At 29.0% G+C, this 144,179-nt stretch overlaps 1 protein-coding gene and 1 long non-coding RNA gene across 2 annotated transcripts in view; both read left to right on the top strand.

The window, feature by feature from the left end:
• Nucleotides 1-4,942, top strand: part of LOC122269186 (uncharacterized) — a 6,533-nt gene extending 1,591 nt beyond the window's left edge. The window contains exons 2-3 of the long non-coding RNA XR_015434781.1: nucleotides 2,407-2,516; nucleotides 4,815-4,942. This is a non-coding gene — a long non-coding RNA (uncharacterized LOC122269186). The remainder of the gene's footprint in view (nucleotides 1-2,406; nucleotides 2,517-4,814) is intronic.
• Nucleotides 4,943-68,407: 63,465 nt separating this feature from the next.
• Nucleotides 68,408-142,047, top strand: LOC107437506 (uncharacterized). Its single transcript, XM_016049530.5, has 3 exons — nucleotides 68,408-68,717; nucleotides 114,103-115,680; nucleotides 138,822-142,047. The coding sequence occupies exons 2-3, from the start codon at nucleotides 115,110-115,112 to the stop codon at nucleotides 140,279-140,281; spliced, it is 2,031 nt and encodes a 676-aa protein (XP_015905016.2). The 5' UTR covers nucleotides 68,408-68,717; nucleotides 114,103-115,109; the 3' UTR covers nucleotides 140,282-142,047.
• The last annotated feature ends 2,132 nt before the right edge of the window (nucleotides 142,048-144,179 follow it).

Genomic DNA, 144,179 nt, shown 5'->3' with positions numbered 1-144,179 from the left:
TTTGACACAAAGATCTTGAACTTTTTATATTTAATCATTTTTTGAGTCGTTGCAGGCTGATATAATCAAATCCAAGTGCCCATCGCATTAAATTTATTTTATTTTAACATGCTAATTTTATATAATGTAATACTAGTAGAGTATTTTTTAATTTTTGTTTATTTATGAAGGAAACTGGCCCAATTAAAATAGTGTATTTATGAAGAAAATAGAAGCAAACAATGTATGGAACATAAATTGAAAAGAAAGAAAGGATAAAGAAAAGAAATTGTTATTTTTTTACTCCCTCCCTCCAAAATATTCTAAGTCTTTATTTACTTTGTTTTCCAAAAATATACATTGAGGGTAGTGATAGCAGATTATCAAAGCTTTTAAAGTGGTTCGGAAAAGCTTCTAGGAAAATAAAATTTCGGTGATCAATTTTTATTTTGCTTAAATTTTAAATTTAGAACACTTTTCGTGTTCAATATGTAAAAATGCGCGAAAATGTAATTTTACTAAAACATTCCTCACCCAAGAGATAGCTTCTTTCATTCAGAAAATTTAATTTATAGATAATCCTTCGGCTTAACCCATTTTAACCAATATTTTTCTGTATTTTAAGTAATAATCATTATCTAATAACGATTATCGTTTAAAGTTGTTCCTTGGTGTATTACTAATTACTTAATGTATATTATTAATAACGATTAAAAACCATCTTTGATGACCCGCTTGGTAACCTTTCAAAATTATCTTGTACTACATATAAACGTTAATGGTGATCAAGATGAATGCTAGGCGCAACTGTATTTGAATATTCGAATTCTTCAACCCCTCCTTCGATTCTCTCACAACTTCCTTTCACACCTTAATTTTAAACAATATATTAACCAAATTTTTTTATTTTATAGTAGAGCTGTTGCTTTGTACTGGTCGAAGTACTTTGATTTCAATTTTAACTATTTTCAAAAAATGTCCGCTATACTGTCAAAGCTCTTTATGCATTGAATTTTAGCACTAATTTAAATAAATTTATATTCGAATACAAACCATTTTTTGTATGAAAATAATTTCCATCTCTTTCGTAAGATAAGATAGAAAGCTCATCCTAATGCTCCACAAGAAAGTGCTATACTACTACTTCCTCACGCACCGCTTGAGCCATAACTTGGGTATTGTATAATGCATGCAGTCAAACTCGGTCATAACGAGGGCGAAGAGACTTGCCCATCGTTTGAATTTGTTTGAAAAATTTAAAATTAGCCCCGCCGAGCAGCGATGGCTCAGAGGATAGAGCGTTCGCCTTCCAAAGAGGAGAACCGGGTTCGAATCCCAGTCGATACGAATTCCGCATCCGGCTTGCACCGACCACAGTGCTGACGTGAAACATCCTCAGTGGTAGACGGATCATGGGTTAGAGCCTCCTTGCCGTCAGGCTAACCGTGGGAGGTACTCGTGGTCTTCCTCTCCATGTAACACAAATGCGGGTTTACCCATAACCTTAAAAAAAAGTCCTCCCCCAAGGCAAATTTCTCCCAATACTCGATCCAGAAGTTTCCTTGTCTTCTGGATTGGGTTCAAAATGACAAAGCTACGGAGTTGAACATTAGTAGTCCTAAACCCATAAAATTGGGTCGGCTGTTCAACGACGGTTATAAAATATAAAATTAGCCCAGCAGTTTTTATTTAATAAATAACCCATCTGCTGATGGGCCATTCTAAATTTTATATAATAATGGTTATTTAATAAATAATTCCCGGAATGCATCCCGGAACGCCAAAGCTGAATTGGCTATTGATTTTGGATCGCTGCCGAAAAAAAGTTAAGCAATCCCAGTTTTTATGTTTATGCTGCGTGCTATTTACTCATATTTTTTTCCCTTCTTTCTGTATTTGACAAATGAAATGAATTAATTCTTTCCACTCCAACGACAGAGACATTGAAAAAAAAAATTGCCATTAATTGTCGTTCAAAAAAAAAATCACCGGAAATGCCAGGGAAGTCAAATAACGGTTTCATTAATATTCTGTGTCAATGTAACTTTCACATTTATGTATCCGTAAATTCAAACAAAAGAGACACGCATTGCTCAGTATCCTGTTTATTATTCACGGCCAGTTATTGTCCTTGTTTACATCAATACAAACGATTAGATTATATTTTATCCAGATTCATTTGTCTCTCTCTTTCTATTGATACTTGACACAATATTGTTATTTCCTTGCTTTGAGAATTTTGGGGATGAAATATTAAGTGAAAGTGATTTTTTTTTTAAGATGTGGGGTGCATTTTGATTTTATTTTAATAATTCGGTAAAAATAATTTTTTATCTTATTTAAATGTCAAAGAGTATATTTCATTTTATTTTATATTATTTTACTTATTTATTTTATTTATTTTTTTGAATTGATTTTTTTCCGTAGAATTACGGCAATAAGGCCTGTAAACTCAAGACCGGAATCAAGATAAATCAAAATCCGAATTTCATCGAAAATGGACAGAATAAGGATTTTACTTCAAGAAATCGACTTAGGTGAAGTATAAAAAAACTTATGAGATTTGCAGAGCCGGAATTTACACATACTTTTTCTAAGAGAGCCATCGAAAAGACAGGACGTAATATACTCTGTGAAATACGAAGTAAAACAGAAAAATATTGATTAAAACAATGATGAAAGTTTGAATTAATTATAATGTAAAACATCTTTTCAATGTCTTTTATCACAAACATACTTAAAAAGATAAAATAATTTTTGTATGCAAAATTGAGTTAAGATTGGTATATAAAAGTTATGTATTCATTTTGTTATAATACGTTTTTCATCTTAAGTTTACCGACTAAACAAAAAAATTTTTTTTAAATCTTTTTCAATTTTTCAAATAGGGTATTTTAAAAAGTTTTTTGTTTTGTCTTAACTTTTTAACATTACATATTGTATCAAGATTGAGTTAAGTATACAGATATATATAAAATTGGTACTAGGGTTGAAGTATATGTTTCATCATTTAAACACCTCAAATTTATGAAAGTCCATACTAAATAATTTTGTTCATATTAAAACATTTTTAAAATCTGTAAACAGTCTTCTGCTATGGTTTTTCCCCCCGTTAATTGTACTTTAAGAAATTCTTGTAGCTCTCTGCTGACATTAGTGGGCAACAACTATTTTAGTAAGCATAATCTTCAAAAGAGTTGATAGAAAAAAAACCTTTTTTTAAACCTTTGAAGCCATTACAGAAAATATAGTTAGAATCATTTAAAAAAATTTTAAGCATTACTCACAAAATTAAAAACCTAATAAAATATAGTTACAAAAAAATATTTCTTTTCAAAATTGAAACTATTGCAACAAGCAAATTTAAGACCATCAAAAAAAATTAAGCATCACTCAAAATAAATAGGCATTTAAAAATCAAATTAGAGGTAATAAATTAAATGAATCACTGCTGCAATACTTAAATGTTCATGAAATAATCCACCATTTTAAGCGATTTCGCGTTAAGTTCGAGCGTCATAAATCACATGCCAATCCTTTAAAAATAAATTTTATGACGAAACACTTACATTCTGAAAAAATATTCGAACATTCCACAGGAAGAAAAAAAAAATTCTGTTAGGCCTCAACGGCAACAATCGGATTCAATTATCTAATTTAGCAGACGATTCGACCGATCCAATCCATCCAAAAGGATTCCAAACTCACGTAATTTGAAGATGAGTCATTTAAAGGTGAATGTTCCAAGCGAGGATGAAAAAAAAGGGAAAGTGAACAAATTCAACACACCCTCTCACTGATTACGCATCTTGGAACTTAAGGGATGGCTCATTATTTACAGGGTGCCAAGGTCTTGGCGTTCTCTCGATGTCGTCTTAAGCCTACTCAAGGTAAAAGAACAAAAGAATCAACAAAGCAGTCCACGGTCAAGGCGTTGTTTCCTGAATCGTAGACAATGCCGGAATTAGAAAATTCTTCAAAAATCGACCTCCGCTCTATAATATTCTTTAAAAGGATTAGTAGGAGGACAGTATACGCAGTTATGCAACGGTGCCTCTTTAAGGTAAAAGATTATTTAGTCTTTAAGAATAACTTTACTGGTGGGCTAGCTGTAAATTGAGATAATTACATTCATAAAGAAACACCCGGTGTTATTTTGCACAATCTGTCAAAAGAGGTGTTCGTTCGAGCTCTCTTGTATGAGTAATGAGTTATGAGTAATGGTGATAAAGCAATAATTTGCTTTAATTCGAAAATTTTTCATCTTGATAAAAATAATTTCTGTTCACAAAAATAATTTTTTTTTTAGTATTCTTAAACGAAATTGTATCAATTTTATTTATACATTGTTGAAAGCTTGGCGAACACGTATTCTTTGGCCAAGGTTGAAAGTATATGTTTTATAGCAGACGATAGTGAATTGCAGACAATGCTGGAATTAGAAGATTCTTTAAAAATCGATCTACACCCTATAATATTCATTAAAAAGGTTAGTAGGATGGCGGTTTAAGCAGTAATGCAACGGTGCCTATTTAAGGTAAATTATTATTTAGTCTATAAGAATAACTTTTCTGGTGAGCTAGATGTAAATTGAGGTAATTACATTCATAAAGAAACACCAATCTGTCAAAGAGGTGTTCGTTCGAGCACTTTTGTATGAGTTATGAGCAATGATGATAAAGCAATAATTTATTTTAATTTGAAACTTTTTCATTTTGATGAACATAATTTTTACTCGCAAAAAGCATACTTTTTTTAGAATTCTTAAAAGGAATTGTATCAATTTTATTAGGAATTGTTATGTAAATTTTAAAGGAATTGTATATGTCTTACAGAAAACGATCCTGAATTGTAGACAATGCTGGAATTAGAAGATTCTTCAAAAATCGATCTACTTTCCATATTCGTTAAAAAGATTAGTAGGAGGATTGTATACGCAGTTATGCAATGGTGCATTTTTAAGGTAAATTATAATTTAGTCTTTAAGAATAACTTTTCTGGTGGGCTAGTTGTAAATTGAGGTAATTACAGTCATAAAGAAACACTTAGTGTTATTTTGCACAGATTTGTCTAAGAGCTGTTCGTTTTAATACTGACATAGGAGTGAGTAATGTAGATGATTTGTATTCTTTGAGTTGCAATTTATTTTTATTTGAACCTTATGCATTTTGATGCAAATTATTTTTACTGATAATAAACATACAAGTAATTTGTCTTCTCAAACTGAATTCTGTGAACTTCATTGAGGAAGTGTGAAAATGCCGGAATTTGATTTAGAAAATCGATTTTCGCTCCTTAATAGTCTCTAAAAATAAGATTAACAGGAGGACGGTAAACGCAAATAACGATGCGTTTTTAAGGAAAAACATTATTTAATCCGTAAGAATAACTTTATATTGTTTGACTAGTTGCAAATCGTGGTAATTACATTCACAAAGATATACCCGGATTTATTTTTCACAACCTGTCAAAGAGATATTTGTTTTAACGCTCACATATGAGTAATGTTAATGATTACTGTTCTTTGAGCAGTAGTTTACTTTAATATGAAAGTATGCGCTTTGATTAAAAAGATTTTTTTTCTTTAGAAAACATGATATTAATTTTAGTATTCTCAAAGTGAAATGTATTAACTTAATAGTGATATTGCAGAAATTAACGGTTTTATAGTGGGAATAAGTCATGGTAAATCTCTATAAACCGTAACGAAAGTAATATTTATGTAGATAATGCCGGAATTCGAAGATTATTAAAAAATCGACTACTACTCTACAATATTCTTTCAAAGGATTGATAGGAAAGCAGTATGCTCAGTCATTCAATGGTGCCCCTTTAAAGTAAAATATTATTTATAAGTTTTTACGAGAAATTGTACTGGTGAGCTAGCTGTAAATTACGATAATTACATTCACAAAGAAACACTTGGTGTTATTTTTCCTAATATGTCAAATAGTCTCTTTCTATAACAGTACTCCTCAATGATAAGCCATAAGTAAACTATTGTTCATTTATAAGTTTAAGTAATATAATACTCTTTTTCTTTTTTATAACTACATGATAAGCCTAAATTTCGATGCCCTGCCTCAATACCGATAAAAAGCTCCTAATACTCCACCTCATATAATGTTACACTATTGCACCTTCAAAGCCATCTGGGAATGGGTTTATCCTCTGCCTCACTTTCTACACAGCCATCATGGTCCCTTTTAATGTGGCCCTTTAAAACAAAACCTCTGAGGACTATTTTTAGCATTGAAGTATATAAGCATATTTTTCTTCTTCTTTTTTGTAAATGAATTTTAAGTACAACAACTCCATGACACAACCCCACACCTATGTTCGGGCATCTATCGGTTTAAGATGATTATGGCAACAACAAAAAAAGCGTTTCCGGCAAAGGTATACAATTGCCCTTCCAACATTTTAAGGGCAAAGCACTCAAATTATGGAGTAGATACAGAACATGAGTGCTGAGGTGATTTTTCCGCAATAATTTTAATGTACAAATTGTGACAATTAAAGTTTGCATTGCACCATGTGTAAAGCCTGAAGTTTATAAGCTTATATACATTTTTAAATTAATTTTAAGTGCAGCAGCTTGAGCACACAACCCAGCACGCCTAGCTCCTTAAGGGACATCTACCGGTTTAAAATAGTTGTAGCAAAAAAAATAATAAATAAATAAATAAATAAATAAAAGTTTTTGGAAAAGTGTTCTTCCACCCTTCAAATAGTTTAAGTGCAAAACATTCAACTTGTAGTTCAAATGTTGTACCATAATGTATATAAATTGCATGAAGTGTATAAAAAACAAAGGGTATTATTGCGCGTGAAATATATGAAATCAAATGTTACACAGGATGTATATAAAGCATATTTTACGAGGTTTATTTTTTTTAAGTACCACTATTTGTACGAGTCTAGACTCATACTAATAGTGGGGTATGCATCCAATGTGTATATCCGATTAGTATCCAATGAGCATATTGGATTATGAAGCTATCAAAAAGAAACTTAAAAATAATTCACCGACTGGCGAGGGCAGAGTAGAAACCTCCTTTATAGCAATTCAAAACGATATAGCCGGTAACAAAAGGTATTATTTCGCTGGAAATAAATGAAATTAAATGTTACACAGGATGTATAGAAAGCATATTTTAAAAGGTTTATTTTTTTAAGTACCACTATTCGTACGAATCTAGACATAGACTCATACTAATAGCAGTGAAGTATCCAAGATATATCCAATATATAGTATCCATATTGGATTATAAAGCTATCAAAAAGAAACTTAAAAACAATTCACCGACTGGCGAGGGCAGAGCAGAAACCTCCTTTATAGCAATTTAAAACGATATAACCGGTAACAAAAGGTATTATTTCGCATAAAATATATGAAATTAAATGTTACACAGGATGTATTTAAAGCATATTTTAATAGGTTTATTTTTTTAAGTACCACTATTCGTACGAGTCTAGACTCGTACTAATAGTGGTGTATGCATCCAATGTGTATATCGGATAAGTATCCAATGAGCATATTGGATTATGAAGCGAACAAAAGGTTTAAAAATAGTTCACCAACTGGCGAGGGCAGGGTAGGCAATTTAAAACGATATAGGCGGCAACACAACAATATACTAAATATATATTTATCTATTTTGCCTTTTTTCACCATTCGAAAAATCGGTTAATGTCTTATAGATTTTCTTACGACCCTGTTGTTGAAAAATTAAATTAAGCATAGACCACACATGTTGTTTATCCAGACGTAAAAACAGATTTAAATAAAATTTATCACTGGCATTTTTGGATTGTAAGCAGTAAATGGCAATAAATAATTTTTTCAACTTTATTTCCCATGAGAGCAATCTTCGGTAAGGAATAAACATAACAGCAGGCGTTCTAGAGGTCAAATTTTTCTTGAAGTCGTTAAATTCCAAGATTTTTGCTGGATATGAGAGTCGTCCTACTGAACTCAATCATCGCTTCATGGCAATATTCAGGATTATTTATTTATTTATTTTTTCCAACTAAAACTAAAGCAAAAAATTGTTGGAGATATTTTACTGAGATGAAATGTACAGAGTGCTCCAACAAGAATGGAAAATTCAAACTTCGTATAATGAGTAAATAAATGCGTAAAAGTAATATATATATTTTCTTTAAATTTAGCATCGAATAGCATAGAGAAACAAAAAGTATAGAAAGAGGGCAATTATGCATGGTAATCGAAAAGCTGTTAGCACTGAATACGGATTGAATACAGAATTAGAATCTTCAGTCCTCTTTTCTTAAAATCTCCCATTTGGATAACGTATGGGTGACATACTGAATTAGCCCTCTAAATCGCTATCTTATCTTATATTAACTTTTATTTTCTTGAAACTTTTAACCAAAGCAGTTCTTTAAAAATGAGCTCCAGAGCAATTTGAAAATGAGGTTAGTCATTGCACTAAGCTCTTTAATTTAAGCATTAAGGAAAATATTTAATCCTTTGGGGAGAATGTTAGACAATGTATCACACTGATATAGCCACATTTATGCTATATACTAATTATCCCATTAAAAGAATGCAAATGTGCCAGAAGAGCCGTAGAATGTGTTTATCAAATGGTGTAATGCTTTGTCTACTGTATGATTACATAAAAGTTTTATTGCTGTTGAAACTTGATTTTTCTCCCCTTTTTAAAATATTCTGTGGCAAATTTTTTTTACAGAATTTATTGGAATTTATAAAGTATATAATTTATAAATTCTTTGTTTTTTGTTGGAATTTATAAAGTGTACAATTAAATAAACAAATAAATAAGGAATATTCCCATCTTTTTGAGATATTCTTTAAATTGTTTTTCGATTAAAAACGAAAGGAAATTTAGAAAACAATATGTACAGTAAACAAAACAAAAAATTGAAGAAAAAAAATAAGTAAAAAAGAAAATAAAAATAAAAATTTTCCCTTTTGTGAACTGGAATTAGAGAGGCAATAGTTTAAATAATAAAGAAATGAAGCAGGGATTTATTCTCTTGCTCGAATATTCTGCTTGCTGGTTTTCAATAATACACAAAATGAAAATTAGAAGACAATGAATTAAATAAACAAATAAATTAGGGATTTCCGACCAGGATTTCTCCTTAATTTGGGTCAGTTTCTATATTGCTTTTTAAAAATAATCGAACTAAAGTTCTGAAGCAATTAGATATTTCTCCTCTAATTAGGGTTTTCTGTATGTTGTTTCAATTAAAACACGAATTAAAATTTGAAAGGCGATGTATTAAATAAACAAATAAATTTATGATTTTAAATCAGGATTTCTCCTCTTTTTGCTACAGTTTCCATATTGTTTTTACAATAAATGAACTGAAATTCTGAAGCACTTTTGGAAACAGTTAAAGATTTCTTCTCAAGTTAGAACATTCTAACGCTGATTTAATTAAAACACGAATAATTTTGGAAGGCAATGAATTAAATAAACGAATAAATCATATATTTCTCCTCTTGTTAGAACACTCTGTATACTGTTTTAATTAAAACACGAATTAAAATTTGAAAAGCAACGAATAAAATAAACAAAACAATTCGGGACGTAAGATTTCTCCTCTTTTTGGGGCATTTTTTATATTGTTTTTTACATTAAACGAGCTTAAATTTGGAAGGTAAGCCATGAATTAAATAAGCAAACAAATGAGGGATTTTTGTCTAATTAAGGCACTGTGCATGCTACTTTAAAAAAAAAACCCAATTAAAACTCGAAAGGTAATGATTAAATAAATAAATAAATCAGAGATTTGCGTTCTGGTTAGGAAATTTTTCATGCAGTTTTTAAGTATTAAACGAATTGAAATTCGGATGACAATTATTTTAAATAAATAAGTCACAGATTTTCTTTTCTTTTTAGGACATTCTGAGCACTTTTCTTTTTAAATAAAAATGAATTAAAATTTAGAAGGTAATGAATCAGAGTAACTAAAAAAATTAATTAGGCATTTCAAAGTAGCGATTTTTCCTGTTTTTACTGATATTCTGTAAACTGTTTTTCTATTAAAAACGAATTGAAATTTTAAAGACGCATTAACAAAGACACTAGGAATTTCTCTTCTAAACGGATTATTCCATAAAAAAGTTTTTTAATAAAAATAAATTCAAATTTTAAATGCAATTAATTAAAAATAAGGAATTAGGGATTTACAACTGGAAATTTCCCTTTTTATTCCAATGTGAGTCCAATTTTTTAAAAACGATTTGATTGATTATTTTAATAGAATTAAAATGAAAAATTTTATGCTGAACTCTTTAAAAACCTAATAAATCAAACAAAGGGGTTTGTTAGATAAAAGAAGAAAAGTAAGAGATAAAAAAAATTCTGCAATAGACTTTTTCAATAGACAAAATTTACCAATAGAATTTTTACAAATAAAAAATTATGTTGTGAAGAAGGATATTTAAAACCATGTAGAAAGGTTGAGAATTAAGGATTAATTTAGGTAAGAGAAATGAATAAAAACAAATACGATTAAAGACATTACGTAATATAAATCCACAAGTAGGCCTAACGATTGAAAAAGAAAAGGAAAATCAGGCAAGTATATCATTTTGAAAACTTCCTATTTAAAAAAATACATTTTAACTTGAAGTTTACCTTTGCCTTTATTTTACAAATTAATTTAAAAACTATGTCATTTCCGCATGTTTCCCGTATCTTCGCGATTAAAAAACAATAGTTCTTAATTAGCATTCTTTAATTAAGGGTATTAGAGAATGAAATTAAGAGTTATTTGCAGCTACATGACCCAATCACTTTTAATAAATGATAAACAGTACAAGTTTTGAACCAATTTGGAGGAAAGCGAGTGCGTTATTTTGTGTATTTTATTGAACATTCTCGTTTAATGAGTTTCTTTAACGAATGTCATGTAATTAGTGTTTTTTTAAAGACTTCAAATAAATGAAGCAAGTTACAATATTTATGAACCTGCTAATTAAAAGAACGAGTGAAAGTTTTCAATTGTATCATTTCTTAAAAAACATTTCTTAATGAAGAAATAATTCGCTGTGTCAGTAAACAGATGGTATTTTTTAAAGTCCGTGTTGTAACAAAGGGCTTGTGTATATTTTTAAATAACGTTATGTAGTATATAAAAAATAAAACAATTAGGTTTTCTATTAAAAATAATTTGTTGCAAAATGATGTGAAATCGTGATGTTTCATCATCACCAATGAATGGACTCAGCGAATACGAGGCAACATTTTTTTTTTAATTTGAGCTGTTGAGAGGCAAAATATTTTGAATTTGAGCGGGTGAGAGGCAACATATTTTGAGTTTGGGCTGATGAGATTCAACATATTTTGAGTTTAAGCGGGTGAGAGGCAACATATTTTGAGTTTGGGCTGATGAGATTCAACATATTTTGAGTTTAAGCAGGTGAGAGGCAACATATTTTGAGTTTGTGCGGATGAGAGACAAAATTTTTTGTGTTTGAGTGGATGAGAGGACCCATTTTTTGAGTTTAAGCTGGTGAAAAGCAACATATTTTTATTTTTTAGTCACATCCAAGACCAAGGCCTATTAGTCCTAGGTCATAATCAGGTCCTTTTGGTTTTGTGACAGTAAGTAATTGATACAATGGTAATAGGTATTCAAACCTAATATATGTTCTGCAATCGCGGTGGTTCAGGGGATAGAGTATTCGCCTCTCAATGTGGCAACCCAGGTTCGAATCCCATCGGTGGTATGTTGATACGAATTCTGCTAGCGGCTCGCAACGAGCACATTGCTGGTGTAAAATATTCTCAGTGGTATCCGGATCATGGGTTAGTATTCCTTTGCCATCGGGATAACCATGCGAGGTTATCGAGGTTTTCCTCTCCATGTAACGTAACTGCTTGTTAGTTTCATCAAAAAGTTTTCCACGAAGGCTAGTTTGTCCCAATAGTTGAGTTCCCTTGTGTTCTGAATTGGGTTCAAAATTACAAGGCTACAGAGTTGAACATTGGTAGTCTTACACTCAAAACTGATTCGGCTGTTCAACGACGGTAATAATATAAAATAAAATATATGCACTGTGGTAATTCGACTTTCTTACGGCCCATCGAAACGTATAAGTACCAACCATCTTTTCTTAGTAAAACGACCACATTTTTCTTATCTTTCTCAATGCCTTCTCACGACACAGAAAATGCAGGAAATGTTAACTAAAGCTATATTCGTTTCTATTTTTAAAATTTATATTCCCTTGAAGTATCTGAAGGAATTATTTCCGCTAAGTGACACATCTGCATCGGGGTTTGAAACTAAAAAATAAGTAAGGCAAAAATCAGCAAGGTTGCTGGATGTCAAGGTCAGCAAGCATCCCTACATGTGACGTGACTTTGAGTTGGAATATAATTATTCCATCCAATGCACCACTGACGGACGCGGAACTCGAACAGTGACACACGACAGAAGGTCACAAATCTCGTTTTCCTTATTGAGGGAAAAATTATCGCTAAAGTATGCGATTAGAGCGATAACATAATTTTTAAGCTTTTTTTTATTTCAAGGTATGCCGGAAGTATGCTTCCTGATTTAACAAAGAGGTATTATATCACAAGTCTAATATTAGGGCTAATTGGCATATTTTTTTTAAATTTGGTTTTACTAGGGGTCTCTGCCATCTGCTCGCCAACTCTCACAATTACTACGCAATGCTATTTGTTTCTAGGTGATAAATATATTGTTCATCATCATTTTTCTGGTGCTGCAGCCCTTGTAGAACTATAGCCTCCTTTATAATTGTCCACTATTCTTTTTTGTCAATCGCGTTGGTAACTTTGGGTAATTCCAGGTCCTCTTCAAAATGTTCTTTCCATTTAGTCCTAGATCTTCCTCTAGAGCAGAGTTTCTTCAACTGTAGGTCGAGAGCAGCGATGGCTCAGGGGATAGAGCGTTCGCTTTCCAATGAGGCGAATCGGGTTCGAATCCCAGTCGATACGAATTCCGCATCCGACTTGCACCGACCACAGTTCTGATGTGAAATATCTTCAGTGGTAGACGGATCATGTGTTAAAGTCCACTTGCCGTCAGGCTAACCGTGGGAGATTCTCGTGGTCTTCTTCTCCATGTAACGCAAATGCGGGTTAACTCCATCAAAAAGCCCTCCACGAAGGCAAATTTCACCCAATACTCGATCCAGAAGTTTCCCTGCTTTCTGGATTGGGTTTAAAATTACAAGGCTACCGAGTTGAACATTAGTAGTCGCAAACCCATAAAATTGGGTCGGCTGTTCAACGACGTTTATAATATGAAATTGAAAAACTGTAGCTCACGATCCCAATTGGGGTCGCGTGACTAGCAAGGGTCGCCAAACATTTTATCAATTTTTATATGTCTTAAGCTTATTATAATAATTTTACAATTATCAAAAATTTTTTGACTAGGAATTTCGATTTCTAAGACTGTCATAAAATGTTTTACCTTTTTTTACGAAATACTTGGGTAAGACGACATTTTGGTGTTAAACCACTATAAAAGTATCGATTGTACATTAAGAATATTGAATAAGTGTTTCGTCCTGCGGTGTCGACTATTTTCCCAAGATTTTTTAATAAAAGAAATGAAAAAAAAAACACTTTTTCTATTGATACTTATTCCTTACATATGTGCTGTTAGAAGTTCTCAGTAAGGACCTTCGAAGTGGCTACAGTTATTCTTACAAAATTTATTCTTACGTAAATTTTATTATTACAAAATTTATTCTTACGCTTTCGTCAGATTTGCGCAGTCTTTATAGGGAATTACAAAAGTTTCGTAAATATCATGGGATCTCCACACCAAAAAGCTCAATGCTCCAGATTTTGATTCTTTTGATGATCCGTCAAGTAATTTTTTGGCATCATAGTCCAATCTCAGAATGTGTCCAAGCCATTGGTTTCTTCTTATATTTTATTTCATTTCTGTGCTTGAGTCCCGCAGTGGACTGATCGTTAAGACACGGTTACCAGCAGATCATCGAAGTCAAGCATCACTGGCTACGGTCAGTGTACGGGTGGGTGACCACTTGGATTAGTCTGAGTAAGGACCGAAGGTGTGCGGTATTGATACTTGTTAAATTGTTCTACCGAAAATTGCTCGACTTCGCCTGCAGGTCGTCGGGCTAACGAAGCAGGGATGACATCCCTTCTGCAGAGGTTCAAAATTGTGATGGCATGTCTTCATATCATCCTCAGGGACATTTCCCTAACCGTCGCCAATAGCCCATTATGCAGCTGTAGTGCGACGTAAATGAACTACAACAACAACTGCTGTCCTAGAACAGCAAAACAAATTTTGAGTTTAATACAACTAATGTTCACCCTCGTGTCCTTGTAATTTTAATCCCAACCTAGAAAACAATCCTGGATCAAGCATTGGGGCAAACAAGCCATCGTGGACCAATATCTTCGTTATATGAAGAGGAAATATACGCACGGTTAGCCTGATGGGAATTTTAACCCGTTTATCACTGAGGATATTTTACGTCAGTACCGTGTCTATGCGAGCCGAGTGCAAAATTCGTAAATTGCGTCGAAAATCTTCCTCAAAGTTTATTTTAACCCATAATATTATAAGATCGGAATCGCTTTTATAACAGACTGTTACATCATGAATGGAAAGATCCCAAAATGTTTGTTTTATAGAAATAACAGATTTAAATACACAAGTGGGCGACCTTTGTTCTAAAATACAAAACTAAGGCAAACAACGTTAAAGAGCACAAAAATATAGATAAAATACAGACAGCTGTTTCGGATGCTCAAAGGGCAACCTTCATCAGTGCAACAGAAAGGATCGGAATCGCTTTTATAACAGACTTTTATAAATATTTCTGTTGCAATGATGAAGGTTGCCCTTTGAGCATCCGAAACAATTGTCTGTATTTTATATATAAATTTTTGTGCTCTTTAACGTTGTTTGCCTCAGTTTTGTAACAGAGACTTAGTTTCACAGATTTAGTTGTAGTCGTAGTTGTACTTTATAAATTGAAGTTATTTAAGCTGTCATTTTCTAAATATTTAAATAAAGGCATTGAGTTATACTCAATTTGTTTATATTCCACAGATATGTTCAAGTTTGTAACTTCTAACTATGGTATGGTATCCAAGGAGGAATCAAAAAGAAGAATTTGCATTCCTCATCCCTTAAAATTTAATAAATTAAAACTGCTGTTACTGACTATTTTACTGGGATGAAATTGAAACCTAATGATTTCGGCTTGGTTATTATTTTAACTTTATCAAACATTTATTGTTTTTGAATTCCTATTTAATTTTTGGTTATTAAAATATCGCATTAAATGTTTTTCAACATAGAGATTATTTGTTAATATCAAAAATCTAGAATTACTAGATTTTTTTTAAAGAAAAGTAAAAAAAATAATTAGTTTATAATAAGCAAAACTTTATATAAGTAATTATAATTGAAATATTAATAAAAATAAATCTAATAAGACATTTCAAGCAAGATTACTGCATTAAAAATTGTTTTATGACACCTAAAACAATTTTAATGCAGTAATACGTAAATACATTATTCAATTCTTACGTAAATACATTATTCAATTTAATTAAAAATGAAATAAAAAATAACCTAAAATTATTGCAGAAAAGCTTGCTAACAGCAAAATCAAAAAAATTAATTTCGTATTCATTTAATTATTAATATTTAGAAATGGCAAAATAAATAGAGATGCCTTATACTTTATAAACCGTTTCTTTATGGAAAGCTGACAAATATTTCGATATGGAATAAATTAACTAGCACATTTATTAGAAGAAAAAAAATAACACTTTCAGAAAAGCCTAACTTTACGATACAGAAATTATAGTTGATACGAATTGTAGTTCTGAAGAATGTGTTTGTAAACAAGGAATTGCTAGGTATATTAATAATAATATAATGAAATTTAATAATAATATAATGTAATTTATAGACACCGAGTAGCAATGTAATTTCACTAACTGAAACTTATTTACACAGCGATACATTTACTAAATATTTGAAAGCTATGGAAATCTTTAAAAAATTTCAAATATCACATTTAATTATGCTTTGTAAAATTTTAAATCAAAGATTTCTTTTAAAAAAACATTAATTTTTTCAAATTTTTTCTAATGATTGCCAATATTTTTTTTAAAAAAATCAGTTGATTTGAATCATGATTTTAGTTGTAATTGAAATAAACGAAAAGTTAGTTCCTTAAAATGATTTATAATTTTGTACTCATTTTAAATTGCAGGTATATAATAATTTATTCTTTGTGTTAAGGAAGATTGTAAATCTAAATTATTGCAAAAAAAAAAAAAAAAAAAAAAACATTAAAAAAAAATCGAGTTTGCATAATTACTCAAACCTTAGTCTAAATTTGAATAAATGCTCAAAAACAGTCTTTAACTTGTACGAGTGGTTAAAGTTCTTTTTAATTCGCACAATTCGGTCAAAATTTAGTCTCAATTTATATTAGTAAATAAAAGTTAATTCGATTTTTAATAAATGTTCAAATATTAATCCAAATTAACGAAATGACATTAGTGTAGTCAATGATGACGCTTTTATTTCATCAATAAAAATAAATAAATAAAATTGACAGTGTGTAGTTCTAGGTAGATAAAAGATGTAAATTGATTGTAAATAAATTAATACTTACGAATAATTAATATCGAAAAAAATAATTCTGATGAGAATTTATAGAACTGTTGTTAAAATGAACTGTAGACATAAAAAAATCTTATTGAATAAAATGAACGAAATTGTTCGAAAGCGCATACGAGATGATACTTTAAAGAGAAAATTATTTTAAGAAAAAAAATCAGAAACTAAAACTTTACTGCCTTCCAAGAATAAATACTTAGTAAACACATGATTCATGGTAAATCGAACAAATTAAAAGAAAGCTTGGGTCATTGACAATGAAAGCATGAGTTAACAACTAAAAGAAGACCAAAATCGTATTCAGGTACTGTTTTGTTCGCTGACCTGTAACGGTTGAAGGTGGACTTTTATCTTATATTGACAGTTTGAAAATGATTGGTTTTATCAAGTGTTTATTTTACAAACCACGTATAGCTAACCCATTAGTACCCAGAGCCTTTTTTGAAGATTTTTTCCCACATAATTTTGATGTAAATTATCTGTAAGTCTTTTTTTCCCCTATGAACTGTAGCAACAGCAGGACGTATGAAGCTTTATGTATTTTTTTTTTAATTTCAAAATTAAACGTCGGTACTTACAATCAAAATATCTTTCAAATTTGCTATAATCTTAGTGAAGTGCTCAATTGGAGAATCTTCCTGTCCCAGTTGAATCATACTATAGTGCAATCAAGTTTAAGATGGTATAATTTGCGTGACAATATGGTACAACTGGCATTATTTTATGGCATTATTTTTACAATGAATTTTCACAATATTGTGATTCTACTGTGCAGTTTTATGCTGTAAAAAGTATTAATTTTAGTTATTTATTAAATAATTTGTTCGCAGTAAATTTTTAGCTAATATAATTGTTGGTAAACCTTTTTTTATATTCAAGGAAAAAAATAATTCTTAAGCAATTTGAACAAAAATGTACTTTTACAGTATTTAATTCAAAATTTCATACATATTTTTTGGACATTTCAGTATGCCTCAACTCATCTTACCATTTTGTTTAAACTTTTTAAGAGAACGGATTTCTTTTAACTTCAGTTGATCTCACGACGTTTACTATTAATGAGCAAAAATATCATTGAAAAATTGTGAATCGGGGAGATAAAGGGTTGATATTTATAGAAATATTTAATATTTGTATTTAATTAATAATATTTAATTATTTAAAATTATTAAATGTTATAAATTTAATTAAAATTTTTTTATTTGCCTACCAAGATCTTAAAATTCGAACTAAACGTTAATAAAATTCAAAAACAAGAACGTTCATTCATTTTAAATTTAATTTCGATTTATAAACCAAGATTTTAAAAATCGAAATTAATAGCATTAAAATTCTCAAATATTCCAAATTCATCGTCACTTCGATTTATTTATCAAGAATCAAGATTTTAAATTTCGAATTTAAAATTATTTTATTTCGAAATTAAGATTGCGAAGTCAGCATCATTTAATTTTTCATTCATCTACATAGATTTTAACATTCGAATTTTAAGTTACTATTTAAATTTGAAAATAAGATTGATAAGTCATTATCGCTTAAATTTCTTTTTGTTTACCAAGATTTAAAAGTTCGAATTGAAAGCTATTTAAATTCAAAAATAAGATTGCTAATTCATCATCATTTCATTTTTTATTCGTTTATCAAGATTTTGGAGTTTGAATAGCAATTATTTAAAGTCGAAAATGAGATTTCTAAGTCATCCATCCCCACATAGGAGTCGCAGGTGTTTCTTTCTTTTCTTTTCTTTTTTCTTTTTTTGAGGAAGAGAGGAGGAAGCAATTAACAAACATAGTCAAAGTAATTTTCTAAATTTCTCTCATGAACTTTTTTTTTAACTCTGCTAAATATCTGCAAAAATATAAATCTCTTTCCAGTTTTTTTCCTTAATCCTTTGACGCAGATGGGACATCGGTGCCCCTTTTATATATTTTCTCTGACTTTCTAAATACAAGCAAAAATATATTTTGGTATTTTTTAATTATAAAAAACAGTTTAGTAGCTACTAGAGAAATCTTTTAGAATATCGGAATTATATTTGTGCTAAAATATACAATCTAAAAAAAAGTAGGGGAGAGTCGTGTAGCCCCGTCCACTGAAGGAGTATTGCTTATATTTCTGTATAATATTGAGTAATAATCAATATTTTTGCATGTTTCTATTGTTTTACCATCTAATTAAATAATGCAAAAAGAATAGTTTAACTTAAAAGAATGGAAATTCAAAAAAACATGTTTTTCAGCTCTTTTCAAAATGTGTCGGGTAGCCCCGCCCAGTTGCAAAAATTATGTTTTTTGACTGTTTTTTCAGGTCTAAATGAAAGTGACCAATGTATTAACGATAGATAAACCTCATTTATCATTTTTATCACAAAATTATTTTATTTATTACATATTTATATACTTTTAGTGAATTCTATCATTTAATAACAATCATTTAATAACAACAATATTTGTTGTTAAAAATGCATATAACATTCAAATTTGAAGCAATAAAATAATAATCTTTGCAACCGCATATTTATGGACGAAATAAAATTGGGCGGTGATACCCGACATTCATGTCAGCGGGGCTACCCGAAATCCAATTTTTTTGTAAATTTGTAATTACTCGAGCAATTTTTAACATATAAACTTTCTTCTTCATGCATATTAAACTTAAGACTAGTACATACTTTAATGCTGTATGTATAGAAAGAATTATTTTTTTAGTATTAAAATGAAGTATAATCGAAACATTCAACCAATTTTTCTTAATTTCATGACTACTGTACTCAACATATTTTTAAAATTAATTTTTACCATGTTAACAGTTGCATAAATACTTGAAACTTTGAAAATAATTTTTTTTTAATACAACAATTAATGTCCGATGGCCCATTGACTTGAAAAAATATTCTATACATATGAAATTGACTGTGGGCGGGGCTATCCGACTCTCCCCTAATTTGTAAAATGTTTTTTTTATTCATATTCAAAAGTTAATAAACAATTTATTCCAAATTTAAGGAAATTTCATTGATGAATTCTCTTAGATCTAAATAACTGCAAATAAGTGTAATTTGAAAAATTATTGTTTGGAAGATTTTACCTTAAGCGCAGTAAAAGACATTAGTGTTTCATGCTATATTTCATAACCATAAATTATTAAAAAGACAATTAATAAATATAAATATTAAAATAATAATAAACTATTAAAAGGTATTAATTATGGTTATTTCATAACCGAAAATTAATAAATATAATATTTTTCACTTGTTTTGACCTAAATAAATACAAAATAATGAAAAAAGTATGAAAAATATGTTCAATAAAAATTCTGCTTCAAAATTTAATGAATTTAAATCGATAATGATTTATAAAAATTTTCTTCGTTAAATATTGAGGGTGGCATTTATAAAATTATAGTTATTAAGGTGGACATATACCCACTATATATATCGAACGGCGCATATGCGTCACCACTTAAATTCTGTATTGCTCACACCAAGATTACATAACCTTGAAATGAATATTATTAAGTGATCATTACTTAAATTCTGATTCGTTTACCAAGATAAAAAAAAACTCAACTTTGAAATTAGTATTAGTATTTAAATTATAATTTCCTTACCAAGATTCAAAATTCTAAATCATCATCATTTAAGAGTAATTAACCTTTAGATTATGATAATAATACAAGCCTTAATAGACTCTAAGGTCAAATGAATGCTAACAGTCTTCATTTAATTCTGTCTAATTATTCGCAAAAAAAAAGAACTCAGAGCGAATCATTGCCTCTAAAAGTAGAAAGCAATGAATATGAACACCGAAGTTATTAGCAATGGAGTAACCATAAGGAATTAACGAACTCATCCGGAACTAACGAAGTATGCATACAAAACAAAGTCGAAACAGGCGATGGAAAAATCGAGCCAGCTGGTCCTAAACTCATCAAAGTAAACTACAATCAATTGTTTCATTTTGGTTTCAGAGATTAGCGAGTAGTTGTCACACAATGTAATTGCAAAGGACAAAAGGTCAAACAATCTGAATTTGTTGCTGCGACTGAATGATTTGTTGATGATTTTACCAGGTCATTTAAATTCTTAGTTTTTAAAAAGCTCTTTAACATTCGGATGTAACCTCACGTGATATTTTCACCTAGAAATTATATTTTTGGTGCAATTTATTTTCTGTACCAACTGTCACTGAAATAAGAAGAAAAACGATGAATATATTTTCTGTATACTTTGATTAATGTACTAAAATTCAGTGTACATGTTGCTTACTTTTATTTTTTATTTAATGAGTTTTTTTTTTTCAATTTCTTCAGAATATGGCTATATAACAAAGGTTAACCATGTGTTCCAATTTAAGGAATCTGATAGATATGTCTGCCAAAGAAAAAATGAAGAAAAAGAAGTTTAAAAACGGAAACATCACAACAACAATGGAAAAGTTTGGGAAAGGAACATCAAAACAGGTGAGGTTAAAAAAACATCTGGTGAAGAAAGACCAAAACTGAGAATAGAATAAGAAGTTTGCAAAAGTTGCATCAATGCTTAAAAGAAATGAATTAGAAAGTGAAGCGTGAATCTATGGAAAGATAAATTAGGTAGTAAAGGTGTCTGGAACTGGATGCAGATTTTTTGGGCTCCTTGCACAATGTGCTTATCCAAAGTTTAAAAGTTCGAAGACCCAGAGATCACTGGAAACTCATTTATCGAAATATATCACCAGTGGGTAGATCAAACTTGTTGAAATAAGTTTGACTAATCATTAGGATCTTCCCTTGTATTACGCTTTTTCCTAACTCATCATAATGTAAAAATTAAAGTTCAAGGTAATGTTATCTTTCTTGAGGAGTAACCTACCTTGTGTATTACTTGTTAAATCTTTATTTAAGGAGAAGGATGTATATGACTGAACTTGTTGCTGTTTCTTTATTTTAATGATATGCATAATTCCCGGGATATTACAAATCGGTTCATGACGCAACCGTATAATGTATAAATAAATACCTCAGATGTTATAATATCATTGCTAGTGCTCATATTATTGTTTACCACGCCAAGTTGTGGCGTGCTATCTTGTTTACTTTTTAAAGATGTTGTAAGTTCCTAGGGGCTTCTGCACGTATCTGTTTTTGTTCCTTCACAGTCATTTGTAAATAGTGATCTTCATATTTAGTTCAAAATAAATTATTCTTGAAACTGCAAGCAGGTCTCATTATTGCTTCCTCACCCCTGTGCTTAAATAACCCTGCACCAAACCAAGAAAACGTTCCTCAGGACAAGCGAAAGGATAGGGAAAATAAGCGTTTTGAAGATAAAGTGTATTGAAGATTAAGTGAATAAAGGACATTGAAATTAAGAAAAAAGGTCACCATACTTGTATGAAGTAGAAGAAGCTGAGAAGATCTATATAAAAGAAAGCCTCTATCAGTTCTTGAAGTAAATACAATTAAATATCATATCTAGGCCTAAAACCTCTTTCAAAATTAAAAGTAAAAATAATATCAACTTAAAAAGAAAAATTTATATGTCTCATGAAAGGGACTTCTTAACAATATCATTTACTGTTCTTTCTTTAACTAACAAGCTGTAACTTGCAATTTATTTTTTTCACTGGCAAAATACAAGTCGAGATTACATAATTGCTCATTTACATTGGTACGATTTACTATTTAAAAAAAGGGTTAAGAAAGAGCTGAATGTTTTGAAACATTTAAGATAATGAGACTAGTAATTTATTTCACGTTTTACGACTTTCCGTTTTATTCATTCTGGAAGAAATCAGTAACATAAAAGTTTTACTCCAAGCAAAATAATTATATATGTACTAAACAAGTATTAGTGGTTGGCATTTAAGTTTTGATCGCTTTTTGCAAGTAGTATGGTGCGGGTAATTCTCAAACAGCCTTAAATGAATCGTAAAAAAATTTAAAATGATAAAGGGTGTATTATTGTTAAAAGTGAAATTTCTCCAGGGCTGTTGAAACCGGTGGGATCTAGTTCAATTCTATTAGTAATATTTATGTGTCCTAGTTATACTTTCATCCTTTTTCATATTGTCTACTTATAATTGAATGCGTTTTTCTTAACAATTAAAGGGTTCATTTATGTATAAGTCACATTTTATCTCGTTGGATTAACCGTGGATTTTAAGAGAGGACGGAAAGCTAAATTTAGAACAATTCTGAGTTTTTATTTTTGCAACAATGTTTAGGAAATATTGTATAATGAATAGTAATGTAAAATGTATAAATGTATAAAAATTTCACTAAATTTTATGTTCAATCAAATTTACATAGGTGAGAAATTATTTTTTAACATATGGTGATGAATAATTTTTATGTTTAGTTTGTGATTTTTTTAAAAATTATTTCGATAAAAATTCACTGTTGAAAACTAAGTAAGTAACGCACTAATTATTAATTGCAATTCCATAATAGAAAGCCCTTACTTAGTCTGCAACATATAAAAATGTGTTGTATTTTAACTGCAAGCTTTTATTAATTTTATTTCGTATTTATGAAGGTAAAATCGTGCAATCTGAATTTACTCCATGATCCGACTAGCTAGATCACTTAAATCACTACACACAACCGTTTCATGACTGTTCATAGCAGAATTCATTGCCATATTATCAACATAGAAAATTTATCGTCAATTGAAATTTTGACCATATTCAGACAAGATAGAATGCTCACATTTTAACTTTGGTTCTGTGCTGGATGGTGAAATTTAAATTATTTTTTGACTTCGAAAAGCAAAATTTATATCTCTATCAAAATTTATGTCTGTAGTTTATTCCCAAATGGAATTTATCGGAAATCTAAATTTCGTTCCGATAAATGGTACATGCTAAATATATTTCCAATAGAAAGTTTGACCATATTCAGACAAGAAGGAATGCTCAAATTTTAACTGGGTTTCTTTGCAGCATGGCAATTAAAGGTTAAAGTATTTTTTGACTTCTCAGAGCAGAATTTATGCCTCTAGTTTATTCACAAATGGAATTTATCACAGATCGAAATTTCGATTCGTTGAATGGTGCTAACTAAATTTGCTTACAATAAAAATTTTGAACATATTTAGACAAGATAAAATGCTCACATTTTAACAGGCCCTCTGTGTTGGATGACAAAATTCAAATCATTTTCTGACTACCAAAGGCAAAATTTATGTGGCCAGTTTATTTCCAATTGGGTTTCATCACGAACCAAAATTTTTATTTGATAAAATGGTGCTAGCTAAATTTATTTCAAATTGAAATTTCGACCACTTTCAGAAAGGGGGCATAAAGGAAGAAAACAAAATTATGAATAATATACAATAAATAAATACAAAAAGGACAAAAATAAAACGCAGGGCATATTTCTTATGTAATAAACTTCTATTACCAGCGAAAATTCTCCTTACATCTTTGTCGGATGTCATACGGTTTACGCTTACATTATCTGTCTGACCAAAGTAGAATTATTCTCCTCACTTGCAGACATCTTGAAACACTCAGTGTTTTAAACTTTTGGTTTTATTTCATTACTTGCTTTTTTCAGTTAAGAATTAATTCTGCAGTGAAAAGTCACGTTAATTTTAGTAACATATATTTGCCGTCACACTTTTATGACTTTAATTTCCTTTTTTTCCGAGGTAAAAAAATTTAAATCCTTTCGTTGACTCCTAATTCTTGTTTAGTATCCGGATTTTAAGTTTCTTGCTTGTTGCCATATGATTTCTTTGAATTCTCAATAGAGATGTCTAAGCTGACGTCACTGCAAATACTTGTCCTCTGGAAATCCATCCATGATCAATCAATCAGTTACAGATGCAACCAATAGGAATAAGAATAGTCCAATAGGAATAGTGCAAACGGAGATTGAGTGAATGATAGTGGAACACTGATCGGCAACTAGTTCAGCCTCTGGCTTGGACATCTCTATAAATATCTTTAATTGCCTTTTTGCAAGCCTCCTCGAATGATCCATCAAAATAATTTGTATTTTAATCGTTTGATATTTTATGTAGAATCACGTTATTGACAAACAAACTGTTTTATATTAAAAATGGTAACACTGTGAAGAATTCTTTTTTTAATATTATTCTGAAATAATATTTTTTTTTCTTATTTTTCCCTTTATATAAAGCATATACTATTTAAGGGTGTTCTTAAAAGTTTTTTCTCCTAGGAAAATAAAATAGCTACAGTTTAAGTAACTTACAATTAAAGTTTATACTTTATTATCTGTTACTTGAATTAAAAAAAAAGGGGGCACACATTAAATGCCTCTCAGTGATTCTGTCGAAAATATGCACTCGTTGTGTTGCGGTTACTATTTTAGCCTTTTTTATGCGATTAACAAAGTGATACAATAGAGAAAAGGTACCTTATGTACTATAGTTCCCTATCCTATTATGAGATAACTCTATCGATATGTTCAAGCCTGGGCTGAACTATATCAGAGTGGAATAAATCAATCAATTGTCATAATTTTGAGGTTGCGAATGTCAACTAGTTGTTTGCACTATTTCTATTGGACTATTCGTATTCCCATCCCAAAAGAAACGTATTCCTATTGGTTTCAAATATAACTGATTGATTATTGATGGATTTCCAGTGGATTTCCATGAACATTATTGAACACATTTGGGATGCCTTGCAACGTGATGTTCAGAAGATATCCCCAACCCCTCTTACTCCCACTGGTTTATGGACAGCCCTGCAGGATTCATGGTGTTAATTATCTCCAGCACTTCTTCACACATTGATCGAATCCATGCCACGTCGTCTTGCGGCACTTCTTCGTGCTAGCGGACGCCCTACATGATATTAGGCAGGTATACCAGTTTTTTTGGCTCTTCAGTGTAAATTCCTTTCTTTTGCCTTGCACGATCTCTTTTTCTCTTCTTTTTGCCTAGCTACAAATCATCGAATAAGATTAGCCACTTAGTATATAAATTTCTTGGAATTCCCTGGATTTATAAATTTATCAGAACACGCTTTATTCACCAGAACACGTTCAGTTCACCAAGAGAAAGGTTAACGATACACAGTATTTATTTGACTCTTTCTTTTGCCATGCATTTGATCTCTTTTTTTTTCATTGCTACAAATTATCCAATAAAATTAGCCACTCAGTATATAAATTCCTTGAATGCCTTGGAATTCCTTGGACTTATAAATTTATCAATACACGCTTTATTCACCAGAACACGTTCAACTCGCCTAAAGAAAGATAAACTATACACAGTATTTATTTGACTCTTTTTTTTGTTGTCTTGCACTGGATTTTTTGGTTCTTGATCTCCTTTTTTGCCTTGCTACAAATTATTTAATAAAATTGGCAACTTAGTATATAAATTCCGTGGGGACTTAATATTTATAAATTTATCAGAACACACTTTCTTCGCCAGAATACGTTCAATTCACCAAAAGGTTAAGTATACACAGTATTTATTTGTCTCTTTTTTTTTTTTACCTTGCTCTTGATTTTTTTTACACTTGATCTCTTTTTTTGCCTTACTACAAATTGCCTAAAAAAATTGGCAACTTAGCATATAAATTCCTTGGGGAATTGATATTTATAAATTTATCAGAACACGCTTTCTTTACCAGAACCTCATCAAAAATAAGGTTAACTATTCACAGTATTCATTTGGTACCAAAAATGATGCTATTGATCACGATCAAATTTGCACTATAACCACGCCTTTTTCTCGATGTCTTGGCACTTTGGTGTACAACTTTAATCTTAAGAAAAGAGTTTCAAAGCAAACGAGCTTCAAATATCTTTTGTGTTTTCTGAATTTTTTGCATTTTCTGAATCAAAAATTCCATACTTTGAAATAAATTGCAGGATAATTAAATTTCCATTTGCAATTTTTTCACTGGATCCTTTCTTAAAGCTCTTCACTCATTTGATTTACAGAAAGATATCCAAAGAAACAAAGTAAAACGATGATGAACTTTATGTCTAAAAATAATATTTATATCTCATTTTTTTCATCAACTCTCTTTCAATATGTGAAACTCCGTGCTGTTACTTAATTATAGTGAATGCAGAAAGTGTGTCGTTTCTTCGGTTCCAGTTCGAAAAAAAGGCTCTCTGCTTACAAGATGATTGCCTGTATCGAAACCTTTAATTTTCTGGGCAGAGCTGCTGTTGACGCCTGAAGCTGCCCTAAGAAAGAAAAATGCATAGAAGGGTTGCTGACCGAACGATGCACGCTTTTTCTAGCATGTGTATCGAACAAATCAGCTGTAAATAAATAAAAATGGTAAGGAAAACATTCGATAGACTCCAAACGATTCCATCAAGAGACACAGCTTAATCCATCATGCTGGTTTAATTTATGCTAATTTTTATCTCTTGATTTTGTTAAATGACGCTTTTTTAAAAGGCTAGTTTTTTGACCCTTCAACTTTAGTTATTTTATGTCTTGTCCATTTGCGCGAAGCGTTTTATTTTATGATTTCAGAATTATTCATTTGTAGCGCGTTTTTTTTATTCCTTAAATAAGGAACTTATTTTATTCAGAAAAGTAGATTTCCACCTTAGATTTTAGGTTACATTCTCAATTTTTGTTTTCACGGTATTTTTTTTTTTTAAAGAGATCTTTTGAAGACAGAGTAGTATTTGTCCGAAATATAGCTTAGAAATTCAAAAAATTTAAAATTCGAAAAGGTTTTAGAATATTCTACAGAATTTTCACTTTTAAATACATAACTATTAGTAGGGATAATTTAATAGTGCATATTTATGTTGTTTTAGGTTTTCTTAAAGTAACTATTATTATTTAAACAAAGCTATAATTGATTTGGAGAATTTTGAAAATTTTTTCGTAAATTAAGAAAAGCAAAAATATCCATCGGAAATCTGAAAACCAAAAATAATTCAAAATCCTCTTTCAAAAGTATTTAATGCAGCAGAAATTTATTATTATAATTTTGTCAGAAAAATTGATTTCTGACTATTATTAAACTGACTATTATTCTGACTATTATTCTGATTAAAAGCTATATTTTCCCCATTCTTATCAAGTAAAGACACTTTATTGCACAGGCTTTGAAAGATACAACCGAATTGAGTAAATATTTATCATTAATTTATTTCTGAAAACCAAATGAAGATGATTATGTATTGAATATCTCTCACCGACCTGTGGTGGCTCAGGGGATTGAGCGCTCGTCTTCCAATGAGGTGAACCGGGCTAGAATCCCAGCGATTGCTGGTCGATTCGAATTCCGCACCCAGCTCGCACCGACCATAGTGCTGACGTCTCCTTACCGCCAAGCTAACTATGGGAGGTTTTCGGGTTTTACCTCTTTCCATGTAACGCAAATAAGGGTATCAAAAAGTCCTCCATGAAGGTAAACTTCTCCCAATACTTGACCCAGGAGTTCCCTTGTCTTCTGGATTCGGTTCAAAATTACAGGGCTACGGAATTGAACATCGGTAGACGTTAACCCAAGTTGGCTGCTTAACGACGGTTATAAAATTAAATATCCCTCGCCAACTGTTCCACTTTGGCGGTTAAGCTTCGTTGGAAAGAAAGAAGTCTATTAATAATGTTATAAGTGGTGCACAAAAAAAGAAAGAAAAAAAATTGACCATCCTGAATAATCTTAGAGCTGATGATCGAATCTTTCTGTTCTAGGACTCAATCTTAATGGTTCGAAGGGGTGGTGAGGGGGCTTAAAATATTGTGAACACTAATTAATTAGTATATTTCAATGAAATACATTAATTAATTAGTATATTTCAATGAAATACATTAATTAATTAGTATATTTCAATGCACTAATTAGTTAGTGAAGAGAATATTTTATGTTACGAAGTCTGATACAAAAACGTACTTTCACTGAATACACATGTCTTTTTTTCAATGGATTCGAATTTATGAGCCCCGAAATATATGGTTCCCATAGTTCGGTCGGGAGGGCGATCCAAAAGGTAGACCCTTTAATGTTAATTTTACTTTTTGCGTATTTCTCCCACTTTCGAGAACTTTTTATGCTAAATAAAAAAATTAAAAAAAATTGCACGCAAATATAAAACTCGTTTGACTAAAGATAATTCCATAAAAATTTTTTTTTTTATATTTATTATTTTATTTAAAAATAGTGGAAAAAAATTGAATTATAAGGTAGAAAATTTTTTTCATCATTTTAAAGTATCTAATTTAACATGGCAAAATACAAAATTTGGGGGAAATCGGCTCCAGAGAAATTGAATTTGAGAAATGTCGTATATATATATATATATATATATATATGTATATTTTTTTTTGACGCACAGTACAGTGTACAAAATAAGAAGACAGACCACCCTATATAACTTTTGATCTCATGATCGGATTTTTACATTCTAAGACTCAATCTTAAACATACGTTTTGAAAATTCGATTTCTCGGAACCGGTTCAACCGATTTCGCTCAAATTTTGTATTTTGCCATGTAAAAATTGTTTTCAATAAAATGATGTAAAAAATTGAATACTTTTCGATTCAAGCTTTTTTCGACTATTACTTTACAAAATAATAAATATTTACTAAAGTTGTTTTTTGTCTGAAATTACTTTTGAATAAACGAGTTTGATAATTATGAGCAAAATTTATTCAATTCGCTTTAAAAGTTCTCGAGATATGGTGAAATACTCACGAAATAAAAGTAACATTAGGGATTCAAAATTTGTACTGTTCCCCGGGTCAAACTATTGGGACTATATTTCCCAGATTGCTGCTACTTCGATATTTTGTAGAACAAAAACCCGAATCCGTCCTAAAAAAGGTATGTTTATTCAGAGAAAGAACGCTATTGCTTCGAATTTCGTAACTTAAAATATGGTCTGCAATAATTGATTCGCATATTTGAGGTCACCTCCTCGAACCAGTAAGATTGAACGTTAAGATCCGACCATTAGATCAAAAGTTATTCAGGGTCGTCTGTTTTTTATTTTGAGGCACTGTATCACTCCTGCGGGAAGAGGTTGCATTGGTTCCAATGCAATTTTAATCTCAATGTTTTGTCCTAAGTCCCTTGAGAATTTTGTCGCAACATTTACGCTACCCCTGTTATATATAACGTTTTTCAAATTGCACATTTCGACAAAAAATATTCAAAATGTCCTTTTAAAAAAATCTGTAGATTAAGGAGTAAAACTAATTTCAAATTTGAAATTCTTACACACGAATGAAGCAAAATCAAGTATTTGTACAAATGCAATGAAAAATTTATTTCCTAGTGTTATTTATTTATTTTACTACTTATAAGGGAGACTAGGAAAGTGTGACTCGCCAATTTTGAAATAAACTTGTGGGATGTATGCCTTATGAGAAATAATTTTAGGGGGCAACATTCGTTTCTGCCCATAGAAGGCCCTATTAGAGATAAAAAATAATTCAATATATAGAAAAATCGGTGTTTAATTATTTCAATGCAGACTATTAGTTATTGTAATTATCTCATACTCCAATTTGAAAATTGGAAATTATTTATTTATTTATAATATGTTGTTTAGAGTCACTTTCTGTAAATAAATTTATAATTATATAGCAAAAACTGCTAATTTTTTTCATTGAAACTCTGAAGATTGTATATTTATTCATTCCAAGAAAAATTTTGTCTTCAATACACTTATTTTACAAACGAAGATGTACCTCAAAAAATAATTATATAATAACTTCTGTCTCATTATAAGCTAGGGAACAAGACGAATTTTTCAAGTCCTCAGTTTCCAAAATACTGTTTAAAAAGTTACATCTTGTATATATATTAAACATTGATTTCTGGAAAATACACATTTTTTAAGACTTGAATTTTTTCAAAAATGTTTTCTTATATTTCAACTCTCATATAAATGAAATTTATTACTGTTCACTTGTTTTTATATTGGAAAATTTTTTGAAAAAAAAAATTAAGGAAATTTGATGCCAATTTTTTTTTTTAAATTGACCTAACAAGTTTTTCTGAAAAATTTTCGAAATAAATTTCGACAATAAATATGCATTATATAGTACGTGAAAGTACCATAAAATTAATTGGAGTATGAGATAATTACAATAACTAATAATCTGCATTAAAGTAATAAAATACCGATTTTTCTATGTATTGAATTATTCTTTATCTCTCATAAGACCTTCTATGGGCCGAAACGAATGTTGCCCTCTAAAATTATTTCTCATAATGCAAACATCCCACTAGTTTATTTCAAAATTGGCGAGTCACACTTCCCTAGTCTCCCTTGTTAGTTAAAAATTGCGTAACAATTTTGAACTCGTGAAATGATTGCGTTAAATAGTTAATAGTTCCTACCTTTTATCTGAATTGCGTTTCACCTTTTCCATTATAATCGTTAATTTTAAGTTGGAACGCAACAAAATCTTATTATTTTAAATGATAACTAATTTCACACACTGAATATTTCCTAATATCGCGAGCTAATAAAAATGCATTTTCATTATACTGAATTACTTAAACTATTTTAAATAAGAAATAAATTACGAATAATTTAAAATTTCTGTTTTCATTAATTTTCGCTTGCATCAGTGAACTTGCCTCGAATAATAAAGACAGATAGTGCATCGCAAATCAAATTTTATTAAGGAAATAGTTTTATGGCAGGAATAAGATTTATATTACCGGAAGTAAAAGGAGTAATTTTATGTTGTAAATATTATGTTTTACTTAATATAACGATAAGGTCGAACTAGACTTGGGAAATTTTACCTTCATAATTTATTAGGCGAATCTAAAGTTTAAAATTTATGGAAATTATAATGTTCGTAGGGATAATTTCAAGATTTTTTTAATTTCTATCTGCGATGCAATTTAAAATAAATGATTTATTTTAAATTGCATCGCATTTTAGAAGTAAATGTTCAGACTTAAAGTTCTAGCACTATTTGTGTTAAAGTGGGTAAGAAAGCTTCTATTTGATTTATTTTAACATTCATACGAATAGTTTTTTGAGAAAAAAAAAATTTGACTTGAATTTTTTTTTGATGTGACTGTTAATTATTACTATAAAATTAATAGCTCTTGAAAATATTATCTGACCACTACCTGCCCACTAACAATAAATAAGTACATTCGTACAGATGTACTTGGATGCAAAAGTTTTAGAATCAACTTTTAAGTCACTGTCCAGAATGTTCTTCGATTTTGACGCCGAAGATTTTGACGAAGATTTTTTCTAAACGATTTTTAAATTTCTAAACTTTTTTCTTTTAGCAAATTCTTTGCTTTCTGATGCTGTAGAGATGAGTCATTCATCATATTCATCGGACGAATCCCTAGCAAACTTTTTTTTTTATTTCAAAAATGAAAATATTGGTAAAAGAACAAGATTTATGTATATCGAAGTCATTTGGAACATTGAAGGACTTTCAATGTTGTTTCTGAAACTTTTATACAACACAGTAAAGAATTCCAGATCAAATTACCGTAAAATCCACTTTCACCATGAAGTTTCATTATACGAAAATCTGATATACCGTTATTTTTACAGTAGGGGAGAGTGGGGTCAATTGTAACATTTTTTACTTAACCATTTTTAACTAACAAAAAATCCTATATATTATTAGTATTAATTGACAGACGAGTAAAGTAGACTATCCTCTACTAGAAAAAAAAATAAATACCTGATTTTAAATGTTATTATATTAGTTATTAACAATTTTTGACAGTCGTGAACTTGTTACAATTGTCCCCACTTACGGGGTCAATTGTAACAGTTCATAAATTCATCTAAAACATAGTTAATTATACATATTATCATATCTGTGATATATTTTTTTATTGATCAAAATAGTAGTGATATTTTAGGAGTAAAAATAATAATGAGCAGAGACCTAAAGGGTTAAACTTTTAACTTTAAGGGGTTAAAAATTTTAATTTATGCTGTGAAGGGTGACAAATGAAATAATGCACATGCAACATAATATAAATGATATAGGAAACTATTGGTGGTTCTTAAAGAGTTAAGTAATGGTTTGTAAACATAAGATTATTTATTTTCAACTGTTACATTAGTCCCTTTACTTATTGTTACAATTGTCCCCAAGACGCCATTTCAGCTTCATTTGTTAAAAACAATGCTAGTTAATTAGCAAAACTAATCTTTTCTTTTATTGAAATGTTAATTAAGGTGTCCACTTACATATTCGGTTACTAATTTTTATTTGTTTAAACAAAATTACTTTGTTACAATATAATATTCTAATACCAAAAAAAGTTTTTTCGGGGCGTGAAAATATCTTTTGTGATGTAACTCTTTCAAAAGTACATAAAAATGGTTGCCATCAAGGGTGTACATGTAGATTTATTAAATACACCTTGTGCGCCACCTAGGAGCCAAATCTAGAACCCGATACTCGAAATTTTTGCCCTGTTACAATCGTACCCTGTTACAATTGACCCCACTCTCCCCTAATGTTGGCTATAAAATCACTGAATCACTATAATAAAATAAGTATTGCAGTAAAATTTACGTTGTAAATTTTTCCGTTAAAAATGGATTCTAGGGAGGGTGCACTCAGGGTGCCAGTACTTTTTACTGTTATTCAATCCGGAATTGTTTACAATGTAGAGTACAGAAACACTTACGGCATCTGGAAGTTACTTCTAAACTTATTAAATGAATACAATTTTATATATTATTTCCGGGAGTTATGAGATCAATCGGAACTCAATCATTACACCTTGTATTCTATAAATTGTATTCTATAATTTATAAAATTATTCTATAAATAAATTCTATAAATAAATTCTATAAATTTAACATCTGGAGTAGAATTCTGCCGTGCAATTGAACAAAAACAACGTATAAGTGATTCACGATAGATTTCGAGGAAAGAGGCTCGGGAATTATTTTCTTCCTATTGCTAATGCTATGCAGGCCTGAAAGCGAGACGGAAAAGAGAAAATACTGGTAGGAGAACTATTTCAATATTAGATAATATTCGGGAAGAGTTAATCTATTCTCAACAATAAACAATTCACTTTAATTAACTTTTTTTCGGCGTAGAAGCAATTCAATATAAAAATTGTATTCGTTAAAAACAATTGGTAATTAAAGAATTTTATTATTCCTGAAAAGAAATTAAAAAATGAAATTTATTTGTTACCAGTTTTTGCACTTTTCCGTCTTGATATATATGGGCTTTCAGCCCTGATGCTATGAAGGCTAAAATAGAATTTTAAAAAAAGTAATAAAATAATATCAATTTAATTTTTGTTATGCAATAGCATTCATCGCTTATCGTACAACGTTGTCGATTACAGTCAAACCCCGCTATAGTGAACTCCCGGATATAGTGAACGAAATATTCGCTCCCTTGCCTTACTATACACATATAATGTTATTTTTTGTGGATATAGTGAATTAAAAGTAGAGAGGAAATTGGATATGATGAACTTTTTTCTGTATTCGATTGCTCTCCATATTTTGGTAATTTTGAAATTTCTACATAAAATACATATGCGGATTTTATAAACCATCTATTGAATGGAATGTAGCAGTAAGCATTTTTTCTTGTTTACTTCTTCTATCTCAGTTTCCCATTCCTAAATTTTTTGTTCGTAAGACGAAGAATAATAAAAAATCAAAGTTAACACATTTTTTATTACTACACATTGATTTTTAATCATGTTTGTATTTCTTTTTATTGGCCATTTATTTAAATGATGTGTAATAAAAGGGAGAAGTTCGGAAAAATAGTTAAAATTGTTTGTAGTACGGATATAGTAAACCGAAATTTCGGTCCCTTGATGGTTCACTATAGCGGGATTTGACTGCATATGAAAATTTCAATCTTGAATTTTTTGTTGCTTGCGTTGATTTTTCTATTGCACGGCAGATTTATAGAAGTTCGCGTCGGGTTCGCAATAAGAAATTTGTTTAGAGATACACTTTCAAGAAAATTTGCTCGATGTTAACCTTTAATATAGGTATATGTAAACAATAATACTGTCTAAATTTATAGAAATCTTAATAAGGTAATAAATTGAACCATGAATATGCAGAAAATTTAAATGATATTTATTATAATACAATACACACAAAAACTTCTTCGAGTGTAAGTAACTGTCAAAGGATACGAGGGTAATATACGAAGATATGAAAGCGATACAAGTCGCTTAGCATATTTTGACTTAATGCGTAATTTTTTTTTTTTTTTACTTGTTTGAAGCATAAATACTGAAATAAGTAATCAAAGATTCTAAGCTATTAAACTGAACTGAAAGGAATCACCAGAAGAAAGACAAAAAATTGTTACAAATTCCTAATAAATAAATTTGTAAAGAAGAAAAATTATAAAAAAAGATAATAAGGTATCCGGAATGTAATATTAATTTTTTTATTAATATAATATGAATTTTTAGGAGATAAGAAAAAGATAATATTAATTTTTTTACAATTATAATTAGTAAAGTATAGGTTTCATAGAGTACATTTAGAGGTTACACACTGTAAGAAAAATCTCTTAAATTTACGGAAAAAGACCGTAAGCTTGTATAAAACCGTTAAATTATAAAAAAAAAGAAAAAAAGAAAAAGAAACTTTTCTAAAAGCAGGCGCCTGTTTTCTCAACAGATAAGTACAGTTATTTTAACTAATTCCCTTATTTTAACAAACAAATTCACGAAAATAACTGTGTGGAAATTGTGGTCGGTGTTAGCCGAGAGCAGAATTCGTAGGTACAGTCAACGCTGGGATTCGAGCCTGGGGTACCTCCTCAAAAATCTTGAAATGTTCTTATCTTAAAAGGTTTAATTAGTGAAATAATATTTAAGTGTTTAAAACTACTATGGCCCACCTGTATTAAAATTCTTGGCAACTTAACTTACTTATCGAAAAATTTCATAAAAAATATAATAATCAGGTAGAATACCAATTCGACAATAAAGTCGAATCACAGCTTTACTAATACGATTTTCATATCAAAACCATAAAATAATTGCTGAAAAATAAGAGAAGTAAATAAAGTAATCGTCAAATTATTTGAAAAAAAAAAGGTAGAGTTATCGAATGGGTGGCAAAACGGCATGGCAAAAGCTAGAATTTGAACTGAAAATTTTAATCGGTTTATAATTAAGATTTAAAAAAAAAAAGAGAAAAACCGTTTCGTTAACAAAACAGCTTTGAGCCGTCAAATATATAAAGTCTGGAGGAAAATTAAAACGGGAATTTTTTTACAGTGTGCCGAAAACGGATAAAGGCAGAATTTTCTTTAAACAGTTTTTTTCAGGGAACAATGTTTTTCTTCTGTACAATTTACAGTTATTTTTATACAGTTATATATTTTAATGATCAAGGGCCGAATTTTTGTTAACAAATAGTTAAGTACAAAAGACAAACCTTGACTCCAAACAGTCAGAATTCAGCATAACAAACTTTATTAACACCAAAAGTCACACGTTTGTTTTTAAATATTTTGTACAAAACCGGAGGACGGAAAATCAAAATTCAGCTTAACAATATTTAATGTCTCCGGGAATTAATAACACACTTATAAACAATGTTTATAAACAATCATGTTTAGAAGCATTTTTATCTGGGTTCTGAGAATTTAGAATTAAGCATAACTTTCAACTTTTGTCATAAAACTTATTATAAATAATTTCTTATAATATAGTGGTTTAAATTCAATTACTTAGATATGAAAAAAATAAAAGGATTCTGGTTAATATTTAAAAGAATCGTAAAAATATTTTAGGTTTTGTAGTCGACAAATATTTATATAGAAGGTTTAGAAATATGCATTTATTACAACATAAACTATAACGTGCACACTTTCAGAAATGAAAAAAAAAATTATAGTAATAAATCTCGAAAATACCTTTACGGAATTATAACTTGATAAAAAAGTCTCAGAAAAAAGCAGTGTTGAAAGTAATAAAGTTGGTCAGATTATAAAAAAAAAGAGCTGTGTGTAGAATCTTTACTGCCAGGAATCGTGTAGTAATCCGTTTCTTCTCAGAATCATTAATCATTTCAATATGATTGTGACTGATTCTTCTTATCGTATTCATTCACTTTTAGTTATAACTTTAACTTAAAATACTATATTTTTTTCAAACTTTTATTTATGAGTACAGTTTGATTATTTTCCAATTTGGTTTTAGCGAGAATAGCATCAACTGATTTGATTATTATAGGTAATCGATTTCACTGCATATGGCATGCATTAAAAAATTCCATCGACATTTTTTTTAAATAATTAAAAATCAAAATGTTCTTATAATTATACATTTTTTTTAATAATTAAAAGAATTTAAAAAAAAAAGCTTTAACTTCCAAATATTACATCAAATTTTCATATTTTATTTTCGTTATTATGTACATATTTCATTATTTTAAATTTTAATTTAATTAATTTGGGAGATAAAGATGATCGAATATTCTACGCATTAAATAAATAATTCCATCGCCATTTTTTTTAAATAATTAAAAATCAAAATGTTCTTATAATTGAAATTTTCTTTTTTTAAAAATTAAAAGAATTTTAGAAAAAAAAGCTTTAACTTCCAAATATTACATCAACTTTTCATATTTTTTATTTTCGTTATTATGTACATATTTCATTATTTTAAATTTTAATTTAATTAATTTGGGAGATAAAGATGATCGAATATTCTACGCATTAAATAAATAATTCCAAAAAACTGAAGCGGTAGGATATTATCCGTTCAAAAACTTCTTAAGCTTCAAAAAGGTACGAATAGAAAATAACATTTACATGTTTCGTGCTCTTCAAAAAATGGCACTCATTTTCAAGACTTGCCAGACGTGAATGAGAAGAAGCAAATCTGATTCGAAATAAAATAAACGGAAAGTTGCCAACGAAAACGAAAAAATTAAATTAAGAAACGAAACTAGAAATATCACAGCAGCCGAGAGAGGAAAAAAAAGGAAAGAAAGAACAAGAAAAACCACAGTGGCCGAGAGAGGTAAATCAGGGAAAATGTATTTCCACTCGCTATGAAGAGGTGGTGAGGAAAAAGAGAAACATTCATATGAATAAAACAAGATTCCAGGGCATGAAGATGGGACTGGGGTGGAAATAATTTTAGCATTATCGAAATTGAATTTATGCCCAAGATTCCAGCATCTATATTTATTAAAATTACAAAGTGCTTGAAAAAATAAATAAAACGATCTTTAACCCCTATTGATATTTATTACAATTTTGTTTACTCTTTTATATTTATTCTATAGAGTCCATTCCTCTTTCGTTCATAAAAACGAACTGAATTCAATAATCCTGAAAGTCAAGGTTTCAGTGAAGGACGATTTTCAGGGTAGTTGCCCTCTTAAATTTCCGTTTCCCCCCCTTTTGGGGGTGAACTAAATTGAATGAAGTTTGTAACTGAATCAATCCTCTCGCTTGAGCCTCGGGCTCGTATATTATGAAAGAATTCGAATATTTTTTTATGCACTTAAACCATAAACATTCCTCCAGAACGTGTAACTGGTCATTATTCATTGAATAATAAAGACCGGTTATTGACTAATCATTAATTCTGAGAGCGCGGAAACAATTTGTGAAACTGGTTCCCGTCCTCTTGTTTGTATTTTTTTAACCCCTTTTTTACCGAAGCTAGAATTGTGTTATTTCAATTTAAGTTGTTTGAGATTTTTTTTAATATTTTGGCTTATAGATATAATTTTTTTTTCTCGATTGTTATATCAATTTCAATTTAAAATGTGTAAATATATACAGCTATATTTTTTTATCGAATCTCATATTTGTTTCAGTAAGAATTCACATTAAGATTTTATTATGGAATTGGTTTCTATCTTCTTTTTTTCAACCCACTTTTCTTAAAGGTAGGACTGTGTTGTTTCATATATATATATATATATATATATATATATATATATATATATATATATATATATATATATATATATATATATATATATATATATATATATATATATATATATATATATATATATATATATATATATATATATATATATATAATTCAAAACTCATATTAGTTTAACTAATTATGGACATTGGTAAACATCTTAGCCAATTTTTATTGCGATAAGTCGAATCAAACTCAGTTTAATTGAGTAATTTATAGCACATTTCTCAATTAGTCTAAAGGCATGTAGGTTGATTGTAAAAAGTTAAAAAATATTAGGTTGATAAAGTAAATATTGAAGACTTTTCTAAATAGCCTAACGCATTACGAACTAGTGTGATATTTGCAAATGATTGGATTTTTCAGGTTACCCATCAATAAAAAAATAATAAATATTTAATAAAAGTTATAGATTTGCATAGAATTATCTTGGGATAAACAAACTTTATAATTGTGTTCAGAAATTTCTCAATTCGCTTAAAAAGTTTTCGATGCAGGGCAAAAGTAAAGTGTTAACTTTAATACTTTGAAATAGGTAAAAAGTAAAGTTAACTTAAAGAGGTCCATACAGGATCGCTTTTCTGACCAAACTGTGGGGAGCATGTATTTCGGGAGTCAGAAATCCGAATCCGTTGAGAAAAAAAGGTATGTTTACTTAAAAAAAGTACATTTTTATGTCTGATTTCCTAACTTAAAATATCGTCTGCGATAATTAATTAACATATTTGAGATCATCCGCTCGAACCATTAAGATTGAGTCTTAGAACGTAAGATTCGATTAATCGATCAAAATTTATTCAGGATGGAGCGTATATTTTTTGCTCACTGTACACTAGATACGCAATATTAGAATTATGATACTTTAACCATAAATATTAAAATCACTATAAAACTTCGACTTTTGCACTTGAACTTTGATTTGAATCAATTGCACTATATATTAAATGTGAACGAACTATTTCCACATTTATATTCTACTTTTTGTACAACATATATTTATATGCTTCTACATAGAATACAATTAAATGCCTGTTTATCTGCCTGTGTAACCAGAGCATTTCGAATAAAAAATTTATATTTTGCTGTTACGAAAAACAACACGAAAGTCAGAAGATTACAACAAAGGTTGCACTTGAAACCCGGTTTTCTATTTAACATTTTTTATTTGTAAAGAATCCTTTTCTTGATTTCTAGTGATTTCTGCGCATTGAAGCCCAATTCGTTTGAACTTTGTATTTTTCTCAATGTAAAGTTCTTACGCTTTTTTCAAAACTTTGCCTTTAATTTCTTTGTTGTTGAGCATTTGTCGATGCTTGGCAAAATTATATAACTAATTAAAATTGTAAACTTAATTGCCTAATTACTACTAAAATTACCTACATAACTAATTAAAATTTCCTAAAATTACCTTCTCCATCTTCTCCCTCTGACTAGAAATTTTAAATTAAGTTTTTCTGGAATCTTTTGTAGATTAAAAAGCACTGGACAAAGACAATAAGTTCATGTTGATGAATCAACTGGCAGCGAGTAGTCAACTAGCACCTAGATGAAATATAAAAAAATGACGCAACTTTGAGATTGCTTTTCGAAAATTGTTGAATGAAAGTTTTAGGCAAGAAAGCATACAAAACTTGTAAAGTTTAGTGAAATATGCTAGATATTGCTATGCATGTGCATAAGAACCATTTAAAATTATCAGAATTGGTGATACGACAAGCCATTGTCTTCCCATTTCTCCTATTTATTACTTTGAGAAAAAAGATAAAGTACAGTAACGTGCTTCTGGCTCTATGTGATATGTGAACACCAAGAAGCTCGGTAATTTTCCCAAAGCGCTTTGGTAATGATTTTGGTAAAATTAACAGTAAAATATGGTTTTACAATAAGTGATAAAATTTGGCAATCAAGGTAAAATTTAGTAATTTTAACATACCTTAGAGCATCGCAAAAAAAAACCCTTTTTGTTAAATGCACTTTTCAATTTTGCATTTGTTACCATATCTGTGGTAATCGAAAGTATAATTTTGAAAACCAGAATTTCCGGTAAACCGTTGCCATGTAAACGGAAAAATTACCAAATGAATGGTTTTAAATACTGTATATTTCGGTTTTAATTACCAAAATTATGTTGTTTTGTTTTTAACCAGAAATATCATTACCATACAGTACAGTAGTTTCACTAAAACTTTTTTCCGTGTATGCTTTAAAACAATTTCCTTTTCTTTTTGTTGTGCAATACATATTTTTTAATTAAATATGCAAATTTAAAATTCAAAAAAAATTATCTCTCAAAATGTATTTTTTAATTTCAATAAAAAGTATAATCAAATTTAGTTTTCCAAAAACTAAACCCGTTTTGTAGATTATATAATGAATTCTTATCTTCAAAATCAATAAGTATTAATAGAAAAACAGGTTAATCATAAGCAACTAACACAACCACAAAGACTCTGTATAATATAACCAGTAAATCCTTAATTAATAATTAACAAGGAAAAAAGTCCATAAATCTTGTCTGAATCAAGCTTAGTGTCTCCTTGAAGCAAGCAAACGATATTTATAGTCATCAGGTGCTGATATGGAACTAAGATTGTTTTAATTTCTTGTCGAACAGCTCGTTGCCTCGCGGAGAGGGTGTTGGATAAATGAATCAAGTTCAGTGACTCTAATTAGGCTATTACAAAACAAATAGGGTCATTCCAATAGACGCAGATCCATTCACTCGTTGCAGTGTAAAGTTTCCGTCGGTCAGGTAAAATGGGAACAATCTCAGCTGAGGCTCAGCTTTCTCTCTATTGCACCTTTTTTATCATTTAGGTCATGTCTTATGAATTCATAATCGTTATCGAATCATTGAATGTCTGAGTGGTTTTGTTTTTATTTGAAATATGGAGAAAAGTAATTCGAAAGGACAAACATTTTCTATTGAATGGTTTTTAAGGTAACTAATTCATTCGAACATTTAAAATATTTCTCCACTATTATGAGGTTATTTTTTTCCCTCCAATCAGTTTTCGGGAATAAAAGCAAAGATAATGCTTTTGCGAAAATAATGGTTAAAAAATTGCAAGTATTTAATAATTTCACATTTTTTACCTAAATATTCGCTTTCGAAAAAGGAATTAGAAGTTGAAGGTTAATTGAACAGATTCGAAAAAAGTGTTTTGGAATAACAAATTGGTTCATGTAAACACGAAAGAATATTTCTTAATTGTCCCCTTACATTTTATGTAAGCCAATTTCTTATTCAAAACCATTTCGAACATCGGTGTAGACTATGTTTTCCAGTTCGTTTGTCTCCTTAAAGTAGTGTAGCATTTACTGCAATTCTAAAGTACCTTGCAGTCACTACATTTAATAAAAAGCAATTGTAGTTGTAGTACTACATTCGTAACAGAGAAATTGTAGTTGTAGTAAACTACAAAAATAATGTAGTTTTCTGACAACTGGCCTTACTACCTATGTTTATTTAACATCTGCAACAAATCTACGTAGTTCAACGATAACCAATTTTTTTAAGTTCAATTTTGAATAAAGTAATAGTTTTACGAACATAATCTAGTCAAAACTACATTTTTTTCAAAATAAAGGCATATTAAAAAAGTAAAAATATAAAAACTGAAACTAGATAATATCATAAAATAATCCAATAGTGAAAGAATACACCAGAAACTCAAAACAATTAGGATCGAGAAACAATTGCAAGAATTTAAACGACATGAAATAAAGTTAAAAAAAAACACGTTTTATGCTCTACAAAATAGTATGATTCAAAAAATTTAAAAAACAAATTTTTTTTAAATTTCCAATGAGCTGCACAATCGGTCTTGCCGATGAGCAGACCTAGTGCGTTCTCCAGAGGTGGTATCCACTCTTTCAGGACCACCACAATGGGTGAGATAACGTTGGTCATCTTAATTTGGACGTCTAGTTTCTGCCATACTAAATGGCAGCACCGAGACTCTAAAAAAAAAAAAAACGGATTCCTGCAAAAAAAATACACTATTGAAAATGCAGATTGTATGTTATCGAAGTTTTGATTCGTTGAAAAGTATTCGATTTTAATAACAATAATAATAAGAAAACAATAACACTATTACACCTCAACATCGTTGAATTAATTCTTGTACAATATCTGAAGTTTCAAGTTTCAAGAGACCAGTTTTCATCAGACACTATAGTTCTAATAAAATCGAATCGAATGTTCAGAATTAAAAGTTAGTTTGATTTCGGAGGAGCTGCTTATGTCATCCTTTGAATTTGATGACAATCCTCTTCATGTGTGTGCACAAAGTAACTCAAATAAATAAATATAATTACAATATTTTTTTGAAAAAAGGAATGCATGATTTATTAATATCTTCTTGGAGAGTTAACGTTATAGTATAAAGGCAGTTAAGTCAAACTTCATTTGTAACAAAAATTTTAAAATGAAATAAAATTTTGCTCATCATAGTAAAAAAGGAAATCATCAAGTGAAGTAAAATTTCTAACTGAAATATCTACATAAGGTTTTTATTTTTTATTATTATTATAACTGGCGTTGAACAGCCATTTTTGAGTTTTAGGCATTTAATGTTCAACTCCTTAGTCTTGTAATATGTTAAAAACGTTGCAAGCATTTACTAGATATTATCAAAAACGTTGATATTATCTAGATGTTATCATTGCAAAAGCGTTGCAAGCATTTACTTTACTTAACTCCGTTGTAAAATCATCGCCAGTATCTATTAGGGGGACCGGAAAGTAATGTCATTTCGGCTATCTAGATGAATTATTCCAAACTAGAAATAGCATGACTTCAAGTAATTTGACTTGTAAATAAATGAATTGCATATTACTAAGTACGATCTTTATTTAAAATCATATACAAGTATTAGGAGGATCGGAAAGTAATGTCGTTTTGGCTCATTAAATATTCTCTAGTCTTAAAAACCAATTTATTTTTTTTCGAACCATTTCGATTCATTTTCAATCCGGCATTGTAAGGTTAACTAGGGTGAATACATTATTGATTAAAAATAAGATCTTGATAACAAATTTCAAATGCACCGAAACGATATTGCTTTCTCGTCCCCCTAATATATTTCGAAATAAAAATCTTCTTTCTGCGAAAACTTCCAGTTCTAAAATTTATTATAAATAATATGATAGCCATGTAAATCTAAAAACTCAAACAAAATAAATTTACTAAGATTTAAGTTTTTTGCTGCAACACTTCTAACAATATCTATTTATCACAATTCCTATCAATTTAAACTTTCAAAGCATTTAAAGAGCAATTTATTTCTTTTATTCCTTATTTTCCATTTAGAACAAAAAAAGGCGGAAACTAAATGGACCACACCTCAATTTACACTAACCAGAGAGTGTGTTTCTTTTTTATTACATCGTGAAGCAACATCAATCATACAAAAGAATTAAACAATCAGAGGTGCTTACACTATTCCATTATGTCATTACAGACATTTGTTTGGAGATTTAACTCTAAAAATACACATCCTTAACAGTTAACTTTTTCCTTTTTTTTATGTTTTTCGCCAACGGGATTCGCTCTGATGACTTTCCCACGTTATTTTGGCATTATGTCCAAAATCGCGTGTTTCGTTATTTTAGACATAGTTACTTTGGCGATCATTTCCACAAGGAAAATTTGACCAGGAAAATAGAGATCACTTTACTTTTTTCAGCTCTGCTGAAAACACATTGACGCCGTTATGTTCTAAAGTGATTGTTTCCTCGCTATTCGGAAGTTGGAAAATTAGTGCTCTAACATTAGCAATTCAAATCCCATTGTGGTTGTATCACTTTGCGTGTCGCTTTTATTGAAGTAAAAGTTTTTTTTAAGTGATTCTTGATGTAGAGTTTGACTGGAATCTTGTTAAGGAGAAATAGGAAACGAGGAAAATAACATTTATACACGGGAAAAATGGTAACTGAAAAAACTAGAAGACTTAACAAGACCAGTGGTTCCCAATTTTTTTACAGCAGACTTCTTTTTTCGGAACACTGACATTTAAAAAATGTTCATTACCTGTGTGAATACACTAACCGGAAAAGAAACAAACTACAAATTAAATTGGAAACATCTTATGAAAAGAATAAGGACTGTGGTGGCTCAGGGCATAAAGCACTCGCCTCCTAATGAGGTGTCCCGCGTTCGAATCCCAGCGAGGCTCCCAGCTGAGCTGGTCAAAACGAATAGAGGGAGATTTCCGTATCGTGATCTGTGGCAGAATGATCGCCAAGTCTTGGCATCTTCCGGGCAGTGGCCAGCAAGAAACTTAAAAAAAAAACGAAATGGAAAGGAACTAATTTGAAAGGTATAAGTCGTAGCTACCCCCAGGCAGACATATACATGTTTTTCTTTTTTAATTTGCAAGCTTAAAATCCATTTGGCACCTTGGCGATTCTACAATCGCCGAGGTGCCAAATAGATCTTAAACTTGCAAATGGCGCAACAGATCATGATACTGAAATATCCTCCGAATTCCGCATCCGGCTCGCACCGACCACAGTGCTGACGTAAAATATCCTCAGTGGTAGACCGATGATAGGTTAGAGTCCCCTTGCCGTGAGGCTAACTATGGGAGGTTTTCGGGGTTTTCCTCTCCATGTAACTCAACTGCGGATTAGTTTCATGAAAAAGTCCTCCATTAAGGCAAACTTTTCCCAATACTTGATCCCGGAGTTCCCTTGTTTTCTGGATTTTGTTCAAAATAACAAGGCTATGGAGTTGAACATTGGTAGTTGTAAACTCAAAAATTGGGTCGGCATTTCAACGATGATTATAAAATAAAAATAAAATGTGAAGATTGAAAAATGTTTTTTTATTTCATCAATAACAATCTTAAAATTTGTATATGGCAATTTAATTCTGAAATCTGTATCAGCTTTTAGTTTAGTAAATTTTTCTAGTGTGCATAAATCAAATCGAATTAATTAAATTGAGCTGAATTATGGTGCTAGAAAGTATTATAAACGGCGAGAACGGTTATACTCTCTCAGGGTGCTCATGAATATGTTCATCAATATATCTCAGGGTGTTCAAAATATTCATAAAAATGATGAAATATATAATTATAGTAAGCTTGTTTCTTTTTAAAGTTGTTTAAAAAGTATTATTTTTATGTGAGTCATATTATGAATAGTATAATTTTTTGTCTTCGAGAAATTTTGAAGCTGATATAAGAATATAAAATCAAATCATTAAGATATATGAAATGTGAAAAATCTCTTTCTGCAAATTTCAAATTAATTCTTGTTTATTTCAATTTAAAAATAATATTTTATTCATTTATTAACATTTAATTAATTAAAATTGATATGCAACTGATTCAGGCTGATTTGATTAATTTTTCCTGGTAGGTGGGTAATAATTAAAAAACGGCTGGGAATTTATTTATAAATGAAAAAAATATTCTTTTCAGGAAAAAAAAGCAAAAAAGACAATTTTTTTTATTTTTAAACTAGCTAGCAGAAAGACTAATACTTACATAGTCACTTCGTATTAACTGACCTTTATGACTAAATATAAAATTCTTGTCAAAAATGTATTAAAAAAATATGCACTCTAGGGGTCACTGATTAATAATAAAGCAATGGATAAATCGCTATCAAAGTATAACGAATCACCAGTGAGGAAAATGGGACTGAACTGAAAGTATCAAAACATGTTTGAACACCGGTCGAAAAGAGAAATTGAAAGGCAATTATATAAAACACTTTCAAGTTTCATTAAGCAATCAACTGCTTTTGTTGTTTTCCAGCACGTTTGCCTTTCTATTTGTTCGACAATAATTCAAATATTAATTTGCTGTTAAACCCCGAAAACTGTTTATTTGCGAATTAATAGCTTTCATATATTAATTGGCGACACCTTTTAATGCGTACACGTTTTTACTTCCAAACTGCTATAAATTTTACTACAATAAATCTATACTAAGTATTTTTTTACTATGAACGTGAGAACTTAAAACTGCTTTTGACAATATATAATTATCTTACAGTCTTTTCAAAAACCTGGTTGAAAGACGCTTTTTATCTCTTGTATAAAATTTCTGAAAACCCAAATTAAGCTAATTTTAACAGTCGAGGCCTCATATATTCCATGTGCCCTATGGAATGGAATATATGTAACTAATTGCCAAAGTAATCCCTATATAAAGTGAGCTGTGGCAATTTTAAACTAATGCTTGTGTAGTTGGATATTGATATCATCAATATTGGTTATAAATCTTCAAGATATTCTGCAAAATTCTTAGACATTTTATTAAAATGCTTACATAAAGTATATTGCTTACTTATATAATGTAAAATTAAGAAGTGTTATATATAAAACTTAATTAAGAGTTTATGTTCTTTTATTCCATGACTGACGCCATTTCATTCTATCAATGATATCATTAGGAAATATGGAGTTTTAAAAACACCAAAATTTCCTTACGACTTATATGAAAGGCTCATTATATTAGTCGATAGCCATAAGAAAGATTGAACAATTAAGATCCTCGTCACATTAAGTGTGAAACATTTTTATGACTTTAGAACAAAAGAGGATTAAAACAATCAGGAATTATATTTGCAATAATAAATGCTTTCATGTAACATTTTCTCGCCTTAATTTCTACTTCCGGTAAAAATTGCAAAACATTTAACCAACAAAGAGACATTACGGAATCTGTCAAAGTTATCTAACATCACAGGTAGTCATCAATATCTGTGTTTGGAATCTTTTGAATGGCGCCAATTTCTAAAACCTACAGAGACCTTACTTCCTCGATCATTTGTAGTAAATCAATGAAACCACTATTCATTCTCTTCTATAAAAACAACTTCATTCGGACATAATAAATCCTTAACAGTTATCTCGGTAAACGATCTCACGTAATTTTTCTTCCGACTCTTTCATAAATGGCAGACGATTCTAGAATTCATATTACTGAAACGAAGAAGTGAGTTCAATACTGGATCTTACGGCAGACGATTCTAGAATTCAATTTAGGGAAACGAAGTGAATTCAACACTGGATCTTATAGAACAAAATTTGCCATTCCGTTGAGGTTACTTACACCTCGGAAGGACTTAAAAGTAGTATACCTGATCAGTGATTGGGCACGGAAATATCAGAAAATGACTCGCAGTTATAAAGAGATACCGGATTTGCCTGAAATGTGTTTCGCAAACGTGTCTAGAATATGAATCAGGCGTTAAATTCAACTTCGGGGAGGAAGGGGTAATTACCTTTCCGACAACTGTGTAGATTGCTATCGTGCAGGGCAAAAAATGTAGAGTTGATATTCATATCAAGCTATTTAAGAGTTCATTTGTAGTACTATGTGGAAAAAATGCTAAGTTTCGATGCTTTTTTTTTAATTTCAAGGACATGCTGGAACTTTCACTAACATCCCTCGCATTAAAGTAAGAGAATAATTTAAAGCTGAAGGTTTGTTCTATTAATAAAACTATAGAAAATGTAAACGGATAATATTTAGAGAAACTAAACCATGCGATAATTTTTAGAAAGCTCATTTAATTTTCACGCATTTTATTTTTCCATCTAATTTATGGACGATTTATTTACTAATACAAACAATCGGCAGTTTAAAAAAATCCTTTATTCAAATCTAAGACTGGAAGATGTCTTGAAATGTTAACACCCTCATTTTAAAGAGGGAAGGTTTTATAAAAATTTGCGATCTGTAAGAAATAGAACTTATGTAATGTTCGAGAACTTATGTAATGTTTGGTTTCATTGACGCAAAGCAACAGCAATTAAAAAAAACATTAGTTCACATCTAAGACAATTCAAAAAGTGTCGTCTTTAAATATTAATTTGATCAGCTCATAATTTTAAAAATGAGAGATAATATAAGTGTTGTTAATTTGCATGAAATAATTACATTTGAGAACTTAAGTACAGTATAGAGTCATTGCAAATTTTTAAATCAATATCTTTTATCTTGAAATTGAACACAAGATCACACTTATCGTTCAGGAAATAACAGTTCATGTTCATGATTTTTACAAAATTTATTGCACGAATTAAACAATGTTTCAAACTATATTTCTCACTTTAAAAGTGAACTCACACAGTCCGCTATATTAGTTGTACACTCATAATAAATGAAAATGAAAGTGTTTTGAATACATAAGATCACCTTTTGAGCACATGTTTTTTTCAAAATTAAGCATGAAGTATGCATTTATTCAAACAAAGTTTTTATTCTTTTATAAACTTACATTAACATCGATTTTTTTCATCGATTAGCATGAGATTCTCGATCATCTGGAATAAATTCATGTCATATCAAAACCCCATTAGAAGGCTTGATTCTAACAAAATGCTTCGGGGGAAACGATCTTGGTCTCATTTTATAGGTCTTAATTTGAAATTAAGCTCTTATTATCATCCAATGCAATTGGAAGATCAAATGAAAAACACTGCATTAACACATGCATGCATGAAATTCCCCAAATATGATATTCAGTACACTAGTTATGCAAAGTCTACAATTTGAAGCATAAAAATAGCGTAAATCTCTTCTGCTACAGCCAGAGTTGTTGGTTAAGGGGGACATGATGGAGGTTGAGGTTTAACAATTCCGCGTTCAACGGTATGATAGTGGCAACGTGGTCACAGTTTTGCAAAGTTTACAATTTGAAGCATAAAAATAGCGTAAATCCCTTCTGCTACAGCCAGAGTTGTTGGTTAAAGGGGACATGATGGAGGTTGAGGTTTAACAATTCCGCGTTCAACGGTATGATAGTGGCAACGTGGTCACAGTTTTGCAAAGTTTACAATTTGAAGCATAAAAATAGCGTAAATCTCTTCTGCTACAGCCAGAGTTGTTGGTTAAGGGGGACATGATGGAGGTTGAGGTTTAACAATTCCGCGTTCAACGGTATGATAGTGGCAACGTGGTCACAGTTTTGCAAAGTTTACAATTTGAAGCATAAAAATAGCGTAAATCTCTTCTGCTACAGCCAGAGTTGTTGGTTAAAGGGGACATGATGGAGGTTGAGGTTTAACAATTCCGCGTTCAACGGTATAATAGTGGCAATGTGGTCACAGTTTTGCAAAGTTTACAATTTGAAGCATAAAAGTAGCGTAAATCTCTTCTGCTACAGCCAGAGTTGTTGGTTAAAAGGGACATGATGGAGGTTGAGGTTTAACAATTCCGCGTTCAACGGCATGATAGTGGCAATGTGGTCACAGTTTTGCAAAGTTTACAATTTGAAGCATAAAAATAGCGTAAATCTCTTCTGCTACAGCCAGAGTTGTTGGTTAAAGGGGACATGATGGAGGTTGAGGTTTGACAATTCCGCGTTCAACAGTATGATAGTGGCAATGTGGTCACTGTTGTGCATCGACCGCTTCTCATACAATTTATTCCATTAAAGTTTCAATCCTAGTCAAGTCTTAGCTCGCAAACTATTTTTACTTGTATTATCATCGATTTCATTTCTGGATTATTTTAAATTTTTTGCGTGATAAGTGAAGTACTTTATTCTATATGGTATCATTGGAAAAAATAGTGTCGTATATTATAGAAAAATAAATAAAATACACAAGACGCACGGACTGGAATTTTATATTCATTACTTTTAAGAAACCGGCTAATGCAGTATTGTTTTTGTTTTTTTAAATTTCAGTTTAAAATTTTTATTTCATTTAAAATGTATTTTATAATAATTACGTTTTTATTTAAAAGACACGCGTTGGCTCAGTGGTTAGGATGTAATTGTCATTGTGAAGAGCTGTGAGGGTGCCTTCAAACTCAATATATTTGCATAGATGGGTAATAGGATTTGCGATCGGTGTGCAATGCTGACCACATTGCTACCATCCGTGCTGTTAGTCGACAAATTGTATGGCTTTAGTCTCCATAACCTGCTGGTCTGCGATTGTTTAAAAAGATGTTGTTAATGAATCAATAAATGCAAAAATTAATTGCGCGATTATTAAGGAAACTTTTTAACTTGACAAACACACTAAATATGAGTTAAAATTTCAAGCAAAAAGATGATCGGAAAAAGAAATTATATTAATGAAAGTAATAAAAAATATAAAATAATCGATAAATCTAAAATATATACAAATCATTTGAACGGACGTATTAACTATATCAAGAAATTACTATATCAATCGCTTAATTATCAATTATTGTAGGCAATCGATTTTTAAAAAAAAAATTTTTCAAATTATTTTATTTAATATTTATACTCCTTTTTTTCTAAACACAAAAAAAGACACTGATGTTAATGAATTAACAAATGTAATAATCAATTTCGTTATTATTGAAAAAGTAGTCTTTTAAATAAATGAAACAAACGCACTAAATAGACAACAGAATTTCAAGTAACGAGTTCATTAAAAAAAACTTAGTTGTAAATGAAAGCATTAATTAAGAGAAACATTTATTGTAAAAAAAAAATAACCAAATGAAAAAAAAAGATGGAAATAATGTTAGAAACATCTCGTATGCATTGTTTCATCCCAAATTATTGCACGATGCAGATTTTGTTAAAAACAATTTCAAATTATTTTATTGCATCATAAAATTACAGTCTTATTTTTTAAAATATCGATTGTGCTATGATTTAAATAGTTATTGTTCTTAAAGAATCCGCAAATGCTATTTTCATTTATTATTAATACAACTTTCATTTCATTTTTACTCATTATTAAATAAAATAATGAAGAAAAAAAAAAGACAAACGGAAGGTGATATGTCATTATTTCACTGAAATATCGGTGAAAATACTTGTTATTCGAGAATTTTTTCTAAACAGCAAAATAAGATTTAACCTATTTAGAGCAGAAAACAATTCTCAAATGTCAACAAAATCTCCTAGAGAAAAAAAAAGAAAACAATAATCGATTCCTTTCTAAATTTAGTAGAAATCGTCAGTTTTATATCCGCTTATAATGACGAGTTAAATGTCAGTGCTTTTTCAAGTAGACTCCATGCTTTAAACTGGGACAAGACTATTGGCGTTATGGTCCATACCCCAAAGAAATTGCTAGATGATATTTATTGATGTGAAACAAGATAATCAGTCGTCGTCGCTTGATCGTTAATCAACTCAAAGGCAGCATTTTCCAAAATGTCCAATATTAAAATGACACTACTACTGGTTTTGGGCAAAGAAAAGGGTGTCACGTCGACGTTTGTCCGTAATTTCCAGTCATTTTTCGCTGTAGCGCAATTGGATCAATTTTTTCCAGATATTCTTTTGCGTTCCAGTTTAAACAGACAACAGACTGGATTCTGGGTTCGTCTTTTTCAAACACTTTTTTGTTCGCCGTAATTGCTTTTACGGACGCTTTCGCGGTAATTACATTGTAAGTTAAACAACTCTCGATGTGGACGCTTTCATTGTGAATGAAATTGACGATTTTGTGAAGGGAATTGAAGAAAAAAAACTGAACTAATAACCACTCCAAGCTTTGCTCCACTTTACTCTACTTGTAAAAGATGGCAAACGGGTCAAGGTTATTGACGTTTTCCATTCTTCGTGATCGTAATTTTCAAGGGTATATTTAAAAAAAAAAAAAAAAAAAATCCCGGCTCCATTGATTTTTTTTTCTATTTCGATTATTTCTTTCTGTTTGTTGTTATAATTCTATATATTACCTTATAATAAGTTAATATTTTACAAAGATTTAATAATCGTGTATTACACTGTTAAAAATTCTGGATCAAATTACGGTAAAAGTACCGACAATATGGGTGTATTATCCGTAAAATCCTGTATACCGTAAAATCCATTTTTGTTGTAAAATATTATACCTCTATTTTTACAGTGATTATTTTATTAGAGTGATACAGGGATTTTACTGTAGTTATTACTATAAAAATTGAGATACATCAGATTTTTTGTTCCGTTGTATGTTCCGGTAAAAATGGATTTTACGAAAAAAAAATATACTAGCAACCTGGTCAAGGTTATTGACGTTTTCCATTCTTCGTGATCGTAATTTTCAAGGGTATATTTTAAAAAAATCAAAAAGACAAAATCCCGGTTCTATTGATTTTTTTTCCTACTTCGATTATTTCTTTCTGTTTGTTGTTATAATTCTATGTATTACCTTATAATAAGTTACTATTTTACAAAGATTCAATAATCGTGCATTACACTGTTTAAAATTCTGGATCAAATAACGGTAAATTTGGGTGCATTATCCGTAAAATCCATTGTACCGTAAAATCCATTTTTGTTATAAAATATTATACCTCTATTTTTACAGTAAGATTTATTTTATTAGAGTGATTCAGGGATTTTACTGCAGTTGTTACTATAAAAATGAAGGTACATCAGATTTTTTGTTCCGTAGCATTTTCCGGTAAAAATGGATTTAACGAAAAAAAATACCGGCAACTTGAGTGCCGGATCATGTGTCAATAATGCCCATGCCATCGGGCTAACCATGAGAGGTTTTCGTGGGTTTATATTCCATGAACGTAAATGCGGGTTAGTTGCATCAAAAAGTCTTCCTCTAACGCTAATTGGTCCCATAGTCTGATCAAGGATTTTTCTTACCTTCTGGTTGAGAATCAAAATAACAAGACTGCGGAGTTGGGCATTGATGGTCGTAAACTCAGAATCGATCTCAGTTGTTCAGCACCAGTTGTAAAATATAAAATAAAACAAAATACAGTACACTAAAATGTCTTATCTGTTAAAATAGGGTGTTCCATGCCTATCCGCTAATGACCTCTTGGTGGAACGCTGAAATATCTCATTCAAAAAATAATAGTTACAAAATAAAGTCTAAAAGATTATTTTAATTAATAACCGTCGTTGAATAGCCAACCCAATTTTATGGGTTTACGACGACTAATGTTCAACTCCATAGCCTTGTAATTTTGAACCCAATCCAGAAGACAAGGGAACTCCTGGATCGAGTACTGGAAGAAATTTGCCTTTGTATAGGACTTTTTTGATGGAGCTAACCCGCATTTGCATTGCATGGAGAGGAAGACCATGAGAACCTCCCACGGTTAGCCTAATGACGAGGGGACTCTAACCCATGATCTGTCTACCACTGAGGATTTTTCACGTCAGCACTGTGGTCGGTACAAGCCGGATGTGGAATTTGTATCGACTGGGATTTGAACCCGGTTCGCCTCATTGGAAGGCGAATGCTCTTTCCCCTGAGCCATCGCGGCTCACGTCAAAAAAAAAAAAAATTTAAAAAAACTGTTATAATTCCTGGCTCTGAGTGTGAGTACTAAAGTCGAGGCTGATACTTATACAGACTAATCTATTTGATGTCGCCTCGACTTGCAGAATTTCTCGACTCACAAGTTTCGCCTTGACTGAAACAGCTTTACTTTTGAACGGCTTTCTGATAGATATGTTTTTATGCATGCTGTTTTGAAGCAAATTAATGTAAGTAAAGTAAGATCTAAACTAACATTAATGAAATCTGATGTAAATACTAATGCATACATGGTGTATTAGTCCTTGTTTTATCCACTAGGAAAATTTGCGTACTAAGTCTTTTTCAAACTTTGAACCCGTCATAGATGTAGTTGTAAAAGTGGTTATCTTCAACCGCTCCAAGTGTGACATTAAATTTAAATTGTTAACAAAATTAAGAAAAACTCGGCACACACAATTTACACTAAAATAAATTTAGTGTTGTCCTCCTACATTTCGTACCTATATATTATGGTTACTAATTTTTTTCGGCTACGGAAACCTAAATGATAAATCTCCTTTCAGCAGAATCCTGACTTTTGAAATAAAGTTTATTAGCACCCATAAATGCGCAACCCAATAAGAGATTACTAATTATTTTGGAAATATTTAATGTGAAGAATGAAATATTTTCATCATTTAATCATTATTGATCTTATAATTTGGTTTTACAGCAGACACTTAAATTCACAGGTCTAGAGCGGCATCTGAATATGTTTTTGATGTAGGCAAAGAGGAAAACGAATCAAATAAACTAAATTATGGTTTTGAAAGATGACTGTTGAGAATGGTTGTGAGATGAGCCGTGATGACTCAGGGGATTAGCTAACCGTGGGAGGTTTTCGTGGTTTTCCTCTACATGTAACGCACATGCAGGTTAGTTCCCTCAAAAAGTCCACCACGAAGGCAAATTTCTCCCTATACCTGATCCAGGAGTTCTCTTGACTTCTGGATTAGGTTCCATATCGCAAGGCTACGGAGTTGAACATTAATAGTCGTAAACCCAAAATTGGGTTGGCTGTTCAACGACGGTTATAAAATGGTTGAGAGATAAAAATAATTTTTTAGTCCTGAATTTGGTTATTTTATTCTGAATTAGAAATTTCGATGATAAATACTGACTAAATTATTTATAAAAGCATATTCTTTCATAATTTATTCAGTATATTGTTATCAAAGTATTTTTCAATTTTTTTTATTGACTACATTTACATTTTACTTAAATTAAACAAAATTTTAAACAATAGTTCATTGATTGGATAATAGATTACAAAAATCATTACTAATTTAAAAAAAATTTCTGACTCTCGGAGCACCTGTGATTCTTCCACGGAACCCTAAGGTTCCAAGGAACACAATTGGGAACCTCTGATTTGTATCAACTCACGATGGGCCCAAGTGTTTTTCCGATTATGTTGGTGTGACCTCGGGCACAAAAGGTTGAAGATCCTATGTTCTTCTTCTTAATATTAATTATTTTATTAAGGAAATAATTAATTTACTAAATACTTGGCTTAAGCGATGTAGTTTAACCAGAATAAAATATGAGCTTCAAACAAATTTAATAATGAAGTTTTAAATAATTTAATTATAAAAGTTAAATATTTCATAATTAAATTAAAAATTTAAATATTAAAAATTTTAATTTAATTAAAAATTTAAATATTTTTATAAAAATGCTTAATTCTTTTTTAAAAAAATTGAATATTTTTTGCACTTGATAACATGCAAAAAAAAAAGTTTTATGATGCTGATAAGTAGTTATAAATCGAAAAAATTTCAATCACATTTTGGATAATTTAATGTTACTTTCTAAAACCTAATTTTGATTAAAATTCTACTCAAAAACTTCACTTGCGCAAAAGCTGCTGATAGAACTCATTAAAATGATAAAATAACTTAAACAACTTCTTTGTCCAGGATATTGCAGTCATTTCTTTTAGATATCGAAGTGTAAAACGGTACATTTGTTCTCAAATTGCGGATATTTGCTAGATAGAACAAGAAAATTAACTAGTTCAAAACCACATTTTCAGTTAAAACAGTTAGTTCCGGTGAAACGAGTTTACATTTCATTTTTAATGATTTTTCTCACAGAGATTACTATTTTCCAGAATTCGAATACATTCTTGGCCTAGATTTTACACTCATTTCCTAAGTTCGTTTTGTTTTTTTAAATCCTTCATCAAAAATAATATAATGGTTTTATGAACAATTTAAAATGTACGATATAATAAAAATATAACTAAAGGAAATAAACGACTACCTAGTATCTTTTATTTCAAGTAGGAAGTTATAAGATTTGGCCAATTTGGTTTAAAAGTTTATAAGTGTGTTTTAAATTATCGCATTATTTAACTAAAATGTTCATTTGTTGAGCAAAAGACAATGCATTACTTAACTTAATTAGCTTATCATAATTCAGTTGATAATATTCAACATTCATTTTAACTATTTTATATAAATTTTAATTCATTTAAAATTATTTTGTGTTTTTCATTTAAAACGGGAAAATAACATAATATAAACAAATAATTTGTGCAATTTGGAAAGGGAAGAAGACGAAGAAGAAAAAAAAGTTTTTTAAAGAAGATTTCTTTTAGAAAAGGTTTTTCAGAATTTTAAAATTAAATGCTTGAAACATGTTTTGCTTTAACATAATTTTGAAACATTTAAATATTTGAATTTTTTTTAATTTTTATAACTGTCGTTGAACAATCGACACAATTTTTGAGTTTACGACTACTAATGTTCAACTCTGTAGCCTTGTAATTTTGAACCCAATCCAAAAGACAAGAGAGCTTCTGGATCAAATATTGGGAGAAATATGCCTTCGTGAACGACTTTTTGATAGAACTAACCCGCATTTGCCTCACATGGAGAAGAAGACCACAAGAACCTCCCACATGTTAGCCTAACGGCAAGGGGATTCTAACCCATGATCCATCTACATCTGAGGCTATTTCACGTCAGCACTGTGGTCGGTGCAAGAGGGATGCGGAATTCGTATAAACCATCCATCGCCGGGATCGAACCCCGGATCACCTCATTGGAAGGCGAACGTTCTATCCCCTGAGCCATCGCGGCTCAATATTTGACATTTGTAAATTCTTGTGTTATTTTTAAATTATTTGTAGGAATTATTCTATGACATGGATGGTGTTTTCTCACTAGTATGCGCTGCAAGCTCTTTACTGCCTATGCTTCCGGGTTACTGTTTCCGGTGTATTTTGGCACTACCTGGCTCACAACGTGATCATTACGTTTTGAGACTCTCTAGAGTAGTCCTGAGCAACAATTTTACCATAGCTCCAGTTGGGCTCAAAATTGGCTCAATAAGGGTCCTATAAGAACATGCAACGAGAGACCAATGTAGGGATGTCACGATTTTTTAATATTGGTCCTAGAATTGGACCTATATTGGCCAATATAGAGCCAATATTGGCTAAATAATGAATATTAAATATCAACTGAATCTGACAATTTTATAAAGGGCCAATAATGATTGTAAAATGGTTGTAAAATATTGGATGAATTAGACAATTTTATATAGGAACAATAGCTGTTGTTGTAGTTCATTCACGTCGCACTAGAGCTGCTCAATGGGCTATTGGCGACGGTCTGGGAAACATCCCTGAGGGTGATCCGAAGACATGCTATCACAATTTTGATCCTCTGCTAAAGGGGATGGCAACCCCCGCTTCAGTAGCCCGATGACCTGCATGCGAAGACAAGCACTTTACGGTAGAACATTTTAACGAGGACCAATACCGCACATCCTCGGTCCCTACGCAGACTGATCCAAGTGGTCACCCACCCGCACACTGACCGTAGCCAGTGATGCTTGACTTCGGTGATCTGCAGGGAACCGTGTCTTAACGATCGCGGGACGGAACACTGCGGGACGGAACAATAGCGAAAAAAAATCCTTATCGAGCCAAGTTTCATAAATATCGGTCCAACGAAGGCCCAAGATGTTTTGCTGCTAAGGTATTTCTTTCATACGTGTATTTGTATGCCTGATTTATTATATGTGTTCAGAAAAGAATCCTTATAAGAATTGTCATTTGAAGACCTGTCATTTCAAAGCGTAGGAATCGTCTTTTGAAAATAGATAGTTATGATCTCAGTCACTCACTAAAATTCACTTTTTCCGCTATTTATATTTCACTAGATTCATTTACTCTTACAGTGAGTACTCATGAACACATCATTAACTAAGAAAACAGCCAGATTAAGTCACATGACAAATATAATGTATAGAAATATCTAGTTCAAAATACAGCACACATAAAATCCATACACACTGAAAATGCATCCTTAAGCTAAAATATACTTCAGTGCTATTCATACTTTGTACGTTGGCACTAACGGATATGATAAACGAAAAAAAGTAGCATCGGAAAAAAAACCCGAAAAGAACCCCAAAAAATTTAAAATTAATAGTTCATTAAAGTTACTAGAATGTTAACAGTAGTCTATGAAGATTAAACTGTTTTCCATGAAAACTAATTTTTGTTAATATCTTAAAAACCTGACGTGATGGAGCAAAACGATTTTCAGATTTTAATCCAGCATAACAATCTTCATTAGTAATAGTAAACACCATGCCAGATATCAATAACTTGTTCATGAAAGTTATCTTTGTTTACTACGCATTGCAAATACAATTAATAAAACAATTATTAATTTCGAACATTTTGCTTAGAAATGCGCGCATTTGCCACCATGTCTCTTTACCGTCAATCTATTTCAACTGTTCCAGATTCAGCGAATATATTTTCACCGATTTCTGCCAATTCAAAATTTAATTTAAAACCCATTAGTGCTATAAATCAAATGTCCATCGACAAAGGAAGAGAACCAGATCTTTCGTAATTCAAGTTGTGAATATCGAACACCAAGGGGCAAAGTGAGTCAAGGACATCACAATTTGCGACTGACTCGGGGATGGGTAAGATTTTATCAGAGCAGTAGGTAAACAAACACAGACTTTGTGTCGATAAAAAAGGTAATAAAAAAATGGAAACAGTGAGCTTTAAGTTAGATATGGCGACAGGAATAGAAGTTACTTCTCTTTCGAATTCTACTTGTATTTCTACAGGGTTATAATCGGGTCAGGTGAGCGGAGGTGAGTTCCGAAAAAACAACATTCCAACCTTCTTGCCATTCCCACGACTCGGGGGCAGGGTGCCCATTAATTCGAGAATTTTACGTGCTCCATCTTCTTCTTCCTCGACTTTTCATCAAAATTCACGCTGTGAGATCATTTACTTCGTCAAAAATGTTTCCGTTCGCGATATCAGAGAAACTACGAGATAATTGTATCAAGTTTGTTCATATATCCGCCCTTTTGTGTCTTTCCGAGATACTTCACAGTGTTATTTATTCACCACTAAAAACTGTATCAATAATATTCGTTAGGAACTTGGATGAGACATTAGGAATCTTGTACAAACAGTGGATATTATGAACAAGGAAATATGGAAGGAGAGATTCTATTGGAATCCTGAAAAGGCGTTAGAAAATTAAAGTCTATTATAAATATAAAAAGAGGAATTATGGAAGTCTATTAAAAACTTGCGAGTATGTCACTGTGAAAATAAAGTTTACCCTAACAGATTTATTGCAAAATTTGAATCCGCACATTAAAGGCGGTTTAAAATCAAAAACAAGAAGTGTATTTTGTTTAAATTTACTTTGAAACATATGAATAAATTTACTTTGAAACATATGAATAAATTTACTTTGAAACATATGAATGAATCTAAATTTAAAGCATCTAAACTAAAAAGAAAAAAGATTATGCAGATTCAAGGTAGCAGAATTTTCAGAGTCACCCTGCAACACAATCTTCATAAATTCAAATTTGTCTGCGACCCTACCATGGTCAGACAGACACTATTATGTTAAAAATTAGGCTTAATCTGCATGTACAGAAACAGAAAAAAAATTTTAACGATTTAAAATTTTTAATTAAAATTTTTTGAACACTTTAAATGAATGGAATAATTAAAATTTGAAAAATCGGACGAATCCCTTTACAGTTATGAGCAACTGCAGTTATCGGTAATTAAGAATTCCTTTGTTAACTTTTGTTTATGTTTTAAATTTCTTATTTCTTAAAATTCCAATTCATTTAAGAACATTATTTAAAATTTTTTAAAGTCATTACTTTTCTTTAGCTTATGTATCTGCAGATTGGCAAAATTTTGTCAGAGATCTGAAACAAACATTAAATTAGCTAACAAGGGAAACTAGGGAAGTGTGACTCGTCAATTTTGAAATAAACTAGTGGGATGTATGCCTTATGAGGAATAATTTTAAGGGGAAACATTCGTTTCGGCCCATAGAAGGTTCTGTGAGAGATAAAAAATAATTCAATATATAGAAAAATTGGTATTTTATTACTTTAATGCAGACTATTAGTTATTGTAATTGTCTCATACTCCAATTAATTTTGTGGTACTTTCACGTACTATATAATGCATATTTATTGTCAAAATTGATTTCGAAAATTTTATATATCTGTAGTTTTTCAGAAAAACCTGTTAGGTTAATTTTAAAAAAAAATTGACATCAAATTTTTTTAATTTTTCTTCCAAAAAGCTTTCCAAATTAATTGAAGTATGTAATTGAAAATCAATTAAATAATTAACAATTAATTAATGATTAATTAATAATTTATTAATGATGAATAAATTTTTTGATTAATTTATCAACTAGCAAATTAATTAATTATCCAATTAATTACAAATTAATTGGATTATGAGGCAATTACAATAACTAATAGTCTGCATTGAAGTAATAAAATACCGATTTTTCTATACATTGAATTATTTTTTATCTCTCACAGAACCTTCTATGGGCCGAAACGAATGTTGCCCCCTAAAATTATTCCTCATAAGGCATACATCCCACTAGTTTATTTCAAAATTGGCGAGTCACACTTCCCTAGTTTCCCTTGTAAGTGTCTTAATTAAACATTTTTCTCTATCGTAAACATTGTTCTTTAACAGTAACACTTAAGGCTTGTTTAATAAATCTGAGATGACAAATTATCTTTTGGTGGCGCTCACTGCCGTAGGATTTCTAATATCGGGGGGGGGGGGCACTACCAACTGGCTTAATTTTGGACTAAAGCACGTAAAAAATATTGTATATGTGGATATCTAGACGAATGAGAATGTTAATCACTGATTTATAGTGAAGGCTAATAGATGCGATAAATAAGTGATTATAATTTTCCTTTTTTTTTATACAACACATACAATTGTTATTTTTTATTCTAATTTATTTATTTATTTATTTATTTTTATTTACCTTTTTTGGAATTTTAACTCAACAAACGGAAAAAATTATAAGTACTGCTTCCAGACAAAGGATGAGAGGTTTTATTTTATATTATTTTATAACTGTCGTTGCAGTCGTCCCAATTTTCGGGTTTACGACTACTAATGTTCAACGATGTAGCCTTGTAATTTTGAACCTAATCAAGAAGACAGGGGAACTCCTGGATCAAGTATTGGGAGAAATTTGTCTTCGTCGAGGACTTTTTTATCGAACTAACCCGCATTTGCGTTACATGGTGAGAAAAACCTCGAAAGCTTTACCCATGGGCTCTAACCCATGACCACTGAGGATATTTTACGTCAGCACTGTAGTCAGTGCGAACCGGAAGCTATGAAGATTGCCTATTAGTATTTAAAATTCCGAACATCACGCCAAAAATTATTGATTAATGATTGTAACGTCTCTTATAGTGCGTATTGCACTACAAATATGAAAAAAATAACCATTTGGTTCGAGCCTTTCTGCCGAAACTTCAGTGCAACTTCAATGAAACTTTACGAGAGAAAGAATATAAAATAATTATTAATTCAGACTAAACCATAAATTTAGAACATTATAATTTGTGTTTCTAATTTTTAGAAAAACTATAATAACTGCAATAAAATTTGAAACTATTTTACGATACGTGTTTAGTTCTTCTTTTCTTTATTCCTTTATAAAACTTTAAAGAAAATTAAATGAAAGCTAAAAATAAAAATATCGTCATTAGTTTCATTACAAACTTTAAATGAAATGTTTTTTTTCTCCACGTGAAAGTACCTAATCATTCATTCTATTATGCTTTACAATTCTTTTATAGAGGATTTTTGTCACGAAGTTTAAAGCTTTAATTGTATTCTTAATTAATAATGAAAGACTATAGACCTGAGAGAAAGCAACTAACCGAAGTAGAAAAAAAAGTGAGCAAAACGAGTTCAAGGTATTGTTGGGTCTTAAATAAGAAACTACATGTTTTTCTTTTTTATTTTCAATTCAAATACTCTTTGCGTGTTCAACATCTTGAAAGAGAATAGTTTTAAATAATAAAAAACAAAAATAAAAAATGTTACTTTCAAACCAGTGAGATTAGGTCATATGTTTCAGTAAAGAAATGCAAGTTAGTTTTTGTTAGTTTAAAACGTTTTAAAATGTTTGTAACATTTAAGACTTTTACCTAAGGCTCTGGCATCATGCGTAATAATGCTTTTTAGTTAATAATATTCTGTTTTCATAACTGTTATTAGTATGTGACAGTTGTTCATGATTGTTAGGTTAAGTATTGTTTATCTTTAACTAGCGCCCCCAAAGCTAATTTTAAAAATTGTGCAAAGACAGGATAGCCACAATTTTATGTAAAAGAAAAGCAATTTTTTTAACATTTGAAAACTTACTACATTGTCTTTGCTGCACTGTAAAAAATTCCGGTAAAAAGTACCAGCACTTTGGTAGCATCATCCGTAAAATCCATCTTTTCTGTAAAATATTACACCGTAATTTTTGCAATAATATTTATTTAATAAGATCGATTCCATGATTTTACTGTACTGTAACAATTACGATGTATGAGATTTGTGTACCGTAACAAGTTCCAATAAAGATGGATTTGACTGTAAAAAGTACCGGCACCCTGAGTGTCAGAACTTTTTCTGTAATTTGATCCGGAACTTTTTACAGCGTAAAAAAAAACTTGTAAAAATTGAGAATTATAATTTAATTTCAATAGTTTTCATTTAGAAGGAAAAATCTTGGCAAATTGGCAATTTTTAAAAAAGTTGAATAATATTTAAAATACTATCTTATTTATAGTTTTACCTCAGTTTTAAAGAGTTTTAACCGTGGCTTATTTTTATTTTACTGGTCGAAAGAGCTTCAAAAGTACGTATATAGTTTTTTAGTTAAGAGACATTCTTAAAAATTCCACTAATTATAGCACAAAACAATTTTCAACATTTTAAATGATAATTTAATGTAATCATAGAAGGGATCAATTCGGAAAATTATAACTTAAAATATGGGGCAATATTTTACGCTATAATTGAGGTAATTGGGTGAGCAAAAATAAAGCTATAGCAATCAACCCCTTTTAAAAAAGCCTCAATTTTTTTTCTTCATAAATTAAAATTATTTAAAATCAATGATATTTCATATCAGCATATCTTAAGTATCTCTTAATAGTGGTGTTAGTTTAACAGGTGCAAAAATAAAACATGGTTTTTATCATTTTTAATATTTTTCTGATTTTGTAACTTTCACTATCATACATAAACATCTAGATAAAATTAATATACAGATTATTAATTCGTTTTTTTAATTTTGATCTAGATTTATAATATTTAATGCAAAAGTGAAATAAATTTAAAAAAAAGTTTTTTCCTGTTAGCTTTAACTAAACTTATATTTAAGTTTTAACAAGAAGTTAAATACATTAATTAAGCCAGATATCGTTAAAAATATACCAATATAATATACCAATATAATATCCTTTCTAATTATACCAATATAATATCCTTTCCAAGAATTTTTTTTTTTTTTTTTTTTTTTTTTTTGTAAAAAATATCAGCAATTAATGAATAATAGTAAGTAAGTGAAACAGTTTTATTATTCAGTAACCGTTATTCGTAAAAACAATAAATAAGACTTTTCTTAAATCCTTTCTTTTTTTTGTGTCCTTTTTTCAAGTGAAAAAATATATTTCAGCTTTCAGAGTCCCTTCCTAATTTATTTGTTCTAAATTTTGTTAAAAATATTTTGCGAATCCTCCGTTTAAGTGCCAAGTGTGAAAAAAGTGGTTTTAATTACATTCTATAACCTGGATGTAACTAAATGCTACTGTTATTTCAAAGATCAAAAAAAAAAAAAAAAAAAAAAAAAAAAAAAATCGATTAGATTGATAATAGCTGCTATTTTTAGAATTCCTTTCAAGTTGAATAACAGGATTTCGGTTGATTAACTGCGAAGATTTATCGCGTACCCTGAGGGTGTGACATAATACCAGATGTTTAAAATTTCACAATCTCAACCGTAGATAAATCAAGGCTTCCTACAAAGTTAAGGAAATTTTTAAGACGTCTTCCAGTTGAGCAACAAAAGAACTGAAATAATTTTAAGATATACCCTTATTTATTTGTTTTTGTCTAACAGTTAAGGAAAATGTTACTTTTTACCTTTTCTTTGCCCTCCTATACGATATATATAGCTTAAAAATTTAGACCAGCTTTGAGCGTTTATAAATCTTATAAAATATAAGGAACTAGTGGAACTTTCTTTATTTAGCCAGTATTTTTAATGTTAACGGAAAGTTATGTAATTCTAGATCTAATAAGAAATTATTTGTGAAAATGAAAAAAAATTACTATTAGTTAACTTTTCATTTATTTGATTATGGTTGTGGAAATCCTAGTTTAAATATAAAATTTAGAAAAATGGCAGAAATTTACTATTAGTTAATTTTTATAACATTAAGGTTGTGGAAATCCTAGTTCAAATATAAAATTTAGAAAAATGGCAGAAATTTACTATTAGTTAATTTTTTAAAATTTATTATATTAAGGTTGTGGAAATCCTAGTTTAAATAGAAAATTTACAAAAATGACAAAACCTTACAATTAATAATTTCTAAATTTATTTCCGGGGTAAGGTTATTATGGTTTTGTAACCTTAATTTTAATATAAAGTTTCTGAGAATTCAAAAAAAAATTTTTCTATTAGTTACCTTCTATATTAATATATTCATTGCATAAGGATTGTAAAATCATACTTTAAACATGAAATTTGAGAATATGAGCAAGAATTAATCATCATCATAGTTGGCCAGACAGTCCAATGCGCCAATGCCCTCCTCTGAAGATTTTTCCAAAACGACTTCCGACTTATCTTTGATCTCCAATTCTTTTCATTAATTGCAAGAAAATCAGACTCCACAGAGTCTGCCCATCTCAACCGCTTTCTTGTTCCAGTGGGTCTAAAAAGCAATATCTTTTTTATCACTCAGTCGAATCACGTGGGCCATCCTGATGAGACTGAGAAGATTTATTAAAGATTTATTAAGATTTACTATTCTTTCTAGAAAAGCAAAGTTCTTAATTTACAAAACTATAGTCAGGCCGGTCTTGACATATCGCTGGTTCAAAACTAAAACGACACATCTGAAAGCGTATTATGCTTGCAGATTAGTTTTGAACCAGCGATATGCTTCTGAAAATTGTAGAATGACAAAACTGGAGGAAAATTGTATCGCAATGTTTAAGAAAAAGATTTTGCGGAGTATACTAGGTGGTGCAAATGAAAACAATAACTGGAGAAGGAGATTTAACTTTGAACTGCACAAGATTTATTAACAACCCCATATTTTAAATTATTAAATGCATGAGCAAAAATTACTATAAGTTTAATTTCGAATTTTAGATTTATTACAGTAAGGTTTTGCAATCCTAATTTCAATATAAAGCTTACATGACTACAAAAAATTTACTGTCAACTAACTTTTAAATTTTTTTTATTTGATTATGGTTTTGTAACCCTAGTTTTCCAAAACTTTAATCAAATAAAAAGTAAGTGAAGTTTACGAGAAGTTATACCGCTTACGAAGTTAAGTTTACGAGAAGCTATACTGTTTAAGTAGCAAAGTTTACGAAAAGCTATACCGCTTACGTAGTAAAGTTTACGACAAAATATAAAAAATACTGTTAGCTTACTTTTCCTTTTTTTAGATTTAATTCACGAATACATTTTTAAACCTAACAAAACTTAAAATAGAAATAATAAGTGTAAAAAATAAAACTTTGGCTTTTAATCATTAAAAGTTACGCCTATTATTGCCCTGACTGCTATTCAGTATAACTATTAAAATTAACTTCATTATTTTTCTATTCCCTATACCAATGTTTCCCAAACTTAAGATTTTTGTGCACAATGTCTAAATTTTTCGTAACGCTGTGTACCACTAATAAAAAAAAATGAATGTATTTTTTACTATTAAAAAATTGCACGAAAGTTAAAAATCACACTGGATGTTACCACCACTAATTAATAACTGTTAAGTCTGCAAAAAATATAGAAAAATACGTAATCTTAAATTTTCATGGCTAGCTTTGTTTTTAAGTTAAATTTTTGAAATTTTCGTTTGTTGCAAGAATATTTCGCATAAGAACGCGTACCCCTGCTAAACTGTTTCCTTGCCCCTGGGGGTACACGTACCACATTTTTGGAAACACTGCCCTAAACTAACAAACTTTGCAAAAGTATCGACATTTCAAATCAAACTAATATTAAATATATGAAGTATGTTTATATGAAGTATGATATGATTATAAATAAATGAAGTATGATATGATTAAATATATAAGCAATGCTATCAAATTATTAAAAGTTACTCATTATGTTGCTCTTACTCAAAACTCCAATTCAAATTAACTAATTCTTTTTTTAAAACAAAACAGCTTTTCAAAGTAAAATAAAAATAAGAGTGACTTACATTACATTTACTAACATTTTTTAATTAAGTATTTGCAGTAAATTACACTTTACCAATTTGGCAATAGTACACTAGTGTTTCACTAATGCATTATCTAGTTCTGATATATTGCTTAAAATACTATAAGTACACGTGTAGTAACACGTGTTACTGATAAAAGTGTAGCAATCAGTGATTCAACAGAATATTTAGCTAGTGAACAGATTAACTAGGTTGATCAGTTAAGTGCCAAAATTTTTTTTTCATTTTTCAAATTACTTAGGGAATTTGAAAACTACTTAGATAATCTGCAGATTACCTACTCGGCACTCGATAGAGTGAAAATAAGATCGTTGCTGCAGCGTTTCTGTAAGCATAAATAAACGTAATGTTATTTATTTACTTTTCACTGTCTAAGAAATCAAGTTACTAAGATAAATTGAAAATTCATTTGATGGAAACTACCTGTAAAAATTTCTTAATTTTATATATGAAGTTAAAGAGTAAAATGCAGTAGTTTATAACTTTCTTAAAAAAAATTTTTTTTGCATTTATTAATTGAAACTGAAAGCATAAAAATTTTAATAAATTATAAAACTGAATTGACAATAAACACCTTACATAATTTCTTTTTTAAAATTTAAATTATTAGTAGCATTAAAATTTAAAAAAATGAATGCAATTTTAAAAATTTCTCGAAAGAAAGAAATTGTACACCGCTCTACTGTATACTCAATTCAAATTAGAAACACTGAAATTAAACTAAAATAAAAATGAAACTGTTTCATGTTTCTATGTGTTAAGTTAATTAATTAATTTTGTAATTTTTTAAACGTTTATTTATAATGTTTTAACAAAGAAAGCAAAACGTAGTATTTCATAACCTTATATAAAAAACATTTCTAGTTTACTATTTAAATTTAATTAAAATTTCAATAAATTAATAAATAGAAATACCATTAAATACCTCATACACAGATATATTTTAAAATTTAAATTATCAATTAATTAAATAAATACAATTTTCAACATTTCCTTAAATTAATAACTTTCATAATAAATTTCATTAATCTAAAATAATGAAAAAAAAAACAGTTTTACCATTTTAAGAGTTAAATTAATTAATTTATTGCAATTATTAGTAAAAATAGCATTGTAGAAAAGGAAAAAGAAAAAAAAAACGAGAAAAAAAAACGCAGTAAATGATTAAAAAAAATTTTATTTATTTCTAAAACTTTACACATTAAAGTTTCAATAAATTCATAACCTTATATAAAAAACATTTCTAGTTTACTATTGAAATTGTATTAAAATTTCAATAAATTAATAAATAGAAATATCATTAAATACCTCATAAACAGTTATATTTTAAAATTTAAATTATCAATTAATTATTAATTAAATACAATTATCAATTAAATACAATTTTCAACATTTCTTTAAAATAACAGCTTTCATAGTAAATTCAAATAAACTAAAATAATAAAAAAACTGTTTTATCATTTTAAGAACCAAATTAATAAATTTATTTGCAGTTATTAGTAAAAATAGCGTTGTAGAAAAGATAAAAAAAAACGCAGTACATGATAAAAAAAATTGCGTTTATTACTGAAACTTTACACATTAAAGTTTCAATAAATTAATTAATAGAAATTACTTTATTAATTTCCTAATACACAAATACATTTTAAAATTTTAACTATCATTATCAAAACAAAAGATATAGAATCCGCTAACTTAAGTAATAAATGCAATTTTTAAAAGTTTGACAGCGGCAAACCCCTTTTCCTCCCCTCCTTCAATGTTGATTGTATTTTTTTTTTTTTTAAGAGTTGTAGTCATGCCATGCTTAGCAGGTCAGATAGTTGAGCCGTTCTAAGAACCTAGATCGGGCACCGCCATTTTTCAGGTACAGGTAGTTCTTCGCAACTAACGCGCATGTGCGAAACCACCTGCTTGCTTCGTGGCATCGAATGTCAATTCATTTTCCAACCCGTAACCCATTCATCCTATGGATTCCACCCAGAGTATTTCGCGGATGAAATGGGGGAATATGCGACAGTGAGTGTGTTTTTAATCCGCGATTTAAAAGGGTTAGTTTTGGTTTTGTGATATGTTTTCTTTTTTGTCGCTGGAATTCGCAAATGTGTGCTCTAGATGATATTCTCAAGTGAATCATTTGCTGGATATATTTTCTTCGATACTGAAAATTTTAAGGTACAACATTGTTTTTGTTTCAGAAGATTTTTTTTTTCATTTAATTTTTATTGTGTTTGTCTGTATTGCATATATTTATCTCTTGCAAGTTAGTGATATTTACAAAATTAATAATTGCAATGGAAATAACAAAATGTATTTAGAGCTTTTTCTTCTTCTTCTTTTTTTTTTAGCTGCACCAAGATTGTTTATCATCCTAAAAACGCTATTAAATTTTTTGTGCATGAAAATTATTTGAACTTTGTTTCGTTATTGCACTAAAAAATATCGCTTTTTCACTTTTTCATTGCACTTTACTGCAATAATTCGTAAATAAATATTAATATTAATTTATTAATAACTTAATATGTAAGAAAATAATAAATAATACGCACAATGATTATTAATTTTCAAAGATAGAAACACCATAAAGTTTTAATTATCAATGTTCCTTTCATCTGATCTGAGTATTAATTTACCCATTTACCATCTTTTTCGTAAAAATAAATCCCGGGGCAACTGCCCCCTCTCCTCCCTACTATATCATTTGTTTATCTTTTAAAATGCAATATTGAGTCTTTTTTATAATAATATTAATTTTCCTCAAAGCAAAAATGAGGTATTTTATGCATTATTAAAGTTTTTTAAAGAAGTTTAAGATATATTTTTCATTAGGTGTAAGAAAAGAAGCATTGTTTTTGTTAGGATTTTTATTTAAAAAATTAATCGTGTTTCATTTTATTTACGTAACAAAACATTTTTTTCTCAAAGGCATTTTAAAATTCATTCAAATTTTCCATAGAAATTTTTTTTTAAAAAATGCACTTATCAAGTTGCATTGCGGGAAAATGTAAACACGCAAATGCAAAATGTCACTTACCTGCAATCTGAATCAATATGCAGGAAAAACAATTTTACGGTTTAGTACTGGACATTCTTTTCGTTTCTAGATCTCTATGCTAACCTAGTCTAAACTTTTTGCACTGAAAATAATCCAAGAAGATAATATTAGTTTTTGCATTATTAAATTTTATATATATAGCATGGACTCGTTTGTCTACTGTATTTAATTAATTTCGTTAAAAAAATTCATTGTTGGTAACAAAATAATCAAAATTCAAATGCTATTTGCACAATTGGATTTTTTTTTAAATTGTTTTAAATTTTTTGTTATTAACTTAGTGTATGAAAAATGTCATTTACCTGTACTCTAAATCAATACGCAGAAAAAACAAGTACTAGATATCTTTCACGTTTATATATTTCTACATATATTTTCTTCGTCTAGATTTTTCTGCGCTAAAAGCTTGTTCGAGAGTATAATATTAGTTTTTGCATCATAAAACAATTTTTTAAACGATTATTTTTCTCCACACTTATATATTTCTAAACTTTTTTAGTCTCGATTTTTTGCTCAGAAAACAATTTAAAAGTTCAAGATTAGATTTTACACCATAAAACAATTTTTTCTTACAATTATTGCTCGTCATTTTTATATATTTCTAAATTTATTTAGTCTATAATTTTTGCTTTTTGGACTAGTTATTATTCGCGTTTTTTTACGCATACAATTTCTTTGTTTCGAATGTTTGCTTTGGAAACAATTCGAGGACGAAATAATAGTTCCGGCAACATAAAACAATTTATTTATTTATTTTTAAAAAAAGGCATAATCGCACGTTTGTCTTACATTTTTGATGAATTTTAAATATACTTTTATGAACGAAAAAACTTTTGAGTGCAAATATTATTTACGAATTCGAAATTTTGTTAAAAAAAATTTCGCTTCTTAACAATCACTTAGTAATAAGTTAAAAGTGTTTACCTGCAATCCGTATCACAATGCAGGAAAAACAATTTTCAGCTTATTACTAGTTTTTCTTCATGTTTCTTTATTTATATATTTTCTTTGTTTCGTGTGTTGAATAATTATTGGAAAAATTTTCAGATTTTGTATTCATAAAACAAAATTTTTAAAATCGCGTTAATTCTTTGTCATATTCTTACGATCAATTTAAAATAAACCGTATTAATATTTTTAACTTTTTTGTATATACCTAAAGAAAACTGTTTATGGATTTCTTTTAGTTTTTGTTAACTGTCTTAGTTAACTGTCTTTGTATCTTAAATCATTGTTAAGTTTATTATATTCTAAAAGGCCAACGCAGCATAATTCACACTAAAACGCAGTATGGTCAAACCTACCAGAATATGGTAAAATTTACCGTGTTTCTGGTTCTATGGGAACTCAAAAAAAACTTAGTAATTTTTAACGAAGTGCTTTTGTAATGGTTTTGGAAAAATCACCAATGATATACGTTTGTATAACGCGTAATAAAATTTGATAAATGTGGTAAAATTTGATAATTTTACCATAATACCTTAGAGCATGGCATAAAAATTACTTAATCGGTTAAATTTTCTTTTCAGTAGTAATAAGATAATAATTTTAAAAACCAGAATTTCCGGTTAATTGTCACTATATCAACGGAAAAATTACCAAATGAATGATTTAAATACCATGTATTTTGGTTTTATTAATCAAAATTATGTGTTTTTTTTTAACCAGAAATGTCATTACCATGCGGTGTGGTAATTTTACCAGAATTTTTTTCTCCGTGTTTAAAACATAGCAGGAATAATAGTTTATTTTTATTATAATATTAAGCATAACAATTTTTAGTTCATTTTTTAATAAAAATATGTTAGACTTACCTTTACAATTATTAGTTTAGGTATAGAATTTCAAAAATAAATTATTTTTTAAGGAAATTCAAAATTCTTATAATATTTTTTTTCCAATTATGACATTACATATTATTGTTACTCATGATTTTATTAAAAAATATTTTTATTTATTGATTATTTTTTATTAAGTACTTAATACGAACATTATATTTAAATTATAGTAATTGTTATGTATTATCAATGTGTTATCTATTCTATGGGTAAAGGTAATATGCAATTTTTAAATGTAATTTGAAAATTCATTTTTTTTATAATATTAAGTTTACGATTGTCTATTAGACAATATATGTTTGTCTATTAGACTTTAAAACACGTAATTCTGATCTTTTCTATGCTAAGGATGTTCAGTCTAAGTCTTTTTCTTAGCAAATAGCATTAATTTTGATTCAAGCAGCTTTTTTATACAATCTAATCATTTTTCTAAACGTTTTTGTGAAAAATAAAAGTTTTTTTTTAACCCTGCAATTAATATGTTATAATAATTAAGGTATATGTAAATGAGCTAAATTGATGTTTTTAAATGCACAATGAAGATCATTTCAGCAATACAAATTTATTATAATATTTTAATATAATATTTTAATATTTAAACAAACACCAAAATCTTGCTTCCCAATTTTCGATTTTTTTTTTCTCAATTTATTTGCTTTTTTGCAGCCGTTTCAAAATATTTTATCTTGCGTTTTTGGAGTTGTTGAAAAGTTTTTAAACGTCATTTACTGTTATAATCTGATATATTTATATGATAACAAGATTACTACATAACAAATAAATTTCTGAAAACATGAATAAGTTATATAATGGTTTTAATAATAAATTGATTGAAACGAATGTGAATTGAACAAAATACTGAAACAAAAAAAAAGGGCATAATGTGTGCACTGTAAATAATCCCAGATGAAATACGGTAAAAAGTACCGAAATTCATGGTGCAAGTACTTTTTACAGTAGAATTCATTTTACCATAAAATTTTACATTCATATATATTTAATTGCAATGATTCAATGAATATTACTATATAATTATGTTATATCAGTATATGGTATATAATTATGGTATGGTATCAATCTCAATAACTTCTGGCGTAATATTCAGAATTTTAAATACTAATAGTCAATCTCCATGGTTTGAGAAACAATCTTAAAACATGATAATAATTTAATTTACCGACAATTTAAGTTTCTAAATCAGGCACTTAACTTTAAATTCTTGAAGTTAAATAATAACTTAAATAATATTGAAGTTAAATAACAGTTTCAAAATCAGACACTTAAATGTAAAATATTTAATATATCCCCGTCCACTGTAAAAATTTCTGAACCAAACTGCGGCATACGGCACTTTGGGTGCACCATCCATTAAATCCATTTTACCGTAAAATCCATTATTACCGTAAAATATTATACCGTAAATTTTTTGCTAATATATATTTAATTACAATGATTTCAATTACTGTAAAAATTTTGGTATATCAGTTTTTTTTGTTCTATTTTTTTAACGTCATTCCATCAGGAATTTTTTACAGTGATTTTACAGATTTTTTACAGAATACCTTACAATCCGCATTTTTAATTCAAGTATGATTTTAAATTGAATTAGTTAAAAAAGGTTTTATAATAGTTTTTTTTTAAAAAATTGATTTTAAAAAGTTAGTTAAGCTATTCATTTATTAAAAATTAATTTAAAATTCGCATTCCCCTTAGGAAAATTTGCCATAGAGAAGCCTATGATAATCTATGGCAACCTATGGCTACCATAGAAATTTGTATGGCAAGATACCATACGACTATGGTTACCATAGAGATTTGTATGGCACAACCCCTATAAGCCTATGGCTACCATAGAAATTTATATGGCAAGATACCATACGCCTATGGTTACCATAGAGATTTGTATGGCAAAACCCCATAAGCCTATGGCTACCATAGAAATTTGTATGGCAAGATACCATAGCTCAATGGTAACCATAGAGACCTGTATGGCATTTATATGGCACGTCACCATTCTCCTATGGCAACCATAGAAATTTGTATGGCAGTATACCATAGAGCAATGGTAACCATAAGGATTTCTATGGCAGTATACCATACGCCAATGGAAACCATAAGGATTTGTATGGCACATCACCATTGGCCTATGGCAACCATAGAAATTTGTATGGCAGTATACCATAGGCCAATGGTAACCATAAAGATTTGTATGGCAGTATACCATAGGGAAAAGCTGATCTAGATCCTCACCAACGAAACAACATCTCTTATGGAGTCCTCAAAAACATCTTCTAAAAGAAATAAATATCCATTTTTTCACCCCGAAGTTAATTAAATTCAACATGTAATTCCACAAGGCATTCCTGGTGAGTCTTCTCCGGCCTCCGGGTGGCCAATTTTTCCATTTTTGAGTGCTTGAAATCCGATGTTCCATTGATTTAGGCTTAGAGTATCAGACCGCCATATTAAAGTGTCATCCACTACAAGTGGAATCTTTCGCTAACTTTGGCTACTTATTTTAATATTTCTTCGATCTCATTCTTGGTCAAAAACATTTTGTTGCAAACGCCTATGTGATTATCTATCTGAATTTATTAAGTTTCTAATTTCCGGTGGTCTGGCACTTTTATTATTTGTATCTTTTCAAAATATGTCGCGATTGGGTATAGTTTTTCGCTATGTTAAATTTTGCCGTTTGTTAACGCTGACTTGGTACACTTTATAAGAGTCTGAAAATATAAGAAAGATAATTGGTTTTCAAAAGCATGAATAAAAGTAAAAATATTAAAAAAATTACGGGCTGGCAAAAGCATAAATAAAATAAAATAAGCATATAAAGAGATAAATTTAAAAAAATAAAAGCAGACGATAAAATTAGAACACCAGAGAGTTGTTGATTTTTTAGAATTAGTTTTGTGTGGAATTAAGGTTCTCATATATCCCGTTACGGGCACTTTATCTAGTTTGTTTTATAATATTTTATCTATCCCGCTACGGGTGAGTTTCATTATATCCCGTTACGGGTTTTTCTTGTTGTTTTATGATCTTTTCACTATCCCGTTACGGGTACTTTATATTTGTTACTGTATGTGTTGTGGTGTGAAATAAACGTTTTTTTAATAAAACATAGAACTGTTTCTTAATATAGCTTGATACGTTACAACTTTAATTAATATCTTGCAGTTTATATTTTTATCTAAAATTTTTATATTTCTTTTTCCCAACTGTTTCTGATTAAACGACATCTTGCTTTTTATTTTATCCCCTCCCTCTGATATTATATAAATTTTTAAAGTCACATCACTTTTCCATTATTAATGGTGTTCTATTCCCCATAGCAATTTGTAAACAATCTCATGATGAAAAACGCAGTTAAGTGCTTATCATTAAGCCAGATCCATCATTTCTTTAATAATTAAAATTTTTTTAATTCTTTTAACTTGTTCGGTGACAATTTCATTTTATTGCTGTCATATATCAATATCAAAGTCTGTGTTTACATTCTCATTAGTTTTTTATTTTATTTCCACTTGGGTTCTTGCAATGCTTTTTTACATTATTTTACATATGTTAGGGCTTTATATTTCTATTTGGTGTTTAATTTTAGCTTGCCATTAAATTGTTTATTTATGTCTCCGTGTTTTACTATCTTGCAACTAATATTTCTTAAGTATCCACATATATTTGTACAATGTTCTGTTGCATATTTATACATAACTTAGGGTCATCACAATTTTACCATAGGCAAAACCCCATAGGAATATCCTATGGCATTTTTTTATGGCAAACCTATGGCAAATTTTCCTAAGGGATCACTCTTAATATTTTGTTTTAAGCACGTTTTACGTATGAAAAATAATTATATACTCTTAATGTTCCTATTTTTAGTGTATACTTAAAAAGAAGAAGGCATTGAGATAAAAGTATTCTACTTGCACTAACATAAATGAAAGATAAATTGTTATAATCTTAACCGTCTATGGAAAATCAATGATGCATTTGAATTAAAAGAACCATCATTTAGGTAAAAAATTATTTATTTAATTAAAATTGTTCTAATCTTTATTTTCAGTGAACGCGAATATTATTTAAGAAGTAATGCATACGTAACTTAATATAACACCTGACAAAGAATAACAGCTGTTCTTCAAAATCAATGATCCGTATCCAATCTACAAATGATATGCAACTAATAACAACGAGCAAATGAACTTTAAAAATAGAGATATATATCTATGAGCAGGGTTTATTCCGGACGTTTTCTGAAAGTTTCTGTTTTTTTTTTTATAATTGCGAAAGAGTTACTAATAATTTTGAGAAATTTTGGAAAAATGATCCTTTCTTTGTGAAAATTATACACGTAGAAAACAAATTCTAGTAGCCTTACCGTACTGTATGTTAATGACACTTCCAGTTAAAAAGCAACATAATTTTGATTAATAAAACCAAATTATAAGGTATTGAAACCATTAATTTCGGTAATTTTTCCGTTCATAGAGTAACGGTTTACCGGAAATTCTGGTTTTCAAAATTATATTTCTTATTACCTCACATTTAGTAAAAATAAGAAAACTGAAAAGTAAATTTAGCCAAAATAGTAGTTTTATTTTGCCATGCTCTAAGATATCATGATAAAATTAATAAATTTTATCACATTTACCAAATTTTATCACATATTATAAAACCATATTTAATTGGTAAATTTATCAAAAATATAACCAAAGCGTTTTTGTAAAAATTATCGATCTTTTTGGTTTTCTCAATGACGGTTCGATTTTCCCATAAACGCGGTTAATTTTGTCATATTCTAGTAGTTTTCTCGTAGTATTTTTTTTTCTCAATGTCTCGTAGTCTTAATATAAAAGTACAGTAGAATCAATAATATCCTGTATCTGTGGAAAAAACACTTGAATCGTGTGTTTTTAAAAGTTATAAATTACGGATGTCATCAACTCTGTTTCTAAAATGAAAAATATTGTGAAAAAGCCCATTTTAAGATGAAATATTTTATGAAGGGCCCGATTTTACGATAAAATATTTTACAAAAAGGTCTGTTTAAAATATCAAATATTTAAAGTACGTTTTCCCCATAACCTTTTTTATGGAAGGTCTATTTTAACAATAAAAATAACAATTACTGTTATAACAATAATTTTGTTTTAATAATAATAATAATTCCAATAACAGATACAAATCTCTCAAAATATGAACCCTATTTAGCTTGAAATTATATCGCTTATGACTGGGTAAATCAATTGTAATAAGAGCTTTTCTATTTAGAAAACTGAAACATGTAATTGCATTTTATTTTCAATAACTGCATTTTGTGCATCGAATTATAATTTCACTGCTTGGCGCTATAAATTTTTTTCTTTTTTTCCTCTCAGCGTACTGAAAACTTTAGTTTGAATACTCTTTACTAAGCATTTTATTCTTTACACTAGGCATAGTGAAAACATTATTTGCGAGGGTTATTCCAGACTTTTTTGTGAAAATTCCTGTTTTGTGACATGTAAAACAAATACTCCTAAATTTCTGAATATTTGAAAAAATTGGTCCTGTTTTTGTAAAAATTCGCTAATGTTCTTCAAAGAGCATAAAATTTTTTTTTAATGTTATAATTCTGTAAAATACATAATTCAGCATTTCCTTTTTGATGTTTATGAATGTAAATTAATTAATAATATAAAATAAAGAGAATGCTTATTATTATATCTTTTTTTTCCACAGAAACTAAAGAATTTACAAAAATAAATTCTTATAAAAATTTATAGATAATTTTTTTCTTTAAAAAAATTTTTTTTTCTTATATTTTACACAATGTAAAAAATTCCAGATTAAATTACGTTATTAGGTACCGGAACTTTGGGTACATCATCAGTAAAATATATTATTATCGTAAAATATTAGACCGTAATTTTTATAGTAATATTTATTTAATTAGAGTGATTCAAGAACTTCACTGTAATTAATACTGTAAAAACTACGGTATATGAGATTTGTTGTTTCGTCACATATTTCGGTCAAAATAGATTTTACGGTAATATATACCGGCACTCTGTACTGGCGCCTGCACTTTTTACCGTTATGTGATCCGTAATTTTTTTACAGCACGTTCAAAAATTTTATTATACCAAGTATATTCTCTTAGTAATTTTAAGAAACAGTGGTATAAATAGTTTGATTTATTTATCAGTTGTAAAGGTGACTATTAATTATGTTAATATTACATATTTCTAAATCCTTTTTATAAATAAATAATAAACTATAAGTTTCACACCACAATAAAATATTTAAACAAGTTTAAGAAATAAAGAAGTTTTTGTTATTGAAGTAATGCAATTTTCATACATTAAATTTTATCTTTTTTATTATTGTTTATAAAAAAGAAACAGTATTTATTCGATTTACAAGCTCGTTAACAGAAACCCCACACCACAATAGCGGTGCTGCACATTATAATAGCATATGCAGATTATTTTTCTTTAAGTGTTCTTTTTCTTTTTGAAAAGCAAATAAACAAATAGGGAGAAATTGCAGTGACTCCTTTCTAAAACATCCCTAAACTTGTTTCCAATGAAAATAAAAATAAAAAGCTGAATCCAAAGAACATTTAAAAAAAGAAAAAGATTACCGGTTTAACTATACGGAGATTTATTCCATTTTTTTAAAAAAAATATATCATTGTATGCAATTCCACTTAAGCATAAACGTCATAAAGGTTTTATACATAATATTTAAGGATCTTATGCACAATTTTGCTGCATTTTTGCTAAATTGTTAGAATTTTCATTCCAAAATTACAGTAAAATAACCGGCAGCAGCCGGTCCATCTAATTAGCCGTAAAGTTCACGGTAAAGAAATTTTTTTATTTTTACGGTTTTGAAATCTTTTACAATTAACATGGTTAAAAAACGAGGAATACATTACTATACGGTTACAATTAGTATGGTTTCAGAAGCGTACAAAGAAATTGGCGATAGTTTAGCAGCTTTATGGAGCTGCCACCATGAGAATATCGTATTCTAACAGCCCAGGGTCACAAATTGGGGAGTACAGACCACTGGAAATTTTTCATGTCTTGAAGGGAATGAAAGGAATAATGTGGGGTCAACGTTGGGATTCGAAACCGGTCATGAGATTGACAGATTACCCCTCTTATCTATAATATGTAACCAGGTGCACGAATCTAAGTGGCTTCATTAAGTAACCCTAGTTGGTGAGATAAAATTTTGGTTGTTTAACCATATTAGATTAAAGCAATAAATATACGGTTTTTCTCATACCTAACAGTTTGAATTCCATCTTATTAATGGTTATTTCACTGTTTTGTTGGAATACGGTAAAATAGCAATTAAATAAATTGTTATTTAACTTTTTTTTCCGAGAAATTACTATCAGTGTAGATTAGGCTGAATTTTTACAACAATTGTTACTGCCTTGAGGTCGCAGACAAATTTGGTTTGATGATTGCTGCAAATATGTTCCGTTAGTGGGTTTACAATAAACTATAAATTAAGTTTTTAGCTTAAATATTTTTAAAAAGCATACATTTCTTTTGAAAGTTTTATTTTCAAGCAAGGCGTTTAGCAACAAGTTTCAGTAAATCTGTCAAGCGGTACAAAAAGTGAATTCATAGCTAACAGTGTGAAATCAATTCAGAAATTAAAAATTACATAAAAACTGCACATTTGTAAATATCTTGTGTGGTATTATATAAATAAGCGACTAATATAGGAGGGAAATAATGAAAAAGCATATACACATACTTAATGTGTAAAATAATGTCTAATCTGTGTCAGGTGATTTAATAATTGAATGTATCACTATAGTTATGAAAACAATTTCAAAAATCGATTTTTTTTTTCTCATTTGATTGACTCGTAGGTATTTTTTATTTTATCCGATGTTTAGCAAGTTAAAGTAAATTTGTCAAACAGCCCATAAATGAAATTCATAGTTGCAAATGTGAAATCAATTTCAAAAAAATTAAAGATTTAAAAGTTACATAAAAAACTGGTCATTTGTAAATATGCTGTGTAATAAATAAACGAGTAAAATAAGAAAAAAAGGAAAAAGCGTAGACACATATGCGATACTCGTATGATAAATAATATCTAATCTGTATCAGATGATTTAATAATTGAATATGTCATAGTATTATGAAACAAATTCAAATTTTTTTTTAATTTTTTTTATTTATTTATTTTTTTTGTACTTGACTGTTCTTTGGTAATTTTTTTTAAATTCCATATTTAGAAAGTTTCAGTGCAGTTTGTCAAATATCCCAGATTTTAAATTACACAAATATACAAATAGTTACAAGTGTGAAATCAATTTAGAAATTAAAAGATTTAAAAGTTACGTAAAAAACTGCACATTATAAATTGTGTAGTAATGTAAGAAAAAAAAATAAAAAGCATAGACGCATGCTTAACTCATATATGAGAAATAAAATCTAATCTGTATCAGATGGTTTAATAATTGAATATGTCATAGTAATAATGAAGAACAAATTAAAAAATTGAATTTTTCTCGCAACTAACTCGGGTAATTTTCTATTATACCCGATGTTTGCTGTCGAAAAAATTTTACTATTAATATTAGGTTTCTAAGGAGAATTGATTTAAATTTAAATATTTCAATTTGAATAGAATAAACAAATCTAAATATTTCTGATGTTTAAAGTTTAGAAAATTTAATAATTAATATGAGATTTATAAGGAGAACAGATTTAATAATTAATATTAGATTTGTAAAAAAAAGAGAAAGCAAATTTAATATTAAATATTTCAATTTGAATCTAATAAATAAATATAAGTACTTTTGATGTTTAAAGTTTAAATTTTTTTAAAAATTTATATTACTTGTGTGAAAATATATTTAAACTAAAATATTTCAATTAGAATCTAATAAATAAATTAAAATAGTTCCGATGTTTAAAACTTAAAAATTTCTATAATTAATATTAGATTTGTAAATTAGAACAGATTTAAAGTTAAATATTTCAGTTTGAAAATGATAAATAAAACACGTATAAATCTAATGCTATCAAAATAATATTTAATTAAGAAATATTTTAGTATTCTAATTGTTTGAAAATTTTAATTATATTGCTTTATTACTTTTTAATTAATGTTTGCAATTTAAAAACTGATATGGAATAACATAATTATTTTTAACTATTTATATACATTATACCATCACTTCCTTCTTTACTATTGCTGTATGATTTTAATAAATCTTCTCATTTGCTAAGTCTTATTATGAAAAAAAGTCTGCAATTTCAGTAATAATTATGTTATTATTTTTCGTACTCATTTAAAAGTTGTATAAAATTTGTATTGATATCGATAGCATATGAACTCAACACTATTGTTGTTTTTCTATACTCTATTCTAGCTTCTTAAGATTTATATCATTAGTACTTAGCCCTCAATTAAGTAATAATTATTTTTTCAATTAAATATAATTAGAAAAACAATTCCATTCATGAACATTACATATGACCCATTAACAACAGCTACATCGTATTTAAAACTATAGCATTTTTATTTAAGCTCTTAATGTTAATTTTCTTTTTCTTGAAATTGCCAGAAAAAAATCTAAAACTTATTTTTCTTCATCATTGACTATATGGGCTTTATCATTGGCTTTATCGCGGGCTTTATCAAATGGGCCTTATCATTTACTTTATGGGCTTTATCATTGACTTTATCTCATAATATACCATTTAAGAGAAGGAAACTTTTTATTTCGATTGTATCATATATGGTACAATACAGTTATGATAACCATAATTTTAAGAATTTTGCCAATTACGGGGAGACATTTTTATTTGTACGTGAAAATTGTCAAGTCATTTTACGAACGTTGCGGTTATAAATATCGTGAGCCTATTTTATAGGTTTAAAAACTACATGTAACCGCAAAATATACTCAAAAGCAAATAAATTTTTATTTCTTGAATACTAGTGAGAACAACTTGAATAATATTTATGAAGGATAAAAACTACAAATTATAAGGATAATCTTTTTGTAAATTTAGTTTGAAGCAATTATGTTTTCAATTTTTAAAGCTGCAATTCGTATTGGACAGAATCGAAATTTTAAAACAACGTTATATTCTTAAGCTATATCGATTTTTCACAATATACTCAATTTTGTGAAAAATTGATATTTTTCCAGTTTTACTGATTTTTATTATTTTTTTATCGGTCAATATTTTAATTACCCAAATAAAGCTTATTAACTCTCATGATTACATCTCGTTCGATAATTTTTTCCTAAGGTTGATACTCAATGAAAAAATAAAAGTGTCATATTATCGTTGTTGTAGCAGAATCATTTACGGGCTTATCGTTGTTGTTGTATATATTGTTGTCTCTAATATCACGATTTTATCGCTTGTAACACTTATAGTTATCAGTAATGCTCGCGACATTATCGTATTCACTATTGATCGTAATAGATTACACTCACATCATATTGTGAGAATACTTTTTTTTAAATATGTATATCGTGACATTTGAAAGACATCGATATTTTGCGAAATATCGATATTACCGTGCTCTAGTTGTTACGTCTTTTCTTAAACTTGCCCAAAAAAGACCATTTTTATGATAGATAAAACAATAAATTTTTTTTTACGCAAAATATTTCTTTCGTTGGAAACTACTTTTATCATATTTAAAATTTAAGTATATCTACTTGTTTTATGTAAACTTTTATTTATAAAATTTAAAAAAGAGATAGTTATTAAATATTTTTTTACTACTTCAACCTCCGCACTTGTTATTTTTTAGTTGCTCTAGAGCTTCTCTATTGGTTGACGGATTAGTATTAATATTTAATGACTATTATAAGATAATACACACACTACTACATCATCACACTATTGCATATATATATATGTATATATTGTTGGTCATAGTAAGCACTCGGTCTCCACACTATGCTTCTCAACCGCCTAACCATGCGTGGTAGGCTTTGAAACCACCAGGTTCATGACTCGATGGTACGAATTGGTACTGAACCTTTTAAGGCACAATCGGTGATAAATCAGATACCCAGCCTTCAGCACAGGGAATCGAACCTCGGCTCAAGCCGTATTAAACGAAGAATAAACCCATCACATCGCCGCTTTCAAGCTGACGTAACTTAACTTATCTGTCTACTTAAAATTTAGCAATGATCAACCAGTTACCAGTGGTAACCAATAGAAACAGTGCAAACAACTAGTTCCCATTCACAACCCCCAAAATTTCGGCAATTGATTGATTTATTCTACTCAACTCCTCGTCTGGCTCAGATATCTCAATAGCGCCATTTTTTTTCTTAAAATAATAGTTGTTTTTAGCAAAGTTTTTTTTAAAATCCATGCTTAAATCGAACCCCACGAGAAGAAAAAGTAGGAAATTGACAAATCGATCCCGTATCATCAAAGCTTCCGAAAATTTAACTCAAGGCCTCTAACTCACGAGGGTGTGACATCCACTGATGCGCTGCCTTTTAGAGAAATCCAATCCTTTTTCCCTCCGCAACAATGGTCTGCATGCCTGGTTGACTGGCGACTGAAACAAAGCTACATGGTTCGGATCTTTGGTTCAACCAAGTTCACGAATTGTCTTCCAAATATACTTACTCTACATTATGGATGAAAAAGTAACTTTTCCCCCTTATATTATTCGTTGAAGGGAAAAAACGTATTTCTGTGCAACAGTCAGTCAAGTATAACCATTTTTAAGAATTGATTATTTTACGCTTTTAATTAAAAGTTTTAGAATATTTTCTTTGTTTTATTCCACATAGTTTTATTTTGGTTAGATCGTCAAAAGAGTTATTTTTTATTTTCTTAAATTTTACTTTTTTCTTTTTAACTTTTATTGTACTTTTCTAAGAAATAAATGGTTCACTTAATAACAAAAAAAAAAGATGCTTTGCTAAAGATAAGCATTACTTTTAATATAAATTTTCATAAGAGGACATTTTAGAATATAATTTGATTTGGCGTCGCATTACTAGAGCCATACTGTTCTGCTATTTGCTAAGTTATTGGCGTTGTTTGGCGCAGTAAGTCCTATCAGATGATATAAATCGCCCATTCTACACAGTCCTCATCTTCCCATCTCTGCATCTCGCTCTCCAACCGTAATTACACTTTTTGCAACTCTGATGCAACTGGGATTTATATTAGAAGATTTCGAACCACTCAGACATGATCAGATACCTCCTATCACGGGAATCGTGTGGTGGTATGCGAAGTTCCTATCCACCAGTACTGATTGGCAAGTTTAAATTATATTCGTTGGTAAAAAAATAAGATGTACAGCGTGCAAAAAATAAAGGGAACACCCTGAATAACTTTTGATCTAAACATCTGATTTTTGGGTTCTAGAACTCAATCTTAATGGTTCAAGGAAGTGACCTCAATTATACTAATCAGTTAGGGCAGAAGCTATTTTAAGTTAAGAAATCACAAAAACGTACTAACCTCGAATAAATATAACTTTTTTTTAACGAATAGTGATTTTCGACCACCAAAATAAAGGAGGGTAGCCGCAATTTGGAAAAAATAGTCCCAGTAGTTAGGTCAGGAAAGCGGTCCAAAGTTTGGACTTCTTCATGTTAATTTTACCATATTTAAGTGAAAATTCCGCCTTTCTTTTCTTATAAGATAATGTGCTTTGTACCTGAATGAAAACTTGGTCTGAAATATGGTTCAACTTTATTATTATTTAATTTATTATTTAATTTATTATTGAACCAAAATATATCAACACATTTAATAAAGTGTTAAGTTGAACCATACTTCCAGATTTATTTTTTCTTGTTCTTGGAAAAAAGGTAATGTGTTTCTACCTTGGCTAGAAACTTACGCAAAAAATGTCTTTATAAAAGATTTAAGAAGATATTATATAAGGCATGATTCATCTTATATTATGCCTCAATCGAATTTCATTTTATTTTTTTAATAAATTTAAAAAAAAAAATTTGTTTTGAAAGTTAATCTAGGGCCTAAATTATTTTATTGCTATATATAAACTGTTAATTGCTACAAAATAGTCAAAATATTTTATCCCGATTTCTTGTTTAATTGAAATCAGTAGCCAATCGAAGCTCAATTCTTTCACGAACTCTCTTCATCGATTGTATTTTGTTTCGAAATGGATATAAAGAAAGTTCATTGCTTACACAAACCTCCATATCAGAAAACGGACAATGTGGATGAGTCTACAAAATAAACGTTCTCCACTTCATAATGGACTTTTTTTTTCTTCTGACAGTGCTCAAGGGTTACCCTTTCTATTTTAAAGTTGAGCAATCAGCGGCTGAATCTCTTAGAAAGTTGTTCAAGATGAGGCCCAAGCGCACTGAACCGTTAAATATGTTAGGAGTAGGTTATATAGAAGATTCTGGAGCCCTTATGAGCTAAAAGCTTGCTTCGTCTTTGTGTTCGATTCCACCTGCTCTTCATAGCCTCCCTCCCCAATTCCCATTGTTTCCCTTTCGTTGAATCTGAAGAGAAGAAATCGTTCTAGAATGAACAATGACCAGCCATAGCTGGTGTTAGATGTACCGCGCCGATTGAAATGTGTCGCCTCTTAAGTTGTGCAAGTTTTTCCGAAGTCTTTTTTAAAACAACCCTCGTAAATGGAAGGAAGTGTTTATCAACGGTGCCTGATCATTATGTCATCGTATACTTGCAAGAGATGATGGCAAGGCAACCGTGCGTTAAGCATTAATGGGCAGATATTGTTTTCAATCAGACCCTTACACTTTGGCGCTTCCAGAGACAAGCATTTTCACTTGTTATTTGAATTATTTATTTGACGTTTTTGTTAATGTTCGCGCTTTAATTTTATCTCAGTTGGAATCGTTAGCTGCGTGAAGAATTTATGAATAATATTTTCGGCAGCATGTAGGGGAACAGATTTCCTATTGAGCGGTCATATATTAAAAATTCGAAGAAGAAAAATTTATCTTTGATATGCTTAGTTCCTGAAAATAAATTGCATCGAAATACAAACAAAGTTGATATACTTAAAATTTAATGTGTGAACACGTCTTTCCTATATACGTATTTGGAAAGGATTGTAAAGTTTACTACTTATACGGTTAAAAAAAATCTGGTAAAATTACCGTTCTATATGGCAATGACATTTCAATTAAAAAAAGACAACATAATACTGGTTAATAATAGCAAAATATGTGGTTTTCAAACCATCCATTTGGTAACTTTACGGTTCATATGATGACGATTTACCTTAAATTCTGGTTTCTGAAATTATAGTTCGTATAACCACACATTTAGTAAAAAATACAATACCGAAAAGTTATTTTAACCAAATAAATGGGTTTTTTATACCATGACTTAAGGTATCAGCATAAAATTACCATACTTTGCCACATTTACCAAATTTTTCACATATTATAAAACCATACTTCATTGTCAATTTTAACAAAATCATTACCTAAGCGTTTCAGTAATAATTACCGAATTTTTTGGGGTTCCCATAGAACCAGAAACATTATAAATTTTACCATATTCTTTAAGTTTTATCCATCCTTTTTTGTAAGTGTTTGTTTGCATTTATCTTAAAAGTAATATTTTGATTAATTTTATGCTATATCATAAAAGTGAAAGAAGCGAAAAAGATTCAAAATTATGCCTTACTAATACATATATTAATACGTGTACTTGATGGTGGTGTGGCAAAGAGAAGGCATACAAAGTTAGTTCGTTTTTTTATTATTAATTTTTAAGAAACTATCATTTATACTTCCTTTTTAAACTATGTATCAGGATTATCGAATTGTAGTCAAGTCAGAAAAAACTGTCTATTTTACTTTTGTTAAACTATTTAAAACAAGGCTACTTTAAGTTTGAAAGTGTTTTCTTATTTTATTTCAATGTGATTTTCTATGTTAAAACTACAGGGGCTTAATATTAGCAATTAATTACAGTGATGTGAATGAATGTTTACAGAGAAAAAAAATGAAATTTCTATTTTTTATTATTTTAAAAACAATATGGAGCATTCTTCGATCCTATTTTTTAGCAGTATAAAGCTATAGTTTTAAATATTGAACTCATTAAAAGAAATAATTTTCAACAACTTAGAACTATTGAAAGGAACCATATTTTTTTTATGCGGCATAAATACATGATTTCTCAAAAATAATAACTTTTTCAATAAGTTTTGGTTCTATTTTTTTCAAAATAACTAAAGATTAAATTAACATATATAGGTATCAAATTTGAGTATAAAAATATATAATATGGAGAAAAAAAAACCAGTTAGGGCAGGCTTTATTTTTAAAAAATTACTCTTTTTTTATCGAAAACCAGAAGTATTTTTGGTAGAACTAGCAATTTTTATTACAGTTATATATTTTAAGAAATAATGCTCAACATTCATGTGTATAGAATTTATAATCTGAGCAATGTTTTTTTTTATATTAAAGCAATGATCTATAGCAGTGTTTCCCAAACTTATGACTTTTGTGTACCCTTTATAAATTTTTCGTAACGCTGTGTACCCTAATAAAAAAATTTATGTAGATTTTACTGTAAAAAAATTGCACAAAAGTTAAAAATTACAACTGGTTTTTGACAATACTTATTATTAACTGTTAACTCAGCGAAAAATAGCCAATTGAAAAATACTTAATTGTAAATTTTCAAGGAGAGCTTTGTTTTTAAATAAAATTTTTTGAAATGTTCTTTTGTTGTAAGATATTCGCATAAGAACGCGTACCCCCGCTAAACTGTTCCCGTACCCCTGGGGGTACGCGTACTACACTTTGGGAAACACTGATCTAGAGAATAATTTTTTTGATTGAAAGCACTCTCATAAAAGTTAATATTTAGTTACTTTTTTACTATCATTTTACATTGAGAAAATAAAACATGGTCAAAACTTCCAGAACTTGGTAATGGTGAAATTTAACGTGTTTGTGGCTCTATGGGAACACCAAAAATCTCACCAAAGTGCTTTGATAATGAGTTTAATAAAATTTGGTAATTTTGTCATTATACCTTAGAGCCTGGTATAAGAAACAATAACCCGTTAAATTTACTTTTCAGTTTTGGCAATTTTTACTAAATGTGTGGTAATAAGAACTATAATTTTGTAAACCAAAATTTCTGGTAAACCACTACTCTGTAAACGGAAAAATCTCCAATTGAATGGTTTAAATACCGTATAATTTTTTAACCAGAATTATGTTTTTTTTACTTGGAATGTACAGTACGGTAGTTTTTCCAGTTATCTTTTTCTATGTGCATCTCTCTCAATTTCTCTAATCTGTAAATTTTGTATTTGACCTTTGAGAATCAAAATAAATGCGTTGAAAAAGCTTATTCTTTAAAACCATTTTCTTTAAATAACACTGAATTTAGGGTGGTTTAAATATATAATTGTATTTAATCAACATAAGCACGATCTGGAGATTTCCTACCAACTGCCTATTCACAGAATCGTAAAATACCTATAAAAATATTAGCATAAACTGCCTCCGAATTCTTTCTTCGAACGCCATTTTCTTGATTTTGCCATCTCTATTCCACGATAATCCCAATAATTGACGAAAATACGCTTTATTCCAGCATTGTTTATTCCTCCGTTCTACAATTCACACTTCAAAAGATTTATTCCTGGTCTCACAACATAATACATTCTATGGAAATTCAAAAACAAAAACGTTGTGGTTTCCTTTCCTCCAAAAGTAAATAAAAAAAATGGCATTTCCCGAAACTTCATCGCTAAGGTCTATCATCTTGCCAAGATGGTAGGCAAAAATCAGCCAAGCTTGGCATACTAAATCTACTCAGCTTCCAAAGGCGTGCCAAGACGCTACTTGAAAGTGTTTTGGTAGTAATGCATTCCATCTTTTATGGGCATTTGAAGATAGAAGTACGATTGCCATCACTCTAGTTATTGCTGCCATTCATCTTGACATTTGAATACTGACAGGAATATTTAGTGCTAGACATCGTCATGAAAATATTGCCTGTTATATAGTTCATATTTTCCATAAATTATGGAAAGCGAGTTTCCTATTTATAGTCATAAAAATTCCACGTGATTATAAGCTGAGATATTAGTTCCTCCGTAGTTATCATTCTTTTCAGAAATCAGGCTGTTAAGGCTTGGGTTCATTAATTATGTAAAAATGAAATATTCTCTGGGTTTTAAAATTACAGAAAGAAGATAGGTTAAAACTCTTGTCATTATACGATATTAACAGATAAACTGTTTGAAATTTCTCGGAAAAAATAATTAACTTAAAATTTTTTTCATTGTTCTCATTGTTATATGGAACCAAAACAGTCAAACAACCATAAAAATAGATGGTAATAAAACTTTTAACTATGAAAAAAATCGTTTATTGACTGTTTTCACTTATGGTATCCGACTATTTTCGACAGCTTTTTCTTTTTTTAAATATTAATATAAAATTTAAAAAAAAAATACCTAGTTTATTTGTTGTATTAGGCGTAATAACTTATAAAACAAGCAAAAAAATTTTAATATTAGTTTAAAAAGCCATTTTAGGTAGAAAAAAATAAGGCATATTTTTGCATATACGCTAAACACAGTAAAGAAATTTCTATTGCTTAAAACAAAAATTCCTTTGAGGATTTTATTACTATCAACACTATCGCTATCAACTATGTTTTAAACTATTATCTTAAAAGTCAGTGCATATGCTACTCAGTTGAGGATCAATGTAGTTATTCTACTTTTTTTCTCTTAGTCTTAGTCGGTTTTTTAACCATATCAGTTGTAAACGGTTTCAAAACCATAAAGGTAAAAAATTTTCCTAATCGTTAACTTTACAGTTAATTGAATAGACAGGCTGCTACCGGTAGCTTTACCGTAATTTTAGAATGAAAATTCTACCCTTGTATAAATTACGCAGTTGTTGCCAAATTTTCTCGTGGAACTTACTTCAGCATTATTTGGTTTCTGCAAACTTAAGGCTTTTGTTCAAAACTACATGTTTTACAGCTGATATCACTTTTCTTTTACATACTTATTTTACTTTTTTTTTATTAAAAGGTGGTATTAAGATTACTTTGACTGTGTAAGTTATAAAGCGGTAACTATGCAATATGGTTTACCGGAAGAAAAAACTTTTTTAATCAACCTTGCATTTGATAAACAAGAATATTTTTAATGTGGCTTTTTAAAGAATTTTCAAACCAAACTTGTTCGACTGTACAAAGTTACTTATTGCTCAAAATTGCTCAAAAAATATTGGGTTTATATTTTAATCGAGGTTATATTTTAATTAAATTCGTATCAATAATATACCATATGTCACAAAATTTTCAAGTTCGATGGTTTAAAACAGTATAGGTGAAGGAATGAAATATGTAACCAAAAATAATTTTTAAATAAATTACATTGAGTTTCCCTTTATATATATATATATCGATTTTTTTGGCAATAAATAGATTTATAAGCAAAATTAAGAGCTATTCAATAAAACGACCTAAAGTGTTTTCTTTTAACACAAATTGGAATAAAATTTAAAATTTTGCTTGATTATCTCTACAAATTAATCCGTCCACTTGTTTTTTCAAATTCTTATTTACTGTTTGGTTACAATAAAAACTCATTTTAAACCTTTTTCGCATAAGCAATAATGCGAAAAGTTAACTCCTAGTATTTCTTCGCGATTTATCTGACTATTTTGTAACAATTACATTAACTGCATGAGTTAACTCCACACAATTTTACATAGAATAAATCACAAAACAAATATAACTTATCAGTATACAATTTATATGCCAATAATATACTTAACATTTATAACTTAGTATCATAATCAAAACTATCTCCCCGTTTAATAATTGTAAATTAGTAAATCAATATGGTATCATAAAATGTTACACAATAAGATATTCCCATAGAATTATATTATAATGTAATAAAAGAACACCACTTGTAATTTTGATCCTTGAGTTCTGAAGTAGCTTATTGCCCCGATTGTCACTTTCCATTTTAATAAATATATAACATAAATAATTGAAATAACAAAATAAATATAAATAACAAAATGGTTAAAATTGATAAGGATAACTTCAACAAATGTACTTATATTAAATAACTCTGCAATCAAAACAAATCAGAATAAAAATACAGTTAATTAGAGATAAATAAATAATTTACAGGCAAATATTATAATAACTTTGTTGTGTTGTAATAACTTTGTATTATTGTAACAACTTTTATTAGATTTATGTTGATGAAGTCTTAAGATTTTCCAGATCTTCTTTGTCTCAATTGAGTACAATATTTTTCACAATATTTTTCTTTTCAATAAGAATGCAGCGATAACAATGTAATATGGCTTAAGACAATTACCTTTTTATGTTATGTACAGATATTGGATAAAAATCGTTATTAAATTATTTGTGTTTATTTTTGCAATGACAGTTATTAACTGACGTAAATAAAATCTTTAATTATGCAAGCTTAATTTTTTTTACTTCATTGATAAGTGTAAATTGTCTCATGAAAAAATAATATTATATACCTGGTTCATATAGCCTACTACATCTTATTTTGTTAGGCAAAAAATATTATTTCATTAGCTGTCTTTAAGAATATTTATTTAAAATGTTAATTTACGTACTTCTATTAGTACATCCAAACTAATTTTTTTTTATGCAAAGGTTTAAATTTATTTAATTTTTTACACTTTTTAAATTTAAATTGTTTTAGGATTTTTAACATAAATTTTAAAAATGTATATTTTTTATGTAAATAAGTTTTTTAGGAGTTAAATTCTTAATTTTGATAAAGAAAATACCTATTTTATTTCCAGTTAATTTACATTAATTGAGTAAATAGTTTTATTACGAAAAAATAATATCTAACAAGCAGCTACTAAAAATATTTGTTCACAACTTTTATATGCATACTTAAATTCTATTGTAATATGCTAACACACTTTCGTATGAGCAAACATTTAAATTTAATTTACTTTTTACACCTGCTTTGAATTTAAAGTAACTGAGGTAAACTCTAAAGTAACTGTTTTTCAGGAAAATATTTTTAAAAAAATTCTTTCTTTGGTAAATAACTTTTTTATTGGGGTTAAACTCTCAATTTTGACAACGAAAATACCTTATTCCATTGTTCCTAAAAAATGCCAAAGATGAATAGCACTGTCTTGTTTTCTTATATATTTTTTCTATTTTTTATTTTCTTCGAATAAGAAAAGAAGAATTCTTCTATGGTTGACCAAACCTTTTCGTTCCTAGCGTTTATAAGCTAAAAATAAATTTTTTACGACCCAAATAAGATCCATGTGCTTCAGAGGATGTATAAATATTGATTAGAAACCGGTCTTTGTGAATTTATTGTTAGAATAAATCTCACAAAATTTAATAAATAATTCATGCAAAGATGAAAATTTTATTTTAAATAATTTTTTTCACTGATAACTTTATATTCAATTTTTAACTTTCCTTTCGACACATTGACAGTAACATTTGGTATGAACCAGTTTATCAATGACTAAGAAAACTGAAGTTATTTCTAAAACAATGTGAGTAGAATAATAAGTGGGTGTTTTGGTGCCGTTGAACAACAGAGAGTGATGATGAAACAAGTATATCATTCACATGCCCTAAACCGAATTTGTCAAAAATAATTATTGCTCTCCTTAATTTTAAATGAATTTGTAGTTAGGTTAGTAGGAAAAGTTAGTAAGGAAAATGGCCCTTTTTAAGCACTCAAAAGTTTAAACTAATTTTATAAACTAACTTTTGTTTCATTTTTCAAAAGAATATGTTCTTATTAATGAAATGTTTTATTGTTATTTTTATAATGCATCTGGAAGAAACCAACTTTCGTTCTCTCAGATTTATGAACAAATTTTTTCACCTATAAATTTTTATTTCATAATTTTATAATCGTCATTGAATACCTGACCCAATTTTACCCAATACTAACATTCAACTCCGTAGCCTTGTAATTTTGTACCCAATCCAGAAGACAAGGGAACTCCTGTATCAAGTGGTGGGAGAAATCTGCCTTCATGGAGGACTTTTTGATGGATCTAACACGCATTTGCGTTTTAGACCACGAGAACCGCTCACTGTTAGCCTGCACAATTTCGTGACCAATGACTAGATAGGGAAAATGTGGTCAGCACTGCGCACTAGCCGCTTTACGTCCCAGACAAGCTGGTACCCATATATCTGAAACTGGGTGGGCTTCAAGCCGCCACTGGGGATCGAACCCCAGTTTTTCGTAATGACAATTCGTTGAATTAACTACTGAGCCAAATCGGACTCGTCATAAAATATTTCACCCTGAAAACGAATCCTTCACAATATTTTTCATTTTAAAAATGGACGTTTTACAAAATTCTTTTATTTGAAAGCAACGCATATGACGTTTTTAATTATGGTTATTTTAGATTCAGTAAACAAGTAGATTTTTCTTAGATTCCAATTCCCAAAAAACATGACCTCTCACAAAAAAAAATCTGGACACATGGATTTTGTTGTGATTTGTCACAAAATCTAAAGGTTATGATGAATAAAAAACTTGCCATATTTCTTACAGATTATATGATTGCAGAGTTCTTTATTATTTTAAGTCGAAATGAAATTAAATAAATAAAATTGTTTGTTGTTGTTTTCTTATTTTTAATTTTAATTTTTTTTTCGTCGAGTAAAATGCTCTTCATAATTTTTTAGGAAATAAATTACTCAATTTCAAATTCGTGAACGTTTTGAAATAATTTGTCATATATTTTATTTAGAATATATAAATGCAGGTTTTGCTTATACTTTCGTAATATTTTATGTTGTTTTATTTTATTTTATGTTGAATGAAATAAAATAAGTAGCGGCCTTTTACAATTGTTTACTAATTTCGAACTTTTTTTTAGAATGAGATATATTATAATATTTTTAGGTTATATATTACTCGACTTACATAGCTTGACGTCTTGAAAAATATTACCATATTTTTTTATAAAATTTATGATTTCAGTTTTGTCTATACATTTGTTTTATTGTTTTGTTCTTTTATTATGTTATAGGTTGAATGAAATAATATTAAAGTTTATTTTTTTTCTAACTTTTAATTTCAAAATTTTTTTGTTAACTAAACGAATGTGTATAAAGCATTTTTAGGAAAAATAACTTTTATAACTTATTATAACTTTAATAACTTTTAAGATGTAATAAACTTTACTATATTTCATAAAGATTATCGAATATCTGAAGCTAACGTTTTCTTATACTTTTACACTGTAGCAAATTCCGGATCAAATTACGGTATAAAGTACCGGAAACCTGGATGCACGCATCATCCGTAAAATTAATTTTACCCTTTTTACCGTAAAATTTTATAGTATATGTTTTACAGTAATAATAATTTAACTACATTGAATTTACAATAAATATTACTGTGAAAATTAAGGTATATTAGATTTTTTGTTCTGTTGAATTTTATAGTAAAAAGTACAGACTCTCAGGTGCCGAAATATTTTACCGGAATTTTTTATTGTGTGTTTTTAGACTTTGTTATTTCTTTCTTCCATAAACTCAAATTAATTATGCAAAATTTCCACGCATGCTTATGAAAATCTCTAAATTTTACGCAATTATAAATCTCTTGTGCCGTATTTCAGCAATTAATAAGGACTCCCTTGTAGATAAGAAAATGTCCTCATTCCGCAGACTTGTTCTTAGTTGCTAAACTCGATCGGTTTCAGCTCTCCTTGACATAGATTTACGAACTGGTGCGACAAAAACCTGTAATCTCATTAAAAAAGAATTTGTTGCTAATATATCAATAATTTTATGAAGTACATCATTTGTATTTTTCCTTTATTTCAATTGTCGTACCTAATAGCAAACTTTGGATCATCATTCAAATACAATAATGGCATTAAATGTGTTTTGTAATTGGTTTTGTTATATGATCAAAAATGAGGCAGTTTTATATAAACGTGTGATTCGTGTTACTCAGTTATATATTTGAATTTAAAATTTTTGAAAACTTCATCATTCGTTTCAATCGCTAGTTCGAATTCATTAAATAGCGTTGGAGTAAAGCATTTCTTCTTTGTAGAAAATTTTAATACATTTTCTTTATACACATGTAATGTGTACTTAGAAAATTTAAAATATTTATTTCTAATTTACAATTAAAAAATGCTATAATCAAGTGAGAAATAATATGCAGTAACTATGACTGCATAATATGCAGTAAGTATATTATGCAGTAAGTATACTATGACTGCATAATATGCAGTAAGTATATGTATATCATGAATGTAATATGCCTAATTAACATTCATGAAATTTTTTTGAAGCAATAGGAAATTTATGTTGCAAAATTTTTTTAAAAAATCGTAAAATATTTCTTAAAAGTAAAACATGCTATTATTTAAAATAATGCTATAGTTGCAAATGTTATAATTTATTATAATATGCATGGACAAAGACAAGTAGAAATTTTACATAATTAATGCTAGTCATGTTAATTTGCGACAACGTTTTGAGCATTTTCTGAATCATGCAAAAACAGCATTTTCTACAAAAATTAAATATTTTTTTCCTTTTTCTATATAATATTATTTTCAACTCTTGTAAAATTTATTTTTTCTTGTTTACCACCATTCAGAACTGTTATTTTGATCTTTTTAAAAATGTGTTTAAAGATATAGTGTTTCTTCAACATGTGCTAAAAATAGTGATTTATCAATTGACAAATTATTGAAGCTAATAACTTATTTCATATTTTTTTCATGTTTTTGCACTTATTTTCAAAAAAAGCTAACCATATATACATAATATACACGAATGAACGAACTTTATTCGCAGATTATCGTCTTACTGATAATGAAAAAGAATTTATTTAATATTTGCATTAAAATGTTTTTAAATTACTTAGATTTTTGATATACAAGGAAAACCAATTTAAGGTAAAACAAAATAAAGCAATAACTAGTTTTATATCTTCAAAAAACTGCTAAGGTTAAAGAAATATTAACTGGTATGTATATGATAATACAAAGAAGAGTTTTATAAAAATTAAATTAAAAAAATCTGAAATTTTCGAACAAATTTTGTTAAAAATTGATTGTAACGAAAAGTTTGAAACCAGTCAATAATTTTTTTTTTTTTTTTTTTTTTTTTTTTTTTTTTTTTAGATTTAATATTTGTAGAAAGTTTTTTTTTATTTTTATCTACATTTGTTACCAACATAATGAAAAGATTTCATTCTGAAATCAGTTATTCAAATAAATGAAAAATCAGGCTACTTATTAATTAATAATCTCTTTTAAAAGATGACTTATTTTCGTTAAAATTAGATACAAATTTCGTTCAAATTAGAGGGTGATGAAAAAATTGAAATCAGTCAATAAAACGTTTTTTCCTTCTTTTTTTTTTTTTTTTGAGATTTTGTATTCATAGAAAGTTTTTTTTTTATCTACATTTGTAGCCAACATAATAAAGAAATTTCATTCTGAAACCAGTTATCCAAATAAATGAAAAGTCGAGCTACTTATAAATTAATCATCTCTTTTAAAAAATAACTTAAAGTAATAATTTAATATTTCAATACGTTTTCATTTATGGAAGTAAAATAATGTTTATAATTCTAATTTCATTATTTAGAAATTCGCCTTAATTGCTTGTTTGCGCCTTAATTGCTTGATTAGTTACTTGTGTAATAGTGATGCTAACAAGTAACAACTTACTCGTCGTTCGTAATATAATAAATGAGGCTTTTTTTAAAGCTTAAAATGCCAGTACAAAACACCATTGTTGTGTAAGATTGAATTAAGTTCTGTAACACCTGTCGTTTGTTTGTAGCTCTATTAATGAAAAATAGATATTGCGCTTTGTGATATTTTTAAGTTTACCGCTTGATACCTTTAAAAAGATTTCTATAAAATTATTAGTTGTTAGAATTAATTAACTATATTTTACAGTTTAATATTAAAATTAGATGCTAAATTTAATTCATAATTTAAAATGAAAACTTTTCTGTTTATTATCTTTGTTATTTATTTTAAATTTCGGTTACCTTGACTTAATGAAAATCATTAAGTTTGCTTGAATATTATCTTACTTTATTTTATACCCGGCATTAAACAGCCGACCTAATTCTGTACTCACGACTATCAATGTTCAACTCCGTAGTCTTGTAATTTTGAACCCAACCCAGCAGACAAGGAAACCCTTAGATGAACTATTTGGAGAAACTAGCCTGAGTGGAGAACTTTTTGATGGGAATAACCTGCATTTGCGTTACATGGTGTGGAAAACCACGAAAACTTCCCACTGATAAAGGGGATTCTTACCTATGATCTGTCTACTACTCAGGATATCTTCGTCAGCACTGTGGCTAGCCGGCTGCAGAATTTGTATCAACCAACCACCGCTGAGATTCAAACCTGTTTCTATCAACAACAAAAGTTTTAAAAATTTCAAAATTAAATTTTTTTTTATAATTTTAGAGCAAACGAAGCATTTGTTGTGATTTGCAAAATATCATCAATCAAATTGAAGTTTATCCGTTTCAAAAAATTTTTTAAACAAACTAATTACTTTAATTGCTTAAGTAAGATTACTTTTAATTGTTCTGAGTCAACGATTGCTTAACTCATTATATGATTATAATACATTTTGGGCACACAAAAAAATATAATCCATTTTATTTATTATTTTACACGATTCAGTTTTTGGTAAACAAAATCAGAAATAAAACACACAAAAATTAGCTAGATCTATTTTTTTTAATCAAAGTCAAGCTGCTACAAATTCGTTTAATTAAATCCTAATATTCGAATTTAATCCCATTATTTGATTTTATTATTTAATATGAAAGAAATTATTTTATTTTGAACTCAAATTCAATGCTGAAACACGTCATAGAAACTGGGACAAAGCATTTAGTAAAAGAAACCGGTTGATTCTACTTTTTTACAAAAGCCAGAAGGGATTTAAGTCCATTTAATTGAATCAATTCAAATCAAATTATAGCGAATTAAGCATCAAAGTATTAAGTAAAAGAAACTTTTTGAAATTAATTTTTTCCCAAAGCCAAAAGTGACTTAAATCCATTTAATTGAACCAATTTGAATAGAAATTATGTTATATTATTTAAATTTATTAGTTAATATGAAAATACTTGAATTTAATTTTTTAATTTAAGTCTTTTGATTCAAACCTGATTTGTTCGATTCAAATTATTGTGATTCGCATATCGAGCCTAATTTTGAAATTGTTATAAGCTGATTGTGTAATCAGTTTTTGGTAAACAAATTCAGAATTAAAACACTCTTAATTAGCTAGATTTTTTTCCTATCGAAGTCAAAAGTGGAATAAATCCATTTAATTAAATCCGCAGATTAAAATTTAATCATATTATTTCAATTTATTATTTGATAAGAAAGAAATGATTTTATTTCGAACCCAAATTCAGTACTAAAACGCGTCATAAGAACAGGAACAAAGCGTTTAGTAAAAAAAACCGGTTTAAGCCACTTTTTTCCCAAAACCAGCAGTGATTTATGTGCTTTTAATTGAATCAGTTCATATCGAATTATATCATGTTATTCAAATTTCTTTGTTGATATGAAAAATTAATTTTATTTTACGAATTTTTTTATTGAAGTCTTTTGATTCAAACCTGATTTGTTCGATTCGTATTATTATGCTTTGCATATTTTGTCTAACTTAGAAATTGTTGTAATCTACTTTTGGTTATTGGTATAACAGATTCATCGAAGTACTTATAACAACAGAAACAAGACATTTAGTCAGCAAAAGCTTTTGTTTATTGGTATAACAGATTCATCGAAATACTTATAAGAACGGAAACAAGACATTTAGTCAACAAAAGCTTTTGTTTATTGGTATAACAGATTCATCGAAGTACTTATAACAACAGAAACAAGACATTTAGTCAACAAAAGCTTTTGTTTATTGGTATAACAGATTCATCGAAATACTTAAAACAACAGAAACAAGACATTTAGTCAGCAAAAGCAGCCTGATCCATATTTTCCAGAGAAAATACAGATGCAAACCTGTGGAATTAAATTACATTATACATATTTTGTAGTTAAACTCAATTTATATTAGTAAATTTATTTGAATATTATATTGTTAATGATTACCTATTATTTTTTTATAATTTACGTTATAAAAAAAGAGAAATTAGGAATATTGAGTTGAAAATATGATTTTTTTCTCGCCCCAGAATAATTCCGCGCGCACTTACCAAAGAATTGTTAGGATTCAGATTTTTATAAATACAGTATATCTTTCGCTTTTTTTATTTTATTTAATTTTTTTGTCGCTGCGGTGTTTACTTTTGTTTCAGAGTCATTTAACCGAAAAGCTCCGGGTGACCACACACTTCCACACTCTGCTGCAATAAAATAATATTTAGATTCACTATAGTAAAATGTTACATGGCGTATGCACTTGTAAAATTCACAGAAGGTTAAACCTCGGATATTTCTCCCTAATTATCCATATCGGGAAAAAGTATGTTTTCGATTTCTAAACCTAACGTTTTTCTGCAATTAGTTAAATGTATCGTAATTAATTCGAATTTGTCTGTATTTATTCAACTCAAACAATGAAATATGCAATTAAGTATTTGAAAATCTGACTTTAGATCGTGAATTATTTAAGATGTTAGTTTAATCTCGAATATTTTTCTCCCTAATTATCCGTATCGGAAGAAGCATGTTTTTGTTTTCGATTTCTAGACAAAATGTTTGCTTGTATTTTTAGTTCAATGTATCGTAATTAATTCAAATTTGTCTGTATTTATTCATCTCAGTCAATGGAGTATGAAATTCAGTATTTGAAAATTCTTCTGTTTTTGACCGTGAATTATTTAAGGTGTTTTTAATCGATAATTGCCCATATCGAAAAAAAATGTTTTGGTTTTCGATTTCTGAACAACGTTTGTCGGCACTTAGTTTAATGTATCGTAAATAATTCAAATTTGTCTGTATTTATTCAACTCAGGCAATGAAGTATGTAATCGAGTATTTGAAAAACATACCGTTTTAGATCGTGAATTATTTAAGTTATTAGAAGTTTTTTGTTATTGTTATTTGTAAACATTTGTAATGTAATTTGATTTTTAAGTAACTTTAATCAATTATCGCTCACTATTAATGAGTAATATTAAAATAATATGATTAGTAATTAAATTATTTTTTTTAAATATTGTTTTAGTTCTTATTGAAAAAAATATTTTCTTATAAAAAATTCTCATTTAACATTACTCTCTCGATAAATTATTCCCAACTAGAAATAACATGACTTCTAGTAATTTGACTTGTAAATAGTAAATGAACTGCATATTATTAAGTACGATCTTTAATTAAAATCGTATACAAGTATTTAAAAAAAATTAAACTTTTTACCCGAGGAAAAAAAAACCTGGAAGCAAAATATCCAGAGTGAAATCGCTGCGAATGAATTGGAAATGCACAAATTTAATCGTTAAAGTATTTAATCGTTTCCTAATTTTAAAATGTGAACTTCTAGTTCGGAAAAAAATTAAGCACATCATTGTATTTAAACCACACGGAGAAAAAAACATTGCTAAAATCACCGTACTCTATAGTGATGACATTTCTGGTAAAATATATGTATACATATATATAAAAACAGAATTCTGGTTAATAAAACCATAATATACGGTATTTATACCATTCCTTTGGTAACCTTTCCGTTCATATTGTAAGGTTTACCGGACATTCTGTTTTTCAAAGTTATAGTTCTTACTAACACACATTTACTAAAAAGTAATAAACTGAAAAGTAAATTTAAACGAATAAATTATTTTAATACTATGCTAAAGATATCTTGATAAAATTATAGATTTTGTCACATTTACCAAATTTTGTTAGATATTATAAAACCATATTTTATTGTTAAAAATCATTACCAAAGCGCTAGTAAAAATTACCTTGCTTTTTGGTGTTCCCATAGAGTCAGAAACATGGCAAATTTCACCCTTATTTGGTAGTTTTGACTATATTTTTTTCTCAGTGCACAATAAGCTTACATTTTTGTGTAATGTAAGCACATTACGACACACTGGACAAATAGTGTGAAATATATTGACTTCAAATGTACTCGACTATTTAAGTGAGTACTGTGTTTTTTTTCTTCGAAACTTTATTCCAATGTGCAGTAGTTTAGACTGCTCCTCAAAGCATTGCTGCTAAGTTTTCAATTATTAATGACATGTTTCAAAAATTTATTTAAATTTATTATTTTTATTTTTTTTAATAAATCTATTGGTAACGATAGTAAAGCAGAAACAATTTCTTTAACATTAAAAATTTTCGTTATATCATGATTCACTAAATGATACACTTAAATAAATATATTGAAGCATGTTGAATCAAAGTATTGTACAAATTTTTCTTCCTTAAACTTAAGTACACGATACTTATGATTCGTCCTATCACCTTATTAAGGTAAATTTACATGATATTTTAATCCTAAGTACAAAGTACTTTCACCATTTAGGTGCTTTTATAGTACGAAGTTAACAAGTTACAAGTTTATTGTGAAAGTAAATTTTTTTTATTTAGAAATTAAAACTTCTCCAGCGTTTTAATGCCAATTCCCTCGCTATTTTAAGCCATAGAGAGAATATCTGCCTTCACAAAACTCAAAATAGTACTTTTCCGAAATATTCCTTTTTCATATTTGTTTTTATCAAGCGGTATAATTATTTTTTATCATACTAAAAAGCGTTCTCTAATTTCTTTAAAAATTATAGCGTTAATAAGCCTGAGAATTTTAAGGACTATTTATGATGTGTCACATATTAAAAAGGATATTTAACACTCCAAACACATTATAAACAGCAAATCTCTCTCAGTGTTAAGAACAAAAAACCGTACTCTCATTAGATTACAAAGATACTTATCTTCTTTTTTTTACTTTTTAATCCTTTTGAATTGATCCCATGCTACATTTTCATTCCACTTTTGCCATTTCCTTTTTGTAAATAATTCCTTTTTTTCTCCGCGAATTTGATGTTAGCATAGGCATCACACTTATTCCAGCTTTAATCCCCATTATGCCTAGTTTTCCGTTCTTTTTTTTTTCTTCTTTAAACAGGCTAATCGCATTTGAATGACATCCGAAAAAGGATTTAGAGAACATTTCAGATTCATTCTTTTGGAATGCCGTTTTGCGCTAAGTGAAAATTGAAAGGGTTATTTCATTCTATGAACCGTTTTTTGATTATTTTTTTTTCTCACATATAATGTGAATGTGTACTTTTCCTACAGATTCACCTTTTTTTTCATTGATGAAAGTTAAAGTATTTTTTTTTACACTTCGTCTTAGTGAAATTTGGGTTTAAAGCAAGTTTATTGCCCTCTTATTGAGAACAACTTCACATTTTTTTTCTGTTAAAAAAATATCGATGATGACTAAATGATACACTCGCTTATAAATTTGCCATTATAATATATTATACCCAGTTGCATTTTTTTAAATCTTGCGAATAGTCTTATCTGTGCAAATACAACCATTTCAAACTTAATCTAATCTTCAAGATTTCATAAATATCGGATGCTTAAAATTATATAAATGATAGCCAAAATACAATATATACTAAGTTATAAGAAACCTACATGAGTTACATTATCCTGTTTTAATATACAAATATTTTTATTGCTTTATTAACTTAACTTTTATATTGACTTATTTAAATGATATATATTTAGCCTAACTTTTTCCGTGAAGCAGCAAAATTGTTTTGCTTAATTTGTCAGGTGCCATACGATGTTATGTTGAGTAGTCAAAATGTAATTACCTGCCTAAGTTACTGCATCCTGTTTTAATGCATAAATATTTTCATACCTATTCCTTGTTTTTTATTCATATTCCATATTTTTATTCCTATTTCTTATTCCTATTCCATATTCCTATTCCATATTCCTATTCCATATTCCTATTCCATATTCCTATTCCTTATTCCTATTCCTTATTCCTGTTCCTTACTCCTGTTCCTTACTCCTATTCCTTATTCTTATTCCTTATTCCTATTCCTTATTCCTATTCCTTATTCCTATTCCTTATTCCCTATTCCTTATTCCCTATTCCTTATTCCTATTCCTTATTCCTATTCCTTATTCCTATTCCTTATTCCTATTCCTTATTCCTATTCCTTATTCCTATTCCTTATTCCTATTCCTTATTCCTATTCCTTATTCCTATTCCTTATTCCTATTCCTTATTCCTATTCCTTATTCCTATTCCTTATTCCTATTCCTTATTCCTATTCCTTATTCCTATTCCTTATTCCTATTCCTTATTCCTATTCCTTATTCCTATTCCTTATTCCTATTCCTTATTCCTATTCCTTATTCCTATTCCTATTCCTTATTCCTATTCCTTATTCCTATTCCTTATTCCTATTCCTTATTCCTATTCCTTATTCCTATTCCTTATTCCTATTCCTTATTCCTATTCCTTATTCCTATTCCTTATTCCTATTCCTTATTCCTATTCCTTATTCCTATTCCTTATTCCTATTCCTTATTCCTATTCCTTATTCCTATTCCTTATTCCTATTCCTTATTCCTATTCCTTATTCCTATTCCTTATTCCTATTCCTTATTCCTATTCTTTATTCTCTTTAAAGATTATTTTAATACTTATAAATTATTAGCTTAGCTTTCTGCACGTATCTGCAAACCCGCATAAATTAATGTATCCTATTTAAATATTTTTATTATTAATCTTACATAATTTTAATTTATTCACTTTCAAATTATTTTCTATTGCCATTTCATTGCTTTTTAAATTTAATTTTATTTATAAATAGTATCATGGGCTGCCATTCTAGAAATTTCAGGTAAACTGAAAAAAGATTAAATGTTAAAATTTTTGTATGCTTTCCCTGAGACAATGGTTTTCACAAAAATGTTGAATAATATAATTCTTTAGCTAAACTTTCGCCTTGCGTTATAAAAATTATTTTGCATGCCACTGATTTATCAGGTGTTATAGTTCATGAGTAACAACCAAATTGTAATTTATAATACATTTCGTGAAACCAATCGCCAAAGTTACAGCATCATAAAACAGCACTTAAATTTCAAAAAAAAAAAAAAAAAAGAATTGAATCTTATTCGATACAATGTAATAAATTGCTTGACTATTTTATTACCTCAGATCGAAAGTTTAAACGAATGACACCCACCGGGTAATAACCTTTTGTTCGAATGACAGCATAGGAAGTACTTGAAGATGCAATTGTTAAACGTTCGGCGACGTTGAAGTGGGTGAGTTTTTATAATATAGTTACAAAGGCGTAGAGATTAGGCCACCCTCACATTTAGGTGAACGTACTTTTCAAGTTGATTGACCAGTGTAGGCACAATTCGGAGTATTAAAGATATCTATCAGTAATTTACTTTTTGACTAAGTGAATTAAGTAATGGTTCACACGTTCTCGCCCAATGGAGTAGCTATCATTAAGAAATGAATTAATCGATGGCTAATCGGGCAAAATAATAAATTATATGTTAAATGTATTTATAATTTTAGACTATACGGGGGTTTGTTTAGATGAAATTTGGGTCCCTTCACAAAATATCTTTTCATAAAACCGAACCCTTCACAAAATATTTTAACTTAAAAACGGACCCTTCACAAAATAATTTATATTTTAATCGGACCCTTCACAAATTTGTTTATCTTCATTATTGTTTTGTTAATCGAATAAACCCTTCCCGGGAAGGGAAAGGAAGACAGATGTAAACGAACTAAATTTTGTCTTCGGCAGACGCTTCTTCCTTTATTCGACCGAAATGAATATTCTGCGTTCAGCAGTACAGGCTAAATACCAAATATTTGTATGTTGCATCGCTAATTTAGTAGCTGCAATTGCTGTTCATTTTTTAAAATTTAATTTTTTTAATTATAATTTTGCAGCGTTGATCATAATCTTGTATGTCTTCACAATTTAAAAACTCATTGAAAATGTTTTTTTGCAATAACAGACCCTCTTTGCACAAATTCACAAAAGCGGATCCTGGTTAAAAGAATGTGACTTAACGTTTACTTTATATTCACAAATTACGAGTAATTTTTTCACAAATTTACAAAAACAGACCTTTCACCAAATGTCTGGACTGACCCCTGCCTGCTATAGCTCAGTTAACCATCGACATTTGCGACAATTTTGTTATGAACTTGTGTGTCGGGTCAACCATGTAAAAGGATAAAAAAATATTAATTTTAAGCTAATTGTATGGTTTACCAGAGGGGTCAAAAGTATTTTTTAGTAGTCTAACCAAGTTATGCGACTTTTTCTTTTGTATCTTCATATATCATCAGCCGTAAATGCATAAAACATTCATGTTAAACATTTTTCATCAGTAAAAAAATTTATTTCAAATTAACCGTTAAAAAATTATACTGGTAGATGTTTATGTTTCGAAAAGAATAACTCTCAATATTATTAGTTTCAATAACAATTTTATACATACAATGTGTGAATGGCCTTCATCTTCGAATCGTACTTTATTACATATGATAAAAGTAAAATTGTAAACGTAGTTTAATATTAGTTGTAATTGCGATTCGAATTATACTAACAAACTATGATTTCTTATAATTACAGTTGAAATTGAAATCTTTAATTATGATAGCTTGTAAGCAATCACCCACTGTGCCATACAGTCTTTTCTCACACTGTAAAAAATAACTGTAAATTCTGAAGAAAAAAAACAGCAACATATATTTTACCGGAAAAAAACTGTTTAAAGATAATACAGATTTTTTTATTTTTGTTTTCAACCGTTACCTGCACACAACAAAAAATAAAAATTCTTGTTTTTCTTTTTTTTTACAGATTTTCGCCGTATATTTGACTGTTTAAGTCTTTTTTTTTTTCATAAAACACTTTTTCTTTGTTTTTCAACGGATTGAAACAAACGGATTAAAACTGCCTGTCAGTTCAAATTCTAATTTTTTTCACGGTATAAATTTTGCTAATTTTATACCGTAAGATAACCAAATCTCGTAAGATAACCAATTCTCAAATCATTTTACGATTATTTCTATACTTGATCCTTCTTCTCTGGACTTTTTTTTTTTAATGATTTTGAACATCGTATAAGTAAAATTGCAATTCGATTTCATCGTTAAATTAATACTCGACCTGTTATCTGTCTTTAGATATAATTTTTCGGCAAGTTAAATTGTCGGACATTTTTTAAGGGTCGGCCAATATAGTTTTAAACCTTTTTACACTTAAATATGATTTCAATAAGTAAGATTTGTAAGGTAAAGACAGTTACAAAATTTTCTTCTTAATGAAACACTTGAGCTGCAGTGGCGTAGCTAACAAAGTGCTTGACTCCTAATGAGATGACCCGCATTCGAATCATGCGAAGTCTGATCTCGACTCGCGCCAACCGCAATGCCGATATTATTTTGTAGAGTTTATTATTATTTTTTTTTTTAAAAAAATAACAGTATTTATCTGCTTAAAAACCAGGTGTCCGTTTTTTAATTAACAGTATTTTTATATGTAATAACCGGTTTTATCCTGGCACACTAGCTGACAGTTTTTTCTGTAAATTTAAAAAAAAAAATTGCTGTGCTGACTAGCATGAGTTTAAGAATCTGTGGTAAAATCTTCTTTTTTAACCTTTCAAAACTAAATAAGCTTAAATCAAAAAACTGAAAAATTCCTTTTTTGAATTCCCGAGAGAAATTCATTGTTGTTTAGTCAAAATATCCTACACAAATTCGTTCCTGCGCTCCTCTTAAAACACCTCATGGGAAATAAGTATCTTCTCAGCTAAGACAATAACTTCTGTCACAAGCAAAGATCCATTCGTGCACGAGGCATAAAAGCAGGTCACTAACAACAATCTCTTAACCAACAAATTCTACTTTATTTTCTTTCATTCTTTCTATTTGCTGTTATTATTACACCATATCTTTAGTTGAATGGCATCAGTGGAGGATTAGAGCTTATTTTTCATATTTAATTTGCATTTTTCCATGCGGCGTTTTTACACTGATTGTTCCGGTGGAAAGGCAGTTTTTAAACATATGCATTTTTTCCGATTCTGTTAACTCGTGTATTTCATTCATTTATTTTTTATTTTATACTTCTTTTGTATTTTCCACCTAATGCTTTTTTATATTTTGTTTTTATAACTGTTTGATAACTCTCCTCTTGACTATTTAAAATAAGCGGTTCTTACATGAATAAAGCAAAACAACGTGCACTAATCACTAATAAAGGTTCAAAAATGGACATACCATAGTTTCGGCATTAGCAAAAGCACTTCTCGGTGCCAGAAATTGTTAACACTAATCAAATTGTCAAATATTTTGTGTTCCGACACTGAGCAAGGTTCTTGTTGTGCTTTATTCACGCCGTTTAACTTTATTTTTACGTTGTACGAAATATGCAAATTGTTAAATATTTTGTGTTCCGGCACTGAGAAAGGTTCTTGTTGTGCTTTATTCACGCTGTTTAACTTTATTTTTACGTTGTACGAAATATGCAAATTGTTAAATATTTTGTGTTCTGGCACTGAGAAAGGTTCTTGTTGTGCTTTAGTCACGCTGTTTTACGTGGCACGAAATATGCACTGTCTTTATTTGGATCGTTCTTATTTATTACACATTTATACCATTAAAAATAAGTATTATTTATGTCGAAGAAACAGCTATAATTCATTTTTAAAAAAAATAATTATTTTCGTTTTTAAAAAATATGTAGTTTTTGCCTTTGAAAAAAAAATTATATAATGAGTATATTAGATGTTATTTAAAAACTTTTTACGAAGACATTTGGTATAACTGAGCAGGTTTATGATTCATACATACAAACTCTGATTATTTGTTTTCTTAATTATCTAATCAGCACGTTGTAATTTCTATCTAATTTAAGCAATTATTTCACTATATATTTTTAATAAACTTTGAAGCCATATTTTTTAGTCGTGGCTCCCAAATATGAGGCACACCTTTTGAAATTAAGAGTAGAACATAACAATTAATATGAGGTTCATTATTATTATATCTAATGTATATATATTAAGTGTATGATAGTAGAAAGGTTCCCAATATGAGGCACTCTTTTGAAATTAAGAATAGGACATAATTATTATGATGCATAAAACCTACAAATTTTTCGAATCCCGCTAGCAGCTCTATAACAAATTGTAATGCATGAACATAAAAATTATATGGCTACCTTTATTTTGAACTGAAATCTTTAAAAAAAATCAAATATACAATGAAATAGAGCTAAATAAATTGTTTGATATGGTTTTTTTTAAAAGAAAGATGCTTACATTCTTACTGAAAGCTTTATAAAAATGATAAATTCTAACTGAGACTTCATTCAAAACATAGCTCACATTATATATATAAAATTTACATACTAAGTTTCAATGAATTCTATAATGAACATTATTTGTAAGATGTGTTAGAGCAACGAAATTTTCTAAAAATTATCATTGTTCTGAAAATGCATTTATAGAATGTAATCGCATTAAATACTAAACCTATTTATTTTATATGAATAAAAAAAATCATGACCGTCATTCTAAATTGAAAGAGATTTAGAAAGCGAATGGACAAAAGTTCAAAAGTAGACAATAAAAAAAATTTAAATTTTCGAAATTCAGAAGATTGCTTTAAATTATTTAGAATTGCCATTTAGAAGAGAGCTCATAAACCTAATTATTACTTTAAGTATTTTTTTAAAATTTTTACTTTATTATAAAGTGACAAAAAATTTCTAAAAAATATTTATTATTATTTTATAAATTAATGCATCAAACTTTAAGATTTTTTAAAAATTATTTTAATATAAAAAAATAAACTTACTCTTATAATATTAGATCCGAAAGTAATTAAAACCAAACGTTTATAAGCATCGTGTTTTAGATTCAATAAAACGTTTTTTACTCTTTCTGATTTCTTTCAAACACTAACTCATGATTATAAAACATCTTGTTTCTTTGGACTCAAATATAATATCTTTTTTCAATTATTTGAATGCACTTCTAATGACAAGCTAATGATATGTATCCTGTAGGAACAAAAAAGGATCTGCCTTCGGTGTTAATAAATATACCTACCTCACAGAATAAATAGACTTGTTTGCTTGACTGAAGAAAATACGTTTTTACGTTTCACGAAGCGAAATGAATACGAGTTAGTCGTTCTCCGAATAAAATTGTTAAATCGAACGAGAGTATTGTGTACAAAATAATATTATATGATGATGAATCATGTTGGTAAAAGTCATTAATGAACAGCCTTGCTCATACAAAAAACAAACTTTTTCTTCAATTTCTAAATTTCACAATTTTTTTTATTTTAAAGAATTTCGTACACGAAAAAGTCTTGTTAAATATCTTCCTAATGCATTATTTCAATAAATATTTAAAGACATACATTTAAAAAGTGTTACCAAGTAAATTATCGTTTAAAATATATCGTTAGGATCAACTTTTTTTTAAAAAAGAAACTTAATGAAATTTACTTTTAAATTTTACACATTATATAAACTTCTTTTTACACTTGAATATTATATGTCAAATACAACTCAAGAATTCCAAAGAAATTTCTTAAAAAACATTTAATGCAATGAAATTCACAGTCGTAAGTCGTGACATTATAAGCTTCGCTCAATGCTTTTTCAGTTCTATTGCAAGAAATTAACGAACACTGCGTTTCACCTGTCATAGCTTTTTTTTTTATTGATTGATTTTTTAAATACTATTGTTTTCGTTTGACCTCATTTGTCTTTCAAATATTTCAAATCAGTTGCATTTTTCGCCAAGTAAGCCTTTTCAGGGTCAATAAATAAACTCACAGCTCACGTTACTGAACCTTACTAAAAACGATATCATTCAAAATATAGTTTCCTTCTTACTACTGAATAATAGAGATGTTACAAGCACCACTTAGCAGCGCCATTCCATCTTTGTTTTGCCTAAAATGGCTTTTTTTACGCCATTAAGATCAATTTGTTTTATACCTAAGACTTTATTTTTGCAAACAATCCTTGAAGCAATAATTTTTGCAAACGATTCTACAAGCTGTAACTTCTGCAAACGATTCTTCAAGCATGAACTAAATGATACAATCGTGACAGAAGCTGGTTGTTTTAGGTGATTAGATCAATTCTAAAAATATTATTTTCTGGTGCAATGCTTTTAATTCGAAGAGCTATTTAGTTATTGCTCCTGCGATCATTAGGAATATTAAATTACTCTTGTTTTATGACTTATAACGGTTTTTGAATTCCATGTCGAATGAACGGTTGATATCCTTTTTGACCTGAATGGAACTTGTCTTATCATTCCAATCGATGTAAATAAAATTTCTTGAAGTGATTGGAGCTTATCATTCTATTTCTAATTGCACGAGGAAATAAAATAAGAATATTATTTGTATTCTGAGAGTGGAGATTAGTATATATCGTTGTAATTAAATAAATATCAAGGCGGAAAATCATCTAGTTTTAATTATAATACACATTTCTTTACACGTTATTTGAACTAATAAAGAGTCGTTTTATGTTCGCGCCGCCATTTTAAATGACGCTTACGCTTTATACAACTTATAGTTATTTTTTTTAATTACATGCCATATGAAAACGATTGATAACCTTTTTTTTTTTTTAAAGAACATAAATATTTTTGTTATCATTGAAAATCGATGTAAATGTTATAAGAATGAATTTAATTTTTCCTTTTACTAATTGCTTGTATTCATGAGGAAATATATTAAGAATATTTGTCCAGATTAAACCGCTTCATAGTAATTAAACAAGTTCAGAGCGGCATATAGGCTTTATTTTTAATAGTGGCTATAATAGCTTCTAATTTGTAACTTGGACCTTATACTCTACTTACATTACTCTAGAATTCATTTTACATTTATTATTTTTTGCAAGGCTGCAAGTATGTATTAGCGATTGAAACATTTTTGACCTGAATCATATTTGGCGTTTCTATCAATGCGAATAAAACTTCTAAAATTGATTGGAGCTTATTGATCTGTTTCTAATTGCACATATGTAAAGAAATCAAGCGGAACCGAGAATGTCATTTATGTAGCAAACAAAGATTATAATTATGATAGATAAGATACGATAATAATTTAATCGGTACCAAATCATAAAATCAAAGCATATTTAATAACGCTTTGAACTCTCTAATATGTACACAGGTTAAGAATTATTTGAAAAATTTACCTTATTTACATTTGCGGTGCCAGTAAGTGATATTCTTATAATACTTTACATAAAATAAAGTAAATTACCAGTTTTCTGCATTCTTTTCATTTCTGTAACTTTGTAATGCCATTCGTTATGTCTAAGTGCATGATATCGGATGTTTTACAAAGCAGCATTTCTTTTTCCCTTTTTTAAAAAAAAAATACTTCATAATTCTTGCATTATTATTCATTGAGCTGTTATTTTCAAGCATTAACTACATTTCACTTTGATGGAGATGAAAGTATGATATTGTAAGTTGTTAAAAATTTTGCTTTATTTTATAATTTAAATATAAACATATTCCTTGCTGTTAACGTCGCTTCATGTCTTATCAGATTTTATGACTTATTAGTCACTTTTTTAAACATGAACATGGCTTGCCTTATCATTTCTACCAACATTTTTAGAATGAATGTAATATTCCTATGTTTACTAAAAGTACTAGTTTTACACTAAAAGTATTAGTCCAGTTAATCTGTATCATGGTAATTAAAATATTAAAGTGGAATATCAGTTATTTCACATTTAATGTTGACTAAAATATTTTGCATTCTTTTAGTATATTTATCTTTTAGTATATTTATCTTTTAGTATATTTATCTTTTAGTATATTTATCTTTTTAGTTATTATGTTCTTCCATTGTATTTTTATGTTAAATATCTATTTTACATAAGTTAATTCTACGAAACGAATGTCAACACAATTAATGTTATAAAATTTGAAACGTTAAAACTTTCGATTGTACATTTATCATGAAATATATTGATAGATTTTACGATAAGTGACTAATATTTCATAAGGGGAAGTGCATAACATAAGTGAGTAACAACTATTATAGCATTGTTAAGTACATAAGGAGTACTAAATCAACGAGCCATCAAATATCTGTCATTATTTTTTTTTAAAAAAACTCGTGATGAACATGATTTCTCTATAGACATAGTTTTTTTTTTTTTACATTATTTTACCGAGTCTAAATTTAATTGCTGAAATATTTCAACTGACTAAAATGTGTTAAAATCCATTGCATTTTATTAATTAATCGGTAATTTCAAAAAACAATTTATACTGAATTTTGTAAAATTAACATTTATGCAAATACATTATTTTGGTATAAAAACTCACTGTTTAACAAGAAAACGAAAACATGTTCATAGAAATATAGTTTTTGGTCACTTCTGTAAAAACAACAGTTATAAAAGGTCACTTCTGTAATAAAAGTTATAAAAGTTTCCTTTCTACTCTTTAATTGCTAATAATTGCATTTTTATGTAATCAATTATTATGTTTAATTTTTTAAATGCTTTATAAATTTTTCCACTAATAAAGCTGTTTTAGTAAACAGCTTTTATTTTATAAATTTATGAGTTTTACGTTTCTGGGGGTAAATTAACACTTAATTTAGTTTGATAAACACTTAAAACTAGTTTTATGGAACAACAATAGTAGTATTTTATGATTTTTCAAAAAATATATAGCTTGTTTTTAAAAAAAAAATAACTTGTAATAAATATTTTTAAGAAAGTAATAGTAATCAGGTAAAAAACGCGTTTTTTTCTTGTAATAAAAATTATAGCAACTGCTACGTATTTTTCAAAACAGTTATCAATTAACGTAAAGCATTTTCAGCTTGATAGGTCCTATATTTTCTTTGTTTTAAAACTGATTTTTTAATACTGTAATAGATTATGTATTAGTGATGTAGTTTTCATTGCTCATATGTTTTTAAGATTTTATTTTTTTGTATACAATTGTGGAAATGAACTGGAAAATGTTACATAGTGTATAATTCATTCGATTTATCAAAAACTATGAATTCATTAAAAAAAAGTTATTTTTAAAGGAAACTACGTACTATTAATTCTTTTTTTGAAAATTGAGTAAAAGTTTTAAAAAATTGTTGAGCTTGGTAGAATTTTTTTCTTTTTTTTTTATGAAATACAAAATTTATGGAAGCTTATTCCATTTCACCTGTACGTCAACGCAATATGCATCTTTCTTTCTGGTTTATATGAATTTTATTTCTAAAAATAATCGATTTATTTATTTATTTTGAAAATTATAAGAATGATGTTTCGGCTTAAACATAGATTGGTTATGCATTTTTTTCTTATTCTTCTTTCATTAATGCTTATTTCTATACAATATTTCAACTCTTTCTCACTGTTGATTTATATATCCCATAGTTTCTCTTGGCTCTATTAGGTGCGCATGAGGAAATTGAAATATTGAATTTAAAAAAATGAGTAAATTTGATTTTAATTTCGTCTAATTTATCATATAACTCTTCCTGTATGATTATCGGAGGCGTATAGTGGAATTTACTTTCGTCTTGCGTGGGGTAAAGTGGTCTTAGTAATGCCTTTGTTTACATTTGGTGAGAGAAGTTTCCTCATTTTTCCCGTTTTAGCAGCCTTCACGCGTGGGACAGCACCTTGAAGGTCGCCATATGATTATGAAACTTCTCTCTCTACTTAATTCACTTTTTTTTTTTTTAACGCCAAAATTCTCAGATCCCACTTACTGATTCTTAATGATTAAGCGTAGGTAAAGTTGTTTTATTTGTTTCAAATGAAACTTTTTTTTTCACTTACTCATCAATACAAGAAAATTTTTTTATTTTTTTATTAAAAAAATTTAAGTACTAAAAGAAAGGTACTTTTTTTTTTTTTTTTTTTTTTTTTTTTTTTTTTTTTTTTTTTTGTATTTCTGCTTTTTCATTCTTAACAAGTGATTCTGCTAACTAATAATCAGTTTTGTTTAGAAAATTTTTATTAAATTGCAATATATATATATGAAATTATATATATTTATTTTTGTATATTTATTTTTTATTTTTATTTTGTATATTTATTTTTTGTATATTTATATTCAATATATATATTTATTTTTGTTTTCTCATACGTGTTGTTCATTACGTAGATAATAAAAATAAATTTAAAAAAATAACAGCCGTTAATATTTTTTAGACAAATATCTCTCCTGTGTTTACAGTTTTTAATTTATTAAGTAGTTTTTAACCAAAAAAATTAAGTCTTAATTAATACAAATATCAATAATAAAAATGATTATATTACTACTGAAAACTTAAGATGGAATTTTTCAGCGTGTATGACAATGTATTTCATGAAGAGTTATAGACGATACCAAGTAAACATAAGCTGTAATGGTATTCCAGCTGTGTTTTCATCCATTGTTTTTATTAGGATTAAAATTAAATCGTTTAATAATCCTAATGAGATAACTATTTCAAATATAACTCATTACATGAAAAATATTATTTGGTTTAAGGATTAAAATGAATACTTAACATTCCTAGTTCTAATTATTTCGTTTCTTCTCTAGATTGATTCCTTCATCCATACCGATGGCAAGAGGCACAAAACCTGCAACTCAACTCAACCCACTCGTAAATGATGGTTATTGGCCGCCTACGGCAAGACACTGAAAACCAGGAATACTTAGTGCACTGTGTTCCGAATAGAGTGGATGCTATTTTCTTCAACAGCTGATAGCTTAACAAGTCCTTTTTCCGCAACTAGAAAATCGGGACTCATTTTAAAGAGTTTGCGGACGACCCCGTGATTAGCCAAGAATCGCACCTTTCGATTGAGTATCTTCTTTAATGTTCCTTTTTCGTCTTCTTCTTGGCGTCATCAATAATTCCATCATCCGTGATTCTGAACCTGATTAACCTTAAAAAATATCCAGGACGATGGAGTTAATGGATTTTGGTGTTCTCTGATGTTTTAATGTCACAATTTTCTTTTCTAGTTACTGACATCACTGCCATATTTATATTTTTTAAGTGTCATTACTCTCATCAGCAGTGATTAATCCTTTTTTGTGTTTTTTTGTTTGTGCTTTAAATGGATGAAGTTTTGTATTTTTTAAATGTGGAAACCATTTCGCCACTGCTTTAAGAACACACGCCAAACGAGAAGCAAAAATTAATCGAGCTTATGACACAACCAGTTTAGCATTTAACTTTTACAATATTTCATCAAGCTTTTAAATGGGAATAAAACGCTTCTTTATGTTATGTGTATTTGGAAAGGAATATTTACAACTTACGACTCTAAGTAGTTTTTTATAAGTGGTGATGATACACTGGATACATGTTCTTCAATGTTCTTTTTCTTCGACATTTAACTGTAACCCTAATGCTACAAATTTAAACGTCTTACTAACTGGTGCTTGAAAAATAATATTATTTTAAGTGCTGTCCTGCGTTTTTAAATGTGTTACGTAGTGAGCCGTTGTAAATGTGTGGATATTTCGTTGAGCTACAAGTTCACTGTTCTATTTAGTGTTTTTCCGTGATTGTCCAAGGTATATTTAAGTTTTCCAAAATGGCTTTTCGTGGAGGCAAGAGGAAAGATGTCAAAAAGCAATCCTATTATGTTTGGTTTCTTGGTGCTAAAGAAAGCAAAGGTCTGCGCGGAGAGGAGTATATCAGGCCAGTTCTTAGACATTTAGTCGACAAAGAGCGTGAGCTTGAGCCTATGAAGGTGACCTTACAAATCAGTAATAAAGGTATAAAAATAATACAGAATGTTCCCCGAAAGAACAATAAAGGTAAAACAGAAATGATAAAACATTTTATACCACACCACGCTATCACATGCGTGATGCAGGAGTCAAAGCCTAATGACGACGTTGTGTGCTGTATATTGCTCATCTACAATCCCCTTACTAAATGCCCTGTACATGTACACGCGTACAGGTGCTGTTCTGTGGAAACTGCTAGTACTCTACGTTCTCAGTTACAAATTTTAATTGATAGGCCTGAAAATCAGAAAAAGTTTCGAGAAATTGAAAATAGGTTAGCCGCCAAAGGGCTGTTGCCAACTAGAGGACATAATTCGGATGGTAGATCTACAAGAACTGATGGATCTGATCGAACAGAAGATTCTTCTGGAGGTACGTTATAAGCGTTTTTTTTAATTGATTTTTTATAACATTTTATTGAACTATAGGTATAAAGAAGCGTTCGTAATTTTGAAAACAATTTTATATGTTATAATAGTTTGTATAATCCATTTCTAAATAATTTTTCCTACTTTACTTTTAAGCAAAAAATAACACTCTTTAGTTTTACACCTTATAATGCACCATATAATAGCTTTACTAAGTGTAAGAGCGCAAAATTTGCAGGTAATATAGTTGAATTTTAAATGTCTCAAATGCTGCAATTATGTAATATTAAATAAATGTTTTTCAATCAAAAACAGAAATCGTTGCAACAGAAATCAAAGTGAAAGTGCATCAATGAAATTTTTTTTCATTCTGGTGTTTGAGTTATTGCAAAACTGTTAAGGTATAACCAAATTTAATCCCAGGAATATTTAAAGGAATTCTGTTTATTTTTAGTTTTAAAATCTTATTAATTATTTTGCATATCTACAGCTTTCAAAGATAATGAACAATCTTCATTGTTTTCCTTTTTTTATCTCTGGTTCTTGTGCTTTTCCAGTCGGGTGATTCTTCTCTAACTTCCTGATAGTATTTCTATCATATGAGAGACTTACCAAAGTTCAGTTTCCGATTTGATCTAATTGGCATGTGTCAAGCGCCAGCAAAAAGGAGGTAATCGTTAACAATACCAACGATTCACTCCTTGCATCTTAGTGTTAAAATTAGAGCCTAGACCATCGCTAGACTGCTCCAGCGCGCACACGAGCGCAGCTGAGAGCGTAACTGATTAGATTACGCTGTGTCCACCGACTGGCTATTGTTCTAAATGAAGATAGAATATTTTAAAGATTTCCTCGGGACGGTGATCAAGAGTATCAAAGACTGTCGGCTCTTCCACACGGAAAAAAAAGCTTTGGATATCCATTTCTTCCTGTTCTTCGTCGAAGCTTTTTGGGATTTCTCGGACTTTCTGGATGAGTACCTAAACCCGATAATAAATTACGCAAATTTTCTGACGTTTTCTTCCATGAAAGGATTGAAATAGCGGATTTTTTTTCCGGCTTTGTTTTGTTCCCTGTCTATAGTTGTTGATGAGGTCGTCTTTAACTTTCAGGGCAATGTCCTTCTTGACAATCTAAAGAAATTGAGGAGATAGTTAAGAATATTCTTACCTTCTTCAGTAATTGTTAAGCTCATTTAAATCTAGTGCGTGTGAGGATGTTCCACTACTAACTTCCTTATCGAAATAATATTATATGAGAAATTAAAGTTTTTTTTTTTTACCATATAAATAGTTATTTGAATTATAGAATTTAAAAAAAAATTATAAAAGAATTATAAAATGTCTCCTAATGCACTGTAAAAAGGTTGTTAAATTTACGGGGGGGGCTATTAGCTGGTGTTCCTGTATAAAACCGTTTATTTCATAGAAAAATATTCTTATTAAAAAGCAGACGCTTGTTTTTTGAGCAGATAGTACTGTTATGTTAACAAGCAAACTATTATTTAAACAAACAATTCTATAAAATAACAAAGTCAGCATTGTGATTGGTGTGAGCCAGGTGCAACATTCTTACGACCAATCGACGCTGGGATTTGAACTTGGGTCCCCTTATTGAAAGCCGAGTTCTCTTTCCTCTGAGCTACCACATCTCTATTGTTACGGTATGCAAAAAATCTTAAGATTTTTTTATCTTAAAAGTTTTTATTTTTACTATGCAGTTAATAATTATTTTAAGGTTGAAAATCGTAAAATAATTTCTGAAAAATAAGAGCAAATGTAGAAAATAATCGCCAAGTAATTTGAAAAAAAGGTAGAGTTATTGTATGGTAAGCAAAACTGCATGGCAAAAACTGGAATTTGAACTGACGGTTTTAATCTGTTTATAATGTTTATCTGATAATTAATCTGTATATAGGTTTTATCTGTCAAAGCAGCTCAAAATCATCAAATATACAGAGATACTCTGTAAAAAAAACGGGAATTTTTTACAGTTCGTACTTGAAAAATTTCTAAATTTTTAATGATTTAAAATCAAACCAAATAACGAAGAAAAATATTTTCAATAAATTTAATCCAATAAATTACCATTATTCAGTAAATTTTGATAGTCAATTTATGTGTCGAACTCGCAAGGAAATTAAGGTCAGCATATGTAAGGAAAGAAAGGATAAAATAGCTAGAGCATGTAGCCACTGAATTTTCGCTCATTCACTGTGCTATTAAAATGCTATAACAGAAAGATGGTCGCCAAGAATGCTACAAATGCCATCTACGACTTAGGAGCACGACTACACTTATACTTTTAAAACCCATTACATTGTTTTTCGCATGTGCTATTTTATTTACCTGCTATTTTCTTTTGAATAATGTTAAGCCATGTGGAATAAATGCTATAGGTCAAGACATTTTTTGTAACATTAGAATTTTCTAATTTTATTTTTAATTTACACGAAAACTCATAGCAATACATTCCAATAATCTGAAATTTATATGCGTAAATGTTATTGAAAAATAAAAAATACATGGATATGAAGTTCTGAGATCCACGCCGTTTATTGATTCTTCGGTCCGTCTGGACCTTAGTAATCAGAAAGTTATGGAAGAAGTTTGTGAATATTTTTAACTTTTCAAACGATTACAAACCCACCGGTGAAGTTAATCCAGATTTTTCAATTTCTATTTCAAGTTGAGTTTTTTTCAAAGCAAAACATATATACGGGACAAAAATATAGATGCACTAAACAACAGATTTAGTGGTAGTGATATGAAAAAAAAATTATACTTTCTTGCGGTTTGATTAGTTTTCGAATTATATTTAAATTATATTTAAATTATATAAAGCTTAGAGACATTTATTTTTGAAGTAAATGAATCTAAGGCTATTTCCATTCGTTATGAATGTAATATTTGCAGGCGCTAAATGCAAAGAACTCGACTCAAAAATATCAAGCAGTGCTAATATTTTTTTGTTAAAACAATTCTTGGTGTCATTTACACTTACCTCAATTTTTATAAGCTATTGGAAGTTTAAAAGCCGTTTAAAAAGAAGAAAAAAAGTATTAAAATTTTTTGTAGCAGATATGACATATTGTTCATGATATATCTGTGATACTCAGTCTTTAGTTTTTTAAAAGTATTTCAAACTTGTGGAAGTCATTATGGAAATTAGTGAAAATTGGAGTAAATGTAAATGACATCAGAGTTTATTTTAACAAAAAATTATCAAAAATAATTGTTATAAGAACAGCTAGATTTTTTAATGACTTATGTGCATTTAAAGTCTGCAAATATGATGTTCGTAAATGGTGGAATTGCCCCTAGGCAACAAACGTTTTCACCTTCTAAAACCATACTATATGGTAATGACTATTCTGGTGAAAACAAACATAATTCTGGTAATAAAATCCAAAATATACGGTATTTAAATTATTGATTTGGTAATTTTTCCTTTCATATGAAAACGGTTTATTCTGATTTTTAAAATTATTACTTTTATTACCACATATTTAGTAAAAGAATACAAAATTGAAAAGTAAATTTAACCGAGTCAATGATTTTTGCCGTAGACTGAAGTATCGTGAAAAAATTACCAAATTTTACCTCATTTATTAAAGTTTATGACATATTATAAACCCATATTTTATTATTAATTTTACCAAAAGTATTATGAAAGCACTTCGGTAAAAATTACCGATCTTTATGTTGTTCCCATAGAGCCAAAAACACGGTAAATTTAACGCTATTCTGGTAGTTTTGACCATACTTTTTTTCTCTATGTACAGTGACATCAGAATGACAATGTTTCTGAATACACCCATGTGTTCCATATTGTATATTATTTGGGGGAAATGAAATTGGTTACGCTAATAAAAGGGAATTATTTAAAAACTTGCTTCAATTTTAATTCCATTATCTCTCCTAAATAGAGAGAAAAAAAATCCCATTCCGCGTCAAAATTTAAAATTAATACATACTTTTATTTTACTGCTATAGTTTATAAGCAAATTAGGGATATCTTTTCGAATACGCAATTTTACTTCCCGTCTTAAAAAAGCTATCTCTATTCATGTGTCAGAGTGTTCGTCCTTCGTGTCATTTAGGCGCATTACCACGTCCAGCCGAGGAGAGAATGACCTAGTCTCGACTCATGAGTAGCCATTACATTCAAATAAATTTCGTACAATCCTTGCTGTAATGACCATTGCCTAGATACTAGTTTCCGCTCTCAATGGATTTTTGAATATGTGCGTTTGTCACCTTTGAAATTCGTTCCAGAAATCGAATTTTGAAATTATCGTTGGACAATTGTCGTGCGGAAGTGAGAAAAAAAAAAATTCGAATAAAATTCATGCTTATTCAATTGTGATTGGTTATTAAATTATTTAGGACGTGTTTATTCTGAAATACGTTTGTACGGGATGAAAAATACTAATGCAAAATTTTTTTTACACAGCAGTTAAAAATAATGATGTATTCTAATTTAAGGTGAAAAAGGTGTAATTTGTAAATTTCCAATTGTAAAAAAAATAAAGAAAAAAAATAGACAAAAATAAAATTAAATGGTTTTAAGATTTTTGGATAATTGAAGGACTTAAAACAATATGCTACATCTCAGATAAAATTAATGCTGCAAATATTGCGACATTTTCAAATTGTTAAGCAGGGCATTTTTGATGAAAAACAACACATTATTTTCGTGTTGGCAGTAAGACGTTTTTGTGTACTGCTTTATTATCTAGTAAAATGTACCTGTTTGAAAATAATTCTGAGGAACAATTTGATTTTTAAAGAATCACTTTTGGGAAAAGTACGGCCTTGTACTGTATTTCCGCTAGCCCTTCAATTGTTGTGGATAAATGTATCATTTAATCTATCACTTCAATTTTAAAAAGTAACTTCACGAGATTATTGCACTTGAATTAAATGTGTTCCAGTATAAATATTTTGAGACTTTAAATCCGCATGAACTAATTAAAACTAATAATATTTTCCCACTGCTTTTTTTTTCAAGGGAATTTTTTTTTTGCTTTAATCTAGTTTATTAAATATTCAATGCTAATTTAAACCACATTTGTATCTATGTTTTCGATATTTATTTATACTTAATATTTCAATGATATATTATTTAAAGCACATTCTACTCATTCTGCTATTAACATTAAAACATACTTTTTTCACTAAAACTCTTAATTCATCTGTTGTAATGTAATAATAATAGATGAGCTTCATTATCAAAGATGAGTTTGCACAAACATAAGGAAATACAAAAATATAGCAATCTTTTTTAAAAGCAAATAAGTAAACTTCTTAACAAGATTGAATAAATATTAAGTGGCGGATATCTTCCTTTTTTGAAAGAAGACAATCGCTGATTTTCGATTTTTTAATAACTTTCATTGAGATAAATACTTTCTAATTACTTCGACACAGAGAAACAAATTGTGATAAAATTATCTCACTTTGTAGTAATAACAATTCTAATTTAAAAAAAAAGACATAATTCTAATTCTGGTAATAAAAAAATATATACGCTATTTAAGCCTTTCATTTGCTTAATTGCTCTACTCATTAACAGTTCGCCGGAAATTCTGATTTTAAAATTTACAGTTTTTATTACCCTACATTTATTAAAAAATACAAAGTAATTTTTTATTTTTTGAAGTAAAAGTAAGTTTAAGACTGAAAAGTAAGTTTAAACCAAAGAAATACCACAGTTTATGACATTCTCTAAGGCATCATGTTAAAATTACCAAAATATTATTACATACTATATAAATAATATTTTATTGTAATGTTACCAATATTATTACCAAATCTCTTTTGCAAAAATTACCGAGCTTTTTGGCCTTCCCATAGAGTAAGGAACATGGTAAATTTTACCATATTCTGGTATTTTTGACTATATTTTTTTCTCGATGTAGAACTATTTTTAAATTCCAGACACGGTAACAGTCGCAAGCAGGGTAGTATTTTAATACGCATATATAATGTTTACATGCGGACATTGCAATAGATCTTCAATAAAAAAGTATCGATAAAAAAAATTGACAATTACAATTTATAAATAATCTAATTGAATGGGAAATATATTAAGATTCATATCACTTGAATATACTATTTAAGTCTGGAAAAAAAACGATAATAAGTATCTTTCGATTTTTTTCCTTTTCCAATTAAAAGGAAATTATCTGAAGTTAACATCATGGTAGATCTAGTTTACACAAGGAAATGTTACCATTTCCTTTCACACATCCTTTGATTAACTTGAGTGTGAAATGCTCATTAAGAAATAGTATGTCTATCTACATTTAGAGACAAGGAGAGTGTTTAACCTATTTATAGATTCAAATAACATTATTTCATTGTTAGTATTTTTCCCCAGTTTTTCTAATTACGATCTTGTTTCCAACTGTTAATCAATTAGTAAGAAAATTATTCGAATTATTGATGCAAATTTTTTATTTTATAATTAACGTGCACAATATATTTTATCTGTTTAATCGTATATTTTTAAAATTTAGGTAATATTAAATGTATTTAAACGGAAAAATACATTTGTAAAAGGTGAAATTAAATACACAAATAAAATTTTTAGTTAATTGAACACTTTTCGTTATTTTCTTACATTTCTCAATACTTAATATAATTTAGTACAATTTAGAGTTTGTTTTTATCGGATAGAATTGAGCTTTAAATGAATCTTAATAGGATTTATTATTTAAACAATTTTTTTAATGATTTTTGTGATATGTTAGGATAGTAAATATATGTCAACTTTTTTTTACATTTATTTCAAATTGCATCTTAGCTAAAAGGAAAAAGAAGAATTAATAAAAAGCATGTGAAACTGGCGTTTAAATTTTCTATGTGCGAGATTTATATAATATTTATGTAAAATTTAATTGAAATTAGCAAAAAGGGCGAAAAACGGTAAATTATTCTGCTACAAATGAGTCATTAATTTAATATTTACTTGACAAATTTTTCCTAATTATGTATTAAACTTCGTAGAATAATTTAATGAAGATCTAATTTTTTGAAACATCCGCTATGTATCACAATTCCAATATTTATATTGACAAAAATATATTTCCAATGTTATCTTTCCTGTATTAGGATTTAAAATGAATTCATGAATCTGCTAAAATACGGTTTTCTATAATTGTAGCCTTAAATTTCGCAACGCACCATACTAACTTTAAAAGTCTCCATGAATTTCATTTAGCCTGATATTTTTAGGCTTATCACAATCGGCTAATATTTTTTCGGCTTTTTATTTAGAAAATGTGCTAAGAAATATCGATCCGACTTACTTTATTTATGCAATAAGCCCTGTCCTCTGTCGGTGCTTTGAATAGAGAGATGCTTGTTTTGATTTATACGTGTAGTTTCTTTTTGTTTGAAGCTAGTTTCCTTTAGTTTGAATTCTTTTTAATAAGCCTTTACTTCATTTGTCTCATTTTTATAAACTTTCATACTTCTGAGCTTATTTCAAAAAGCCTAAAAAATTAAGTCTTTAATTTACCTAAAGCTTAGCATGGTAATTGTAAGTATGCTTAAAAAAACTATCAAGCTGATTAGAAAATACTAGATGCTTTTTTTTCAATTAGCCCACAGCCTATTCATACAGCACAATAGATTAAATAAACAAATAATATAAGTCTTCAATTTACCTAAAGCTTAGCAGGGTAATTGTAAGTATCCTTAAAAAAAATATCAGGCTGATTAGAAAATACTAGATCTTTTTTTTTCCTTCTAATTAGCCAACGACATATTCATACAGGTATTCTTAAACTTTCACTGGTTTTTATTTAGTCCCTATATATATTTTTTATTATCGTTCATTAATGTTTTTCCTCTCTGTTTCTAAAATGCAAAAAAAACTCTAAATGATTGCAAAAACATTTCATTTACTTAAATTATGCTATATTCTAAGATTACAGCGCAAAAACATGCTTTAATTATGTTAAATTTTTTTGGGATAAACGAATATTTCTGATGCACGAATAGGACTAAGTAAGTTAATTATGTTACATTTTTTTGGGATAAACGAATATTTCTGATGCACAAATAGGACTAAGTAAGTTAATTATGTTACATTTTTTTGGGATAAACGAATATTTCTGATGCACGAATAGGACTAAGTAAGTTAATTATGTTACATTTTTTTGGGATAAACGAATATTTCTGATGCACGAATAGGACTAAGTAAGTTAGTAGTTTTATACTAAGTGACCATAAACATAACTTATGGCGTTACTTTTTTTAAAAAAAAAAGTTCTAAAGCAATTTTTTAAAATTATCCTTCAGTTATTAACATTCCAACTATGACTATAAAGATTAATTGAGTTGCAAATCGCTTGCATTCCGAAATTACTTAGATAAGAAAATAATAATAATAAATTATATTTGATTTACTTATTATCATTTCGAATGGGGATTTGTAACTATTAAGTAATATTGTGGTCTGGAATTTTTTGTTCTTGTAATCCCGTGCTTAAGAAAATGGCTAAGCTGTTCCGCTCCGCTCGACTGAAGGTTTAAAAACAAATTAAAATACATACCAGAATATTTTGCGCTCGTTATACATCAGAGGCTGCCGAACCGAAACAGGCATGGGTCAGATTTGCAATCACGCAAAAAGCATACAATTTTGAAGCGAAAATACTCCGTCCACGGTTAATTACCCGTCTTGCTGAAGTTGCTGCACGTCATACTTTTTTTTTTCTTCAACTCGTTGGTCTTCGTAATCTATTATAGCTCATTATCTGATATTTAAATTGTTCAGTATATAAAAAAGCATTAAATCGCGCAACCAACATTTCCAGTGGCATAAATTTTAAATTCATTATAGGTGATTTATATACTAATGAAGCATTTTGATTATATTATGCAAAAAAAAATATTTTTTGTTATCGATTTATTATTATACATTTTGTGTTTTATTTATTATCTTCTTTGTTGAACAAACAAAAAAATGACTGTTTTTTTTTCTTTTGATATAGCCTACTTACCGACATTTGTAGAAAAAATTTCATTCTTGTTTCGTTAAAAGATAATGATTTTAAGATAAAATTTTGAAGGGCAAATTTTCTCACTGGCAGAAATCCTACGAGGATTGAATTTTTCGAAACTTATTGTGGCTGGTCTAAAATTTCATATGAACAAAATTTTATGGAGACAAAATCTCATGTAGACTTAATTTTGTAGGGATAAAATTTCACATTATGTCCGAAGGACTAATCCCACATTTCAGTGCCATAATTTTAAATTTATTATAGGTGATTTATGTACTAATAAAGTATTTTGAATATAATATATAAAAAAACATTTCTGAGTTTATTTTTTATGTTATCGCTTTATTATTTTACGGACATCGATTATCTTTTTTACACTTTTGTGTTTTATTTATTATTTCCTTTGTTGAACAAACAAAAGAAAAAAAATGACGTTTGCTTTTTTTTCTTATGGTATATCCTGATCAATATTTTTAAAATAATCTTCATTCTTATTTCATTGAAAGACAAAATTTTTTAGTGGCGAAATCCCATGAAGACTGAATTTTTAGAAACTTCTTGTGGATGGTATAAAATTTCATATAAACAAAATTATATGGAAACAAAATCGTATGTTGACTTAATATCGATAAAATTTCACATTATATCCCAAAGCCAAATCCCACATTCCAGTACCATAATTTTAGATTCATTATAGGTGTTTTTTATACTAATGAAGTATTTTGATTATACAGTCAAACCTCGATACCTCGAACTTGGAGGGAAAGCAGAAAAAATTCGAGATACCGAAAATTCGAATTATCGAAAATCGCATGTTATTGACTGTAGAATAAAGGAAAATGCTCTTTACATACCTTATTTACTATTCCATATTTATTCTAAGAACACTTTTAAAAAGATTCAATTGTTGTTTGCTTTAAAGATGTGTAAGAAAGTTTGTCTATAACACTTTCTAAGTGGACTATAGCTTTAAATGTCTCCTTTGACATATTCGGCTGTCTCTCAATAAATCTCCTTACAGTGTCCACTGCAGAAATACTTGTTTGAGAATTGTTTATGATTATGAGAATTAGTTTTGTATTCCTAAAATTTTTTTGGAATATTTTTTTATTTTCAGAAAAGAAATCTACACTATTTATGGAAAAAAATTCAAGTTATCGAGGGATTAGAAAAAAAATTCGAGAAATCAAGGCTTTTTTAACATTGAGTGTATAGGAAATTTGAAGGGAATTTTTTTTCTTCGAGATATCGAAAAATTCGTGAAATCGAGGTTCGAGTTAGCGAGGTTCGACTGTAATTCATAAAACAAATTCATGAATTTATTTTTATGTTATCGATTTATTATTTTACGGACATCGATTATCATTTTCTCTCCTTTATGTTTTATTTATTATTTTCTTTTTTAAAAAAAGGACATATGTTTTTTTCTGATATTTTTAGGAAAATCTTCATTCCTATTTCATCAAAAGATAATGACTTAGAGACAAAATTTTCTCTCGGGCAAAATCCTATAAAAACTTAATTTTGCGAAACTTATTGTGGCTGGGATAAAATATATGAACAGAATTATATGGAGACAAAAATCTCATGTCGACAAAACATCGCAGACAAACATTTTACATTATCTCCTAAAGACAAATCCCACGTAGATAGAATTTCAAAACAAAATTTCTTGAAACAAATTTTAGGGGACAGAATCTCAGGAGGATAAAATTTGATATGGTCTGAATTTAGAGAATTTTAATTTTTCAGAATTTGCCTTGTTATAATTTTGAAATCAGATTGTGCGGTAAACCTTTTACGTTTGAATCGAAAAATTATCAGAGCCTTAAATACCGCATTTGTGATTTTATTAACCGGAATTGTGATTTTTTTTCTCCAAAAATGTTATTACCATGCATAGTAGTGTAAGATTTTGATCAAATTTATGTCATAAAATATTACAGTACTGTAGGACATGTGGTATGTATTATGTTATAATGAGGCAACCGCATGCTCGAAATAGCGAAAATTTAGATTATACGAAATTTTGTTATAAATAGCAAAATAAAGATTATGGACAATAAAATATTTTGTAAAATATAAGTGCATAGCTTTCGAGTAAATTTTAAAATTTTCCGACCGTTATTCCGACTTCTTAACACACAATTAGCGTAAATCATACCATTACACCAGAACTTTGTTTCTAATTAACGCAAACTCTGTCCAGTTGTTTCTAACGACGCACAATTTCGATGCAAAGCTGCGAGCGTTCCATATCGCGATGTTTATTTACACGATTTTTCATTAAATGGGATCGTTAATTCATCACGATTAAAGTAAAGCATGTTCACGTTGTTTTCAAATCTAGCAATTGATCGCGTTTTCGTTTCTAATGCTTATATTTAAGCAAATTCAAGTCAGGCGTGCTATTAAGTAATCACTTTTAACGTTACATGATTCGTTAGATTGCGAGCCTGCGTAATATTGTACAAATCGGATCACATGTATACTTCCGAGCAATAAAAAAAATCACTGTGACAAAAAATTCAAAACTGAGGTTTTTGATATATTTAGTATTTTTGATTGATAAACTACCTATTGTAAAAAAAATCGTTTAATCAGTTTTTGAAATACTAGTTTAAGTATTAGCAATATAAGGAAAATAATTGTCAAGCACTTACGTCGTTTTTTCAATTGCACCGCAGTATACAGATGTTCAACTTATAATGCTAGTGGCTTACATAAACTTAGATGCCCCCCCCCCATCAAGATTTATAAATGCAAGCTATCTTAGACTTAGCAAATTTTTTTTTTTAAATTATAATATGAGACAAGAACACTATAAAGAGACATTCTGTTATTTATAATCATTCATTTTATTTTAATTTATACATTTTAATTTTAATTATTTGATAAAGAATTATTAATTGCGATGGAAAGACGAAATTTAGAAACAGTAATTAATCGGAACAGTTAATACGCTTACCGATTAACCACATTGGAATGAAATTTATCTCAATAGTACGAGGAATTAAGTATCTTACAATAATTATATTCAAAGTTTAGTTAAGGGTTAATTTTATTTGTAAAGTGAAATAAAAATGTTTTTATAAAGGAAAAAAAAGTATTGTAATCCATACAGTGTTATTCATAATTCCCTCCGCCTGTAAACGCCATTTTTCTTTACTACAACTGGCTTCAGTGGTACATGTTACTGCCATCTACCGGCAACTGCTTAAATTAAAACTTGAATATTTTCGGAATAATTTCATACGTTTTTTTTTTTGCCATATGCGTCTTCGTTTTTTTACTATAACGCTTCGAAACCCCGGAGGGAATTATGAATTACCCTGTATACTTAGGAGTGCACATCCCTTTTGAATTAAGAGCTGCATGCTCAAGTATTTAGATAAGTTGATGACGACTAGGATAATTTTCAAGTCAACTTCAGTGTTTCAGACACAATTCTTTTTATCAGTCATTTTAGTAATATATTTACATAAAATTAAATTCTTTTATACATTGAAATCCATTCAAAATTGAAGAAAACCCAAACTGATGCTTCTCAAAATAAAAAATATATTTCATTTTTATCAAAAAATAGATTTATCGAAAAAAATTTAAAAGTCGGGAAGAAGTGCTGGTTTTTTTCATCACGTAGCACTAAAGTGTGTTTTAAAATAAATTAACTGTAATGTCTTGAATGAAAGTAAAAAATAAAAAAATAATAGATAAATATTTTATTGAGTAACATGGATGCAAATTAAATATTTTAATTGAAGAATTGTGTGGGATCTAAAATGATTTTAAATAGAACAGAACGCATTAAAGCTCAAAATAATAAACAACATTCTATTGGGTGGGATTAATTTATTTTAACTTATGAACATTTATATATTAAGAGATTTAATGAATGTTAAATTTTAAAAAAATTTTTAAGCTATAAAATTTTAGAATGAAGGTTCAAAAACAGTAAACAGTTTGAAAAGCCACATTCGAATTTCACGTTTTGTAATATTATGCATTTAAAATGTCGAAATTTAAAAATTAAAAGATAACATGGATTGAAGTATAACGTGGGTTGACAATGAAATCGGCGCAAATAAACCCGTCAAAAGTGATAAATTAATTGCTTGATTCGAAAATTGCAATTTGTTATAATATTGGATACAAAATATCGGGATTTTCAAAACCCAGTGGATTTAAAATCCCGATAAAATTGACACAAATAATATAGCACGTCAAAAGTTAATAATGTTTGCTCAGATTACAAAATATTCACTCCTATTAAAAATTTGTTCTTAACTTGTAAAATCATGCAAGAATAAATATAGTTCCTTTTTTAATAATATGATACATAAATAATTTTTTACCTAATACAAAATCGTTTTTTTTTTCTTTTCGTTTTTTTAAATCACAATTTTGATTCCCCTTAAATCACAAGACTAAGTTAACAATGAAAACAGGATTTAATGTAAGTCAATTTAATTTGTTTTACTAAAAAAAAAATAATAATAATAATAAACTTAAAAACAGTTTTGAATGAAGCTTTAATGTGACAATTGAGCTGTCACCTTGCAAGTACCTGGAACGAAAAGTAAATAAACTAACAGATGGCATAAAAGGTCATTTCTTAAAGTAGCTTCTTCCTTTGAAGGTAGGTCAAGTATTCGGAATGCGGGCGTCGAAATTCTTGGTACTTACTTCCCTCCTTAAACTCTAGTTAAAAAGCTACCGTTCTGTTTTGACTGTTGAGTCTATGTTTTCAACACCAAGGTCAAAGCAGCACTAACCCTATTTTGATTTCCTGCCTTTAACTTTTAAATCGTTTCGTGACTTAGTTTATGGAATTCGAAGTAAACAATGGGCCCCTAGACTCTTAGATATTGTAAAGCGAGAAATGTATAAATTAATTACAACGATGTGTCAGAATAAGTTATTTGAATGATAACGGTTTTGTTCTAAAACCTCAGCACGAAAATGAACTTCGTGAACTATGCACTGTTAGAATTTTTATTCGAAAATTATGGGCAAATAACCTGCAGCAGTCTGTCCATCCGTTTAACTGTTAAGTTTTTACGGTGAAGAACGTCTTTTTACCTTTACGGTGTTGAAACCGTTTACAACTAGTATGGTTATAAAACTATGAATAACCATTTATAACTAGCATGGTTTCAAAACCGTAGAAAAGAAACTTAACTGGACACAGAAGCTAGGCTTTTCGTTAGGTAATGGGTATTGGGAAGTGCAGGACACTAGAAACTCTTCAGGTGTTGAAGGGAATGGTGGAAATATTGTGGTGTTAACGCTGGAATTCGAATCCCCATTTTGACGTTCGTGAGACTGACAGATTAGCCCTCTTTGCGATAATATGCACGCAGTTCCAAGGAACTAAGTAGTTTTATTAAGTAGGCTTACTTGGTTGTTTAACCATATTAGATGAAAGCAGTTAATAAGTTGTTTTTCTCACATTTAATAGTTTGAGTACCATCTTTTTTATAGTTATTTGACTGTTAAGTTTGAATATGGTAAAATAGCAATTAAATAAATGGTTATTTAACCTTTTTTCCGAGAAATGTCTTAACAGTGTGGATTTAAATGATTTGTAAAAGTATCAGGAACAAAAAAGCAAAAAATACTGGGAGGTAAGTAACTGTTGTATTCTTGGCCTCACACACAAGAACGACGTTTGGGAGTTTAATTATGTGCGTTGTACATTCAAAATACATGAACTAACAATTTCCTCATGTCATTGGATTAATTTCCAATTGCAGTTGTAGTTGCTTATCAGCCGAATGCTATTCATCAACGGAGAAAAAAATTTCCTGCTTATTCAAGACTACGTTAAGAAAAAAAAAAGTATAATCAAAATTACCTGAATATGGTAAAATTTACCTTATTTCAGGAGCATCAAAGAGATTGGTAATTTTTACTGAAACATTTGATAATGATTTTGTAAAACTTTCAATAAAATGTGATTTTTTTATTATGCTATGAAATTTGGTAGAAGTAGTAAAATTTAGTAATTTTTATCGTGATACCTATATTCTGATAGTAATTTTTATCATGATACCTATATCAGCGGTTACAAATGGTGTTCTGCGGACCCCTAGGGTTCTGTAGAAATTTCACAGGTGTTCCGTGAGTTGAGACTTTTTTTTAACCGTTAATGATTTTTGAAATCTGTTATAGGTTTGTATCCAACCAATAATCTATTATTTGTTTAATATTAAAGTTATTTTTATGAAATTTTTCGTGTAAAATTGCAATAAAAAATGAATAGCAAATTAAAAAATAAATAAATAAATCCTATAACGATATATCGAATAAATTTTTTAAAAAATATATAAATTTTCAAATGATCGCATCAGTATTTCTCATCAAACTTTAAAATTCAAAATAAAATAAACAAATTCAGGAATAAGAATTTTTTTCTGATAATTAGTCTTACAGTTCATAACAGTTTTTTTTCTTCAAAAACATAATTTTGCAGTAAAAAGACTAGCTAATTCAACTGCCCAACATAAATCCTGATTTAAAAGACTTATTGATGAAACACTGAAAAAATTCATTCGCATAAAATATTTCCTGATTTATCATTTACTTATTTATTTATTTTGTTAGAACTTGCTAATGAACGTTTTTTAGCGTAGCGTAATTAGCTTTTTTTAGCTCTAATGAACGTAGTTGTGGTTGTGATTATTTATATCAAATTTATAAAGAATGCCCAATTTTATATAATATCATAAATGGTAAATATTGATTATGTTTCTTATTTAAACTGAAGTGAATTTTATTAGTAGAAAAATATTAAAAAGCGTTTTGTTCAAAAGTGTTTTTGTAAAATATTTTTATTAAAACCTCGTCTCTTAATAAATTTATTCTATTAGACTATTTGTAATCGATAACTCAGACACTCGTCATGAATAAGTAATATGAACTCATTTAGTTATTGCGTATATTTGTGAAACATTTCTAACAAAACCTCGTCTCTTAACAAATTTATTCCATAAGCCTAAAAGTAATAGAAACTCACCCGTCTAAATAATATAAAATCCCTTCGACAAATGTACTCTTTTTGTAAAATACTTATGATAAAATTTCGTTTTTTAACAAATTTTCTATTAGACTATACGTAATCGAACTTATCGTGAATAAGTAATGTGAACTCATGAATATGAACTTATTGCGTATATTTGTGAAACATTTCTAACAAAACCTCGTCTCTTAACAAATTTATTCCATAAGCCTAAAAGTAATAGAAACTCACCCGTCTAAATAATATAAAATCCCTTCAACAAATGTACTCTTTTTGTAAAATACTTATGATAAAACTTCGTTTTTTAACAAATTTTCTATTAGACTATACGTAATCGAACTTATCGTGAATAAGTAATGTAAACTCATGAATATGAACTTATTGCGTACATTTGTGAAACATTTATAATAAAACTAGATCTCTTAACAAATTTATTCTGTGATAAAATCACTCAAAACTACTACACTTTATATTATCATACACCTCATTCAATTTAGAATTTATAAATGTCACATACGACTGCCTCTTATACTATAAAATAACAACAAAATCATCAGTTAGTAAAACAAATAGCTATCTACGCAAGGGTTTTTTCCATTCACAGAATCCCTCTAACTCGTTACTAAATCCCTAAGAAAAACATCGTTTTAAATGATTTAGTCTGGAAAATAAATACGCTTCTGTATTATTCCAACCATGAAGCATCTGGGCTGGAAGTGTAGTTTGAGAAGTAAGCGTCGTGGTGAGAATAACGAGTAGGTATTTGAACAAATCATTTCCATCTGAATGAGTTTTCAAACTATTTATATTTCTTTCATTATGAATAACATTTCAGCGAAAATAGTGAATATGTCTAGCCACTTTTAAACTATTGCGTTGTGTTTCTCATGATAAGTGAGAATTACCATAAAGTTTAATTTTCTCTCAAAAGTGTATTTGAAGTATAATCACTTGTTAAATTAATGATTCCAAGAAACTGAAGTGGTACGATGTTACTTGATTTGAAAAAAACTTCATTGGCCTCGATAATATGTAGATGGAAATTAAAGTCTTCAAGATTTCAGCTCTCAAAAATAGGCGCCCATTCTCAAGACTTGTCAGACATAAAACGTGACGTTTTGCTGTTACTTTGCAACCTTATGTTAATTCTAACCCCCCTAATTTTCACAAAATTTCTGCATTTCATACTTTCGTTTTGCGTGCACTTAAATCTTTGCTGTAATTCTTCTTCTTTGGACTCTGAACTAACTTACTCCACTCGCTTGCTATTATCCATTTTGCCCTTCTATAACTGATTCGGCTTTTGCTTAACTCATAGACCCAGACACCCCTCTTCTAATCCTTATTGTAAGCTTGTTACTTGACCATTTTTTCTCCTTTTGTAACAAAGTTGCTAATACCTTCCTCGTTTTCATTCCAAAGTTATTTTTAGGGTTGTGAACAAAATTTAAATTAAGTCTCTTAATACTATCAGTTTTGAAAATCGATTTGGCATTTACCCCATACCTTACCAGAGCAACCTTGGCTACATCAGGCAGACTAGACGCGCTTTAAAATTTAGACTAAAGGAGCAAAATAGATATGTCTGTTATCAAGAATACGATAAATCATAAATTGCTGCGCATTGTTAGAATCTTGGGCATAAATTCAATTTCGACAATGCCAAATTTATTTTCACCCAGTGACGCCAGCTTATCTTGATATCCTGGAATTTTGTTCTGTTCATATGACTGCTGATTCTCTTAACTACTTTAGTTCCTCACCACCTTTTCATAGCGCGAGGAAATGTATTTTACCCTGATTTGCCTCTCTCGATCACAATGGTTTTCTTTGTTCTGTTTTTTTCATCTTTATTTTTGTTTCACTCTCTGCTACAGCGTTTTTACTTATTTTCTTTCTCATTTTTATTTTTCGATGGCAACTTTACGTTTTTTATTTCTAATTCACGACTGGCAAGTTTTGATAATGGGCCCCTATTTTTGAGCGCTTGAAACATGTCGACTATTATTTCCATTGTAAATATAAATTTCTGTCGCTAAATCGGCAGAAATGTTTCAGATTAAACATTATAATAGGTGTTCAAATAACATTGAATTTATGAAACGGTGAACTGACTTAACAAAAGGGAAATTTTCATGAATGATTTTATGATAATTTTGATTTTTTAAAATTGATTTCATAATTTTATTTTATTTCGTGATCAAACGGTGAACGGTCGTTATGGTGGAAGAATCGCTGTTATAAGCGAGATCGTAATAAAGAGTGTAGACTGTTTTAGAATCTAAAACTGATCACTAACTCAATGTCGCCTATTATAATTCTTAGCATACAATGAGAAAAATAACTAAGCAAAAGCACTGATCCGCGTCCGAATTGCGTTTCAATCTTTGCATCTAATTTAGATTCTCAAAAATAGCCAGTCAGGAACATAATTTACTCATACGATGAGCAGTCATCACATTATTTTTTTTCATCCTCAGTACTTTCGATCCTCATTCATAATTGCCTTTATACAAACAACGTTCGTAAACTGCATCACGGCAGCAAAACTATGCCCTGGAACCAAGGTGTTTTCGTTATTTTCGTTCAACATGGGAGAAATTATTGGTTACACGTATATAATTTGGAGCTGAAAACTAGTGCGAAAGTGATTTAATTTCGTGTCTGAATGAAATAATACTTTGATCATGTTATAAGTACATTAGTGTTGTTATTTTTAGAACTTCTATTTTCCTGAATTGGATAAAATGTTGCTTGACATCAAAATTAAGGAGTATTTGTTGTTTTGACATATTCTTTGTTTTGAGGGTGGTTATTTTTTTGTTCGACACATTTCAAGTCCAGTGACTCTTGTTGTAATGATTAGGGAGACTATGTCTAACTAAATGCTCAGACGTAAACAACTTCATTGTAACAGTTATCGTTGAATAATGGCTAAAGTTTGTTAAAAATACAAAAAAATATTTACTATGTGACCTTAGAATCATACCTATGTAAAACTATGAAAAAAAAGTCTTAGATTTGTTATAATTTTAAAATATGCATGTTTCATTATAAAAAATAATATGTTTTACTTAATGGAAATTCAAGAATTCTCACTAAATTGAAAATGTTTCTCTGTCGAAACACTTTAATACGTTTAAACGTAGAATAAGTAAACGTATTATTTCTTTAATACGTTTACTTATGTTATCTGTTCTTCGATTTGATTCCTGGTTATCACTTAGAATATCATCGAAAATCGCAATGAATATTTTAAAAAACATATTAATTAATCAATATATTGTTATGACGTTTCTCACCAAGTTTAACATTTCTGTAAGTTGAAACTCATTTCTTAAATCTTTTATTCGTGTTATCTGTTGTTTGATTTGATTCCTGGTTATCACTATATTTAAGTATCATTGAAAATCTTAATGAATATTTTACTAAAAATCATTAATAATCAATTTATTGTTATGACGTTTCTCACTAAATTCAAAAATTTTGTTTGTCGAAGCACATTTCTTTGATCCGTTTATTCGTGTTATCTGTTGCTTGATTTGATTCCTGGTTATCACACACTATTCAAATATAATCGACAATCGCAATGAATATTTTATTAAAAATCACTACTAATCAATTTATTGATATGACGGTTCTGCCTAAATTGAAAATTTTTGTGTGTCAAAACACAGTTCTTAAATCCTTTTATTCGTGTTATCTGTTGTTTGATTTGACTTCTGGTTATCACTATTCAAGTATCATTGAAAATCTTGATGAATATTTTACTAAAAATCATTACTTATCAATTTATTGTCATCACGTTTCTCACTAAATTGAAAATTTTTGTGTCTCAAAATACATTTCTTAAATTCTTTTATTCGTGTTATCTGTTGTTTGATTTGATTCTTGGTTATCACTATTCAAGTATCATTGAAAATCTTGATGAATATTCTACTAAAAATCATTACTGATCAATTTATTGTCATCACGTTTCTCACTAAATTGAAAATTGTTGTGTGTCGAAACACATTTCTTAAATGCTTTTATTCGTGTTATCAGTTATTTGATTTGATTCCTGATTATCACACACTATTCGAATATCATCGAAAATCGCAGTGAATATTTTATTAAAAATCACTACTCATCAATTTATTGTTATGACGTTTCTTACTAAATTGAAAATATTTGTGTGTCGAAGCAAATTTCTTAATTCCTTTTATTCGTGTTATCTCTTGTTTGATTTGATTCCTGGTTATCTCTATTCAAGTATCATTGAAAATCTTGATGAATATTTTACTAAAAATCATTACTGATCAATTTATTGTCATCACGTTTCTCACTAAATTGAAAATTTTTGTGTGTCGAAACAAAGTTGTTCATCTCGTTTCTTTGATCCGAATACAGCGGACTGAAGGAAGTAGGTCGGGAGAAGGCATTTTTAAAACCAGTAATTATCGAACTTGTATTTTTCTCGAAGGTTCGTCAAGTAGTGTATTCGCTATCGAAAACAAAAGCCCCAGAAAGTAGGTCTGATTGCAATTTTGAGTGTGAAGTGCGCTCTGTTATTTATTTGTTTTGTTTTTTTCCTACTAGCAATCTGCCGTACAAAAGCTGCTAATTGTCGCTGACCACTGCTTCAATCTAAATGTGGTGTATTAATCAATTTTCGACCCAAATACCGCGATATTTTCTTTCTGTCCGATATATTTTAAGGAATTTATTCTCTAGGAAGTTGGGGCGTCTGACAGATGACGAAATAATATGATGGCAGCAAACTGAAAAACATTCTTCGCTATGTTCTACCATATTATATATTTCCTTTAGAAAAAAAAAACTTAAAATTATCCTCAAGCACCCTACCTATACCGACCAACAAGGATAAACTAAATTGTATCATTACTTATAATCCCTTGTAATAGTGTTCAAACAGAGAAAAAAAAACTTAAAATATTAGGGAGACCTGAAAGTAATGTCGTTTCGGCTCATTAAATATTCATTAGTCTTAAAAACCGATTCTTTTTTTTTTCGATCCTGCGTTGAAAGGTTGTTGTTAACGAGGCTGAATACATTATTTATTAAAAATAAAATCTTGATAAAAAATATCAAATGTACCGAAACGTCATTACTTTCCAGCCCCCATAATATTTTTTTAAGTGATAAAATTGTTTCTATTTTGTCCAATATATTGCTCACTGGGTTTCACTAGATTGAGCCATGCATTAGACGCTATAAAAATTATTTTCAAAAAAATTTAAAATGCTATATTAGAAGTATATGGAAAATGTCTTTTAATTTGTGTGTGATTTTCTCTTTTTAACCAATGAGTTAATAATAATCGGCAACAATTAAAAATTTCTCTCTGGATACGACAGATTTTGTTGTGTATTTGTTACAGTAAATGACCAAAATCAACAGAATGTTGACATTCACCGGTGAATGTCAACAATCGCATATTCGCTTGGGTGAATGCCCGAAATATTTGTTATCCCCAATTTGATGTTAATTTATTCGTTGATATTATTATATTTATTCGATATTTTAATATCTGCTGAGAATAGAGTAGGAGAAACATCACTGTTCGGAGTGCCAGTTAAATGTTGAACAGTGGCACTTGACCTTATAAAAACATTCAGGTAGGGCATACCGGGCAAATGTAATCCGGACAGTGGCACTGAGCTAGTTTAAGTATTTAAATTTCGTTTCACTGAAATCGTTATGTACGAATATCAACAAGATTTTACAAAAAAAAATTCATTTAATGGTTTTAAACATATTACTTACATAAAAGTGATAATCTGGAATTATGCTGATAAATTATAGATAAACCGTCTAAATGTTTCGATTTTTTGAATGAATAAAATGAAAAGTTTTTTTAGGGATAAAAAATTTTAGTAGCTTTTATCGGAAAAATTCATAAGTTTGTGTAAATTAGTGGGGCACATGTCACCTACACTAGGCCCTCAACATGACACCTATGAATGTAGCATGTTTATTCCCTAAACTATTTTCGTGAAGTTTTAAACGTCTTTTATTGCAGAACTGTCCTGATTAATTTCAGTTTGTTTGTTATCAGCTCACGATAGTGGGAAGGCTTATTGTAAATAGCATCATTAAAGGTTTATTAAAGTAAACCTCTGAAATACAGCATGATTAAGTAATTATTCACACAATTCCTAACTATTCTAAAACTATATGGACTTGGTGTGGCAAGCCGAAACAGTAATGGGTATATTAAAAAATAATGTAGTCTCTTCAAATTAGCCTGACGCATTGCGAAATGCCGACGCAATTGCAATTACAATTTTTAATTATCCAACATCATCATCAGTAGCTCGACAGTCCTGGGTGGACCCTGGCTTTCTCAAGAAGACTGCACTTGTCCTTTCTTCTGCGTGTTTTAATTAATCTAAAATATTATTATGTTAGAATCTAAACTTCAGTATTTCATCGCTTATGTAACTTCCTAAAAAATTTTTTAGCCAAAGATGTTTCGAAGCTACATTTCAGCAGTTTAACCTCCGGGATCACTTCGTTTTTACAGTTAAATTTTTTACCTCATTTATAAACGAATTTTTAAAAAAAAAGTTACAGTTTTTGTCCTTATTTCAATCTAAGCAATTTTTTAAAAAGATACTGTTTGTATGTGTAAGAAGAGTACGAAATTAATCTACATGCTGTTAAATATTCAAGAGCTATCAAATCTGCGAATGTAATAAACACTGTCATACAATCTTTTAAACTAATAAAAAATTGGGAGTTTTAAAACAAAATTGATGAGCCTAGTCTGATGAAAATTTAAAAAATTGCATATATGTATAAAGTGAGAATGGACATAAAAGAATATGTGAGGTTAGAAAAAACACCCTTAAACATTTTTTTTAGCTTATAAATTTATAGTCAAGTAGTCAACAAGGATCACCGAAAAAAGGAGAAATTAAAAGTTTTCTAAACGTTTAGGATGAAATTGTAAAAAATATAATAATAATTTTATAGTAATGGTAAATCCCTTATAAAATTTATGTACTCAGAAGACTATAAACTTTTTAAGGAATCCAATATTTTTTTGCTTGTATATTTCACACCATTCCAAATATTAATTTTATGTTTTATTTCTTTTTAGGATCTTCCGAAAGGGAGGTAAGTGTGCGAAAGGAACATATTGCAAGCTTATACGATTCACTTGCTGCAGAACTCCGGGAACGCCTGAACAATCCCAATAGTTGTCCTATTCTATTGCCTCCAAAAGACTACGACACAGTGAGCAGGCGACAAGGCAAGCTAGACGGCATAGATTGCCGACGAAGCACTAACTACAATTTGGTAGGACTAACAAAAACAGTATCGCCTGTGCCTCTTGTTCATCAGTCTAGCAATGGGAAATCTTCGCCCAAAACTCAAGACTCAACTAGTGCAAAGTCGTCTGGGGGCAAGTCTAGCAACAAGTCCAGCAGCGGTATCGGATCGGATGAGGCCCTTAGTTCAGCCATTCAGGAAGTGTCCTCTCATCCGGATTTCGAGAGCAAAGAAATCGATCCTGACACGAGCTCGGATGACGAGGAGGATTGGCCTGATACTAGCGGGCTCCCGGATGATGATGAGGAAGACGATGAGGAGGAGGTCATCCCATCCTACGAGTGGCGTCGACCTCCTCGATACGCACCGGCTCCGGCAGCTCTCAATATGCCACGAGATCGCAGGAGTCGGTCTTCTCCAGATGAAGAAGACGATCCACGATTTGGCCGAGTCCACCGTGGTGTCCGGGGAATAGTGGATAAATTCGAGCGAAGAGCTGTTTCACCTCCTCCTCCCACTCAACCAGAACCCCTTCCCTCCTCTCACCACAATAGAACCCCTATCAAAATAGCAGCTAATGCTCGAAGATCAGACCCATACGCAGATCACGGTTACAGAGAAGTCATAGAAAGGGATATACCTGAACCAGAACACCTGAAGCACTTTGAAGTTGTCTACAGGAGACATAGCAACCCTATAGAAAAGAAAATTCCAAGAGATCCCCGTCCTGTATCCTATCCTGCTGCTGTTATTGACCCAGTGTCTCCAAGACCCAGCAAGGGTAGGCCTGTCTTAGAATCTGCAGTTGAGCACCGTCCCAAATATAAAGAGCTGCCTCGGCAAGGGTATCCAGATCGTCAGCAAGATGTTTTAATTGACCACCATAGTCCTGTTCAAAGGTATCCAGTCAGCTATAATGATAGGTATGTTGACAGGCATTCTCCGTCACACCTGCCTGCTCGTGAAATCGATTATTACAGGGACTCCCGTCCACTATCCTCATCTCCTGTTGGCGTCAGGCAATATCGTTCGCCAGAGAGACAGCCATCACCATTTAACATGTGCCCTCGACAAAGACAATATAGTGCTACAGACGTTCGACAGGAGAGAGCTTTTCCATCAAAATATGTTGAGCCTTATCCAGAACCTAGACCTTCTTACCACCCTCCACCCAATGAAGAAAGGAGAAGATCTGGTTATTTTGATCTGCCAGTCGACCCCAGAGACTACAGACATAGTTTTGTGGAATCACCATTTCGTAGACTACCTCTTAATACCCAGTATTAGTTGTGGTAAAGCCTGAATTGCTTTATTTTTTTTCTTCCTCGATCTGCATTAATGATGTGCCACATAAAACTTTAATAAAAACTTACTACTTAGTTTTAAAAATTGTAAGAAAATGTACTCGTGATTTTCTGCTGCGTTCGAAAAGTTGAGATATTTCCTTCGCATTTTTAATTAATGAAAACTAAGGATGTCAACTGCTACGCATTTTCCGTAGTTATTGCAGATTTTAATATTCCATCAATAAATTCTTTTCCCTTCAGGGAAATTTACAGGAATGATTTTATGATAATTTTGATTGTTTTAAATTGATTTTATTTTATTTCATGATCTTAATTATGATTTATTAATAGGTTTTGTAACTTTGTCGGCGTCTAGGAAGTTTACCGATCAAATTCATTATAAACTTTCATTGACATTGATTTAAGTATTAACTGACTATGACCACAAGTGCATAAATTTTAAATATTTTCTTGATATGGTTATAAATTAGAAGTAAAATCTTCGCCATGAATATCAGTACATTAATTAGTAATCAATATATAATTTTATTTAAACATGTATAAAGATTTTTATGTTATCATTTCACTATTTTATTACACAAAATATTGCAAAAGCATTACACTTTTCACAATTTTTTTTATCTACACTGTCTTGTATAGAACGATGAATTTAACACAAGATATTTTATTTTTTAACAACTGTTATTTAACCACTTTGAAGTCTTATTTTAATATTGAATCACTTAAAAAAGAAGCTGTATATCTGTCACTGGTTTTGAAAATTATTTAGAGAGCTTTTAAAGAAATAAAATCTCTGATAGAAATGAGATTTCTTCTCTAATTTAAAAAAAAATGGAAAATTTCCTCTGCTAGTTACAGAAAAGCAAGGTTGACATCCTTGGAAATTTATCCTTACTATATTGTTCACTATAAAGTTTCGAAAAGCGTTCCTTAATAAATTTTCAGGGGAATGTAATGTGCTAGCCTGTCTTAGGGAATAATAACATTGTGCTATATTGTATTTAAGATATTTTACCAACTAAAATGAACTCTTGTTATTTTAAATTACAATACATATTATGATTTATGGTTGCAGTTAAGATAGCTGCAAAGCTCCAAAAGGAAAATTTTTTTGTCTTTTTATTCAATGTTTTTCCTTTTGATATTTTTATATCATATCATCAATTGATGATTTTCTAAGAAGCTTTTGATACAGAAAAATTAAGTCATTTCGACAAGTTCTTTAAACAAATTTTTTATGATTTATTTTAGAGTATTTTAAAATTTATTGCATTTATAAAAAAAAATATACATACCATCTTAATCTTTTACGTACAATGGAAAGATAACTTACAATATTACTTAAACTATTTATTACTGTTAGGGATTTTTGTCGAATAAATCAAAATTTTTGCTATTAACACTCATATTTTTAGTTTAGTATTTTTAATAAATTGTTAACTAATCTCAAGGTCCAAAATTTAGAATTTATTTTGTTTCAACGTTGTTCGAAATAAATATGTATGTTGAGAAAGAGTGTCTTGTTTGAAAATTCTATTTAATGTTCTTTTAATAGAAATCCTATGATATTGTACTGGTATAAATTATCTACTAATTTCAAGAATTTGTACAGTTGTTGAGAGAACTAATTTATTTGTTACAAAGAATAAATATGTGAATATTTAGAAGGCCTGTTTGTTTCTGTTGTACAAAATTAGCGATGTTCTTTTTTTTCTTTATGGGAAAAATAAAAATTTATATTTTGTACTTGTTTTTCATTTCTTAAAAAAAAATTTAAAACTAATAGTAGGACCAGAATGGAATGTCGTATTTTACAGTAAATTCAGACCGAGATAAATTTTTAAGAAGGTTTTGTTTTTAATCGATGCTGTTATCACCCACGCTAACAACACCCTTTTGCCATCTAGTGTGCGAATTTTTAATGCCGGATCGATAAAAATTAATTGGTTTTCAAGAAAAATCTCTGGAGGTGGTATTTTGGACACAATCTAAATTTTCGCTTTTTTTTTTACCACTTAGAAAACATTGTAGCGATCAAAATAAATTAAAATCTAAAATCGGGCGAGTATAGTGCTTGAAATAATGCTTCACCACTTTATTAATATTTTCCAGGGTGGTCTTCCTGATCAACATTAATTGAAAAGATGAGATTGCCAGATTCGAATTTAAAAAAACCACTTAAGCATTTACGGATGTCTAATGCTCTTGGATAAACACCGCAAATAATTTTGGGAGAAACTTCTGCATTATTACTTGATTAAAAACTCCCTTCTCTTCAAAAATATACAAATTGGAAAGTCGACAAGTTTCAAAAAAGGCGCCTTCTTTTTCAAGACTTGCCAGAAGTGAGAGGAAGAAAAAGTGATTTAAAAAATAATACGTAAAATTGACTACGAAAAATGGAAAAAGAAAGGTTAGAAACAAAACTATAAAAACCACAGTAACCGTAAGGAAAAAAGAGATGTAAAGACATGCCCGTTATAAAATAATTCGAAAAATTAGCAATTGCTAGGCCATAAATTTAACTTCCACGATACCAAAATTATTTCCACCCCAGTCACATCAGCTCATCTAGATACCCTGAAAGTTTGTTTTATTCATATGAATGCTGATACCCTTCCCTTGGTAATGACGATTTCTCACAACCTCTAAGTAGCTCTTGGAAATTCATTTGCCCCTCTCGACCGCTGTGGTTTTTCTTGTTCCGTTTTTTGTCTGACGGATACTGTGATATTTCTTGCTTTGTTTCTCATTCTTGTTTTTCCATATTTTGACAACTGTACGTTTTATATTTCAAATATTATTTTTTTCTCATTTAAGTCTAACAAGTCTTGAAAATGAAATAGGCGGCTGTTTTTGAGCGCTTAAAACATGTCGACTGTTATTTCCAATTTGTATATTTTTGAAGAGAATGAAGTTTTTAATCAATTAATATCTTACCCCTTCAGTTTATGGGTATTATTCATTTAATATTGCATTATTATTCTTGTAGATGTCTAAAAGCCTACCATGCCAAATATGTAACTTTTCCAGCATTTGGCGGGCCCCATAAATTTAAAACTAAATTAGGATCATGACTTTGAAGTATATAATTAGCTTATGGGTTGTAATAAGTACATTAACGACTACAAATCGAAATACGCAGAAACGACATTACTTTCTGGTCCTCATAAGTGTCTTTTGAATCACTCTCAGAAAAATGATACCGTGCAATTTTGCTGTATCTTTAATGAGCTTCTTAGTACTGATTCAAGTACTGATTCAGGTTATCAAGCAATTAGGTTTCAGAAATACGATAATATAGAGATTTCGCAATATGTTAAGGTTTCCTATTTGAACTTCGCGTTTCGCATTTGCAAAAATTTCCTAACAAATCGATAAGGTAGGAAACAAGCTTAACGTTACACGAACTCTATGCAGAATTTCTCAAATATGGCTATCAATATAGCATCCTATTAATGTTGAAGCAAATTTAAACAATATTATGATTTCACTTTTTATTAAGGATGGAGGGGACTGATGTTTTTTTGCTTTGTTCCCTGAACAAGTTGTCGTTTTAACTTGTATGTTGTTCATTTTCACTATTATATTTAGTGCTTAAGAGTCTTTTTTTTTTTTAAGGTTTTTCTGGAAAAAAAGTTTTTTACTGTAGCACCTTTGTTTCTCCAAATGTGTAGAAATAAAAAAATGCGTACAAAATTTTTTTGATTCATTTAAAAACCTGAGATATGACAATCATGCTGACAATGCTAACAATCTTGCTGACTAAACTAATGGAACCGCGTTTTCGAAATTGCGGCTACTCTTATTTTAATAATCAAACATACAAATCCGTCAAAAAGAAATTAATTTATTCAGAAAAGATAAGATTTTATATC

The sequence above is a fragment of the Parasteatoda tepidariorum genome, chromosome 6 (genome assembly GCF_982258835.1).
Source record: "Parasteatoda tepidariorum strain Cologne lab strain chromosome 6, Ptep-v5.0, whole genome shotgun sequence".
Lineage (NCBI taxonomy): Eukaryota > Metazoa > Arthropoda > Arachnida > Araneae > Theridiidae > Parasteatoda > Parasteatoda tepidariorum.
Note: the sequence above shows the minus strand (reverse complement) of the source record. Positions and strands in the feature narration are given on the sequence as shown.

What these genes read in the sequence shown, in the direction of transcription:
- LOC107437506 (XM_016049530.5), top strand. Translation starts at nt 115,110, where the DNA reads ATGGCTTTTCGTGGAGGCAAGAGGAAAGATGTCAAAAAGCAATCCTAT. An exon ending in AACAGAAGATTCTTCTGGAG is followed by an intron (nt 115,681 to 138,821) that starts GTACGTTATAAG and finishes ATTTCTTTTTAG; the next exon opens with GATCTTCCGAAAGGGAGGTA.